Source organism: Triticum urartu, chromosome 3A (genome assembly GCF_056163025.1).
Source record: "Triticum urartu cultivar PI428250 chromosome 3A, HENAU_Tu73, whole genome shotgun sequence".
In the NCBI taxonomy this organism is placed as follows: Eukaryota; Viridiplantae; Streptophyta; class Magnoliopsida; order Poales; family Poaceae; genus Triticum; species Triticum urartu.
The window spans coordinates 545,049,281-545,193,459 of NC_141875.1; positions in this window are offsets into that span (position 1 = coordinate 545,049,281).

Below are 144,179 nucleotides of genomic sequence, written 5' to 3' on the forward strand. Positions count from 1 at the left end.
GTTCGTCACTATGGGGAGCCCCAGTGCTCTTGGTTGAGAAGAAGGATAAATCTGTGAGAATGGTTGCTGTTTATCGTGCAATGAATGAAGTGACAATCAAGAACAAGTACCCACTGCCGATGATCAATGATTTGTTTGGCTAGCTGCAAAGAGCTAAAGTATTTTCCAAGATTGATTTACGACCAGGGTATCACCAGCTGAAGATTCGAGAATAGGATATACCTAAGACAGCTTTCACCATGAGGTATGGGCTGTATGAGTACACGGTTATGTCATCCGGATTAACTAACGCCCCTTCCTATTTCATGAGTATGATGAACAAGGTGTTTATGGAGTTCTTGGATAAGTTTGTTGTGGTGTTCATTGATGACATTTTGGTATACTCGAAGTATGAAGAAGAGCATAAGGAGCATTTGCGTTTAGTTCTCGAGAAGCTCAGGGAACATCAGTTATACGCCATGTTTAGCAAGTGTGAGTTTTGGTTCAAGGAAGTTGGATTCCTTGGACATGTTATATTAGGAGCAGGTATAACAGTAGACCCTACTAAGGTTCAGTCAGTCACTGAGTGGTTGGCACCCACCTCAGTTGGAGAGATCCGCAGTTTTCTAGGAATCGCAGGATATTATCGAAGATTCATTGATAATTTCTCTAAGATTGCAAAGCCCATGACAGAGTTGTTGAAGAAGGACACGAAGTTCAAATGGACAGATGAATGTGAGGCAAGTTTTCAAGAGTTGAAGGAACGATTGGCTATAGCCCGAGTGCTGATTCTGCCGGATATACGCAAGGATTTCCAAGTGTATTGCAATGCGTCTCGCTTAGGACTTGGAGGCATGCTTATGCAAGACAGAAGAGTTGTTTCATATGCCTCACGACAACTTCTACCGCATGAATTGAATTATGCCACGCATGATTTGGAGTTAGCAGTCGTAGTGCATGCACTTAAAACCCGGAGACATTTTCTTATGGGAAACCATTGTGATGTGTACAGGGATGATAAGAGTTTGAAGTACATTTTCATGCAGAATGAGCTGAATCTCAGGCAAAGGAGATGGTTGGAGCTTATAAAGGATTACGATATGAAGTTGCACTATCATCCAGGCAAGGCCAATGTCGTAGCAGACGCTTTGAGCCGGAAGAGTTACGCCAATACCCTCGTAAGCGGAGGATTGCCAATGGAGTTAGTTGAAGATCTCAGGGAGCTACGTTTGGAGATAGTCCCTAGAGTGTTTGTTGCAGCATTGGAAATTCAGTCGACATTATTGGGAAAAATTCGAGAAGCTCAGAAGGATGATAAGGAAATTGCTGAGATAAAGGATAAGATGAGCAAAGGAAAAGCCAAGGGTTTTTGTGAGGATGAGCACGACACCTTGTGGTTTGAGGACCGTATATATGTGCCCAATAATGTAGAGATCAGGAAGTTGATACTCTAGGAAGCTCATGACTCGCCATACTCGATACACCCCGGGAACACCAAGATGTGTTTGGATTTGAAGGAGCGTTTCTGGTGGACTGGTATGAAGAAGGATATTGCCGAGTATGTATCCGTATGTGATGTATGTCTGAGAGTGAAGGCAGAACATCAGAAGCCAGCAGGATTACTACAGTCTATGCCGATACCCGAGTGGAAGTGGGATAAGCTTGGCATGGATTTTATCACCGGATTACCCAGGACCCTATCGGGATATGATTCTATTTGGGTAGTAGTGGATCGCTTGACCAAAGTGGCTCACTTTATCCCAGTGAAAACCACCTATACCAGTGCGAAGTTGCCCAAGATATACATGACCAGGATCGTATGTCTGCATGGAGTTCCGAGGACTATTGTATCAGATAGAGGAACACAGTTTACTTCAAAGTTTTGGCACCAGCTGCACCAGACTTTGGGCACCAGGCTAGAGTTCAATATAGCTTTTCATCTGTAGACAAATGGACAGACCGAGAGAGTCAATCACATTCTGGAGGACATGTTGAGAGCTTGTGCGCTAGATTATGGATCTAGTTGGGATGATAATTTGCCCTACGCAGAGTTTTCATACAACAACGGTTACCAAGCCAGTTTGAAGATGGCACCCTTCGAAGGTTTGTAGGGAAGGAGGTGCAGAACACCGTTGATGTGGGATGAAGTTGGAGACCGTCAGTTGCTTGGACCAGATTTGATCAAAGAGTCAGAAGAGAAGGTTAAGTTGATTCGAGACAGACTAAAGGTAACTCAGTCCAGGCAGAAAAGTTATGCAGACTCAAAACGCAAGGAGGTAGTCTACAAAATCGGATATAGAGCATATCTTCGTGTGTCACCTCTGCGAGGAGTTAAACGTTTTGGAGTTAAGGGGAAGTTACCCCCGAGATTTGTAGGACCATACCGAATTTTGGAACGTATGGGAGAAGTTGCCTACAAGTTGGAGTTATTCAAAGGACTGTGAGGAATTCATGATGTGTTTCACGTTTCCCAGTTGAAGAAGTGTCATGCGGAGATGGCCAATATTACTCCGAGAGATACAGTGCCCCTGGAAGCAATTCAGTTGGATAGTGATCTAACCTATCAGGAGAAACCTATCAAGATTCTCGAGTTTGCCAGTCGAGTTACACGCAGTAAGGTTATCAAGTTTTACAAAGTTCAGCGGAGCCACCATACCGAGGATGAAGCCACCTAGGAACGAGAGGATGATCTTCGGAAAGACCACCCACACCTATTTTCTTGCCAACCCGAATCTCGAGGGCGAGATTCACCTTAAGTGGGGTAGGTTTGTAACATCCCAAATTTTCAATTTGGAATATTATACATAGGTCATCATATGCATATCATTTTTTTTGCATTTTGGCTTTGTGATCCCAAAATCCTAAGCAACTCAAGGACCCACGGAGAGAGTTGGGGATTTTATTATTTTCATATTTGAATTTTCTCAAATATTGAAAGGTGGATCAATTTGATTTTATTATTTTTCTCTCCAAAAATATTTCAAATTGAAATATATGAGAGGAGATAATATGACTTCTCCAAAGTAATTGAAATATTGGAGGAAAATTATTAAAATCAAATAAATTATTTTCTTTGGATTTTATCGCTATTTTATTCGAATTAGAAAAATATGCTCAAAATTGCATTTTAGGCCAAGAAAATGTTCAATTTGTTCTAAATATTCTATTTAGACGGCAAAAATTTGTTTTGGCGTTTTTAGATTTTTATTTTATTTTTTAGAATTTTTCCGGCGGAATCTGTTTTTAAAAAAAGTTAAACGACCTAACGGGCCGTGATCGACCCGGACTCCCGTCGGGGCAGGCTTTATAAGCCGACCGCTCGAGGCCCCAGCCCACCAAGTGCCGCTGCCCCACCCAAACCCTAACCCTAGCGCGCCCGTGCCGCCGCCGCCTTGCCGCCCGCGCCGCTCGCCTGCCCGCTGCCCGCGCCGCTCGCCGCCGCCGCCACCGCCGCCGCTCGCTGGACCCGCCGTTGCTTTTTTCCGGTTTAGGTAAATAAACCGTTCGGTTTTTTAAACCCTAGTTGCGTTTTATTTCTATCTGTTTGGTTTTTGTCGGTTTATTTATTTAGCGGACGTTTGTCCGTTCGTTCGTTCCAACGAACGCTATTTGCCGGTTAGGTTCAGACAGCGAACATTCGTTCGTTAGTCTTTTCTTTTTATTTTATTTTCGGCCAGGGACCTTTCCGCCATTATTTTTATCGCAGATTAGCCCCTGATCTTCAAATGCTCGCCGTTTCTTAACCGTTTATCCAAATCCAGTGAAACCAACGCCAAAATCTTCGTCTGGAAACCCTCTTTCTTTTTAATGAACTTGAAAAAGGTTTTGCCAATTTAAAATTTGGTTTCAAGCAGATTTGTTTTCGAAGTTCTTTTGACCGTAGTTTCAGTTCCGTAGCTCCGATTCGATTGTTTCTTTTTGAAGATCGAATCTCTTCAGTTGATTTGTTAGATTCGATCTTCTTGCTCAAAGTTTTCCCTGTGCATATATGCTTGAGTGCTTATGTAGGCTATTGTTTGTTTGCGCTAGAATTCCCAGAGTGTGCAGTGTGCTACTACGAGTCACTAGGTTTTGCGGATCATCAGCTAGGCAAGTAACACTTTGATCATATCCCTTTTACCCAGTTTTTACGCATTAGTTTCAACCCTCAAACATTGCATGAGTAGGATCTCTTAACTTGTGGGTTTGGGAAGTAGATGATGAGGTAGAACCTATTACCCTTTTTATTATCAAACCCTGGGAGCTACTTCTACGTTATGCTACTTATTGCCATGCTATGCTCGCAGATGAGGATTGGGTTTGCGTGTATCCATGACAAATGTGAGATTATTAACTAAAGGTTTACTTAAGTTGGCTACTTAAACACACACATCTGGGTGGATTGGTTGCATGCACCTGGGGATATACCAGTGCTGTCCTTTTTAGTTCGCCACCCAGGCTCAAAGGGATCACAAGATTATTCATGCTGGAAACTTCCGTGTGCAGCCACAAGCCATCATGGGCTCTGACATAGTTGAGTAAGTTGTGGGAAACCTTTCCATGATAGGCTAGCAGATGTAGGATATTGTAGGTGTACCGGCCTATCTATCGGTTAAGGGGACCTCTTCGGAAAGACTGTGTCTCGGTGATCCGTTTCTCAAACACCATGCAGTGCGAGAAATACAGCGGAGGACATCGAGTCTTGTGGGGAAAAGTGCGCAAACCTCTGCAGAATGTACAAACTAATCATGATTAGCCGTGTCCCCGGTTATGGACATCTTGAGTATCTGGTTCTTGGATTATCATGTGGATCTCATCACTCTAAATTAATTTGTTGGGATGTTAATTACTTTCAATTGGGATTGAGATGGGGATTTACCATTCTCAATGTTTTCAACCACCATGATAGTTAAATAAATATATTCCTTTGTTGTATGAAAAATTGGCCTTTCGCAAAAACATTTTACCCATAGAGCCTCCACCAGCCATATATGCATGTAGTGATAGCATTTACTTGTTCATTTCTCTATTGTGTTATCTTGCCAGCATATTCCATGTGCTAACCCGTTTAGGGCTGCAACATATCATGTTGCATACTTTTCACATGAAGAGTAAGGTGCGCTAGGTCGTTTGTCGTGCACTCAGCTATGTCGTTGGAGTTGATGGGCTCACTTTATCTACCAAGCCTTCCGCTGTTTTCTTACTTAGATGGCATTAAGCCATACTTATTGTAATAAGTTCTCTTTTGAGACATTCGATGTAATAAGTGTGTGATTGCTACTCTGTTATAAATCCTTCAAGTACTGTGTGTGTCAGCATTATCGATCCAGGAATGACACTTATGCACAGAGATTTGACCGTTTGAGGTCGGATCGCTACACATCACTCGTCCCCGACAACCACTCATAAGGAAGGCAATCAAAGAACACCTCATGCTTCAAATTTGTCACACAACGGTTACCATACGTGCATGCTACGGGACTTGTAAACCTCAACACAAGTATTTCTCAATTTCACAATTACTCAACTAGCACGACTCTAATATCACCATCTTTATATCTCAAAACAATTATCAAGTATCAAACTTCTCATAGTATTTAATGCACTCTATATGAAAGTTTTTATTATACCCATCTTGGATGCCCATCATATTAGGACTAATTTTATAACCAAAGCAAATTACCATGCTATTATAAAAAGACTCTCAAAATAATATAAGTGAAGCATGAGAGATCAATAATTTCTATAAAATAAAACCACCACCGTGCTCGAAAAAGATATAAGTGAAGCACTAGAGCAAAATTATCTAGCTCAAAAGATATAAGTGAAGCACATAGAATATTCTAATACATTCCGATTCATGTGTGTCTCTCCCAAAAGGTGTGTACAGCAAGGATGATTTGGTAAACTAAAAAGCAAAGACTCAAATCATACAAGGCGCTCCAAGCAAAACACATATCATGTGGTGAATAAAAATATAGCCTCAAGTAAAGTTACCGGTGAAGGAAGATGAAAGAGGGGATGCTGTCCGAGGCATCCCCAAGCTTAGGATTTTGGTTGTCCTTGAATTTTACCATGGGGTGCCTGGGGCATCCCCAAGCTTAGGCTCCGGCCACTCCTTTTTCCAAAATCCATCAAATCTTTACCCAAAAACTTGAGAACTTCACAACACAAAACTTAACAAAAAATCTCATGAGCTTCGTTAGTATAAGAAAACAAACCACCACTTTAATGTACTATAATGAACTCATTCTTTATTTATATTAGTGTTAAACCTACTGTATTCCAACTTCTCTATGGTTCATACCCCCCAATACTAGCCATAGATACATCAAAATAAGCAAACAACACACAAAAAATAGAATCTGTCAAAACAGAACAGTCTGTAGTAATCTGGAGGTTTCGAATACTTCTGTAACTCCAAAAATTCTGAAAAATTAGGAAGAACTAAATAATTTGTATATTGATCTACTTCAGTTGGAACTGGTATTTTAACGCTCTATGGTAAAAAAATGAAAATTATTTTCGTGAGCGCATACTTTCTGTTTTTCAGCAAGATCAAACAACAATCACCCAAGAAGATCCTAAAGGCTTTACTTGGCACAAACACTAATTAATACATAAAAACACAATCATAACAGAGTCTAGAGAAATTATTTATTAATAAATAGGAATAAAAAGTAAAGAACAAAATAAAATTGGGTTGCCTCCCAACAAGCGCTATCGTTTAACGCCCCTAACTAGGCATTGACAATTTCGATGATGCTTGCATGAAAGACAAGAACTAAAGAACAAAGAGAGCATCATATAGCATGTGAAAAACACATCTAAGTCTAACATACTTTCTATGCATAGGCATCTTATAGGCAAACAAATTATCATAGCAAGGAAAAACTAGCATATGCAAGGAAGGAGAAAGAAACAATAGCAATCTCAACATAACGAGAGGTAATTTAGTGACACGAAAATTTCTACAACCATATTCTCCTCTCTCATAATAATTACATGTAGGATCATAATCAAATTCAACAATATAGCTATCACATAAAATTTTCTCTTCAAGATCCACATGCATGCAAAGTTGACACTCTTCCAAAATAGTGGAATTATCATAAAATAAAGTCATGACCTCTCCGTACCCACTTTTATCAAAAAATTCATAACATTGAATGTTATCCAAATATGTGGGATCTAAAGTTGACACTATTCCAAACCCACTTTCAATATTATTGCAAACATTATTATCAATCTCATATTCATCATGGGTCTTAAATAAACTTTTAAGATTATACGAAGAATCACCCCAATCATGATCATTGCAACAAGTAGTAGACATAGCAAAATTAGCATCCCCAAGCTTAGGGTTTTGCATATTATTAGCGCAATTGATATGAATAGAATTTATAATAATATCATTGCAATCATGCTTTTTATTCAAAGATCTATCGTGAATCACTTTATAAAGCACTTCATCACAATTTTTAGATTCACGGATTTCAATCAAAACTCCATAAAGATAATCTAGTGCACTCAACTCACTAGCAATTGATTCATCATAATTGGATCCTTTAAAAAGATTAGCAAGTGGATGGGGATCCATAAACTTTTAGTAAGTGAAGATGCAAGCAAAAAGAAGGCACATGGTAACACAAGATCAAATGGAAGAGGGGTGAAGCAAAGGAAAAGATTTTCAAAAATCGTTTTAGAAGTAGGGGAGAGGAAAATGAGAGGAGAATGGCAAATAATGTAATGCGAGGGAGAAGAGTTTATGATGGGTACTTGGTATGTCTTTACTTGGCGTAGATCTCCTCGGCAACGGCGCTAGAAAACCTTCTTGCTACCTCTTGAGCATGCGTTGGTTTTCCCTTGAAGAGGAAAGAGTGATGCAACAAACTAGCGTAAGTATTTCCCTCAGTTTTTGAGAACCAAGGAATCAGTCCAGTAGGAGATAACAGGCAAGTCACCTGGTACCTGCACAAACAATCAAGAACCTTGCAACCAACGCAATAAAGGGGTTGTCAATCCCTTCACGGTCACTCGCAAAAGTGAGATCTGATAAAGATAATAAGGTAAATATTTTTGGTATTTTTGTTGGATAGATTGGAAACTAAATATTGCAAAAATAGTAAACGAGATGCGATGTAAATAAAAAGAGATGCAATATAATAAGAAAGAGACCCGGGGGCCATCGGTTTCACTAGTGGCTTCTCTCATGATAGCATGTATTACGGTGGGTGAACAAATTACTGTCGAGCAATTGATAGAAGAGCGCATAGTTATGAGAATATCTAGGCAATGATTATGAATATAGGCATCATGTCTGTGTTAAGTAGACCAAAATGATTCTGCATCTACTACTATTACTCCACACATCGACCGCTATCCAGCATGCATCTAGAGTATTAAGTTCATAAGAACAAAGTAACGCTTTAAGCAAGATGACATGATGTAGAGGGATAAAGTCAAGCAATATGATATAAACCCCATCTTTTTATCCTCGATGGCAACAATACAATACGTGCCTTGCTGCCCCTACTGTCACTGGGAAAGGACACCGCAAGATTGAACCCAAAGCTAAGCACTTCTCCCATTGCAAGAAAGATCAATCTAGTAGGCCAAACTAAATCGATAATTCGAAGATACTTGCAAAGATATCAAATCATGCATATAAGAATTCAGAGAAGAACCAAATATTATTCATAGATAAACTTGATCATAAATCCACAATTTATCGGATGTCGGCAAACACACCGCAAAAAGTATTACATCGAATAGATCTCCAAGAACATCGAGGAGAACTTTGTATTGAGAACCAAAGAGAGAGAAGAAGCCATCTAGCTAATAACTATGGACCCGAAGGTCTGTGGTAAACTACTCACACATCATCGGAGAGGCTATGGTGTTGATGTAGAAGCCCTCCGTGATCGATTCCCCCTCCGGCAGATCGCCAGAAAAGGCCCCAGATGGGACCTCACGGGTACTGGAAGTTGCGGCAGTGGAGAAGTGGTTTCGTGGCTCCCCCTGATATTTTTACAGTATAAGAGTATATATAGGCGAAAGAAGTACGTCGGTGGAGCTCCGTGGGGCCCATGAGGGTGGGGGCGCGCCTACTGATGAAGCTAAGGACCTAGGGTAGGGTCATGGACCTGTCCTAACTGCCCTACCCAAGGACATCTCTAGAAGGAATCGCCTTTCAGTCGACTTGAAGGTGTCCCACTCGACAGACTCGAAGACACTCGACCAAGAAGCAATCACTCGACCAAGACCCAACCACTCGACGGCTAGGAGACCTAAAGGCGCCCCGCACGCTAACGGTCGGTCATTAAGTAGCTTTTATGGTCATCATAGCACTTTATTACTAGCGTTACCAGAAACGCCCTGCCTTAATGTATATTGAACCCTTCGTAACATGGGCTGGCCGGGGTCCTGGCGCACTCTATATAAGCCACACCCCTCCTCCGAGACAAGGGTTCGCACCTCTGTAACTCATACTCACATAATCCAGTCGACCGCCTCCGGGCTCCGAGACGTAGGGTTTTTACTTCTTCCGAGAAGGGCCTGAACTCGTAAACCTTGCGTCCTTACAACTTCTCCATAGCTAAGATCTCGCCTCTCCATACTTACCCCCTACATTACTGTCAGACATAGAACCACGACAGTTGGCGCCCACCGTGGGGCAAGTGTTTTAGCGTTTTGTTGGAGGAGTTGCGATCTTTTCCGACCCGAATCATCATGGTTTTCGATGGAGTTTTGGTGGAGGGCCGCGAGATCCGTCTCGGCGCGCTCACGTTCATCGCCGACGACTCCGCCTGGCTTCAGGAGGCTCTGCTCGACGTGGACGCACTCCCTGTCCGCGGGGCAACACACTTTAGCGCGTCCGTCCGCGGCGTTCTCCTGCGGCAACCGTCGACCCCCTACCGGTCGGCTCCTGCGTTGTCCTCCCTCCCCGTTTCCCGCCGGTCCAAGCGCTCCTGTCGGTCGAGACTTCAGCGGTGGGTGAGACACGCGGTGGCCCGCCAGTCGGCCATCCCTCAAGTCGCGGCGATCGAGCCCGACGAATCCCTCTACGGCCTGTTCGACTGGCTCCGAAGAGACTGCATATGAGTGCGACAGCAGCGATCCGGAGGCAGAGGTTCTGATGGTCGACGGACCACCCAGTCCCCCCAGTTTTACCCGCATCGACGGAGGCACGGGAGGAGGCGCCCCGTCACGTCCCCATGAGGAGTATCTTCCCGAGCCTCTCACGTCCCTGCAGAGAGAAGAACTTCGCCGCCGGAATGTGGATGCGCTGCACACTCCTATCGTTGGAGAAACCCCCGAGGCTCGCGCCTTGGAGGACGCGTGCCTGGCAAACTTGGCCGAGCGCACTCGACTGGAGAACCTCCAGCGAGCACTCGACGAGCGGGCACGACAACGGGTTCCCGAATCCAGTCGACGTCAGCTCTTCCCGCCCCCGCAGGTATATCGGACTCCGATTCAGAATTTAGCAGCTGTGGCCCGTATAGTGGAGTCGATTTAGCCTTCCCAGTCGGAGGCTGGCAGAGGCTTGCTGCAGATCAGAGCGTTACTCCGGGCAGCAGGAGATCAGAATTCCACTGTTTCTCAGTCGCGGAACAGAATTCACAGCAGATCCGTTGCTGCGGACACAATCCAGTCGGCTCACAGCCCGAGATCGCCCCCGAGGCATGAGGGATGTGGAGACCGGCGTGACCAGTATGGGAACCATGAGCAGTATGATCACCGAGTCGATCGTGACGGTCGACGTCGAGTGCCCACGCCTCCCCCGAGGAGCGGGTCGTATGTGCCTCGCCAGCAGGATGACAGGCACCCTCATAGTGGTAGGCGAAGGATTCCAGTCGACCCTAGAGGGCCAGGCTTTGACGCGAGATCCATCCTCGTCCAAGGTCTGGTCGACAGGAACAGGGCTCACCGAGAAAGCCATGTCAGAGATGCGCCAGCCAGCAGCAGAGTACATGTTTCGGGGCCAGAATACTTTAGTAGAGCCATCAGGGCAACTGTGATTCCTCCCAACTTTAGGTTGGCGAATGGAGTCAGTAAGTTCACTGGCGAGTCCAAGCCCGATACTTGGCTTGAAGATTACCGAGTGACCGTCTAGATTGGCGGCGGCAATGACGAAGTGGCCATGAAGCACCTGCCTCTCATGTTGGAGGGCTCGGCTAGAGCGTGGCTGAACCAGTTAGCACCTAGCAGCATTTACACTTGGGAGGATCTCTCCCGAGTGTTCGTCACCACATTTGAAGGTACGTGCAAGCGACTGGCAGGGCTGACGGAACTGCGGTCTTGTGTACAGAAGCCGAATGAAACTTTGAGGGATTACATCCAGAGGTGGATCACGTTAAATCACTCGGTGGAGAATGTGCCCGACCACCAAGCAGTTTGTCCCTTCAAGGAAGGCGTCAAGTACAGAGAACTAAATTTGAAATTCGATCGAACCGGGGATATGTCCTTGAATCGGATGATGGAGATTGCCACCAAGTACACTAATGGCGAAGATGAGGATCGACTCAGGAGTGGCAAGCTCAAGTCAGTCGCCCAAGAAACCGGAGGCAATTCCAGTCAGAAACAGAAGCGGAAAGCGGAGCCAGCGGCTCCCGGGGAGGCCTTAGCTTTGGCCCAAGGAAAGTCTAAAGGGAAACCTAAAGGGCCTTGGAACCCCAAAAAGGTTAAAGACCAGGAGGGAAATGATGTGTTGGACTTACCGTGTCTCGTCCACACGAAGAAAGATGAAGATGGTAATTTTATTTATCCGAAACATACCACTCGGCAATGTCGACTCTTGATCCAGCAGTTCCAGGGCAAGCAGCCCAAGGGTAAGGAAAAGGAGTCAGACAAGGTCGAAGACAAAGAGGACAGTGATGACGGATACCCTCAAGTCAATTCCACCCTGATGATTTTTGCTGATGTTGAGAGCAAAAGTCGACTGAAAGTTATTAACCGAGAGGTGAATATGGTCGCTCCAGCGACACCTAGTTACCTGAAATGGTCTCAGACTGCCATAACATTTGACCAGTCCGACCACCCAACGCACATCGCCACCCCTGGGAGGCAAGCTTTGGTGGTCGACCCAGTTGTTGAAGGCACTCGACTGACCAAAGTCCTGATGGATGGTGGCAGTGGTTTGAACATATTATACGCTGAGACGTTGAAGGGGATGGGCATTCCGATGTCCAGACTTAGTGCCAGCAACATGAGTTTCCATGGAGTCATTCCTGGGAAGAAGGCCGAATCACTCGGCCAGATTGCTCTTGATGTGGTTTTCGGTGATTCCAAGAATTACCGCAAAGAAAAATTGACATTTGAAGTTGTAGACTTCCAGAGTGCCTATCACGCTATTTTGGGCAGGCCGGCTTATGCACGCTTCATGGCCCGACCATGTTACGTGTATCTCAAATTGAAGATGCCTGGCCCCAAAGGTGTGATCACCATTACAGGCAATTGGAAGAAAGCGGAAGAATGTTTTCAGAAGGGTTCGAAGATCGCTGACGCACAGATGGCAGTGGTGGAGTTGCAGGAATACCAGAAGACTGCAGACACGAGTGATCTGTTGAGAGCCAAGAAGCCCGCTATAGAGTCAGCTTTCCGGTCGACTGGCGACACGAAGACAACTCACATCCACCCGACCGACCCCAGCGCCGCCCCAACTCATATCTCGACAACACTCGACTCCAAATAGGAAGAAGCGCTCATCCAGTTCCTCCGTGAGAACTGGGACATCTTCACATGGAAGCCTTCTGACATGCCAGGTGTTCCCAGGGAGCTGGCTGAGCATCGCCTGAGAGTCGACTCAAAAGTAAAACCTGTCAAGGAACATCTTCGACGGTCCGCCGTCCAAAAGAGAGAAGCTATTGGCGAAGAGGTGGCTCGGCTCTTAGCAGCGGAGTTCATCCGAGAAATCTACCACTCCGAGTGGCTCGCCAACGTTGTCATGGTCCCCAAGAAGGACAAGTCACTTCGCATGTGCATTGACTTTAAACATATCAATCGGGCCTGCCCGAAAGATCATTTTCCTCTCCCCCGCATCGACCAGATAGTCGACTCGACTGCGGGATGTGAGCGACTGTCTTTCTTAGACGCCTATTCCGGGTACCATCAGATCCGTGTGTATGGACCTGACGAGATCAAGACAGCTTTCATCACTCCATTCGGGTGCTTCTGTTATGTTACCATGCCGTTCGGCCTCAAGAATGCCGGAGCCACATTCATGAGGATGATTCAGAAGTGTTTACTCACTCAAATCAGTCGGAACGTGGAAGCATACATGGATGATATTATGGTCAAGTCACAGAAGGGTTCCGACCTGCTGACCGACCTTGCTGAAACCTTTGCCAACCTCAGGAGGTATGATATCAAGCTTAATCCATCAAAGTGTACATTCGGAGTCCCTGGCGGAAAGTTACTCAGTTTTCTCATTTCTGAACGGGGAATCGACGCCAATCCAAAAAAAGTTGGCACTATACTCCGAATGAAAAGCCCTGTGTGAGTGCACGACGTCCAGAAGCTTACTGGTTGTTTGGCCGCCCTAAGTCGATTCATATCTCGTCTCGGTGAAAAGGCATTACCTCTTTACTGATTGATGAAGAAGTCCGACAAGTTCGAGTGGACTCCTGAAGCTGATGCAGCGTTTGCAGAGCTCAAAGCTCTGCTCTCCACCCAGCCGGTGCTTGCTGCCCCAATCAGCAAAAGAGCCTTTGCTGCTTTACATTGCAGCCACAGGACAAGTCGTCAGTACGGTACTTATGGTCGAGCAGGAAGAAGAAGGGAAAACCTTCAAAGTTCAGCGCCTAGTATATTATATTTCTGAAGTCTTGACCCCATCGAAGCAAAGATATCCTCACTATCAGAAGCTGGTATATGGGATTTATATGACCACCAAGAAAGTTGCTCACTACTTCTCTGATCATTCCATCACAGTCATCAGCGACGCTCCATTATCAGAGATCCTGCATAACAAGGATGCAACTGGTCGAGTGGCAAAATGGGCGATTGAACTCCTTCCCCTTGATATCAAGTTTGAGGCAAAGAAAGCTATCAAGTCCCAAGCAATCGCAGATTTCGTCGCCGAGTGGATTGAACAGCAGCTGCCGACTCAGATTCACTCGGAGCATTGGACTATGTTTTTCGATGGCTCCAAGATGCTGAGCGGTTCCGGTGCCGGAGTGGTGTTGGTCTCCCCCAGAGGAGATAAACTCAGATATGTTCTTCAAATCCATTTTGATTCCTCCAATAACGAGGCAGAATATGAAGCACTTTTATATGGGTTGCGCATGGCCATCTCACTCGGCGTCCGTCACCTCATGGTCTATGGCGACTCAGATTTGGTGGTTAATTAGGTGATGAAGGAGTGGGATATCAGAAGTCCAGCCATGAATGGTTATTGCAATGCAGTGAGAAAGCTGGAGAAGAAATTCGAGGGGTTAGAGCTTCATCACATACCCCGACTGAAAAATCAAGCAGCTGATGATTTGGCAAAAATAGGTTCCAAAAGAGAAGCCATTCCCAGCAATGTGTTTTTGGAACACATCCACACACCATCAGTCCAGGAGGATCCCTTCACGGAAGAGGCCCCGCAACCAAAAAGCGCCACGGATCCGACTAAAGTTGAAGTTCCAGCTGTGGTCGATCTGATAATGGAAGTGCTGGTTATCACTCCCGTCTGGACAGAACCGTACATCACACACATCCTAAGGAAAGAACTCCCAGAAGATGAGGAAGAGGCTCGACAGATCGTCCGCCGACCCAAGGCCTTTACAGTCATAAAGGGACAGTTATATAGGGAAAGCGCGACTGGGGTCGGCCAGAAGTGTATCACACCAGAAGAAGGTCAGATGATCCTTAACGATATCCACTCGGGGACCTGTGGTCATCATGCGTCCTCTCGGACCATTGTGGCTAAAGCATACCGAGCGGGGTTCTACTAGCCACGGGCCAATGAGATGGCTAAAGAGATAGTCGACAAATGTGAAGGGTGTCAGTATTACTCCAATATGCCGCACAAGCCCGCGTCAGCCCTGAAAACCATTCCACTCGTCTGGCCCTTCGCAGTTTGGGGGCTGGACATGGTTGGGCCACTGAGAACAGGCAGGAGCGGCTTCACTCATGTGCTGGTAGCAGTCGACAAGTTCACCAAATGGATTGAAGCCAAGCCTATCAAGAATCTCGATGCTTGCACCGCTATCAGTTTCATCAGAGAGTTGATATTCAGATATGGAGTTCCGCACAGTATCATCATGGACAATGGGTCAAACTTCGATTCAGACAAGTTCAGGGCCTTTTGCGCCTCTCAGGGCACTCGGGTCGACTATGTTTCGGTCGCTCACCCCCAGTCGAATGGACAAGCAGAAAGGGCAAATGGCCTAATTCTCAAAGGACTGAAACCCCGATTGATGCGCGATCTCAAGCACGCAGCAGGTGCATGGGTCGACGAGCTCCCATCAGTCCTTTGGGGATTGAGGAGAACCCCGAATCGATCGACCGGAATAACCCCATTCTTTCTGGTCTACGGAGCCGAGGCAGTCTTACCGAGCGACCTGCTTCACAATGCTCCCAGAGTCGAGCTCTACTCAGAAGATGAAGCAGAACAAGCCCGGCAGGATGTAGTCGACCTCCTAGAAGAAGAAAGAGAAATGGCCCTGATCCGATCGACCATCTATCAGCAAGATTTGCGTCGATTCCATGCCAGAAACGTGAAGAGCCGAGCCTTCCAAGAAGGAGACTTAGTCCTTCGAGTGGATCAGCAGAAACCACACAAGCTTGCTCCTACTTGGGAAGGCCCCTTCATAGTCACCAGAGTCCTCCACAATGGAGCATACCACCTCTACAATGTCGATCGCCAGATTGATGAGCCACGAGCCTGGAATGCGGAGCTACTCTGCCCCTTTTATACTTGAATTCTCACTCGGGCGAGATGTAATAAGAAAAACTCCTGTAGTTTATTTATCAAAGACAAGAGCGTTATAATTTTCCCAGTAATTATTATTGTTTTTGTTTGCGTAAGAAATCCCCCAGCGGGTGGCTTAGCTGTGAATCCGCTTCGCCTAAGTTTGAAAAATCCTACCGAGTGGAGAGCAATCCTCCCACTCGGGGGCTTAGCTGCGAATCCGTTTCGCCTAAGTTTGAAAAATCCTACCGAGTGGAGAGCAACCCTCCCACACGGGGGCTTAGCTGTAGTCCAGTACTCGCCTAAGTTCTCCCACTCAGAGACTTAGCTGCAGTCAGGCACTCGCCTAAGTTTGAAAAATCCTACCGAATGGAGAGCAATCCTCCCACTCGGGGGCTTAGCTGCAGTCCAGTACTCGCCTAAGTTCTCCCACTCAGAGACTTAGCTGCAGTCAGGCACTCGCCTAAGTTTGAAAAATCCTACCGAGTGGAGAGCAACCCTCCCACTCGGGGGCTTAGCTGCAGTCCAGTACTCGCCTAAGTTCTCCCACTCAGAGACTTAGCTGCAGTCAGGCACTCGCCTAAGTTTGAAAAATCCTACTGAGTGGAGAGCAACACTCCCACTCGGGGGCTTAGCTGCAGTCCAGTACTCGCCTAAGTTCTCCCACTCAGAGACTTAGCTGCAGTCAGGCACTCGCCTAAGTTTGAAAAATCCTACCGAGTGGAGAGCAACCCTCCCACTCGGGGGCTTAGCTGCAGTCCAGTGCTCGCCTAAGTTCTCCCACTCAGAGACTTAGCTGCAGTCAGGAACTCGCCTAAGTTTGAAAAATCCTACCGAGTGGAGAGCAACCCTCCCACTCAGGGGCTTAGCTGCAGTCCAGTACTCGCCTAAGTTCTCCCACCTAGAGACTTAGCTACAGTCAGGCACTCGCCTAAGTTTGAAAAAACCGTACCGAGTGGAGAGCAATCCTCCCACTCGGGGGCTTAGCTGCAGTCCAGTACTCGCCTAAGTTCTCCCAAACACATCTCAATCCTCAAGGACGACGAGGGGCAGGTCGACTGCCACCTTCTCCTGGAGAGCTTCACCACAAATACAATGCGCGATTCATCCCGCTCTACCGTAACGAAGTATGAGTCGACTGCCACCTTCTCCTGGAGAGCTTCGCCACAAATACAATGCGCGATTCATCCCGCTCTACAGTAACGAAGTACGGCTCGACTGCCCCCTTCTCCTAGAGAGCTTCGCCACAAATACAATGTGCGCTCCGTCCCACTCTCCAGTAACAGGGTGTGGGTCGACCGCCGCCCGCCCCTGGGGAGCTTCACCAAAAATACAAGGCATGGGTTGACTACTTCCCCCTCCTTCGGAGCTGCGCTGCGAATACAGAAAGTTGTCTCGAATAAAGATTGGATTCACTCAGTAGGAGATTCATAAAGATATTCAACGGTAAACCAAGTTCAGATAAAATCCTAAAGGTTCTGGATCACGGATCAAGGTACTCGGGCATGCGGCCCGAAAAAGTTTAATGGTTACAAAAACCACTCGGCATTCCGAGGCAAATTTAAGGTAGGACACAAGAGTTTGTTCACTCCGCGAGAGGAGGGATGGCAGGCTCAACGAACTCGTCCAGGTCGACGCCATCGGCAATCCAAGTGGCGGCAGCTATGAAGGTCTCCATAAAAGTTTGGAAGTCGTGCTTCTGGGTGTTTGCGACCTTGATTGCGGCCAGCTTGTCTTGTCGCACCTCCTTGTAGTGGACACGAACCAAGGACAGAGCCACATCAGCGCCACAACGAGCAGAAGACTTCTTCCACTCCTGCACTCAGTCAGGGATTCCGTTAAGTCGAGCCATCAGAGACTCAAGATCGTTTTGGAGCGTAGCCTCTGGCCAGAGTGCCGGGTCGATCCGTGACATGGCGACCTTCAGTCGAGCCAAGTAGTCCACGGCACCATCGATGCGAGATTCCAGTCGGAGCAGATTCATGGCAGTTTCATCTTTCACGGGAGAGTTGATTGGATCTAGACCTGGTTCGATCCGCCCAGTCTCCTCTTCAAAGTTCTGGCAAAACTCTGCATTCACGATCCAAGGATAAGTCAATTTTCATACACTGAGTCGACACAAAAAAAATCAGTCGGAACTAAATGTGCACCTTCAAGCTTGATATACGACTTCTTGGCAAGGCTCCTCAGGTAGCTCTCCAGATCGTCCCTCCTACGAGCGACGCCTTCCATCTTTTCGGTCAGGTTGAGGTTCTCCTTCTTCCAACGTGTGCACTCCCTGTTGGCTTCATTCAGAGCAGTCTTCAGCCTGGTATTCTCTTCTTCCAACTGGCCGACTGAAGCCAGCTTCTGTTCGGCCAGAGCGGTCCTGTCGTCAGCCTCCTTCTGGGCAGCAGACAAATCCTGATCCTTTTTCACCAAAGCCTCTCTCAGTTTTTCTGCAAAGAAATGATGATTGATTCAGAAATAGCAGAAGGGTGCTCGAGCCTAAAACTGACCAGTCGACAGACTTGTATTACCAGCGGCGCCGTCTCTGACCGTCTGCAGTTCTGTCCTGGCCAGCTCCAAGTCAAGTTTCAGTTGAATCTGCTGACTTTCCAAATCAGCGAAGCGAGCTCCAAGATCACAATATTTCTGAAATCAAAGGGGAGAAATTATTCCACAGCAAAAAATGACAAATACTAAGACTATAGTCGACTACCCACAGTCCACCATAGTCTCGGGGACTACACCCAGTGGGTGCACTTTGCGTGCCCCCACCGATTCTGATTCCACTCGACCGCCGCCGGAGTCGAGTTCAAAAAAAAAGAAGAAAGAGAGACAAAGTAGAACTCAGACCACGGTCGACTGCCCGCAGTCGACCGCGATCTCGGGGACTACACCCAGTGGGTGCACTTTGCGTGCCCCCACCGGTTCTGATTCCACTCGACCGGATCGAGCGGAAGAAACAAACTACCAGTTCGGTTTTACTCGACAAAATACAAAGACTACGGTCGACTGCCAGCAGTCCGCCGTAGCCTCGGGGACTACACCCAGTGGGTGCACTCAGCGTGCCCCCACTAGTCCAAAAAATTCAATCGACACACCCAGTGGGTGTACAGATTAAAAGATTTTCGGAAAGAATCTTCAGATGGCATATCCTAACAGAACAAGCGGCGACCAACTAACCTAAACATTGCTCTGGAGAGCCGAGCTGGCATCATAGGCGGCTTGGCTGGCGTCCCGCACCGTCTTCATCTTCTCCATCATAATGCTCGCCTGGCGTATGGCTTCCCTAGCAGCATTCACCTCGTCCTCCGGGACATGATGGGTTGCAAAAAGTGAAGGCGGGTCGACAGGGGCCTGAGCGGTCGAAGAAGAAGGCAAGGCACTCGACAGGGGCTCCGCGAAGGTAACAGAACCCCGATTGACGTCACTAGTGTCCTGAACGACTGGTTCCGCCCTCGGCGTCGACTGTAGTGCCTCACTTACAGGAGCTCGCCTACTCTTCCTCGTCAAAGACCTCTCGGGCTCTTCATCATCATCAGGGAGGTCAATAATGTTGGGAGCTGTACAAAGTTCAAATTGCCAAAATCACGTCACCCAGTGATGCACGATGCAGTTGAATCGACCAAAGAAAGATAGTATGGCAGAAATCATACCCGGATTAGAAGTGACCACATCCTCCATCACCTCATCATCATCCCTGTAAGCTGAGGTCCCAGAAGTGGCAGCGCTAACAATTCCAAAGTTCGTCCAGTTAAAACAAGAAAAACAAACAGCGCGGAGCGTCGAGTGAATACAAGGAGAGACACTCACGCGGAGGCGACAGGGATATCGATCTTGATCTTCGGCAGCGCCTTCCGAGTCTTCGGTTCTGCAACTTTGGGATGCTTTGGCGCTTTCTCAGTCGTGGTTGGTGAAGAGATCCGAGGACGCTTCAAAGACTGACCAGCCTGAGTAGTCGCCTTGTCGCGGGCACTCGGCCGATCCTGCTCAAGCTTGGATCGTCTCTCTATGCGAGGAGGCGGCTCGACTTCTTCCTCATCACTCGAGTCGTCGCTTCCTCCATCACCTTCACCATCGGAAGTCCACTCGCCACTTTCGCCACCACTCGCCTCGCCTTCCAGAGCTTGCTCTTGCTCTCTGTTGGGCATCGAATACATTTCAATAATGGCCTGAAAGAAAGCAGGGAGAACAAAGTTAGTCGACACAATACAGACAGCTGCGCAAGTGAATTCAGATTACAAGCAAAAACTCAGAATCAGACCTGCTCTGGTGCACACGACTGGTCGAATGGGGGAACTCTCCTGGCTCCTCTGGGGTTGTCCTTGTTCCCGGTAATGCTCGACAGCCACTTCTCCAGCGTGTCGTCATCGACCTCCTCCGGGTGGATCCGAGTGGAGTCTTCTAGACCCGAATACATCCACATCGGGTGGTCTCGGGCTTGGAGAGGCTGGATGCGCCGCCGAAGGAAGACCTCCAAGAGATCCATACCAGTGACCCCGTCACGAATGAGCTGGACCACTCGGTTGACCAACACCTTCACGTGCGCCTTCTCCTCCAGGAGCACCTTCAAAGGGGAGGGTTTTTCCACTCGGTCCATGGTGAAGGGAGGGAGGCCAGTCGATTGCCCTGGCATCGACTGGTCTTTGCAATAGAACCAGGTCGACTGCCATCCGTGAACTGAATCGGGAAGAATCATGGCCGGAAATGAGCTTTTTCCCCTCGTCTAGATGCCAAGACCCCCACACATCTGGATCACTTGGGTCCTCTCGTCACCCGGGTTAGCCTTTTTCATTGTCTGGGAGCGACAAGTGAAAATATGCTTGAAAAGACCCCAGTGAGGTCGACAACCCAAGAAGTTCTCACACAAGGAAATGAACGCGGCAAGATAAACGATTGAGTTGGGGTTAAAGTGGTGGGGTTGAGCCCCGAAGAAGTTGAGAAACCCTCGGAAGAAAGGATGAGGAGGCAAGGAAAACCCACGGTCGACGTGGGTGGCAAGAAGAACACGCTCACCCTCCCGGGGTTGCGGCTTTGATTCCTTCCCCGGGAGCCGCGCCGAGTCGTAAGGGATCAGCCCTCCCTCGGCCAGGTCGTCGAGGTCTTCTTGGGAGATCCTCGAGTGGATCCAGTCGCCCTGGATCCAACCCCTCGGCAGGCCAGTCCGCGAGGAAGATCCGCCCCGGCTCGTCGCCTTCCCCTTCGATTTCGCCATCGCCTTCTTCGCCCGCTCCAGAGCCGCTGTCTTCTCCTTCACCATTGTCGCCGACGGGACGCGTGTGGTGCGGTGGCGCTAGGGCGAGAGCGAGCGCAGCAGAGAGGCGTGAGGAGGAGAAGAGGTAATGGGGCACACTGTTCGGGGGACTCCGGTCCAACGCCTTATATGAGGCCGCTTCCGAGTGGCTGACTGGTAGGCCCAGATGGCTCCGTCAAATCCCGTAATGACCGCGTGAGCGATACGTGGCGAAAAGGGTGGCGCGGGGATCGAGGCGGCTCCGCTCTATCCCATCCGATTACTGCGGCCTCCCCCGTCCCGTGCGCTTCCCAAAATTCGGATCCCACTAAATCCGCAGGCAGCAAACAAACTTGTCAGACTAAAAGATCTCCTCTGCACCGTCACTCGGAGCCTTATAGGTAAAGAAACTCACTCGATGAAGAGTTAAGAATGGATCAAGGCGACTGAAAAGGAAGTTGCTGTCATCACTCGGGTCCATTGATCCGGAGCAAGATATGCTCACGGCATGAAAAACGAGTCGGAGAGGTCCTCAACTCCTTCCCCACTCAAACCTCGATCCATTCGGGGGCTAATGATGAAGCTATGGACCTAGGGTAGGGTCATGGACCTGTCCTAACTGCCCTACCCAAGGACATCTCTAGAAGGAATCGCCTTTCAGTCGACTTGAAGGTGTCCCACTCGACAGACTCAAAGACACTCGACCAAGAAGCAATCACTCGACCAAGACCCAACCACTCGACGGCCAGGAGACCTAAAGGCGCCCCGCACGCTAACGGTCGGTCATTAAGTAGCTTTTATGGTCATCATAGCACTTTATTACTAGCGTTACCAGAAACACCCTGCCTTAATGTACATTTAATCCTTTGTAACGTGGGCTGGCCGGGGTCCTGGCGCACTCTATATAAGCCACCCCTCCTCCGAGACAAGGGTTCGCACCTCTGTAACTCATACTCACATAATCCAGTCGACCGCCTCTGGGCTCCGAGACGTAGGGTTTTTACTTCTTCCGAGAAGGGCCTGAACTCGTAAACCTTGCGTCCTTACAACTTCTCCATAGCTAAGATCTCGCCTCTCCATACTTACCCCCTACATTACTGTCAGACTTAGAACCACGACACCTACCCCCTAGGCGCGCCCTCCTATCTCGTGGACGCCTCACGAAGTTCCAGACTTCCACTCCAAGTCTCCTGGTTTGTGTTTGTTCCAAGAAAGATCCTCGCGAAGGTTTCATTCCGTTTGGATTCCGTTTGATATTCCTTTTCTGCGAAACACTAAAATAGGCAAAAAAAATAGAAACTGTCACTGGGCCTCCGGTTAATAGGTTAGTCCCAAAAATAATATAAAAGAGCATATTAAAGCCAATTAAACATCCAAAACAGATAATATAATAGCATGGAACAATAAAAAATTATAGATACATTGGAGACGTATCACAGACCCCAATGTCTATAGGGACTTGGAGCATTGTGGTTGGACCACGGAGGAAGAAGAAGACTATGATCCTAGGGGAAAGGTGGAGACGAGGTCAGATGAATACGAAGTCCCATTACCTCAACCTGGGGACATGAATGTGGAGTTCAAAAAGTCAAGCCTTCCTGATAGAGCAAAGAAACCTAAGATCGAGTTTATCCGTTTTTGCCTCTTGCAGGAGAACAAATAAGAACTATGCAAAAAGATATTAAGCCTTGAGCAGGAGATCGATGACCTAAGGGAGCAAAATTTATCCTCAAGCACAAATTAAGGAAGAAGCCTACGTCATCAACAACTCCATCATCACCACCTCTGAAGAAAGAGACATAAACACGTGGGTATGGGACTCCCCTTGGCAACTACCAAGCTTGGGGGAGGTGCACCGGTATCGTATCACCATCACACTTCTATCTTTACCGTTTTTCTTAGTTCGATCCTTTTGGTTATATCTTGTTCTAGTAGAATAAAGTTTAGTATGATCTAGCTTTGAGTTTTCGTGTTGATCCTTATCTATATAATCGAGTCCGTGAGCTATATATAGTAAAGATTAGTTTTGAGTCGAGGGCTTGGTTATCTTGCTATGATCTTGAGGGGATAAAAGAAAAAAGAAAGAATAAAAAGAAATAAAGAGATCATATTGATCTTATGGAGAGTAATGACTTTACATATAAAGAGTATGATGAATAAAAGTTGTTGAGAGTTGACAAACATAGTTTTGGTCATCGTTGCAATTAATAGGAAGTAATAAAGAAAGAGAGGTTTTCACATATTAATATACTATCTTGGACATCTTTTATGATTGTGATCACTCATTAAAATATGACATGCTAAAAAGTTTATGTTTGACAAGGAAGACAACATAATGGGTTATGTTTTCTTATATCCGAAATAAATTATATTCTCAAGGATCATCCAACATGTTGATCTTGCCTTTCCCCCTCATGCTAGCCAAATTCTTTGCACCAAGTAGAGATACTACTTATGCTTCCAAATATCCTTAGACCCAGTTTTGCCATGAGAGTCCACCATATCTACCTATGAATTGAGTAAGATCCTTCAAGTAATTCATCATTGTTGCAAGCAAAAAAAATTGCTCTCTAAATATGTATGATCTATTAGTGTGGAGAAAACAAGCTTTATACGATCTTGTGATATGGAAGAAATAAAAGCGACTGACTGCATAATAAAGGTCCCTATCACAAGTGGCAATATAAAGTGACATTCTTTTGCATTAAGATTTTGTGCGTCCAACCATAAAAGCACATGACAACCTCTGCTTCCCTCTACCAAGGGCCTATCTTTTTTGTCTTATACCTTATACAAGAGTCATGGTGATCTTCACCTTTCCTTTTTACACTTTATCCTTTGGCAAGCACTATGTGTTGGAAAGATCCTGATATATATATATATATATATATATAATTGGATGTGGGTTTTCATAAAGCATTATTGTTGACGTTACCCTTGAGGTAAAAGGTTGGGAGGCAAAACTATAAGCCCCTATCTTTCTCTGTGTATGATTAAAACTTCATACCTATAAGTATTGCGTGAGTGTTAGCAATTGTGAAAGACTAAATTATAGTTGAGTATGTGGACTTGCTGAAAAGCTCTTATATTGACTCTTTCCGATGTTATGATAAATTGCAATTGCTTCAATGACTGGGATTATAGTTTGCTAGTTTTTCAATGGAGTTTCTGATTCATACTTTACATTGTGAATAGATTGTTACTTTAGCATAAGAAATCATATGACAATATATATATGTTGCTATTCTAAGAATGACCATGATGCCCTCATGTCCATATTTTATTTTATCGACACCTCTATCTCTAAACATGTGGACATATTTTTCGATGTCGGCTTCTGCTTGAGGACAAGCGAGGTCTAAGCTTGGGGGAGTTGATACGTCCATTTTGCATCATGCTTTTATATCGATATTTATTGCATTATGGGCTGTTGTTACACATTATGTCACAATACTTATGCCTTTTCTCTCTTATTTTACAAGGTTTACATGAAGAGGGAGAATGCCGGTAGCTAGAATCCTGGGCTGGAAAAGGAACAAATATTAGAGACCTATTCTGCACAACTCCAAAAGTCCTGAAACTCCCTAAAAGTCAGTTTTGGAATATATTAAAAATATTGGGCAAAGAAACCACCAGAGGGGGCCACCCATTGTCCACGAGGGTGGAGGGCGCGCCCTACCCCCCTAGGCGCGCCCCCTGCCTTGTGGGCCACCTGGAAGCCCCCCGATGCCCATCTTCTGGTGTAAGTGTTGGGGAACGCAATAATTTCAAAAAAAATCCTATGCACACGCAAGATCATGGTGATGCATAGGAACGAGAGGGGACAGTGTTGTCTACGTACCCTCATAGACCGTAAGTGGAAGCGTTATGACAACGCGGTTGATGTAGTCGTACGTCTTCACGATCGACCGATCCTAGTGCTGAATGTATGGCACCTCTGCGATCTGCACACGTTCGGCTCAGTGACATCCCATGAACTCACGATCCAGCAGAGTGTCGAGGGAGAGCTTCGTCAGCACGAAGGCGTGATGATGGTGATGATGATGCTACCGGAACAGGGCTTCGCCTAAGCACCGCTATGATATGACCGAGGTTGATTATGGTGGATGGGGGCACCGCACACGGCTAAGAGATCAATGATCAACTTGTGTGTCTATGGGGTGCCCCTCCCTGTATATAAAGGAGTGGAGGAGGGGAGGGCCGGCCCTCTCTATGGCGCGCCCTAGGGGAGTCCTACTCCCATCGGGAGTTGGATTCCCTTCTTTCCCTAGTAGGAGTAGGAGAGCAGGAAGGAAGGGGGGCCGGCCCCCAACCAATTTATATTGGGCTAGGGGGGCGTTCCCTCCACCTTTCCCTTCCTCTCCTCTTTTCCACTAAGGCCCAATAAGGCCTATATACTCCCCGGGGGGTTCCGGTAACCTCCCGGTACTCCGGTAAATGGCCAAACTCATCCGGAACCATTCCGATGTCCAAACATAGGCTTCCAGTATATCGATCTTTATGTCTCGACCATTCCGAGACTCCTCGTCATGTCTGTGATCATATCCGGGACTCTGAACTACCTTCGGTACGTCAAAACACATAAACTCATAATACCGATCGTCACCGACTGTTAAGCGTACGTACCCTACGGGTTCGAGAACTATATAGACATGAGCGAGACTCATCTCCGGTCAATAACCAATAGCGGAACCTGGATGCTCATATTGGTTCGTACATATTCTATGAAGATCTTTATCGGTCAAACTGCATAACAACATATCTTGTTCCCTTTGTCATCGGTATGTTACTTGCCCGAGATTCGATCGTCGGTATCATCATACCTAGTTCAATCTCGTTACCGGGAATTCTCTTTACTTGTTCCATAATACTTCATCCCACAACAACCTCATTAGTCACATTGCTTGCAAGGCTTATAGTGATGAGCATTACCAAGAGGGCCCAGAGATACCTCTCCGATACACGGAGTGACAAATCCTAATATCGATCTATGCCAACCCAACAAACACCATCGGAGACACTTGTAGAGCATATTTATAATCACCCAGTTACGTTTTGACGTTTGATAGCACACTAAGTGTTCCTCCGATATTCATGAGTTGCATAATCTCATAGTCATAGGAACATGTATAAGTCATGAAGAATGCAATAGCAATAAACTAAACTATCATTATGCTAAGCTAACAGATGGGTCTTGTCCATCACATCATTCTCTAATGATGTGATCCTGTTCATCAAATGACAACACATGTCTATGGCTAGGAAACTTAACCATCTTTGATTAACGAGCTAGTCAAGTAGAGGCATAATAGGGGCACTCTGTTTGTCTATGTATTCACACATGTACTAAGTTTCCGGTTAATACAATTCTAGCATGAATCATAAACATTTATCATGATATAAGGAAATATAAATAACAACTTTATTATTTCCTCTAGGGCATATTTCCTTTAGTCTCCCACTTGCACTAGAGTCAATAATCTAGTTCACATCGTCATGTGATTTAACACCCATAGTTCACATCTTTATGTGATTAGTTCACATCTCCATGTGACTGAACCCAAATGGTTTACTAGAGTCAATAATCTAGTTCACATCGCTATGTGATTAACACCCAAAGAGTGATCATGTTTTGCTTGTGAGAGAAATTTAGTCAATATGTCTGCCGTATGTATTTTGCAAATTTTCTATGTCTACAATGCTTTGCACGGAGCTACTCTAGCTAATTGCTCCCACTTTCAATATGTATATAGATCGAGACTTAGAGTCATCCAGATCGGTGTCAAGGCTTGCATCGACGTAACTCTTTGCGACAAACTCTTTGTCACCTCCATAACCGAGAAACATTTCCTTATTCCACTAAGGATATTTTTGGCCGTTGTCCAGTGATCCACTCCTGGATCTGAAGGAAATATGCCCTAGCGGCAATAATAAAGTTGTTATTTATATTTCCTTATATCATGATAAATGTTTATTATTCATGCTACAATTGTATTAACCGGAAACTTAGTACATGTGTGAATATATAGACAAACAGAGTGTCACTAGTTTGCCTCTACTTGACTAGCTCGTTGAATCAATGATGGTTATGTTTCCTAACCATAGACATGAGTTGTCATTTGATTAACGGGATCACATCATTAGAGAATGATGTGATTGACTTGACCCATCCGTTAGCTTAGCACGATGATCGTTTAGTTTGTTGCTATTGCTTTCTTCATGACTTATACATGTTCCTATGACTATGAGATTATGCAACTCCCGAGTATCGAAGGAACACTTTGTGTGCTACCAAACATCACAACGTAATTGGGTGATTATAAAGGTGCTCTACAGGTGTCTCCGATGGTGCTTGTTAAGTTGGCGTAGATCGAGATTAGGATTTGTCACTCTGATTGTCGGAGAGGTATCTCTGGGCCCTCTCGGTAATGCACATCAGTATAAGCCTTGCAAGCATTGTGACTAATGAGTTAGTTGCGGGATGAAGTATTACGGAATGAGTAAAGAGACTTGCCGGTAACGAGATTTAACTAGGTATTGTGATACCGACGATCGAATCTCGGGCAAGTAACATACCGATGACAAAGGGAACAACATATGTTGTTATGCGGTTTGAACGATAAAGATCTTCGTAGAAAATGTAGGAACCAATATGAGCATCCAGGTTCCGCTATTGGTTATTGACCAGAGATGAGTCTCGGTCATGTCTACATAGTTCTCGAACCCGTAGGGTCCGCACGCTTAAAGTTCGGTGACGATTAGTGTTATGAGTTTATGTGTTTTGATGTAACGAAGGTAGTTCGGTGTCCCAGATGTGATCACGCACATGACGAGGAGTCTCAAAATGGTCGAGACGTAAAGATTGATATATTGTACGGCTATATTCGGACATCGGAAGTGTTCCGGGTGATTTCGGAGAAAACCAAAGTGCCGGAGGGGTTACGGGAAGCCCCCAGGGAAGTATTGGGCCTTAGTGGGCCTGAGGGGAGAGAGAGGGCTGCAGCCCAGGAGGTGGCGCGCCCCCTCCCATGGGGAGTCCGAATTGGACTAGGGGAGGGGGCGCGGCCCCTCTTTCCCACTCCCTCTCCCTCTCTTTCCTTCCCCCTTCCCTCTTCCTAGTTGGACTATGAAGGATGAATCCTCTTCCTAGTAGGAAGAGGATTCCTCCTCTCCTTGGGGCGCACCAAGGCTGGCCGGCCTCCCCCTTTGCTCCTTTATATACGGGTGCGGGGGGCACCCAAAGACACACAAGTTGATTGTTCCAAGCCGTGTGCGGTGCCCCCCTCCACCATAATCCACCTCGATCATATCATAGTGGTGCTTAGGCGAAGCCCTGCGTCGGTAGCAACATCATCACCGTCATCACGCCGTCGTGCTGACGAAACTCTCCCATGAAGCTCTGCTGGATCGGAGTTCGTGGGACGTCATCGAGTTGAACGTGTGCTGAACTTGGAGGTGCCGTGCGTTCGCTACTTGGATCGGTCTGATCGTGAAGACGTACGACTACATCAATCGTGTTCTCACAACGCTTCCGCTTACGGTCTATGAGGATACGTGGACAGTACTCTATGCTTGAGTGCTTATGTATGCTATTGTTTGTTTGCGCTAGAATTCCTAGAGTGCGCAGCGTGCTACTACGAGTCACTAGGTTTTGCGGATCATTAGCAAGGCAAGTAACACTTTGATCATATCCCTTTTACCCAGTTTTTATGCATTAGTTTCAACCCTTAAACATTGCATGAGTAGGATCTCTTAACTTGTGGGTTTGGGAAGTAAATGATGATGTAGAACCTATTGCCCTTTTTATTATCAAACCCTGGGAGTTACTTCTACGTTATGCTACTTATTGTCATGCTATGCTCGTAGACGTGGATTGGGTTTGAGTGTATCCATGACAAATGTGAGATTATTAATTAATGGTTTACTTAAGGTGGCTACTTAAACACACATCTGGGTGGATTGGTTGCGGGCACCTGGGGATATACCAGTGCTGTCCTTTTTGGTTCGCCACCCAGGCTCAAAGGGATCATAAGATTATTCATGCTGGAAACTTCCGTGTGCAGCCAAAAGCCATTATGGGCTCTGGCATAGTTGAGTAAGTTGTGGGAAACCTTTCCATGATGGGCTAGCAGATGTAGGGGATTGTAGGTGTATCGGCCTATCTATCGGTTAAGGGGACCTCTTCGGAAAGACTGTGTCTCGATCATCCGTTTCTCAAACACCATGCAGTGCGAGAAATACAATGGAGGAGATTGAGTCTTCTGGGGAAAAGTGCGCAAACCTCTGCTGAGTGTACAAACTAATCATGATTAGCCGTGTCCTTGGTTATGGACATCTTGAGTATCTGGTTCTTGGATTATCATGTGGATCTTATCACTCTAAATTAATTTGTTTCGATGTTAATTACTTTTAATTGGGATTGAGATGGGTATTTACAATTCTCCATGTTTTCAACCACCATGATAGTTAAATAAAATATATTCCTTTGTTGTAGGGAAAAATTGGCTTTTCGCAAAAACATTATACCCATAGAGCCTCCACCGGCCATATATGCATGTAGTGATAGCATTTACTTGTTCATTGCTCTACTGTGTTATCTTGCCAGCATATTCCATGTGCTGACCCATTTCGGGCTGCAACATGTCATGTTGTAGTCTTTTCATATGAAGAGTAAGGTGCGCTAGGTCATCTTTCGTGCACTCAGCTATGCCGTTGGAGTTGATGGAATCACTTTATCTCCCAAGCCTTCCGTTGTTATCTTACTTAGATGGCCTTAAGCCATACTTATTGTAATAAGTTCTCTTTTGATACATTCGACTTTATAAGTGTGTGATTGCTACTCTGTTATAAATCCCTCAAGTACTGTGTGTGTCAATATTACCGATCCAGGGATGACATTTATGCACAGAGATTGGACCGTTTGAGATCGGATCGCTACAAGATGGTATTAGAGCACACGCTAAATGTAGGACACGACCACTATGATGAGCCATAGGTTACTCTTCTCTACTCATTTCTGACTCCTCTCCCTTTTCTACGCTTTAGGATGGCGGACTCAACGAATAAGTTTACACAGCCGGATGAAGACACACCTTTTGGACGACACTTGAAGGAAGTCACTAGGTACCTGAACATTGGAATACCAAGCTTCACCAGGGACTACACCACCACATTACCAGAAGAGAAACGTTGGATGATTCGAGTTCAAGTTCCAGGAAGGACATTCACGCCAGTCACTGAGCCCATAGAGTTTTCCTTCGATGCACCAACCTGGAGTCTAGGAAAGAGCATGGTAGCCCACATCGCCATGGGACGCATCGGCGAAGTTTATCACAAGGAGCTTAAGGACACTATCTACCAGATATGTGGGCGCCGAGATGAGCAATGGGAGATGATCAGCACTAGGAAGGACAGGTCCATTGCAGCCTTCATCTAGGAGTTAAATCATCACATTCGTCGCCAGGAGAACCAGATGTGCGCAAGCATGATAGATCTGAAGAAGTTGATGACTAGGAACATGGAGATGGAAGAGGAACTCAAGTCTACACGCGACGGATATGAGGAGGAAATCATCATGGGAGACCCTGCACCGGGAGGAGATGATGACCACCCCAAGGACTACATCATCATTGACGACACCGACTCCGACCCCAGTGATGATGATTATGAAGACGAAGCTGGAGCAGATATCATGGAATCTTCTACTGATCAAAATTTCTAATAGACCACCATATTATTAGTAGTATTCCCCCATGTATATAGTAGTAGTCCGAGCACTGTAACGATAGTTAGATCGATTGTATGCCCTTGCTTGATATTGTTTTGGAGTGATATTGATTTTGTTTGTCTCATGTGCATATGGGTAGTGCTTTCTCATTAGACCTCATCCTATTCTAATCTCTCCCCTCTAAAAAAACCCACCAGATGCCTCCGAGACGTGACCCTGGATTTTCCTTCCCACCGGAGCTCACTCAGTTGATCCAACAACAGAATACACGGATGCAGTTGCTAGTTCAGAATCAAGGCAACAACAACAACAACCCACCACCACCTCCTCCAGTTGACAACTTAGCCCGTTTTCTGAGGTTACAACCACCGGTGTTTTCCAGTAGCACCGAGCCCATAGTTGCAGATGACTGGCTATGCAGGATTGGAAGGGAGTTAACCACTGCAGGTTGCACTGATGCTGAGAAGGTGTGTTTTGCCGCACACCAATTGGATGCACCTGGAGCCTCATGGTGGGAGAATTACACAGCCACCTTCCCCATAGCCAATGTTACTTGGGAGCAGTTTCAGCAAGCATTCCGCACTGCTCATGTCTCGACTGGATCTATGAGCATGAAGAAACGCGAGTTTCGCAACTTACGCCAGGGCAACCGTACTATAGGGCAGTACGTGGAGGAGTTTAGCAAGCTAGCTCATTATGCCCCAAATGACGTGGCCACCGATGCCGCGAAACAGGAGAAGTTTATGGAAGGGCTGAATGATGAGATGAGTATGCAGTTGATGGTGGCAACATTCAACAACTACCAGGAGTTGGTAGATAAGGCTCTTATGATTGAAGGGAAGCAGCAACAGATTGAGAGCTGCAAAAGGGAAATACAATTCAGGAGCTCAGCAGAAACCCCGCTTCACCCCGAACTCGGAGGGATTTACCCATAACCATGGAGGCCACACTCACAATGGAGGGAGTTCACATAACCACAATGGCCCTAGGAATGGAAATGGGAGTGGAGCAAGCAGTCAGAACCGCTCTAACCCAAGCACACCCGTCAAGAAGGACCAAAGCCACATTACTTGTTTCAAGTGCGGGAAGACTGGACACTATGCCAATGAGTGCCCTAAGCTCAAGAATGGAAATGTCAATGGAAGCTCGGGAAAGAATCCCAACCCTTTCAACAAGGGACAAGTGAACCACGTGAACATGGAGGAGGTTGAGGAGCAGCCAGATGGAGTTATCGGTAAGTTTTTGGTTAAGTCATTTACCGCAATAGTTCTTTTTGATACTGGTGCATCGCATTCATACATTTGAAGGGGATTCGTGGATAAGTATAAGTTGCCCGCCCAAGTTCTTAAGACACCTATGTTAGTAAGCTCACCCGGAGCGGAGTATATGGCAAGAAGTGGATGTTTTCAGATGCCATTGACCATAGGTAGGTATGTTTTCCCCTCAGACTTAATAATTTTGGAATCACAAGGATTGGATGTGATACTCGGTATGGATTGACTATCAAAGTATGGAGGAAACATTGATCCAATAGGTCAATTCTACTCACCACACGAGAGGAAAAAAGGATTAAGTATGTATCCAGGCATACTCCTAAGAGTACTCACTTAAATACCCTCACGGGAGTTATTCAGGAAGAAGTGCCTGTAGTGAAGGATTACCCGGATGTATTTCCAGAGGAACTACCAGGCATGCCCTCGGATCGAGACATTGAGTTTTTGATAGAGTTATTGCCAGGCACCGGACCAATATCAAAGAGACCATACCGGATGCATGCAAATGATCTGGAGGAGATTAAGAAACAAATTGAGGAGTTATTGGAGAAAGGTTACATTCGACGAAGTTCCTCACCATGGGGAGCCCCAGTGCTCTTGGTTGAGTAGAAGGATAAATCTCTAAGAATGGTTGTTGATTATCGTGCATTGAATGAAGTGACGATCAAGAACAAGTACCCACTGTCGATGATCAATGATTTGTTTGGCTAGCTGCAAGGAGCTAAAGTATTTTCCAAGACCAATTTACGATCAGGGTACCACCAGCTGAAGATTCGAGAACAGGATATACCTAAGACAGCTTTCACCACGAGGTATGGGTTGTATGAGTACACGGTTATGTCATCCGGATTGACTAACGCCCCTGCCTATTTCATGAGTATGATGAACGAGGTGTTTATGGATTTCTTGTATAAGTTTGTTGTGGTGTTCATTGATGACATTTTGGTATACTCGAAGAATGAAGAAGAGCATAAGGAGCATTTGCGTTTAGTTCTCGAGAAGCTCAGGGAACATCAGTTATACGCCAAGTTCAGCAAGTGTGAGTTTTGGTTGAAGGAAGTTGGATTCCTTGGACATGTTATATTAGGAGCAGGTATAGCAGTAGACCCTACTAAGGTTCAATCATTCACTGTGTGGTTGGCACCCACCTCAGTTGGAGAGATCGACAGTTTTCTAGGAATCGCATGATATTATCGAAGATTCATTGATAATTTCTCTAAGATTGCAAAGCCCATGATAGAGTTGTTGAAGAAGGACACCAAGTTCAAATGGACAGATGAATGTGAGGCTAGTTTTCAAGAGTTGAAGGAACGATCGACTATAGCCCGAGTGCTGATTCTACCGGATATACGCAAGGATTTCCAAGTGTATTGCGACGCTTCTCGCTTAGGACTTGGAGGCGTGCTTATGCAAGACAGAAGAGTTGTTTCATATGCCTCACGACAACTTCTACCGCATGAATTAAATTATGCCACACATGATTTGGAGTTAGCAGTCGTAGTGCATGCACTTAAAACCCGAAGACATTTTATTATGGGAAACCATTGTGATGTGTACACGGATCATAAGAGTTTGAAGTACATTTTCACGCAGAAGGAGCTGAATCTCAGGCAAAGGAGATGGTTGGAGCTTATAAAGGATTACGATATGAAGTTGCACTATCATCCAGGCAAGGCCAATGTCGTAGCAGACGCTTTGAGCCGGAAGAATTACGCCAATACCCTCGTAAGCGGAGGATTGCCAACGGAGTTAGTTGAAGATCTTAGGGAGCTAAGTTTGGAGATAGTCCCTAGAGGTTTTGTTGCAGCATTGGAAATTCAGTCGACATTATTGGGAAAAATTCGAGAAGCTCAGAAGGATGATAAGGAAATTGCTGAGATAAAGGATAAGATGAGCATAGGAAAAGCCAGGGTTTTTGTGAGGATGAGCATGACACCTTGTGGTTTGAGGACCGTATATATGTGCCCAATAATGTAGAGATCAGGAAGTTGATACTCCAGGAAGCTCATGACTCGCCATACTCGATACACCCCGGGAACACCAAGATGTGTTTGGATTTGAAGGAGCATTTCTGGTAGACTGGTATGAAGAAGGATATTGCCGAGTATGTATCCGTATGAGATGTATGTCAGAGAGTGAAGGCAGAAAATCAGAAGCCAGCAGGATTACGGCGGCCTATGCCGATACCCGAGTGGACGTGGGATAAGCTTGGCATGGATTTTATCACCGGATTACCCAGGACCCTATCGGGATATGATTCTATTTGGGTAGTAGTGGATCGCTTGACCAAAGTGGCTCACTTTATCCCAGTGAAAACCACCTATACCAGTGCGAAGTTGCCCAAGATATACATGACCAGGATCGTATGTCTGCATGGAGTTCCGAGGACTATTGTATCAGATAGAGGAACACAGTTTACTTCAAAGTTTTGGCACCAGCTGCACCAGACTTTGGGCACCAGGCTAGAGTTCAATATAGCTTTTCATCTGTAGACAAATGGACAGACCGAGAGAGTCAATCACATTCTGGAGGACATGTTGAGAGCTTGTGCGCTAGATTATGGATCTAGTTGGGATGATAATTTGCCCTACGCAGAGTTTTCATACAACAACGGTTACCAAGCCAGTTTGAAGATGGCACCCTTCGAAGGTTTGTAGGGAAGGAGGTGCAGAACACCGTTGATGTGGGATGAAGTTGGAGACCGTCAGTTGCTTGGACCAGATTTGATCAAAGAGTCAGAAGAGAAGGTTAAGTTGATTCGAGACAGACTGAAGGTAACTCAGTCCAGGCAGAAAAGTTATGCAGACTCAAAACGCAAGGAGGTAGTCTACAAAATCGGATATAGAGCATATATTCGTGTGTCACCTCTGCGAGGAGTTAAACATTTTGGAGTTAAGGGGAAGTTACCCCCGAGATTTGTAGGACCATACCGAATTTTGGAACGTATGGGAGAAGTTGCCTACAAGTTGGAGTTATTCAAAGGACTGTGAGGAATTCATGATGTGTTTCACGTTTCCCAGTTGAAGAAGTGTCATGCGGAGATGGCCAATATTCCTCTGAGAGATACAGTGCCCCTGGAAGCAATTCAGTTGGATAGTGATCTGACCTATGAGGAGAAACCTGTCAAGATTCTCGAGTTTGCCAGTCAAGTTACACGCAGTAAGGTTATCAAGTTTTGCAAAGTTCAGGGGAGCCACCATACCGAGGATGAAGCCACCTGGGAACGAGAGGATGATCTACGGAAAGACCACCCACACCTATTTTCTAGCCAACCCGAATCTCGAGGGCGAGATTCACCTTAATGGGGGCAGGTTTGTAACATCCCAAATTTTCAATTTGGAATGTTATGCATAGGTCATCATATGCATATCATATTTATTTTTTTGCATTTTGGCTTTGTGATCCCAAAATCCTAAGCAACTCAAGGACCCACGGAGAGAGTTGGGGATTTTATTATTTTCATATTTGAATTTTCTCAAATATTGAAAGGTGGATCAATTTGATTTTATTATTTTTCTCTCCAAAAATATTTCAAATTAAAATATTTGAGAGGAGATAATATGACTTCTCCAAAGTAATTGAAATATTGGAGGAAAATTATTAAAATCAAATAAATTATTTTCTTTGGATTTTATCGCTATCTTATTTGAATTAGAAAAATATGCTCAAAATTGCATTTTAGGCCAAGAAAATGTTCACTTTGTTCTAAATATTCTATTTAGACGGCAAAAATTTGTTTTGGCGTTTTTAGATTTTTACTTTATTTTTTAGAATTTTTCCGGCAGAATTTGTTTAAAAAATAGTCAACCGACCTAACGGGCCGTGACCGACCCGGACTCCCGCCGGGGCAGGCTTTATAAGCTGACCGCCCCAGCCCACCAAGCGCGGCCGCCCCGCCCGAACCCTAACCCTAGCGCACCCGCGCCGCCGCCGCCTTGCCGCCCGCGCCGCTCGCCTGCGCCGCCGCCCGCGTCGCTCGCTCGCCGCCGCCATCGCCGCCGCTCGCTGGACCCGCCGTTGCTTTTTTCCGGTTTAGGTAACTAAACCGTTCGATTTTTTTAAACCCTAGTTGCGTTTTATTTTTATCGGTTTGGTTTTCGTCGGTTTATTTATTTAGCGGATGTTCGTCCGTTCGTTCGTTCCAACGAACGCTATTTGCCGGTTCAGACAGCGAACGTTCGTTCGTTAGTCTTTTCTTTTTATTTTATTTTTGGCCAGGGTCCTATCCGCCATTATTTTTATCGCAGATTAGCCCCTGATCTTCAAACGCTCGTCGTTTATTAACCGTTTGTCCAAATCCAGTGAAACCAACGCCAAAATCTTCGTCTTGACACCCTCTTTCTTTTTAATCAACTTGAAAAATGTTTTGACAATTTAAATTTGGTTTCAAGCAGATTTATTTTCGAACTTCTTTTGACCGTAGTTTCAGTTCCGTAGCTCCGATTCGATTGTTTCTTTTTGCAGATCGAATCTCTTTAGTTGATATTTTAGATTCGATCTTCTTACTTGAAGTTTTCCCCGTGCATCTATTATTGAGTGCTTACGTATGCTATTGTTTGTTTGCGCTAGAATTCCCGGAGTGCGCAGCGTGCTACTACGAGTCACTAGGTTTTGCGGATCATCAGCAAGGCAAGTAACACTTTGATCATATCCCCTTTACCCAGTTTTTATGCATTAGTTTCAACACTCAAACATTGCATGAGTAGGATCTCTTAACTTGTGGGTTTGGGAAGTAGATGATGAGGTAGAACCTATTACCCTTTTTATTATCAAACCCTGGGAGGTACTTCTACGTTATGCTACTTAATGCCATGCTATGCTCGTAGACGTGGATTGGGTTTGTGTGTATCCATGACAGATGCTAGATTATTAACTAAAGGTTTACTTGAGGTGGCTACTTAAACACAAACATCTAGGTGGATTGGTTGCAGGCACCTGGGGATATACCAGTGCTGTCCTTTTTGGTCCGCCACCCAGGCTCAAAGGGACCACAAGATTATTCATGCTGGAAACTTCCGTGTGCAGCCACAAGCCATCATTGGCTCTGGCATAGTTGAGTAAGTTGTGGGAAACCTTTCCATGCTAGGCTAGCAGATGTAGGGGATTGTAGGTGTACCGGCCTATCTATCGGTTAAGGGGACCTCTTCGGAAAGACTGTGTCTCAGTGATCCGTTTCTCAAACACCATGCAGTGGGATAAATACAGCGGAGGAGATCGAGTCTTGTGGGGAAAAGTGCGCAAACCTCTGTAGAGTGTACAAACTAAAAATGATTAGCCGTGTCCCCAGTTATGGACATCTTGAGTGTCTGGTTCTTGGATTATCATGTGGATCTCATCACTCTAAATTAATTTGTTGGGATGTTAATTACTTTTAATTGGAATTGAGATGGGGATTTACCATTCTCAATGTTTTCAACCACCATGATAGTTAAATAAATATATTCCTTTGTTGTAGGGAAAAATTGGCCTTTCGCAAAAACATTATACCCATAGAGCCTCCACCAGCCATATATGCATGTAGTGATAGCATTTACTTGTTCATTGCTCTATTGTGTTATCTTGCGAGCATATTCCATGTGCTAACCCGTTTAGGGCTGCAACATATCATGTTGCAGACTTTTCAGATGAAGAGTAAGGTGCACTAGGTCATTTGTCATGCACTCAGCTATGCTGTTGGAGTTGATGGACTCACTTTATCTACCAAGCCTTCCGCTGTTTTCTTACTTAGATGGCCTTAAGCCATACTTATTGTAATAAGTTCTCTTTTGAGACATTCGATGTAATAAGTGTGTGATTGCTACTCTGTTATAAATCCTTCAAGTATTGTGTGTGTCAGCATTACCGATCCAGGGATGACACTTCTGCACAGAGATTTGACCGTTTGAGGTCGGATCGCTACACATCACTCCTCCCCGACAACCACTCATAAGGAAGGCAATCAAAGAACACCTCATGCTTCAAATTTGTCACACAACGGTTACCATACGTGCATGCTACGGGACTTGCAAACCTCAACACAACTATTTATCAATTGCACAATTACTCAACTAGCACGACTCTAATATCACCATATTTATATCTCAAAACAATTATCAAGTATCAAACTTCTCATAGTATTTAATGCACTCTATATGAAAGTTATTATTATACCCATCTTGGATGCCCATCATATTAGGACTAATTTTATAACCAAAGCAAATTACCATGATATTTAAAAGACTCTAAATATAATATAAGTGAAGCATGAGATATCAATAATTTCTATAAAATAAAACCACCACCATGCTCCAAAAAGATATAAGTGAAGCACTAGAGCAAAATTATCCAGCTTAAAAATATAAGTGAAGCACATAGAGTATTCTAATACATCCTGATTCATGTGTGTCTCTCCCAAAAGGTGTGTACAGCAAGGTTGATTGTGGTAAACTAAAAAGCAAAGACTCAAATAATACAAGACGCTCCAAGCAAAACACATATCATGCGGTGAATAAAAATATAGCCTCAAGTAAAGTTACCGGTAGACGAAGACGAAAGAGGGGATGCCGTCCGAGGCATCCCAAGGCTTAGGATTTTGGTTGTCCTTGAATTTTACCTTGGGGTGCCTGGGGCATCCCCAAGCTTAGGCTCTGGCCACTCCTTGTTCCAAAATCCATCAAATCTTTAGCCAAAAACTTGAAAACTCTACAATACAAAACTTAAGAGAAAATCTCATGAGCTTCGTTAGTATAAGAAAACAGACCACCACTTTAACGTACTATAATGAACTCATTCTTTATTTATATTAGTGTTAAACCTACTGTATTCCAACTTCTCTATGGTTCATACCCCCCAATACGAGCCATAGATACATCAAAATAAGCAAACAACACACGAAAAACAGAATCTGTCAAAACAGAACAGTCTGTAGTAATCTAGAGGGTTCAAATACTTCTGTAACTCCAAAAATTCTGAAAATTAAGAAGAGCTAAATAATTTGTATATTGATCTACTTCAGTTGGAACTGGTATTTTATCGGTCTATGGTAAAAAATGAAAATTATTTTCGTGAGCGCATACTTTTTATTTTTTCAGCAAGATCAAACAACAATCACCCAAGAAGATCCTAAAGGCTTTACTTGGCACAAACACTAATTAATACATAAAAACACAATCATAACAGAGGCTAGAGAAATTATTTATAACTAAATAGTAATAAAAAGTAAAGAACAAAAATAAAATTGGGTTGCCTCCCAACAAGCGCTATCGTTTAACGCCCCTAACTAGGCATTGACAATTTCGATGATGCTTGCATGAAAGACAAGAATTGAAGAACAAAGAGAGCATTATATAGAATGTGAAAAACACATCTAAGTCTAACATACTTTCTATGCATAGGCATCTTATAGGCAAACAAATTATCATAGCAAGCAAAAACTAGCATATGCAAGGAAGGAAAAAGAAACAATAGCAATCTCAACATAACGAGAGGTAATTTAGTGACACGAAAATTTCTACAACCATATTTTCCTCTCTCATAATAATTACATGTAGGATCAAAATCAAATTCAACAATATAGCTATCACATAAAATTTTCTCTTCATGATCCACATGCATGCAAAGTTGAAACTCTTCCAAAATAGTGGAATTATCATAAAATAAAGTCATGACCTCTCCATACCCACTTTTATCAAAAACTTCATAACATTGAACATTATCCAAATATGTGGGATCTAAAGTTGACACTCTTCCAAACCACTTTCATTATTATTGCAAACATTATTATCAATCTCATATTCATCATGGGTCTTAAATAAACTTTTAAGATTATACGAAGAATCACCCCAATCATGATCATTGCAACAAGTAGTAGACATAGCAAAATTAGCATCCCCAAGATTAGGGTTTTGCATATTATTAGCACAATTGATATTAATAGAATTTATAATAATATCTTTGCAATCATGCTTTTTATTCAAAGATCTATCGTGAATCACTTTATAAAGCACTTCGTCACAATTTTCAGATTCACGGATTTCAATCAAAACTCCATAAAGATAATCTAGTGCACTCAACTCACTAGCAATTGGTTCATCATAATTGGATCCTTTAAAAAGATTAGCAAGTGGATGGGGATCCATAAACTTTTAGTAAGTGAAGATGCAAGCAAAAAGAAGGCACATGGTAACACAAGATCGAATGGAAGAGGGGTGAAGCAAAGGAAAAGATTTTCAAAAATCATTTTAGAAGTAGGGGAGAGGAAAACGAGAGGCGAATGGCAAATAATGTAATGCGAGGGAGAAGAGTTTATGATGGATACTTGGTATGTCTTTACTTGGCGTAGATCTCCTCGGCAATGGCACCAGAAAACCTTCTTGCTACCTCTTGAGCATGCGTTGGTTTTCCCTTGAAGAGGAAAGGGTGATGCAGCAAACTAGCATAAGTATTTCCCTCAGTTTTTGAGAACCAAGGAACCAATCCAGTAGGAGATAACAGGCAAGTCACCTGGTACCTGCACAAACAATCAAGAACCTTGCAACCAACGCAATAAAGGGGTTGTCAATCCCTTCACGGTCACTTGCAAAAGTGAGATCTGATAAAGATAATAAGATAAATATTTTTGGTATTTTTGTTGTATAGATTGGAAAGTAAATATTGCAAAAATAGTAAACGAGATGCGATGTAAATAAAAAGAGATGCAATATAATAAGAAAGAGACCCGGGGGCCATAGGTTTCACTAGTGGCTTCTCTCATGATATCATGTATTACAGTGGGTGAACAAATTACTGTCGAGCAATTGATAGAAGAGCGCATAGTTATGAGAATATCTAGGCAATGATTATGAATATAGGCATCACGTCCGTGTTAAGTAGACCGAAATGATTCCGCATCTACTACTATTACTCCACACATCGACCTCTATCCAGCATGCATCAAGAGTATTAAGTTCATAAGAACAAAGTAACGCTTTAAGCAAGATGACATGATTTAGAGGGATAAAGTCAAGCAATATGATATAAACCCCATCTTTTTATCCTCGATGGCAACAATACAATACGTGCCTTGCTGCCCCTACTGTCACTGGGAAAGGACACCGCAAGATTGAACCCAAAGCTAAGCACTTCTCCCATTGCAAGAGAGATCAATCTAGTAGGCCAAACTAAATCGATAATTCGAAGATACTTGCAAAGATATCAAATCATGCATATAAGAATTCAGAGAAGAACCAAATATTATTCATAGATAAACTTGATCATAAATCCACAATTCATCGGATCTCGGCAAACACACCGCAAAAAGTATTACATCGAATAGATCTCCAAGAACATCGAGGAGAACATTGTATTGAGAACCAAAGAGAGAGAAGAAGCCATCTAGCTAATAACTATGGACCCGAAGGTCTGTGGTAAACTACTCACACATCATCGGAGAGGCTATGGTGTTGATGTATAAGCCCTCCGTGATCGATTCCCCCTTCGGCAGATCGCCGGAAAAGTCCCTAGATGGGACCTCATGGGTACGGAAGGTTGCGGCGGTGGAGAAGTGGTTTCGTGGCTCCCCCTGATATTTTTAGGGTATAAGAGTATATATAGGCGAAAGAAGTACGTTAGTGGAGCTCCGTGGGGCCCACGAGGGTGGGGGCGCGCCTACCCCCCTAGGTGCGCCCTCCTATCTCGTGGATGCCTCACGAAGTTCCAGACTTCCACTCCAAGTCTCTTGGTTTGCGTCTGTTCCAAGAAAGATCCTCGCGAAGGTTTCATTCTGTTTGGATTCTGTTTGATATTCCTTTTCTGCGAAACACTAAAATAGGCAAAAAAATAGAAACTGTCACCGGGCCTCCGGTTAATAGGTTAGTCCCAAAAATAATATAAAAGAGCATATTAAAACCCATTAAACATCCAAAACAGATAATATAATAGCATGGAACAATCAAAAATTATAGATACATTGGAGACGTATCACAGACCCTAATGTCTATAGGGACTTGGAGCATTGTGGTTGGACCACGAAGGAAGAAGAAGACTATGATCCTAGGGGAAAGGAGGAGACGACCTCAGATGAAGACGAAGTCCCATTACCTCAACCTGGGGACATGCATGTGGAGTTCAAAAATTCAAGCCTCCCTAATAGACAAAGAAACCTAAGATTGAGTTTATCCATTTTCACCTCTTGCAGGAGAACAAACAAGAACTATGCAAAAAGATATTAAGCCTTGAGCAGGATACCGATGACCTAAGGGAGAAAAACTTATCCTCAAGCACAAATTAAGGAAGAAGCCTACGTCATCAACAACTCCATCATCACCACCTCCGAAGAAAGAGACATAAACACGTGGGTATGGGACTGCCCTTGGCAACTACCAAGCTTGGGGGAGGTGCCCCGGTATCGTATCACCATCACACTTCTATCTTTACCGTTTTTCTTAGTTCGATCCTTTTGGTTATATCTTGATCTAGTAGAATAAAATTTAGTATGATCTAGCTTTGAGTTTTCGTGTTGATCCTTATCTATATAATCGAGTCCGTGAGCTATATATAATAAAGATTAGTCTTGAGTCGAGGGCTTGGTTATCTTGCTATGATCTTGAGCGGATAAAAGAAAAAAGAAAGAATAAAAATAAATAAAGAGATCAGATTGATCTTTTGGAGAGTAATGACTTCACATATAAGGAGTATGATGAATAAAAGTTGTTGAGAGTTGACAAACATAGTTTTGGTCATCATTACAATTAATAGGAAGTAATAAATAAAGAGAGGTTTTCACATATAGATATACTATCCTGGACATCTTTTATGATTGTGAGCACTCATTAAAAGATGACATGCTAAAAAGTTTATGTTGGACAAGGAAGACAACGTAATGGGTTATGTTTTCTTATATCCGAAATAAATTATAGTCATGGATCATCCAACATGTTGATCTTGCCTTTCCCCCTCATGCTAGCCAAATTCTTTACACCAAGTAGAGATACTACTTGTGCTTCCAAATATCCTTAAACCCAGTTTTGCCATGAGAGTCCACCATATCTACCTATGAATTGAGTAAGATCCTTCAAGTAAGTCGTCATTGTTGCAAGCAAAAAAATTGCTCTCTAAATATGTATGATCTATTAGTGTGGAGAAAACAAGCTTTATACAATCTTGTGATATGGAAGAAATAAAAGCGACTGACTGCATAATAAAGGTCCCTATCACAAGTGGCAATATAAAGTGACATTCTTTTGCATTAAGATTTTGTGCATCCAACAATAAAAGCACATGACAACCTCTGCTTCCCTCTATGAAGGGCGTATCTTTTATTGTCTTATACCTTATACGAGAGTCATGGTGATCTTCACCTTTCCTTTTTACACTATATCCTTTGGCAAGCACTATGTGTTGGAAAGATCTTGATATATATATATATATATATCGAATTGGATGTGGGTTTTCATAAAGCATTATTGTTGACGTTACCCTTGAGGTAAAAGGTTGGGAGGCAAAACTATAAGCCCCTATCTTTCTCTGTGTCTGATTAAAACTTCATACCTATAAGTATTGCGTGAGTGTTAGCAATTGTGAAAGACTAAATGATAGTTGAGTATGTGGACTTGCTGAAAAGCTCTTATATTGACTCTTTCCGATGTTATGATAAATTGCAATTGCTTCAATGACTGGGATTATAGTTTGCTAGTTTTTCAATGGAGTTTCTGATTCATACTTTACATTGTGAATAGATTGTTACTTTAGCATAAGAAATCATATGACAATATATATATGTTGCTATTCTAAGAATGACCATGATGCCCTCATGTCCGTATTTTATTTTATCGACACCTCTATCTCTAAACATGTGGACATATTTTTCGATATCGGCTTCCGCTTGAGGACAAGCGAGGTCTAAACTTGGGGGAGTTGATACGTCCATTTTGCATCATGCTTTTATATCGATATTTATTGCATTATGGGTTGTTGTTACACATTATGTCACAATACTTATGCATTTTCTCTCTTATTTTACAAGGTTTACATGAAGAGGGAGAATGCCGGTAGCTGGAATCCTGGGCTGGAAAAGGAGCAAATATTAGAGACCTATTCTGCACAACTCCAAAAGTCCTGAAACTCCGTGAAAGTTAGTTTTGGAATATATTAAAAATATTGGACGAAGAAACCACCAGAGGGGGCCACCCATTGTCCACGAGGGTGGAGGGCGCGCCCTATCCCTTGGGCGCGCCCCCTGCCTCGTGGGCCACCTGGAAGCCCCCCGATGCCCATCTTCTGGTATAAGTGTTGGGGAACGCAGTAATTTCAAAAAAATACCTACGCACACGCAAGATCATGGTGATGCATAGCAACGATAGGGGAGAGTGTTGTCTACGTACCCTCATAGACCGTAAGCGGAAGCGTTATGACAACGCGGTTGATGTAGTCTTACATCTTCACGATCGACCGATCCTAGTGCTGAAAGTACGACACCTCCGCGATCTGCACACGTTCGGCTCGGTGACGTCCCATGAACTCACGATCCAGCAGAGTGTCGAGGGATAGCTTCGTCAGCACGAAGGCATGATGACGGTGATGATGATGCTACCGGAACAGGGCTTCGCCTAAGCACCACTACGATATGACCGAGGTGGATTATGGTGGATGGGGGCACCGCACACGACTAAGAGATCAGTGATCAACTTGTGTGTCTATGGGGTGCCCCTCCCCGTATATAAAGGAGTGGAGGAGGGGAGGGCCGGCCCTCTCTATGGCGCGTCCTAGGAGTAGGATTCCCTCCTTTTCCTAGTAGGAGTAGGAGAGAAGGAAGGAGGGGGGGGACGGGCCCCCAACCAATTTAGATTGGGCTAGGGGGCGTGCCCTCCACCTTTCCCTTCCTCTCCTCTTTTCCCCTAAGGCCCAATAAGGCCGATATACTCCCCGGGGGGTTCCGGTAACCTCCCGGTACTCCGGTAAATGCCCAAACTCATCCGGAAACATTCTGATGTCCAAACACAGGCTTCCAATGTATCGATCTTTATGTCTCGACCATTCCGAGACTCCTCGTCAGGTCCGTGATCATATCCAGGACTGGGAACTACCTTCGGTACATCAAAACACATAAACTTATAATACCGATCGTGACCGAACGTTAAGCGTGCGGACCCTACGGGTTCGAGAACTATGCAGACATGACCGAGACTCATCTCCGGTCAATAACCAATAGCGGAACCTGGATGCTCATATTGGTTCCTACATATTCTACGAGGATCTTTATCGGTCAAACCGCATAACAACATACGTTGTTCCCTTTGTCATCGGTATGTTACTTGCCCGAGATTCGATCGTCGGTATCATCATACCTAGTTCAATCTCATTACCGGGAATTCTCTTTACTTGTTCCTTAATACTTCATCCCACAACAACCTCATTAGTCACATTGCTTGCAAGGCTTATAGTGATGAGCATTACCGAGAGGGCCCAGAGATACCTCTCCGATACACGGAGTGACAAATCCTAATATTGATCTATGCCAACCCAACAAACACCATCGGAGACACCTGTAGAGCATCTTTATAATCACCCAGTTACGTTCTGACGTTTGATAGCACACTAAGTGTTCCTCCGATATTCAGGAGTTGCATAATCTCATAGTCATAGGAACATTTATAAGTCATGAAGAAAGCAATAGCAATAAACTAAACTATCATTATGCTAAGCTAACATATGGGTCTTGTCCATCACATCATTCTCTAATGATGTGATCCCGTTCATCAAATGAAAACACATGTCCATGGCTAGGAAACTTAACCATCTTTGATTAACGAGCTAGTCAAGTAGAGGCATACTAGGGACACTCTGTTTGTCTATGTATTCACACATGTACTAAGTTTCCGGTTAATACAATTCTAGCATGAATCATAAACATTTATCATGATATAAGGAAATATAAATAACAACTTTATTATTGCCTCTAGGGCATATTTCCTTCAGTCTCCCACTTGCACTAGAGTCAATAATCTAGTTCACATCGTCATGTGATTTAACACCCATAGTTCACATCTTTATGTGATTAGTTCACATCTCCATGTTACTAAACCCAAAGGGTTTACTAGATTCAATAGTCTAGTTCACATCGCTGTGTGATTAACACCCAAAGAGTGATCATGTTTTGCTTGTGAGAGAAATTTAGTCAACAGGTCTGCCGTATGTATTTTGCAAATTTTCTATGTCTACAATGCTTTGCACAGAGCTACTCTAGCTAATTTATCCCACTTTCAATATGTATCTAGATCGGTACTTAGAGTCATCCAGATCGGTGTCAAGGCTTGCATCGACGTAACTCTTTACGACGAACTCTTTGTCACCTCCATAACCGAGAAACATTTCCTTATTCCACTAAGGATATTTTTGGCCGTTGTCCAGTGATCCACTCCTGGATCTGAAGGAAATATGCCCTAGAGGAAATAATAAAGTTGTTATTTATATTTCCTTATATCATGATAAATGTTTATTATTCATGCTAGAATTGTATTAACCGGAAACTTAGTACATGTGTGAATATATAGACAAACAGAGTGTCACTAGTTTGCCTCTACTTGACTAGCTCGTTGAATCAATGATGGTTATGTTTCCTAACCATAGACATGAGTTGTCATTTGATTAACGGGATCACATCATTAGAGAATGATGTGATTGACTTGACCCATCCGTTAGCTTAGCACGATGATCGTTTAGTTTGTTGCTATTGCTTTCTTCATGACTTATACATGTTCCTATGACTATGAGATTATGCAACTCCCGAGTATCGAAGGAACACTTTGTGTGCTACCAAACATCACAACGTAACTGGGTGATTATAAAGGTGCTCTACAGGTGTCTCCGATGGTGCTTGTTAAGTTGGCATAGATCGAGATTATGATTTATCACTCCGATTGTCGGAGAGGTATCTCTGGGCCCTCTCGATAATGCACATCAGTATAAGCCTTGCAAGCATTGTGACTAACGAGTTAGTTGCGGGATGATGTATTACGGAACGAGTAAAGAGACTTGCCGGCAACGAGATTGAACTAGGTATTGTGATACCGACGATCGAGTCTTGGGCAAGTAACATACCGATGACAAAGGGAACAACGTATGTTGTTATGCGGTTTGACCAATAAAGATCTTTGTAGAATATGTAGGAACCAATATGAGCATCTAGGTTCCGCTATTGGTTATTGACCAGAGACGAGTCTCGGTCATGTCTACATAGTTCTCGAACCCGTAGGGTCCGCACGCTTAAAGTTCGGTGACGATCAGTATTATAAGTTTATGTGTTTTGATGTACCGAAGGTAGTTCAGTGTCCCGGATGTGATCACGCACATGATGACGAGTCTCAAAATGGTCGAGACGTAAAGATTGATATATTGGACGGTTATATTCGGACACCGGAAGTGTTCCGGATGATTTCGGAGAAAACCTAAGTGCCGGAGGGCTTACCGGAAGCCCCCAGGGAAGTATTGGGCCTTAGTGGCCCTGAGGGGAGAGAGAGGGCTGCAGCCCAGGAGGTGGCGCGCCCCCTCCCATGGGGAGTCCGAATTGGACTAGGGGAGGGGGCGCGGCCCCTCTTTCCCTCTCCCTCTCTTTCCTTCCCCCTTCCCTCTTCCTAGTTGGACTAGGAAAGGATGAATCCTCTTCCTAGTAGGAAGAGGATTCCTCCTCTCCTTGGGGCGCACCAAGGCTGGCTGGCCTCCCCCTTTGCTCCTTTATATACGGGGGCAGGGGCACCCAAAGACACACAAGTTGATTGTTCCAAGCCGTGTGTGGTGCCCCCCTCCACCATAGTCTACCTCGATCATATCGTAGTGGTGCCTGCGTCGGTAGCAACATCATCACCGTCATCACGCCGTCATGCTGACGGAACTCTCCCGTGAAGCTCTGCTGGATCGGAGTTCATGGGACGTCATCGAGCTGAACGTGTGCTGAACTCCGAGGTGCCGTGCGCTCGGTACTTGGATCGGTCGGATCGTGAAGACATACGACTACATCAACCGCTTTCTCATAACGCTTCCGCTTACGGTCTATGAAGGTACGTGGATGGTACTCTATGCTTGAGTGCTTATGTATGCTATTGTTTGTTTGCGCTAGAATTCCCAGAGTGCACAGCGTGCTACTACGAGTCACTAGGTTTTGCAGATCATCAGCAAGGCAAGTAACACTTTGATCATATCCCTTTTACCCAGTATTTATGCATTAGTTTCAACCCTCAAACATTGCATGAGTAGGATCTCTTAACTTGTGGGTTTGGGAAGTAAATGATGAGGTAGAACCTATTACCCTTTTTATTATCAAACCCTGGGAGTTACTTCTACGTTATGCTACTTATTGCCATGCTATGCTCGTAGATGTGGATTGGGTTTGAGTGTATCCATCACAAATGTGAGATTATTAATTAATGGTTTACTTAAGGTGGCTACTTAAACACACATCTGGGTGGATTGGTTGCGGGCACCTGGGAATATACCAGTGCTGTCCTTTTTGATTCCCCACCCAGGCTCAAAGGGATCAAATGATTATTCATGCTATAAATTTCCGTGTGCAGCCAAAAGCCATTATGGGCTCTAGCATAGTTGAGTAAGTTGTGGGAAACCTTTCCATGATGGGCTAGCAGATGTAGGGGATTGTAGGTGTACCGGCCTATCTATCGGTTAAGGGGACCTCTTCGGAAAGACTGTGTCTCGGTCATCCGTTTCTCAAACACCATGCAGTGCGAGAAATACAATGGAGGAGATTGAGTCTTGTGGGGAAAAGTGCACAAACCTCTGCAGAGTGTACAAACTAATCATGATTAGCCGTGTCCCTTGTTATGGACATCTTGAGTATCTGGTTCTTGGATTATCATGTGGATCTCATCACTCTAAATTAATTTGTTTGGATGTTAATTACTTTTAATTGGGATTGAGATGGGGATTTGCCATTCTCAATGTTTTCAACCACCATGATAGTTAAATAAAATATATTCCTTTGTTGTAGGGAAAAATTGGCTTTTCGCAAAAACATTATACCCATAGAGCCTCCACCGGCCATATATGCATGTAGTGATAGCATTTACTTGTTCATTGCTCTACTATGTTATCTTGCCAGCATATTCCATGTGTTGACCCGTTTCGGGCTACAACATGTCATGTTGTAGAATTTTCAAATGAAGAGTAAGGTGCACTAGGTCATTTTTCGTGCACTCAGCTATGCCGTTGGAGTTGATGGACTCACTTTATCTACCAAGCCTTCCGTTGTTATCTTACTTAGATGGCCTTAAGCCATACTTATTGTAATAAGTTCTCTTTTGAGACATTTGATTTTATAAGTGTGTGGTTGCTACTCTGTCCCTCTCCCTCTCTTTCCTTCCCCCTTCCCTCTTCCTAGTTGGACTAGTAAAGGATGGATCCTCTTCCTAGTAGGAAGAGGATTCCTCCTCTCCTTGGGGCGCACCAAGGCTGGCCGGCCTCCCCTTTGCTCCTTTATATACGGGGGAGGGGGGGCACCCAAAGACACACAAGTTGATTGTTCCAAGCCGTGTGTGGTGCCCCCCTCCACCATAATCCACCTCAATCATATCGTAGCAGTGCTTAGACAAAGCCCTGCATCGGTAGCAACATCATCACCTTCATCACGCCGTCGTGCTGACGGAACTCTCCCGTGAAGCTTTGCTGGATCGGAGTTCGTGGGACGTCATCAAGCTGAACGTGTGCTGAACTCAGAGGTGTCGTGCGTTCAGTACTTGGATCAGTCGGATCGTGAAGACGTACGACTACATCAACCGCGTTCTCATAACGCTTCCACCTACGGTCTATGAGGGTACATGGACGGTACTCTCCCCTCTCGTTGCTATGCATCACCATGATCTTGCGTGTGCATAGGATTTTTTTTTGAAATTATTACGTTCCCCAATAGTGGTATCAGAGCCAGGTTTATGCGTAGATGTCATATGCACGAGTAGAAGACAAAGGAGTTGTGGGTGTAGGTACATACATATTGCTTGCCGTCACTAGTTGATTCTTGATTCAGCGGCATTGTTGGATGAAGCGGCCTAGATCGAGATTACGCGTACGCTTACGCGAGACTGGTTCTACCGACGTGCTTCGCACACAGGTGGCTAGTGGGTGTCTGTTTCTCCAACTTTAGTTGAATCGGATTCAATGAACATGGTTCTTTCTGAAGATCAAAAAGCAATCACTATACCACGTTGTGGTTTTTGATGCGTAGGTAAGAACGGTTCTTTCTCAGCCCGTAGCAGCCACGTAAAACTTGCAACAACAAATTAGAGGACGTCTAACTTGTTTTTGCAGGGCATGTTGTGATGTGATATGGTCAATACATGATGCTAAATTTTATTGTATGAGATGATCACGTTTTGTAACACAGTTATCGGCAACTAGCAGGAGCCATATGGTTGTCGCTTTATTGTATGAAATGCAATCGCCATGTAATTGCTTTACTTTATCACTAAGCGGTAGCGATAGTCGTGGAGGCAATAGTTGGTGTGACGACAACTATGCTTCGATGAAGATCAAGGTGTCAAGCCGGTGAGGATGGTGATCATGATGGTGCTTTGGAGATGGAGATCACAGGCACAAGATAAAGATGGCCATATCATATCACTTATATTGATTGCATATGATGTTTATCTTTTATGCATCTTATTTTGCTTAGATCGACGGTAGCATTATAAGATGATCTCTCACTAAATTTCAAGGTATAAGTGTTCTCCCTAAGTTTGCACTGTTGCAAAAGTTCGTCGTGCTGAGACACCACGTGATGATCGGGTGTGATAAGATCTACGTTCACATACAACGGGTGCAAGCCAGTTTTGCAAACGCAGAATACTCGGGTTAAACTTGACGACCCTAGCATATGCAGATATGGCCTCGGAACACTGATACCAAAAGGTCGAGCGTGAATCATATAGTACATATGATCAACATAGTGATGTTCACCATTGAAAACTACTCCATCTCACGTGATGATCAGACATGGTTTAGTTGATATGGATCACGTGATCACTTAGATGATTAGAGGGATGTCTGTCTAAGTGGGAGTTCTTAAGTAATATGATTAATTGAACTTTAATTTATCATGAACTTAGTACCTCATAGTATTTTGCATGTCTATGTTGTTGTAGATAGATGGTCCGTGCTGTTGTTCCGTTGAATTTTAATGCGTTCCTAGAGAAAGCAAAGTTGAAATATGATGGTAGCAATTACACGGACTGGGTCTATAACTTCAGGATTATCCTCATTGCTGCACAAAAGAATTACGTCCTGGAAGCACCGCTAGGTGCCAAACCCGCTGCAGGAGCAACGCCAGATGTTATGAACGTCTGGTAGAGCAAAGCTGATGACTACTCGATAGTTCGGTGTGCCATGCTTTACGGCTTAGAACCGGGACTTCAACGATGTTTTGAAGGTCATGGAGCATATTCCAGGAGTTGAAGTTAATATTTCAGGCAAATGCCCGTATTGAGAGATATGAAGTCTCCAATAAGTTCTACAGTTGCAAGATGGAGGAGAATAGTTCTATCAGTGAACATATACTCAGAATGTCTGGGTACCACAACCAATTGACTCAACTAGGAGTTAATCTTCCTGATGATAGTGTCATTGACAGAGTTCTTCAATCACTGCCACCAAGCTACAAGAGCTTCGTGATGAACTATAATATGCAAGGGATGGATAAGACGATTCCCGAGCTCTTCGCAATGCTAAAGGCTACGGAGGTAGAAATCAAAAAGGAGCATCAAGTGTTTATGGTCAACAAGACCACCAGTTTCAAGAAAAAGGGTACAGGGAAGAAGGGGAACTTCAAGAAGAATGGCAAGCAAGTTGCTGCTCAAGTGAAGAAGCCCAAGTCTGGACCTAAGCCTAAGACTGAGTGCTTCTACTGCAAAGGGACTGGTCACTGGAAGCGGAACTGCCCCAAGTATTTGGCGGATAAAAAGGATGGCAAGGTGAACAAAGGTATATGTGATATACATGTTATTGGTGTGTACCTTACTAATGCTCGCAGTAGTGCCTGTGTATTTGACACTGGTTCAGTTGCTAACATTTGCAACTCGAAACAGGGACTACGGATTAAGCGAAGACTGGCTAAGGACGAGGTGACGATGCGCGTGGGAAATGGTTCCAAAGTCGATGTGATCGCAGTCGGCACGCTACCTCTACATCTACCTTCGGGATTAGTTTTAGACCTAAATAATTGTTATTTGGTGCCAGCGTTGAGCATGAACATTATATCTGGATCTTGTTTGATGCGAAATGGTTATTCATTTAAATCTGAGAATAATGGTTTTTCTATTTATATGAGTAATATCTTTTATGGTCATGCACCCTTGAAGAGTGGTCTATTTTTGATGAATCTCGATAGTAGTGATACACATATTCATAATATTGAAGCTAAAAGATGCAGAGTTGATAATGATAGTGCAAATTATTTGTGGCACTGCCGTTTAGGTCATATTGGTGTAAAGCGCATGAAGAAACTCCATTCTGATGGACTTTTGGAATCACTTGATTATGAATCACTTGGTACTTGCGAACCATGCCTCATGGGCAAGATGACTAAAACACTGTTCTTCGGAACTATGGAGCGAGCAACAGATTTGTTGGAAATCATACATACTGATGTATGTGGTCCGATGAATATTGAGGCTCACGGCGGGTATCGTTATTTTCTCACCTTCACAGATGATTTGAGCAGATGTGGGTATATCTACTTGATGAAACATAAGTCAGAAACATTTGAAAAGTTCAAAGAATTGCAGAGTGAAGTGGAAAATCATTGTAACAAGAAAATAAAATTTCTATGATCCGATCGTGGAGGAGAATATTTGAGTTACGAGTTTGGTCTTCATTTGAAACAATGCCGAATAGTTTCACAACTCACGCCACCTAGAACACCACAATGTAATGGTGTGTCCGAACATCGTAATCGTACTTTACTAGATATGGTGCGACCTATGATGTCTCTTACTGATTTACCGCTATTGTTTTGGGGTTATGCTTTAGAGACGGCTGCATTTACGTTAAATAGGGCACCATCTAAATCTGTTGAGACGACGCCTTATGAATTGTGGTTTGGCAAGAAACAAAAGTTGTCGTTTCTTAAAGTTTGGGGCTGTGATGCTTATGTGAAAAAGCTTCAACCTGATAAGCTCGAACCCAAATCGGAGAAATGTGTCTTCATAGGATACCGAAAGTAGACTGTTGGGTACACCTTCTATCACAGATCCAAAGGCAAGACATTTGTTGCTAAGAATGGACCCTTTCTAGAGAAGGAGTTTCTCTCGAAAGAAGTGAGTGGGAGGAAAGTAGAACTTGATGAGGTAACTGTACCTGCTCCCTTATTGGAAAGTAGTTTGTCACAGAAATCTGTTCCTGTGACTCCTACACTAATCAGTGAGTGTCGGTGTCAAAACCGGCGGATCTCGGGTAGGGGGTCCCGAACTGTGCGTCTAAGGCGGATGGTAACAGGAGGCAGGGGACACGATGTTGACCCAGGTTCGGGCCCTCTTGTTGGAGGTAATACCCTACGTCCTGCTTGATTGTTCTTGATGATATGAGTATATTACAAGAGTTGATCTACCATGAGATCATAGAGGCTAAACCCTAGAAGCTAGCCTATGGTATGATTGTATGTTGTCCTACGGACTAAACCCTCCAGTTTATATATACACCAGAGGGGGCTAGGGTTACACAAGTTCAGTTACAAGGGAGGAGATATACATATCTGTATTTCCTAGCTTGCCTTCCACGCCAAGGAGAGTCCCATCCGGACACGAGACGAAGTCTTCAATCTTGTATCTTCACAGTCCAACAGTCCGGCCAAAGGATATAGTCCGGCTGTCCGGAGACCCCCTAATCCAGGACTCCCTCAGTAGCCCCTGAACCAGGCTTCAGTGACGATGAGTCCGGCGCGCAGTATTGTCTTCGGCATTGCAACGCGGGTTCCTCCTCCGAATACTCCATGGAAGAGTTTGAACACAAGGATATTGTTCGGCCCTGAAAAATAAGTTCAACATACCACTGCAGAGAGAATAATATTTCCACAAATCTAATCTGCTGACACATTTTGACAGCATGACATCACGCCATGGCCCGGTCATTATTTGAACCATTTTTCTCAACTAGCACCGCACATATCGCGAGGCGGTTTTCTTGACACGTCTTGTCAAAGCAGAGATTGTGTTCCCCTTATCACGGGATTCTCATCAATAGGACGTGGGTAACCCAACCGTGCCTGTTGGTATGACGCCTAGATCTTAGGCAAGTCCAAAACGGCCACGAGGAGGACGCTTGATATTCACCCCCTTTATAACGAGGACAAGGCCTTTTCTTTTTCCCTCTCGTGCTCAATCGAATCCTTCCCCCGCCTCGAGTTCTAACACCCAAAGCTCAAGTCAGGCGCTTCGGACCTTCAACTATGTCCGGATCCAACCTTCAAGGTCGGTGGATGCCCTCCTCTGTAACAGAGAGGACATCAAGAAGTTGAGAGAAGCCAGATATCTGACCGCCGAAATTTCACATAGGCTACCTGCCCGAGGTCAGTTCGTCCCTACTCCCGAACCCACCGAGAGCATCGTGTTCATTTCCCACTTCCTCCGAGGACTAGGCCTCACTCTGGATCCCTTTGTCAGGGGTCTTATGTTCTATTATGGGCTGGATTTCCATGATCTGGCCCCAGACTCCCTTCTTCACATCTCGTCATTTATTGTCGTATGTGAGGCCTTCCTCCGCATTACCCCTCACTCCGGCCTGTGGCTCAAGACCTTCGATGTGAAGCCGAAGACGATCGAGGGGCAGCACGCAGAGTGTGGAGGTGCTTTAATAAGCAAAATCGCTGATGCTCCATGGCTAGAGGGTTCCTTCGCAGAGGTGTCCGGATTGTGGCAGCGGGAGTGGTTTTACATCACAACTCCATGAAGTGCCAAGTTGGTAGCCGCCCCCACCTTTTGCTCGGGCCCCCACCGCAACTGATGTCATGGATCAGTAGGGGGCTGAGCTGGGGTCCAGCAAAGGACGTGCCAATACTGCAGAGCCGTATCCGAGATCTCTTTGAGAGAGATTTTAGTCTAGTTACGGTAATGCAAGTTACGCTAGTTCATCGAGTCCAGCCTTGCAAACGCCGGCCCCTCCGTATGTGGGAATTCAACCCAGAAGGACCGTGAGCTATTCAGCATTTCCTCGGCATGACACTCGAAGAGATATATAAATCATTCTTCGGACCCCAAATAAAGTGTCCGGACACCTCCGAGGATGTGGGTTTGAGCTGCAACCGCCCTGCTACCCAAGTAAGTAATCCCATGACCAAACCCGTCATCCTTTTATTTATCATGGAGTCATTCTAAAGAGTCGCTCTTTGATCAGGACTAGATAACAAAGGCGAAGATGATCAGGTGTTCGGCCCCCCTTCCTGAGGGTTTGGACAATCTGGTACTGGACAAGATGGTCGAGCCGGTCCCTTATCTAATGCCCTCAAAGAAAGATGAAGGGGGATGGACTCACCCGATACTCATTCCAACCGGGGGAATGAGCGCCTTCGCGAGGGAGGATAACCAGGGGGAAGAATCTGACATTCTCTCTCCCCGGGGAAGAAAGAGGACTACCTCTGAAGATCCGGAAACCAAGGTTTCCAAACGGGAGAAGAAATCTTCGCCAGAGGGTCCTGCCTCGGAGGGTATTCTCACCGCACCATGTCCGTGTGGGGATCATCCCTCTACCGAGCTGTAAGTAATCGAAAAGTACTTAATAGTGAAAATATCCTACCTTACTTCCGAAGACAATGACCAATGCTTATAAATTGTAGTCCAGATCGTAGCCCTTCTCGACAGAGTTCGTCTTCGGGGGATCTCCTTCCGGAGATGATGGAGAGCGAAACGCCTCCCCCTGACACCCCGCCTCCGGAGGCGGGCGACCCTGAAGTGTCGTCGCGGAGGATATCTCCGGATCCGCCAAGGACAGAGGATAACCCTTTGGCTACCCGGAATCCCCAGTATCCGGCTTCTAAGGAGAGCGACAGCAAGGGTCCAAAACCATACAGTGTGTGGTCGAACGTGCTGAAGGATCTTCTGGGGCAAGCGGCCGTCTTGGAAGCGCATCGTACGCTAATGGGTACGGTAATTTAAAGGATTTCATCCGCTGAAAGTGGTTTGCATGAAGCCTTTATGAGTCTGCTGAAGGGCTTTGAGGTACGAGAAATAGTGTATGTTTTTGATAGTAGCACACACGTTAGGTGTGCCCTATGCAGATAGTAGCCCCTGAGACTCTGGTTGTCGTCGAGAACGGCGGCAACCTGAGGATCATATTCCCGGGTAATAATCCGACTGCCTTTATGTGCAGGTGGCTGAGGCTACGGTGGCTAGCCGAACTGATGGGTTTACCAACCTAAAGCGGCAACTTGATGCGGCCGATGCCGATATCGTGCTTGTCAACCAGCGGCTTGACGAGGCACAGGGTCAGTGATTTCTCTGGTGATCGTCACATAATAAGAGGAGCATGATGCCGGTATCTTTAATATGTTGTGACTGCAGATGGAGCTGCCACCGTGGAGATCCTTCATGCGGAGCAGGCCCGAGCCAAGGAGCAAGCAAGGAGTAGCAATGCGGCCACTCTAAAGGCGTCCGAAGATTTAAGGGCCGAACAGGCCGCGCATTGCGAGAGCAAGGAAAGAATAGCCAAAATGGCTGTAGAATTAAAAGATGCCGCTGACCGTTACCAGCTTCTTGAAGAAGAAAGCCGAGCGAGGGCAACGGACCTAGAGAAGGCCCTGGTAGCTACCAAGGAAGCCCGCTCCAAAATTAGAGCGGCGAAGGAGGTGCTGCATCAAGCTGCAGATATCGTGTCTGGGAAGCCCTTCTTGTTGCGGACTAAATTCGGAGATCCGAAGTATGCTCCTCTTGACCGACTATGGAGTTCTACGGACGCATATGTGGATTTGGCTGCAAGTGCTGCCGATGCGGCCGAGTACTTCAAGGATTAGAAAGATCACGAAGTGGAGAAGCTGTTCTAGTCACAATTTCATGCTCCAGTCTGTCCACTGCTGTTGAATGAGCGAATGGCCGAGTGGGCCGAGCTCCATAGGTTGTCCGGACTTGCCATGAGGTCCATTGTGGATCATCTGTGGCCGGGAGGGCCAAGTCCGAATAGCTACTTTAGTTTAGTGCAACAATTCCTTGGTGTTGTGCCACATATCGATGTTGTAGAGAGATCGGCGTGCATAGAGGGTGCGCGGATGGCCTTTGCCCATGTTAAGACATGCTGGGTGGAGATGGAGGCCACCACTGTTGCGACACAGGGTTCGGCCGTAGGCCGAGTGGCTGCCGAGCACTACTTTGAAGAAGTTCTTGAAGGCGCTTGTTCGATAGAGGCGCGGTGCTCGAAGAATATTATGTTCTAGTAACATGTACCCCCATTGTAGAAACAATGTTTATTGAATTATCAAGGCTGAATTTATACTTTTTCCCAAAAGTACTATGATGCCTCCTGTGCGACCGTTTATGTATATATGTATATAACCTGAAAGTTTGCAGTCGTCGGCTTCCGCCCCCACGCATATAATACCGGGGTGTTCGCAGAAAGGCATATCCACACTTGATCCAACATCTTGGTCCGTTAAGGAGGTGATAGCGCAGCGAACGAGGCAATCGGACTATATTACTTTACCACTTCACTTAGCCATAGGAGTTTGACGGTGGGGCTACTATATAGCCCCTGGTACTTCTGCGCTCGTCCATATATGGGGCGCGTGCGTACCTGACCGGGAAACGGCCCTTCGTTAATGCGGAGGAATCCCAAAGATTCTGCTGAGTCATCGAGTGGTTGACCAGTCTCTTGCTATATCATGACAGTCAGTTTTTGGCTTTCTCTACTAAGGTGCTCATCCGGACGAACGAGGGCACAATCGCAGTAGTTCTCCCAGTGCTACCTTAGCCGATATAACGGAACGTAAGGTACCAAAACATGGGAGCCGGGCAAACCCAACATTTGACCAAAGACATGATTCGGAGCTGATGCATATAGGGCCAAACTCGCGATGCCGAACACTCCCTAAGTTGTTCGGTCTTTATAATATATACCGGGCTAAACAATGCCCTCAATAATAGACCCCATGTGTCCAGGTACGTGCAATATCCTGACATGGCCACATGCCGATAACGTCAGCATCCTTCTCGGTTGTGTGGAGTATCCGGAGGATGAGAGCAACAAGAGACAGTAAAAAAAGGTTTACCCAGGGTCTTAATCTAAAAAGAAACCTTTGGGTGGGTCCCTGCTGCACGTCTGCACCTGTGTCTCCGTTGTGCCGTGTCCTGGACGGGTGTAGCACGATTGCCATCTGTAAAAGGAAAGAACTTAGGTGAAAGTTGTCGTGCCAAAAAACAAAAGAATTGGTTATTATCAATGAACTATCAAAATTCAAGAGAAGTCAAGTTGAGCCGGGCTGGCCCTGATTACACGCGGGAAGCCCCTGGTATCGTCTTTGAGGGTTTGATCATCAAACCAATCTCATGTATATGTGATGGAACGCCGGACTTGTCTAACCATGTTCGTGGTCTTGACGACCTGCCATTTTTTCTGGTTGGTGAGGCCGTCTAGTTTGCGGCTGTTAGAGCCGTCGCATCCTCTTCCATACGTAAGAAACATTCGTTTTTCCGCTAACTGTGATGATGCCACATGGACCGGGCATTTTTAGCATAAGAAAAGCATAATGCGGTATTGCGTTAAAACAAGCGAAAGCCGTTCTTCCGAGTAGTGCTTGATAACCACTTCGGAATGGAGCGACATGGAAAGTTAACCTTTCGCTTCGGAAGTTATCGGGAGAACCGAATACCACCTCTAGCAGTAGAGAGCCCGTACAGCGGGCCACTTGGCCTGGTATTACTCCCTTGAAGGAAGTGTTACTGTGTCTTTTTTGTGTCGGGTCTATCCCCATTTTGCGGACTGTGTCCTGATATATCAGATTTAGATCACTGTCGCCATCCATGAGGACTCGTGTAAGATGGTACCCGTTTATTATTGGGTCTAACACCAAGGCCGCCAGTCCTTCGTGCCGGATATTTGTCGCATGATCCCTACGATCAAAAGTGATCGGGCAGGCCAACCAGGGGTTGATCCTAGGGGTGACGGGCTCTATGGCGCGTATGTCTCAGAGTGCATGCACTACAAAAAAATACACTTCCGTGATGATACGTGTTTGTCACATTAGGTCGCATTTTTGTCATGCATGTACATCCATGACAAATTTATGACAGAATCAAGATAGTCATACCTGTGCTGTCGTAGAAGTGTTCCATGACATTACCAAAATTATCATCACGGAAGTGTCCACTTCCATGACGATAAATCGGTCATCACAGAAGTGCTTTCGTCAAGGGTGACCGACACATGGCATCCACCGTAACGGAACGCCGTTAAGCTATCAGGTCGGTTTTGGATCCAATAACCCGTTAACAGCCCCGACCAATGGGAATTTTCCACGTGTAAAATCATCATTCGCTGGAGGAGACACGTGTCAGGTCCGCGTTGGCACAGGTGTCACTCATCCAGTGGGCGAGACGCGCCTATGATATGTTGACACATGGACCGGGCCATCAAGTTTAAATGGGCCGGCCCAACTGAAGGCCCACAAGATTTTGCGGACCATAATGGGCTGGCCCAACTAAAGGCCCACGAGATTTTGCGGACCATAATGGGTTGGCCCAGCTAAAGGCCCACAAGATTTTGTGGGCCATAATGGGCCGGCCCAGGTAAAGGCCCACAAGATTTTCGTGTGCCATAATGGGCCGCCCCAGGTAAAGGCCCACAAGGTTCTTGCGGATCATAATGGGCCGGCCAGCTAAAGGTCCACGAGATTTCGCCGACATTAATGGGCCGACCCAACTGTAGGCCCACAAGATTTTGAGGACCCTAGTAGGCCGGCCCATTAACTAGCTGCCATGTTTTGGGCCAAATGTCGGCCCATATTTGATCAAGTCCATTAATGGCCTGCCACGCTCCGGGCCTAATAGTGGCCCATATGAGATCCGGCCCGTTAAAAGCCTACCATGTTCTGGGCCAAATTACAGCCTAGATCAGGTCCGGCCCTTTAAGAGGCTTTGGGCTCAATTATGGCCCATATCAGATTCGACACATCAACTGGACATTATGCTTTTGGGCCCACTTGCTAAAGGCCCACTTAGTAATTCAGCCTGGTATTAGTTTTGGCCTGTTAAGGGCCCATTTAACATTTCAGCCCTGTATTAATTTCGGCCTGTTAAAAGCCCGTCATATAGTTGGGCCTAACTACGGCCCGGTTTGCATCCGGCCTGCTCGTAGCCGATATCTGATTGGGCCAAACAAGGACCGAGACAATTTTGGCCTGTTAAAAGCCCGTGATTTGATTCGCACAATCATGGGCTGGGGTTCATTTCGGGCTGCTGCCGGCCCGTGAGCTGTTTGGCACGTTTCAGGCCCAACCTACATCGTGATTGCATGACAGACCGATTATGTACCGTAATTTTACGGCTTGGCCGGTTTACTGCAAAGACATGATATATATATACAGTAAAATAACTGCAGCATCGTGAATAAGAAAAAACCTAGACTATACAATAAAGAAATTACGGCATATTACATCCACTGGGGATCAAAGTTCACCACTATGATAATAAAGCACAAGCAGACAACAGATTACATACACTGGGCATCAAAGATCGCCACCAGTGCAAATAAACACGCCAACAAAATAATATACAAAACTGACAGCACTTCAATAGAGTTCAAGAAAGGTTAGCCCTGCTGGGGAGCAAGTAGCTGAGCAAGATGATGAGACTGCGCTTGTTCAACGCTTATATCTTCCTGACTCTGAAAGATAAACAAGCAGACAGATGACAGGTTTTGCACATAAAAGTATCAGTGCTGTCAATTCATCACATTTCTTACTGACGAATAAAGTGACTGTCAGAACCCCGATTCTAAGTCACACCGATCTAGCCTATAACACCACATATCACTTTGCGGCCTCACGCACGGTATTCCCACGGGTGTCGCCTTACCATGGCCCGGGACCATTTGCGCCTTTTGGCTCACATACATGATAGTGTCGCTAGCATCCATATGACAGAGAACCCGGGCCGACATGACTAGTCGTGAACCCAAAGTGGCACTAACTTACGGGGACAGGCATACATGAATCAACATCGAGCATGTCGGTCAGCAGCGTGCGAATCCGGGCTATAGCACTGGGCTAACGGGACTCCGGGAACCCGGGCTGTAGCAGGCTAGGCAGGAGTCCGGATGTCACCGCGTGACATTTCCCAGAAGGGGCAAACACAAGAACTAAGTGAATCACATGCCGGCCAGTCAAGTGTTCCGGAGCAGTAGTGCTGGGCTAGCAGGACTCCGGTGAACCGGGCTGTAGCGGACTACTATGGCTCATGGAAGCACAAGACTACAGTTCCCCATAAGAGAGGCTACCAAGGATAAACAACTAGGTTGTCGGATCCCACACATACCAAGCATTTCAATCACACACACAATATGCTCGATATGTCTAAATACAACATGGCATCACAACATAACTCTACGACTCAAGTATTTATTCATTAGGCTCCGAGGAGCCAGATATAACAAACATGGGTCTCATGACCCAACATATAGAGCATACAAGTCAAAGCACATGCGGAAGCTTAACATGTCTGAGTACAGACATCTACAAATGGAAAAGGCTGAGTAGCCTGACTATCTACAAGACCCTCCCAAGGTACAAGATCATAGCTGAGGTAACAAGCTAAATGTCGAAGTCCACGCGGAACTACTAGCAAGACTGACGTCTCTCTGCAAAAGCATAAAATAGGCAAACGTGAGTACAAATGTACCTAGCAAGACTTACATCAGAACTATCTACATATGCATCGGTATCAACAAAGGGGGTGGTGGAGTTTAACTTCAGCAAGCCAGCTTTGAATCAGTGGCTAACCTGAACTATGACTGCAAGTAACTCTTTTGAGGTGGCGCACACGAGTCCCCAAATTCACCATACCAATACACCACTATGGATCCACTCCCGTTCCCCTACGAGAACGCCATCCATAGCACTCACGCTTATCTTGCGCATTTTAGAGTATCCACTTTCACTTGTCTATGAACTATGCAAGGGGTCCAAGTTTCCATATCCGAGGAATCCGGCTATTCGAATAGATAATGATAACCCTGCAGGGGTGTACTTCTTCACACACGCTCTCGCCACTTATCGCCCTGTACACGTCATGTACCTCGGCAACCTTCAAGCGGAAGCCGGGCGAGGGAGTCGGCCACGATCTGACTAACCAACAAGTCTCTCGTCCAGGTTTATCGCCTATTCGGGATCCATCCGCAAGGAGATCCGGTCGGGGTGTCGCTCACGGCCCCCAACAATGTGTGCACGGTTCCCAAGCCCACCATCCGGGTGCCACTTGGTACACCGTGCCACTGTGCCTAGTGTGTCCCAAGCCCACCTGTACCGGGTGCCACTTGGTAGACTACTAACACTACCTACAAACACCAGAAACTAGTTGCAACTCCTGGATAGAGATCGAGTTGATTAATAAGCCGAGAGGGGCCGAGTTACCGGAACCCAATGTGTGGTAGTAACTGTTCATGGATCACAAACACAGAACTCAGTTCCTGAGGACTGCTGCAATGAGACAACCCACCATGTACTCCTACATGGCCTCTCACCGCTACCTTTACCAAATCGTGTTCACACACTTAGCTCTCAACGGTAGGACATGTTCACCACGTTCCAATTCATTCCCGATGAATCAGACCTGACTCAACTCTAAGCAGTAGCAGGCATGACAACAAGCATGAATGAGTAGGCACATCAGGGCTCAAACAATTCCTACTCATGCTAGTGGGTTTCATCTATTTACTGTGGCAATGACAGGTCATGCAGAGGAAAGGGGTTCAGCTACCGCAGCATGTAACAGTTGAAACGGTGTTGTCCTAATGCAGCAAAAGAGAGCAGGAGCGAGAGGGGGATTGTATCGGAATGAACAAGGGGGTTTTGCTTGCTTGGCACTTCTGAAGATAGTATAGCTCTTCATCCATGTCATCGAACTCATCGTCGGAACGCGTCTATCGAGAGGGGGCAATTACCGGCAACTGAGAAAGAAACACAATCAATGCAATGCAACAATATGATGCATGAATGTGACATGGCGACATGCTGTGGTTTGAGCTAATGCAACTAGCAACAATTTAAATGAAGTTGGTTTGAACCCTAGGTTCAAATTCAAACTCCATATGTGAAGGTTTAAATGCCATTTATATGATTTGGCCTAAACAGCAGCCATAAGTTATGCTAACATGCATGACAATGGTACATATGGATAGATTGGATTTTTCTGATCATTTTTCATATATAATTTATCTCATTTGGAGTTACGGTTGAATTTCTATGAATTTTAGAAGTTTAGAGCATTCTCTGAAATTTATAAATCATTCCTAATTTATTTTAATTCCAGAAAACAAATACTGCGTCAGCATTGAGTAAGCATGACGTCAGCAAGTCAACTGCGGCTGACCAGGGTCAAACCTGACCAGTGGGGCCCACTGGTCAGTGACCCATTAATTAACCCCGGTCAAAACCCGTGCTGACAGGGTTTGACCCAGCGGTAGGGCCCGCTATCAGTGGCAGTGAGGTGGCTAATGGTGGGGATTAGTCCTAATGACCGTGCCACGTCGGCAGTCGGCAGAGTTTCGCCGGCGGAGACCAAATCCGACGACGGAAATGCCACGGGAAAACGCTACAGGGGATGGTTTGGGGCGTGGTTTGCGGCTATGGGTTGCTGGGCTTCGCGCACATCCAGGGGTGGCAGAAGATCGAGCTGGGGTGGCCAGAGTTCACCGGAATGGAGCTCACGGCGGTGCCGGAGTTCGGCCCCGAGCGGCGCGGGGTCCTGTGGTGCAAGTCAGGAGCTGCGAACGGCGGCGTTGGGTTCGTGGGGACCCGTTGAGCTCACGGCAGTGCTCAAGTGCGAGTTGTGGCCGCGGTTACCACAGTGGCGCCATGGATGGCAGCGGTGAGCTTCGGGCTCGGCGGATATGACGACTACAGCGGCCGTACAAGGAAAAGGAGAGGGGGAATCGGTTGAGGGGCTCACGGGGATCACACAGGGAAGGTCAGCGAGCTCGGGGAAGCACGGACGGTGGCGAATCGATGATGAGGTTGCCAGCGGCCAGAGGTTGAAGATGAGCTTGAGGACGACGCTGTAGGGCTCTCGCGGTCGAACTGGTTGGTGTATACAATTCAGGAGAGGACGGTGGTTCTTCTGGATGCATCGGCAAGGCGAGGGGGGGGGGACGGTGGCCGTGATGGCAGTGGACGGCGGCGATGAGCTCCGCTTGGTGGCTGCGTGCGAGAAACAGAGGAGGGGGGGAGGTCCAGGGAGAGAGGGGAAGTGAGAGGGGATCAAGGAGGATCGCATGGCGATGTCCAGGACGTCGGGGACGCAGACAGGCAGGCAGGAGGTGGCGCGCGCGTGGCCAGGAGGCGGCGAGCACGCGCTCGGCGTCCTCCTGGCAGGAGCTTGAGGACGGTGGCACTGGTGGGCTGGGCCAACAGGGCCAGGCCAGGTAGCTGGACTGCCAGGTGGGCTCGGTTGGGCTGCTGAGAAGCTGGGCTGACTACAGTAGCAGGCCGCCAGGTACGTTTCTCCTTTCTCTATTTTATTTCCTGTTTTATATTTTTCTGCAACTTTGTGGCTTTTCTAAAAATGCTTAGGCACTTTCAAAAATCACCAAAGTGCTCATGCCCACTGTTTAGCATATAACCAACATGGAACATTTCAGTTTAGGATTATTTGGACATCTAAAATATTCTATAGCATTTAAATGCCCAAATGCAAATAGAGTATGATTTAATTCAGTGACCCTATGATGTCCTAGAAATATGTGCACCATTTTTGTCAGAGGTTTAAGACCAAGGCAAAGATGATGAACATTTTAGAAGGGCATTTCAGGTTCATTGAAAAAGATTTTAGTAAATCCTAGTTGGATTAATGGGGTGCTGGGGGTTCTGTCATCCCCATTTCAATTTTCTGAGTAAAGTAGACATGATGCAACACCATATGTTAGCACTAGGCATTACCAGAACTAGGGATGTGACAACTCACCCCCACTAAAACAAGAATCTCATCCTGAGATTCAAGAAGTGGAGTAAGAAGACAGAGGGGTCACAAAACTATCACAGTCTTCTCGATCCAACTGCCCTTCTCGAAGATACCGATATATTGCATCACATTGCTCTTGACGTCTTTGTCTTCGAGATCTTCACCCAACACGATGAAGACGGGAGGAAACTCTACAGGAAACGATCTTCTCAAAGATCGAGCAACTCAAGATCAACTCATGGAGTGAGACATTAGAACATCTCTTGAGCTGAGACACAAAACACACATTGAGAGAGATGGAAGGTAATAGATGACAAGGGTTCAAATTGGTAGGCAACAATTCCACGCTGGAGTAGGATGGTGCATGGTTTCAAAGTAGCGAGGAGGTAATTGCCATGATTCCATAACGGGACACCTTAGGGAAAGGTGACTCGTAGAGCATTTCCCTTAAGTGGCAAAAAGAATTACTTTTGATACAAAGATTATTGAAACTCTTTATACCATCCTGAGGTAATCACAATCGATCGTTGGAAGGGGTTCGAAAGAATGGCATACTCTGACTAGGATGGATGATGTCGACTACCTTGTTGAAGACAACGTAATGGATGAATTGCTTGCGCGCTCTCTCAAGAAGTTGAGCATTTCCATATTCATCAAGGTTCTACCAACATCCGAGTCGAGGATCCTGGCAACACATCTTACTACCTTGACGAATAGTGATGGACAATGCAGATGCATAGAAAGACAACCCTTTCTCAGATTTCACCTTAGCGAGGCCAAGGGAATGAAATCTGGATGATCGACTAAGAGACATTTAGCACTCCGCTTCTAATGTTCTCCTTGACGTTCTAGGTACCACGATCATGCTTAAAAGCATCGACATGGCCATCAAGTAAAAGTCGGACTTCGGAATACAAAGGATCCATAAGGAACAACTTCTATAATAAGTCACTCGAATTCCTCATGGAGAAGATTGGTCAACTTGCTCAATCAAGATACTACAATAATAGGTCTTCCAACTAGGTGTGTCGGCCAAAACATCAACCTTGCCAGAACCTACGTCATAGATCTTGGAAAAGTTCCAACCATCATATCTGCCTGAGATTCAGATCTAGTTGGTAACAGGATATTGCAGACAGCATGTCTGAAAAAGAAAATTGGCAACACAAACCAACGAGATGAGTTGCGAGATTCTTGGGAAATGAACTACGATAGCAAGCTCGAGAACATGAGCCGGTTCTGCTACACACATGTGAACACACTGTCACAGACAATCATGACCACATAGTAGTCTTATAATGAAACACTACCGAGTTCAGGTGGGGAACCATCGACAAGGATATCGAAGTCTCCACGCGTGGAAGTCCAAAGGATTAACCTTAGAACAGACTCTATTTTTCTTGAACAAGTCAATCTGTGGCTTGGTGTGCTAGGGATACATATAGAATGAAGGTTGCAAGTCTCCAAACCATAGTATACTTTTCACATATGCATGACTGACTTGGGATGGTTCCAGAGGAAGCAAAAACAATCTTTCTCAGATCCACGGCGGCAACTTACAGCAAATGTACGTGAATTAGAGGAAGTCACTTCTTTCATCCAACATATGCTTCATGAACGGGACATGAAGATAATGCTTATAAAAGTTTCCAACACTAGGTTGATGTTCAACATGAGTCATGGGGGAGACAAAATGCTGCTGATGGGATCAACAGCAACTCATCGGAATTTCCATATCACTAGACTTCCACCATCATGTGAACACGGTGATAGCATTGGTCAGACCATAGATGTAATGGTGTATGCTCGAGGGATCAACCATGAGTAAGACAACATTACTAACATCATTGGTTCTGATTTGACTTGACGATAGCCCATACTCAAGTCAAAGTTTTGACAAGACAATAGATCCAACAACTGATCATGAGGACCAGTTGGTGAAGATATCATCTTTCTTCAACACACACACAAACACAAAGATATCCCTTCAGAAAGAACCAAATTCGGCAAAGCTTTTTATCTTCCAACTCTCCAAGTTGTTGTTTAGCTTAACCAACTAGTTCAAGGGTATCCAACATAGATTCTTGGAGAAGGGGTGGTTTAGAGGAGAACCAACTTGATCACGAGCTCAACATAACAGTCAGGGGACGACCTGGTGATACTTTCGAGAAGATAATCGGAAAATCACAAACCACCGATATGTTATTAAGCTCGAGAACAATCTTGCTCTTCAAGGCAAGACGATGTGACCAAAGAGAGTGATGGATTGACACAATCCTATCTCATTGACCGAGGAGTGCACCAGGGAAAATGGACTAGGTCGCACGATAAATCTTAGAATGATAATTCAATACCAACACGCTAAGAATGAACTATTGTCCATTAACTACCAAGCAACACGGTTGCTAGGAGTATTGATTTCAGACATCACGATTCACTTGTCGGCATTCCGGTTGCGACAACACGACACCGAGGAATGAATAATGATGGCGAGAAGTATCAGTACGTTAAGAATTCGTATGAGAAGGTGCAATTCTCATGACATTCCTGACATAAAGTGGGCAATACTTCAGGGTAGAACAGACCAAAAGCTGGGTTGCATTTTGATCTGCGGAATACAACTGCTTTGACCCAATCCTAGAAATGGATGAGGTACTGGAGTTTGTTTCTCCTAGTCATTCTGAACTAGAATGGCTTGACTGACCACAAGAGTAATAAGCATCGATAACACGGATGCACAATTACTCCTGACTATCAATTGATAGATGATGGTCGGAATACAAATGAAGAGGGACAACTCAAGGGGACATATATCTTTCTGAATTGTGGATGCATAGATTAATATGTCGAACCAAGTTCAATAGGTTTCTTCCAGATAACCCATGCAGAAAGGTAGAACTGACAGAATCACAATTATGAATGCAGAACTCCTCAAGAGTACTCTGATTGTGAGCTTTTGGTTCAAAGAACTTCTGCCTTAATGGTTCCTGGTACTTGGAAGAAGGAAATACCACGGACCTCGAGGACTATCGCAAGGTTACTAATATCCTAAATGAACTAACAATCACTATCAACATGAAGTAAGTAGGGTGAATCTCGGGTTCAAGACCCAAAATGGAATACCTACTAACTAATAACATCATGGGATGCTTTCGAGAACAATGGCCAGAATCATCACACTGGAACACAAAACATGGCTAGATTACTAGGTGGCTCCCTAAAACACCTAGGGTCATAATAATAGCTCCAACATATGTGTCGAGGCAATAGAGTACCTCAACTTAGCAATTAGTGTGGTTAATCTGGCCCAAAGGGACATCAGGAACGGAAAGAAGGAATTTGCAGATGCATCAGACTGTTTAGAAACTTGGGATGACTCGGACGACATAACGGTTGTAATTGCTCAAAAAGATTTGAGACAACCTGCAAAAATGGTGGCATAGCCACTCAACATCACAAACTCAAGGTTCTGAGGCCAGTTATGAACATATGGAAGTAGGAGGAACTGAACTGAGGCTTGAACTCAACAATCCTAGGCAACTACGGTTTAGTAACACGTCATCCTGAGAGATAGAAGAGAAGCCTAGTTCTTAACCCCATAGAAAGGAAGAGGATGACTCAGATCAGAAGGGCATAAGGTAAAGGAGTAAAAAGAGCCTTACGTTCCCTTCCACAATCAATTCCCTTATATAACTAAAGCATTTCTAGACTCGACTTCGACCAGTTTGGCTTGGTAAACCTACAGGCAGTCAGGCTCTGATACCAAAGCTATCAGAACCTTGATTCTAAGTCACATAGATCTAGCCTGTAACACCTCATATCACTTTGCGGCCTCACACACGGTATTCCCACGGGTGTCGCCTTACCATGGCCCGGGACCATTTGCGCCTTTTGGCTCACGTATATGATAGTGTCGCTAGCATCCATATGACAGAGAACCCGGGCCGACATGACTAGTCGTGAACCCAAAGTGGCACTAACTTACGGGGACAGGCATACATGAATCAACATCGAGCATGTCGGTCAGCAGCGTGCGAATCCGGGCTATAGCACTGGGCTAACAAGACTCCGGGAACCCGGGCTGTAGCAGGCTAGGCATGACTCTGGATGTCACCGCGTGACATTTCCCCGAAGGGAGAGACACATGAACGAAGTGAATCACATGCCGGCCAGTCAAGTGTTCCGGAGCAGTAGTGCTGGGCTAGCAGGACTCCGGTGAACCGGGCTGTAGCGGACTACTATGGCTCATGGAAGCACAAGACTACAGTTCCCCATAAGAGAGGCTACCAAGGATAAACAACTAGGTTGTCGGATCCCACACATACCAAGCATTTCAATCATACACACAATATGCTCGATATGTCTAAATACAACATGGCATCACAACATAACTCTACGACTCAAGTATTTATTCATTAGGCTCCGAGGAGCTAGATATTACAAACATGGGTCTCATGACCCAACATACAGAGCATACAAGTCAAAGCACATGCAGAAGCTTAACATGTCTGAGTACAGACATCTACAAATGAAAAGGCTGAGAAGCCTGACTATCTACAAGACCCTCCCAAGGTACAAGATCGTAGCTGAGGTAACAAGCTAAATGTCGAAGCCCACGCGGAACTACTAGCGAGACTGACGTCTCTCTACAAAAGCATAAAATAGGCAAACGTGAGTACAAATGTACCCAGCAAGACTTACATCAGAACTATCTACATATGCATCGGTATCAACAAAGGGGGTGGTGGAGTTTAACTGCAGCAAGCCAGCTTTGAATCAGTGGCTAACCTGAACTACGACTGCAAGTAACTCTTTTGAGGTGGCGCACGAGTCCCCAAATTCACCATACCAATACACCATTATGGATCTGCTCCCGTTCCCCTACGAGAACGCCATCCATAGCACTCACGCTTATCTTGCGCATTTTAGAGTATCCACTTTCACTTGTCTATGAACTATGCAAGGGGTCCAAGTTTCCATATCCGAGGAATCCGGCTATTCGAATAGATAATGATAACCCTGCAGGGGTGTACTTCTTCACACACGCTCTCGCCACTTATCGCCCTGTACACGTCATGTACCTCGGCAACCTTCAAGCGGAAGTCGGGCGAGGGAGTCGGCCACGACCTGACTAACCAACAAGTCTCTCGTCCAGGTTTATCGCCTATTCGGGATCCATCCGCAAGGAGATCCGGCCGGGGTGTCGCTCACGGCCCCAAACAATGTGTGCAGGGTTCCCAAGCCCACCATCCGGGTGCCACTTGGTACACCGTGCCACTGTGCCTAGTGTGTCCCAAGCCCACTTGTACCGGGTGCCACTTGGTAGACTACTAACACTACCTACAAACACCAGAAACTAGTTGCAACTCCTGGAAAGAGATCGAGTTGATTAATAAGCCGAGAGGGGCCGACTTACCAGAACCCAATGTGTGGTAGTAACTGTTCATGGATCACAAACGCAGAACTCAGTTCCTGAGGACGGCTGCAATGAGGCAACCCACCATGTACTCCTACATGGCCTCTCACCGCTTCCTTTACCAAATTGTGTTCACACACTTAGCTCTCAACGGAAGGACATGTTCACCACATTCCAATTCATTCCCGATGAATCAGACCTGACTCAACTCTAAGCAGTAGCAGGCATGACAACAAGCATGAATGAGTAGGCACATCAGGGCTCAAACAATTCCTACTCATGCTAGTGGGTTTCATCTATTTACTGTGGCAATGACAGGTCATGCAGAGGAAAGGGGTTCAGCTACCGCAGCATGTAACAGTTGAAACGGTGTTGTCCTAATGCAGCAAAAGAGAGCAGGAGCGAGAGAGTGGGATTGTATCGGAATGAACAAGAGGGTTTTGCTTGCCTGGAACTTCTGAAGATAGTATAGCTCTTCATCCATGTCATCGAACTCATCGTCGGAACGCGTGTATCGAGAGGGGGCAATTACCGGCAACTGAGAAAGAAACACAATCAATGCAATGCAACAATATGATGCATGAATGTGACATGGCGATATGCTGTGGTTTGAGCTAATGCAACTAGCAACAATTTAAATGAAGTTGGTTTGAACCCTAGGTTCAAATTCAAACTCCATATGTGAAGGTTTAAATGCCATTTATATGATTTGGCCTAAACAGCAGCCATAAGTTATTCTAACATGCATGACAATGGCACAGATGGATAGATTGGACTTTTCTGATCATTTTTCATATATAATTTATCTCATTTGGAGTTACGGTTGAATTTCTATGAATTTTAGAAGTTTAGAGCATTCTCTGAAATTTATAAATCATTCCTAATTTATTTTAATTCCAGAAAACAAATACTGTGTCATCATTGAGTAAGCATGACATCAGCAAGTCAACTACAGCTGACCGGGGTCAAACCTGACCAGTGGGGCCCACTGGTCAGTGACCCATTAATTAACCCCGGTCAAAACCCGTGCTAATGGGGTTTGACCCAGCGGTAGGGCCCGCTGTCAGTGGCAGTGAGGTGACTAATGGTGGGGATTAGTCCTAATAACCGTGCCACGTCGGCAGTCGCCGAAGTTTCGCCGACGGAGACCAAATCCGATGACGGAAACAGCACGGGAAAACGCTACATGGGATGGTTTCGGGCGTGGTTTGCGGCTATGGGTTGCTGGGCTTCACGCGCATCCAGAGGTGACGGAAGATCGAGCTGGGGTGGCCGGAGTTCACCGGAATGGAGCTCGCCGCGGCGCCGGAGTTCGGCCCCGAGCGGCGCGGGAGTTCGGCCCCGAGCGGCGCGGGGTGCTGTGGTGCAAGTCAGGAGCTGTGAGCGGCGGCATTGGGTTCGTGGGGACCCGCTGAGCTCACGGCAGTGCTCAAGTGCCAGTTGTGGCCGCAGTTACCACGGTGGCGCCATGGATGGCGGCGGTGAGCTTCGGGCTCGACGGATATGATGACTACAGCGGCCGTACAAGGAAAAGGAGAGGGGGAATCAGTTCAGGGGCTCACGGGGATCACACAGGGAAGGTCAGCGAGTTCGGGGAAGCACGGACGGCGGCGAATCGACGATGAGGTTGCCGGTGGCCGGAGGTTGAAGATGAGCTTGAGGACGATGCTGCAGGGCTCCCGCGGTCGAACTGGTTGGTGTATACGATTCAGGAGAGGACGGTGGTTCTTCTGGATGCATCGGCAAGGCGAGGGGGGCCGATGGCGATGATGGCAGTGGACGGCGGCGACGAGCTCCGCTTGGTGGCTGCGTATGAGAAACAGAGGAGGGGGGTCCAGGGAGAGAGGGGAAGTGAGAGGGGATCGAGGGGGATCGTGTGGCGACGTCCAGGACGTCAGGGACGCAGACATGCAGGCAGGAGGTGGCACGCGCGTGGCCAGGAGGCGGCAAGCACGCGCTCGGCGTCCTCCTGGCAGGAGCTTGAGGACGGTGGCGTTGGTGGGCTGGGCCAACAGTGCCAGGCCAGGTAGCTGGACTGCCATGTGGGCTCGGTTGGGCTGCTCAGAAGCTGGGCTGACTACAGTAGCAGGCCGCCAGGTACGTTTCTCCTTTCTCTATTTTATTTCCTGTTTTATATTTTCTGCAACTTTGTGGCTTTTCTAAAAATGCTTAGGCACTTTCAAAAATCACCAAACTGCTCATGCCCACTGTTTAGCATATAACCAACATGGAACATTTCAGTTTAGGATTATTTGGACATCTAAAATATTCTATAGCATTTAAATGCCCAAATGCAAATAGAGTATGATTTAATTCAGTGACCCTATGATGTCCTAGAAATATGTGCACCATTGTTGTCAGAGGTTTAAGACCAAGGCAAAGATGATGAACATTTTAGAAGGGCATTTCAGGTTTATTGAAAAAGATTTTAGTAAATCCTAGTTGGATTAATGGGGTGCTGGGGGTTCTGTCATCCCCATTTCAATTTTCTGAGTAAAGTAGACATGATGCAACACCATATTTTAGCACTAGGCATTACCAGAACTACGGATGTGATAGTGACACAGTTTAAAATTGCATTAACACTATATGGTATTGTTCAGGTCAAGACATGGCAGGAAATGACATTGTGAAGGAGTTGGCAGCTTCACGACACCACTGGATTACAGATCAAGAACTCATAAGTATCAATGGTTAGTGTGCTGTCAATTTATACCATTTCAGATTGGCAAATAATGAGACGGTTTAAATAATAGTAGAATGATATGACATTGTTCATAGTTAAGACATTGCAGAATACGACATTGTGCTGTGGTGGGTAGGTTCACGACACCACTGGATTACGGATGAAGAATAGAAGCATACATGCAGTGCAAAAGAAGATCACTTGCTCTGTATAGTTTAATTTACATGGTATGAAGAAGGAACTTGGTTGTACAACCGAAAACTTAAATTGAGAAAGGACAAACTTTTATTTATGAACTACAAAACAAACTTTAAACAAGCAATATATACAACAAAGTTTGAAGGCTTGAGATGGACAAACTTACATTATTGGTGAAGACAGGCTCTATAAAGGCCTTGTCCATGCTGATGGGGGGGGGCAATTCAAGAAGTTTACCACAGAATCTTCTTCAAAAGCATTGCCTTTATTCTACATTTTGTTAAGAGTAAATATAGATGTGATAATATACGAAAAAATGGAGAATATTTAAGATAAGATGAAGAGTGATGCTACATAACCAAGTAGCTATAAATGTAAGTGCAGCGATACAGGCAAAAGATACAGCCAAGAGCAATGCACAGCTAAACTTCTTCAGTACCAGCCTGATGGTAAGAGTAAATATAGATCTGATGTGTAGAAAATGGAGGGAAAAGGAAAATAAGCTGCAGAGTGATGGTACATGAACAGCTACCTATCATTATAAGTACACTGATAAAGGACAGCATGTACTTACAAGAACAAAGCAGAGCTAAAAACATTGGCATTGGATATATTCTACACAAATGTAACCATTCATATAGATCAGATAATTTGGAGCGAACAATTGATAAGCAAGCTATCATGCATACTGCTGTCACATAATGAACCAGGTATGTATGCAAGTACAATGATAAAGGACAACATGTACTAACAAGAGCAAAGCAGTGGACAACATATTTGCGATATCTTGTCGTTCTTGTCAAACCGGAATTCTTCTTCGAGCAGATTTCCTGCAAAAAAGATCCGTAAGGCACATGCGAAAAAGTAGAAGTTCAAATTGTCATGTGATTTCATAGACAATACCTCATCCTTGGAACGAGACCAGTGCATAACAAGGTTTTTCCATTCAATCTCTTCTAAATTTAGTACATGAGACTTCACCGGAAATTCATTTATAGACTTGCCATCAAAGTGTGATTTCCTCAGGTAACACCGATACTGCTGCAATGCTTCCTTGAAAAGCACAAGCAAGCTTTGCTCGTCATGACTATCCAGATTGACCCTCGCCTAGTTACAACAATGTAATGTAAATCATTGATGTGTTCAATCAGCAGAAAACAGGAAAATAATAACCATGAATAATAGCACTTACACGTAAGTTGGACAGGAAGATGTGAAAATGGTGTTTGTCTTCACAATAATCTTCCCATGATGGGAATATATGCACGTAGTCCCTAACAACATTGAAAGCATTGTCTTTTAAACTGGGAATAAATGGAATGGGGTTCCAATCTGCAGGAATTGGCCGTCTCTACAGTTGGGATAGGTCTTCGGCCGGTGGACTTGCTGTACTTTTTGCTGGAGTGGGATTTTTCTATGGTACAGCTGGTGCTATGGCAAATGAAATCGGTATACCTTTTGCTGGAGTGCAGGTCCTGTGTGGTGGGGCTAGTGGTGTGGCCAGTGAAGTATGGGTATAGTCTGCTGGAGTCGGTCCTACGTTTTGTGTCACTGGTTGTACAACCAATATAAGTGGGGTGCTGTCTGATTTCTCCGGCACCACCACATTTTTCAAGGACTTTGCTGGTGCTCCTTCAGGTTCGGCAATCACCCTCTTCCTTTTTGATGTCGGATGCAGAAGAACATCATTTGAGTGGAAAAACATGGTATGATGACAGATGGAATATGTATTGATAATGGATGGGCATGGCATCTCGACATATATGATGAGTAAACTAAGTAGATGGCGGTGCAACAAAGTAGAAGAAATGCAAGACAACATATGCAAGATACCCGCAATCAATAAAACATTGCCAAATTGGAACAGGCACCTTGATGGGTGAACAGGATAGGCCATCTGCCTTTGACTCCTCGAGGTTAGAATAGTCATTAGGATCATATTCTGAACAAGAATCAACAGGTGGGGAGCGTATGAGTTTCATTGCATCCAGAATGGCACTCAATGCCTTGGTGCCAATTTTGTATGTCATTGCAGTGTTTAGAGTGGAGTGCCGCTAGTGTGACACAAAGCAGCTACACAGATCATAGTGTAGATATAATGGGAAAACCTTAAGCATCAGAGTAAAATCAGCAAACTGGAACTTGCTAGAATATATGTGCTAGTATTGCCGGTACGGCTAGAAAGGCTTCGGATACCAGCTCTCTTCAAGTGAAGGTGCGGTACTATTAATATCAGTGTAACTCTCAAAGGCGACACAGCTCCCCGCATTTCCGTTCTATTCTTATAGGATTCAAGTGGGCATGCCACTACAAATCCTATTCCTATGTTTACAAGATCCTACGAATCAAAGAGGCTCAAAGTGTCCATCACAACCGACCGTATAGACCTCTACACTGCAAATGTCCCTGCTCATCTTCAGTACAAGGAACATACTGAACTACTATCATACTCCCTCCATTCCGGAATATAAGTCTTGGTAGAGATTTCCACTATGGATCACATACAGATGTATCCAGATACATTTTAGAGTGTAGATTCACTCATTTTGCTCCATATGTAGTCCATGGTGGAATCTATACAAAGACTTGTATTTAGGAACGGAGAGAGTACATATTAAAGAAGAACGGAAGAGGAACATGGTAAAGAAGAGTAAGCAGATTTTGGACAATAAAATGTTGGTTGCGTAGTGCCCACACATGATGAACCAGAGCACATTAAGAATGCAACTCCCAGCTGTCTCTAGACCATTTCAGGCGGTTGGCTGAAGATCCTACGTCTCCTAACCCTTATTCTTCCTCGTCTCTGATTATTCCCATACAGAACACCGCACGGGCCGCCGGCCGGACCACCGGCCCCCACCGCCTGTGTTCCTCCGCCACCCCCACCCCCACCCCCGCCCCAACCCCCACCCGCATCAAGTTTTCTTCATTCGGCGAGGCCCCACAACCACCCAAGCACCTTCGATCGCACCGGCGAACTCCGGTGAGCTCTGAAAAATCGACTGACCCAATTTTGAAATTTAGTCTACTGTGATTTAACTAGTGTGGAATATAAAAGGGGAAAACCATAAGCATTGGGAGTATAGTGTTGAGCATGCCATGGCGGATCTCAAGGTGCAAACCGGACAAAGGCAACTTCGCAACCAAGACAAGAAATCAGAGTAAAGCAGTGGCGATCTATTTTCTTGCTGCGATAAATAAGTTGAGCAGATACGAAAGAGTACCGCCTCTGGTGCGGCGTCGTGTACGCATCTGCTGAGAATTTGACGGTGCTGCGGTAGCGATGGCTGTCGGCGGCATGGAAGCAGATCTAGGATGGTAGACGGTGGCGGTGGTGCGCGGTGGACGAGACGGTCGTAGGAGCGGCGCCGGCAAGGTGGACGACGGCGGGGATGAAGCGAGAGAACGGGATGCAAGGATCCCGGTCCGAAGCCGTGGATGAGAGAGGTCGATCTCTTGTAATGGACGGTGGCATCGGGGTATCAGCTCCGGCATGGTGGAGGAGGACGGTGGTGGATAGGGTGGCGGACGGCGGCGGGCAGAGGAGGGTGGGGTGGAGAGGGTGTTTGGGCACCCACGGAGTACGGATGGGGAAAAGGGAGGTAGAGAGGAAGGGGGAACCATGTATTCAGGGCGCTCTTGTCTCAAATGCGAGGAAATTTACAAACTTAGCCCCCGTTTCAAATTTCTACTACATCACAGCAACATTAGTCGGTTGGGGATAGGACGGTAATCTTGCATACACCGAATATTTGCCGACGAGAGTTTGTTTTTGGCGCCCACCGTGTATGAATATGAATCGGGGAGGGAGTCGATTTCGGCCGAGGACACACTGTGTTTTGGCGCTCACCATGTATGAATCCGGGTGAGAGGCGGTTACGTCACGTTTGGGTGAAATTACAAACCTACCCTTATCGAAACCTATAGAAATCCAGCAGATAGGCTTTGCGTGGCAGGGATAGGCAGTAGTGATTTCCATCTCGCAGATTTTGGTTTCGGGCGGTAACTGCGACTTTCTCCGCTTCGTTCAAATTTTGCAGAGTGCATGTTTACCGTGCCAACTCAATTCGAATCCCGTTTGTATTCTATTCTTTTCGGGCGGGATCCATTATCAATTGGAATTACATTCTATATACATCATTTTTTATATATACTAAGCACAACAAAGAATTCCGCTCCTTTATATGTATAATATGATTTACAAATACAACGATCTCGAAATCTTAAGGTTGAATTCGAAAAAATTTAACCAAATTATGTTCGTGAATTCTTATGAGTATGCATGTTTGATAGATCAATTTTGGTTTGAGTATGGATTACATGTATCATCATCTCTAATTCAAATATTTGAATCCCTTTTTTGTTCACTCCTTTCACGCCCATCTCTCTCGCATGCATGCTCCTTTAGTTAGCTATCACTCTCTTTTCTCCAGCTCACCCGCACGCTCACTTCATGTTTCTCCTAACCTCGCAAACATGGTCTCTCGACGTCTCCCTTGAGAAATGTCACACTCTCCCTATCATTATACATTACATGGCTTTCATTATCTCTCACGTCTCTACTGTTCTCTGGTATCACTCGGTACCTAAGCTTTCTTTTTCACCACCACACACACACAGTCTCCACTCGTCTTTCACTTTGTCTTTCTCTCTATGGGATTCTCTCACACACCCTATATGTCTCTACATATGACTCATACCACTAAAATTACTCTCTCTCTCTCTCTCTCCTGTAGACACAACATTTTGTTGCGGTCTCCTTTTCGTCTCCATCCCAGACTGACATTATTAATTTGTTTACCGATCAGACAACCCCGACTACCGTCTCCTCTCTCTCTCACAGACACACACAACTCCTGCTTCCACTCCCCTTCCCGACTACCGTCTCTCTCTCACACACAAAACTCTCACTTTCGCACCCCGACTCGTATTTCTCTCACAAACATTTATCGACTAGCTAGCCTCTAGATAGGTTTATACACCCGCACACTCGTGCTTCCACCATCGCATACATGTCTCTCTCCCGCTCCTTGTATCTATGTAGATTTTTCTTTCCTTCTTGAGACACGCCCTCTCGATCGTGCACACACACACTATCGCCTCATTTTAAGATGATACCTATCGCACACACACTCCTTGTGTCTTTGTCACACATGCACTTTGTCCTCCTCCACTCTCCCTCTCTCTCACACACACATGGGCTTTTTGCAACAACTAGCAAGATGCCCATGCGTTGCACGGAACATCAAGATGCATTTGTATGAGTAGTTTATCTTGTGGGGGAAAAGGATGAACGAGGGAAGGCCTTATTTGCAAATGTGGAGAGGGGTGTGGGTATCTTTTTGCAAAATTGCCATAGTTTCCTTCCTATCCGTCAGATATAGATCGGACGGCCTATATTGCAGGATGGCAGGCACACGATCATCACCGACAATGCTTTTTATAAGTGTAGGGATAAAAAATAGAGTTGGTGATGATGGTGGGCCTGCCATCCTGCAATGTAGGTCGTCTGATTTATATCTGACGGATAGGAAGGAAAATATGGCAATTTACCCGCACTCTTCACCACATTTGCAGATAAGGCCTTCCCTCGTTCATCCTTTTCTCCCACAAGATCTCGATGTTCCGTGCAATGCACGGGCATCTTGCTAGTAAGAGTAGTCATTAGACATATACCACTTCTCGAATCTTGAAACCAACAACATTCCTCCCTTATCTCATCAAAACTGCCAAAGGAATATATTTTGACTGAAACATAACATATTTTTAGTGATATACGTATTTCAAAACTAGACTTTTTCTATCAAATCAGTGAATATGTATTAATCTACTTCGATCATGTGGCAACACATTGGCACATTGCTAGTAGTTATTATAATTTTTTGGACACCAGACAAACAGTGGAGTACATATATGAAGAGAAGAGGCGCACGCACGTAGTTGGCCTCTCGTTGTCTCGCACACATGAGTGTTACGTAAAGGCGACGTTAACAAATAAGCCCTAAAACCCTAGGTGCACGATTGCTGCATTCGCGGGTACCGGGTACGTGGTGGAGCACCTTTGTAGGAATAGTCAGCTCACGTGATAATTTGATCTGTAGGAGTTGATGGTCGAGACCACAGGTGAACGACTTGGAGCGCGGTGGCTCGCGAGTTGCCACAGATTGAGTAGCCATGTTTAAAATATCGTTTTTAGCGAGGGTTAAGAGTTCCGATTTTCAATGGCGCGTTATAAGTAGTAAGTGGTTTTTAGAATGATTCATATGGAGCGAAAATGGAATTCATAGTACTACGTACCTCCTTGGTGTATGGTTGTATGTTTTTTTTGCGATGGAGGTTGTATGGGTTTATGTTGCGAGATGTTGAACCTAGTACTTCTAGGGCAAATACTATGGTTTAGATTTAGATGCTGGTTTTCAATAATGAAAATCGGAAGGGGAAACCCTTCTTTGATTAAAAAAAACTACTACCTCCATGCTGGTTTACTAGTCCCCATCGTACTTTGGGTCAAAGTTTGTCCACGAATTTTACTTGTAAAATGTGAATGGAAAACGAGATGCATGCATGAACACTAGTTACTCTAACCCCCCTCTAACCCCCTCTCTTCTTTAATTCTTTGCCACATTAGCATGTTTGCTATTCCTATGTGCATGATACCAGCTAAGATACCACCATTATGGCCAGCCTTAATCATCGCATGCAATAATTTAGTGCACCTTGAAATATGAACATGTGTGGGGCATGTATGTTTTTAATGACTTGAGACTATACCTAGCCCGACATGCAAGATAACTTATTATGCACCGTTCCCCATACCTGCAGGAAGCCCGTTCGTCTCCAAATCTTTTCCTCTCCATGTGTGGAAACAATATGCCTGCCAAACTCTCCTTCTCCCTCTGGCGGTCCCACCACTCCACCCTGTGTGAAAAAATCTGCATGCATGACTCTCCTCCCCCCACGCTCGCCCAATCCGTTGTGACCAGCAATATTTCCACCCCTTCGATCCCCAGTAATTTACTCCAACAAATATGCCCACGCAGCTGTTACTTAATTGCAGGTGCATTGGGTCACTGACATATGGGCCCAACAAGGGTCTGGCCCACATGTCAGTGACGCAACTGGACCTGCAGTTAAGTCAGTGCAGCTCAGTCCATATCTCACGTAGGTGTGCCATTGCTCGCTATAAATACTACGCCTCCCACGACATCGCTATCTCCTCTCCCTCATGTTCACGTTCATCGCTATCTCCTCCCCCTCCCTCTCACGTCGACCACCATGGCATCGCCCCTCCCAAGCCCTAGGAGCCCCTCGCTGCACCGCGTGGACGGTCATGCGTCGCCGTTCCGTTCCTCACCGCCACTAGTCGAGGAGGACGTGTTAGTGTTCCGCTCCTCGCCGCTACGCGGTGCGTCGCCGTTCCGTTCCTCGCCGCCACTAGTCGAGGAGGACGCGTCGGCGTTCCGCTCCTCGCCGTGACGCGATGCATTGTCGTTCCGTTCCTTGCCGCCACTAGTCGAGGAGGATGCGTCGGCGTTCCGCTCCTCGCCGCGACACGTCAGGTGGACGCGTCGGCGTTCCCAATCTCGCCAGCACGCGCGCCGGAGGACGCGTCAGCTCCCCGCTACGAGGAGAACGCCGCGCCACCCGCGGAGCCCCCTAACCTTGAGGAGATTTGGAAAGAAATGGATGTCGCCTTGTGGGAGGCTTTGCCTCCAGTAGAGCGCGCTAAAATAGAGGCGGAGAAGAAGGTCGGGAAGAGAAGCGCACCGCGGAACAAGCTGCCTGGGAGGCCTATGTCGCGTCCGAGAGAGTCAGGCGATTGGCTCTTTGGAAGAAGGCTCGTGCGAGGGCCGTGAGGGTGGCGGAGGACGACCGTGCCGACGCCCTGAGTGTAGTCGGGCCCAAGCGCCTCATCTACGCTTGGCGGTACGTGGACCGGGTGCACACTTCCAGCAAGGAGGAGTACCTGTTGGCGTCGGATCACCACACCGGTGAGATCGTGCTCACCCGCCGGCAAGCCGCCAATCAGCACCTCACGAGTTGTGAGGCTGAGGAAGAGGCGTTGTGTTGGCGCGCTGGGAAACGGTCGCGCACCAGGGCACTCGTGGCGCGCCGCAAGTGCTCCTGCGAGCGCCGTGGCTTTTAGGAGGAGTATAATTTTTGTTTCGTAAGGCGATCTCATTAGTTTTGGGACGCAAATGATAAATCCCGAACGTTCAGGAATTTTTAGTGTCCTTAATTAAGTATGTATTAGGTAAAGTTTGGAAACCTTGATGGCAGCGCGGTTTCGTTCATCAGGCAAAACTGTGTGTACACAGCGTACCATGCGTCTCTTCATGCACCATACCTTGATATGTGTCGCCATGCTCTATAGCCCAAAGTAGGAGAGAGGGTCGCAAGTATCAGACTTCGACCTGCTGGCTGGAGTATCCCCCGTCAGGCACCCATCTGGTTCAAGCCGTTAGCCAATCTCCACAGCTTAATAAATAGTAACGTCTAACTGAGCCAGTTAGTTAGATGCGTACACTTGGTGTAGTAGGATCTTTATTTAGTTTGATGCATACACTTGTTCTTTTTTGGTAGCCCTTTTGTAATGATGGCTGATGTTTGGTTTGGAAGAGAGAGCTGCGTCTTCACTCTTCTGGCCTGCTTACTGCTTCTGTTGCACCCCCACCCTGGTTGCTGCTACTGCTATTTTCAATGTACAATCAGTAGTATATTTCATTTGTTGGTTGAATAAATGTGTTGTTAGAACGACAAACACAATGTTTTGGAAGTCGTTGCACGGTTCGATCCTTTAGTTCCCCATACCGTACGCAGCGCATACTATTTTTCGTACGGAACACATTTTCCACTTGTTGATAACATGCAGCCCACTGATGAAGGCCCAATAGAGAAGCCCATAATTAATTGGAAGGGAGGCTCTCACATGAATCCGGCCCAGGTACATGCTCATGGTCCCCTAAACATAAATAAGTAAATAAATAAATGAAGCTAAATGCTGATGCACCAGTTCTTTGGGAAAATAGGTAGCCCAGTATTTCTTTTTGAAGAATACCCAAGCTAGGCCTATTTGTTTTCTCCGAATTACTGGGCTGCAAATCTTTCAAGACGAGGAGGGATGCATTCCGGCCTGGCTTAAGAGTATGCTCAATGTCTGTTAAAAGTAATATCGAAAGGGGTTGAAAATTCCAAAAAAATTATAGCAAATGGTATATAAGTTTCTTTTTTGTTTTTGTTCTTCATTGATATCTTATACGTATTTCATTGGATTTAACATGAAATAGTACTAATTTATTTTTAAATTTCTTTTAGTATGGCTATTAATTTTTGGATTAAGAATATTTCGTCCCCTAGCAAATATTCCCACATATTGAGTTAATTTTTTGACCCTGGTACTGACGAGAAAATGGCCAGCAATTCTAAAAATGGAAAACAGGCTGCAATAAATTCCATATGAATTAGAAAATGAGTAAAAATTATAAAAATAATAGCAAATGGGTTGTACATGCCACAGATTTTGAGGCTGACTTGTTTACACAAGGCTTTGTTAGTGAACACACGATTCTAGCAGCAGTGACTGTTGGATGTCCATCCAACGGCCGACGTGCTTCTTCAATCTCTGATCTTCCTGCTCCAGCTGCCTAAACTAGCACCGGCGGGACTGCCTACTCCCTCTTCTTGTGGCCCACTGTGATGCCGTGCAGGCTTCCCCGGCCCAGCCTACTCCCTCCGCTGGCCTAGCCGCACGCAATCAACTGCCTCCTTATTACGCGAAAAAAATGATTCCTCCCACTGACATCTGGGGTGCACCGGTTGAGGGGCTGACCTGTGGGCCTACTAAGTTGACGCGTACGCAGGGCTTGTCAACTTAGTCAACAAATGATTCTAGCAGCAGTAACCATTGGATTTGAATCGAACAGTCATGCTGCTTCTTCAATCGCTGCTCTTCTTGCACCAGCCGCCCAAACCAGCACCGGGGAGACCGCCTGCTCCTGCCTCCAGTGGCCGGCTGTGCTGCCGTTGAGGCCTCATCGCCCCCTACTACTCCCACCGCTAGCCAGGCCCTGCGGCGACGGCAGCCTCACACCGCAGCCGAACTAGTGAACCCTCCTTATCCTCTCCGCGTGGGCATCCACTGCCGTGTCTTCCCCGGCTCCGCGTGGTCCCCTTCCTAGGCCTCGCCGTCGTCCACCGTCTTGGTTCTCTCGGTGCGGCGTGGTCAACGTGGTCAACGACATTCCATCGGAAGAGTACTATACGTGGAGAGGCTGACAGCTGGGTCCACGACCACAGCCCAGTTTTTTTGTGATTTGCCAACTAAGTCGCTTTGCCAGGCCTGTTGGGCTGCAAATCTTTCAAGACAAGGAGAGCTTTCATTCGGCCGGCCGAGAAAATGGCCCATCAGTAATGAGAAATGGGTTGTACATTTTTAAAACACATCAAACTGGCAATTAGTTTCAAATATCTTTTTTTCATTTCGAGATTTTAAATTACATTAATTTTTATGCGTGGAGAATTTGTTGGATTTTATATTGATATACATTTATTTTTAAAATCAGTTTGAATGTGAGTCGAAATTTCGGGATTAAAAACAGTTCGGACCGCACCGAAATATGCAAAATTTCATATAATTTTTTAACAGTGGCCACAATATTGGCTGTAATGCTAACAAAAAGAATATGGGAACCAAAAAAACCTTAATAATTAGCAAATGGGCTGTAAATTATTAGAAATAATGGCAGATGGGTTGTATGCTGTTTTCCATAGATTTGAGGCTTTCCTAAAAAAAAGGTTGACGCACAAGTAGTGACTATTGGATGGCCATCCAACGGCCGTCATGCTTCTTCAATCTCTGCTCTTCCTGCTCCAGCCGCTCAAACAAGCGCCGGCGGGACTACCTGCTCCCTCCTCCCCACGACCGGCTCTGCTGCCATGCAGGCCTCACCGCCCCACCATACTCCCATCGCTGGCCTAGCCATCCCTCTACTCACCCACACCTGCTGTTATTCTTCAGCGACGGCAGACAAACCAGTAAACCCTCGTACAGTCGTACTCCCCTCCACATGGGAAACAGCTGTCAAGTCTTCTCTGCCTCCATGTCGTTCCCTTCCTAGGCCTCGCCGTCGTCCACCGCCTTGGTGCTCTCGGCGCGGCCTGGACAACGTGGTCAACGACCGACATGCATCTGAAGTGGACTGTACGTGGAGAGGCCGACAGCTGGGTCCACGGTCGCACGCAAGGAAATGCCTCCTTATTACGCGCAAAATAATGATTCCTCCACCTGACATCAGGGACCCACCGAAAGGGCCTTTGTATTTCGCGAAAAAAACGTTATCGCCGCTGACAGCTCGGACCCACCAGCTATATCTTCGCACGCAAGGAAGTGCCTCCTTATTACGCATAAAAAAATGAATACTCTCCCTGTTAGCTGGGACCCAATATAGTGGTAGGCTGACTTGTGGGCCTACTAAGTTGATGGGGACGGAGGGCTTTGTCAACTTAGTCAATATGCATGATTCTAGCTCCAGTGACCATACGATGTCCATCCAACGGTCGTAGTGCTTCTTCAACCTCTGGTCTTCTTGCTCCAGCCGCCCAAACCAGCGTCGGTCGTGCCTCATGCTCCTGCCTCCCGTGGCCGGCTGCGATGCGGCGGAGGCATCACCGCCGCCTACTACTCCCACCACTGGCCAGGCCATCCCTCTACTCACCCACACCCCCTGTTATTCTGCAGCGACGACAGCCTCACATCGCAGCGAACCAGTGAACCCTCGTACTCCTCTACGCGTGGGCATCCACTGCCGCGTCTTCCCCGGCTCCGCGTCGTCCCCTTCCTAGGCCTCACCGTCGTCCACCGCCCTGGTGCTCTCGGCGCGGCGTGGTCAACATGGTCAAGGAACGGCTTCCATCGGACGTGGAATGTATGTGGAGAGGCTGACAGCTGGGTCCACGGCCGCAGCAAGGAAGTGCCTCCTTATTACATGCAAAATAATTATTCCTCCACCTAACAGCGGGGACCCACCGGACGGGCCACCGTATTTCGTGAAAAACGTTTCCCCTTGACTGCTGGGACCCACCAGCTAGATCTTCGCACGCAAGGAAGTGCGTTAAAAAAAACGATGCACCCCCCTGACTGCTGGGACCCACCAGCTACATCTTCGCACGCAAGGAAGTGCGTCCGAGTAGAAAAAACGAGTCGCCCCCTGACTGCTGGGACCCACCAGCTACATCTTCACAGGCAAGGAAGTGCCTGACAGTCGGGACCCACCTGGTCGAAGCGTATGTTGCGTTGTCATTCTGGTCGCGAAAGTGTACGTACATATATACTGGTGGATATAGAGGCGCGCGCATGTCATAGTAGAGGCACGTACATGTCGTAGTAGTGGCGCGCACGTAGCATGTACACGTAAGTACAACGGCCAGGGTGCAAGAAAGAAAATACGGCCACGTATGTGTACATATGGGCGGGGTCTCGAACGCCTACTCGCGCATACGTACGGCCAGGGCTCGTGTACATGGCTGGGTCAGAACGGAGAAACAGCGTCGTCGTCGTGTTCATGGGGAGGAAACGGAATGCGTCGTGTTCATGGGGAGGCAACGGAATGCGTCGTGTTCATCGAAAGGCAACGCAATGCGTGGGAGCCAACCGGCTGGGTCGGAACGGAATGCGTGGTCATGTTCATCGGGAGGGCTTAGATGGAACAGGCGATGGAAACGAGGCCTGGCGTACCGCACAACGGAGGAAACAGACCTCCTACGTTCGGAACGGGGTCCTATTGATCGGGAGGGGTCTGGCGTACCGCAAAACGGAGGAAACGCACCTCCTACGGTCGAAACAGGGGTCCTGTTGATCGGGAGGGGTGTGGCGCACCGCAAAACGGAGGAAACGGACCTCCTACGGTCGAAACGGGGGTCCTCTTGATCGGGAGGGGTGTGGCGTACCGCAAAACGGACGAAACAGACCTCCTACGGTCGAAACGGGTGTGCTGTTCATCGGGAGGGGTGTGGCGTACCGCAAAACAGGACTCCATGGGATACTGTTCATCTCCACCGTCGACCTCCTCCAGCCTCCTCGGGCTACCGCTGACCTCCTCCAGCCTCCACGGGCTCCTGTTCATCCAGCCTCCACCGCGCGCTACTCCACCGGCTGCTGTTCAACCACCCCTCCACGGGAACCCCTCCACCGTCTACTATTCATCCAGCCCTCCACACCACGGGGTCCTGTTCAACCACCCCTCCACGGGCACCCCTCCACCGTCTACTGTTCATCCAGCCCTCCACCACACCACGGGGTCCTGTTCATCCAGAGGCAACGCCACCACACACTGTTCATCCAACCCCCCCCCCCCCGCAACACTCACTGTTCATCCCAGAGGCAGCATCGATCGGCTTCAGCAGCAGTAGCGAAGGAATCGCTTGATCGGGTTCAGTTAACAGCCATCGATCAATCGCTCGGGTTCAGTAACGCGTAGCCTGCAGTGCAATCGCTCGGGTTCAGTTAGAGCCCAACGCCTCACTCGGGTTCAGTTAGAGCCAACGCCTCGCACACAGGCGCGTACGTGTACGAGAGAAAGGCGCATCACTCGGCCCCCGACCTCCCACCGTAACCGGGAACTCCCTGAAATTTTCCTCCCCCTTGCTTCTACCATGGTTTTTTCCGTCATGGACGGCCCAAAGAATGTCATGCAGCTGCGTCTCCGGCCCGCCCAGGATGAAAAGCCCATTTTCGGTCATGTTTTTTTGTCATAGAAGTAGGAGCCCACCACATCTATGATGATATCGGGTTTTGTCACAATTATCGTCATAGAAGTGTCATATGTATGACAGAAAAAAATTTTGTTCGGTGCAAAATGTCACGGATGTGTCTTTTTTTTGTAGTGATGCTTGCTTCTCGTCTTCGTCACATGGACCACGTTTACCATTTTAACCTCTGGTGGGAACTTTTTCTGTCCTCCAATGCTTTGCTGGCGAGGTTCATCCTCATCTTCCCTTGGTGTCTCCTCCCCTTTGTGTTTGGCGTTTAGCTTACCGGCTTGCTTGAAGACCCAACATTCTCTGTGGGTATGATTTGCAGGTTTGTCAGGGGTGCCGTGAATCTGACAGAGCTTGTTAAGAATTTTTTTAGGCCAGATTGTCCTTCTCTGCTGCCTTTGAAAGGCTTTTTCGCTGACCTGGTCGAGAGCCCCTGAATCTAGCGTTTACCGCCATGTTATCTGGGCTACCTTCTTTATTTCGACGCTTGTTTTTGTTGCGTCGTGGTTTACCATTGCCATCCCTCACTTCGGATGTGCTTGGGTCACTGGTGCTGCTACGGGCCAACCAGCTATCTTCGCCCGCACAAAAGCGGGTCATGAGGCTTGTAAGGGCTGCCATTGTTCTTGATTTTTCTTGGCCGAGGTGTCTGGCAAGCCATTTGTCTCGGACGCTATGTTTAAAAGCTGCTAAGGCTTCGGCGTCCGGACAGTTGATGATTTGGTTCTTCTTAGTGAGGAACCTACTACTAGGAAAAGACCTACTAATGGCGCACCAGTTTTGCCTACTAATGGCGCATCACTGGTGCGCCATTACTAGCACGCCACTAGTAATTTTTACTAATGGCGCACCATTGGTGCGCCATTAGTATCTGGTATACTAATGGCGCACCACCAAGTGTGCCATTAGTATATAAAACCATGCGCCATTAGTGTGCCTCCCAGGGGCCATATTTAACCATGTGCTTTGGCACACTAATGGCGCACTGCGGATAGATGCGCCATTAGTATACTTGGCATACTAATGGCGCACTCTGTCTTGATGCGCCATTAGTATCCTTTGGCATACTAATGGCGCACTCTGTCTTGATGCGCCATTAGTATCCTTTGGCATACTAATGGCGCACCTTGTGGTGATGCGCCATTAGTATGAATATTTGTTTTTTTTACTTTTCTGATTTTTGCATAGGTTACAAAATATATTATTCGACAGAATATAGACAGTAGCACACAGCAACAGCAGATTCATCGAATACAATAGAAGATTAGTCTCCGAATACAATTCATCATATTAGTCTCCGAATTCAAATGACCGAACAAAGATAAAACATTACAAGTCTCGAGACACCGAGTATCGAGTTTGTCTTCACATTACAAGTCGATATCAATCATCTAAACTACCATCAGATAGAAGAGAGTTGCGGTCATCACGATGAGCATCATCGCGATCAAACTGGTCTTCATCCGGTTCCTCCAACGCTCCCTCCTCTCTCCTGCTAGATAGCGGGCGTATCTAGATTCGGCCTCCGCCCTAGTGGTGTACCCTTTGTAACTGTTACCGCTGAAACAGTGAACCTGTCTTCGACACTCCTCCTAGTCGTCGTAGACTCTGGGAACCTTACCCTTGTACACGACATACGACGGCATCTCTATGCATAAGCCAAACAACAGACAATACATACATAAGCAATATATAAGTATGCAACAAAAGGATCGGAAGAGAAAATCAAGACATTAATAGCACGATTCTTGGTCCTACTAATAAATAGCATTGATTACATCTAAGTTGAACGACTGTCCAAATCAAAGAGACATACAATTCATTAAAGTTTAATTACAACATGAGCCAATCAATGTTTTAGAACTACACATCACTACTTTCGACTCGACTCATGGACAGGAGCGTGGATGAAGCCGCCGTTTGTTGTGATGGTCATGAAATCACGGGCGTTGTCAGCCTGCATTTGTAGCATTCCGTCTATCTCAATGTTGGACGGTTGATATCTGAGGAAGAACTGCCCCGAGGTATGAAGGACATCTTGATGGATGATGTCCGCAAACTCCGACTGGATGCGAAAGAATTCTTGTCTGATGTCCGCGTCCTGGATTGCCGACAAGCTCGCGGCCCAATCTTTGAGATTATTTGGTAGCAGAAGGTGATGATGGTCCCTTACGATCGCCCGCATGTGATGGAGGGCATAGTAGGCATCCTTCTGACCGCCAGGCGGCTGCTTGACGCAGCAGAACGTCGTATTGTGGGCGAACACGTGCTTGTCGTACTTACGAACTGCCCTGATGAAGGTGCCTCCAGATTTGGCGTAGCCAGGAAGAACATCATCAAGAACTTTCTTGATATTTGTGTAGTCTATCTTGGAGTTACGGTTCAGGTCGAAATACGTGGCCATGGAATATTTCGGGCTTAAGAGGATGAGTGTGCAATGTGTGTCACTGCACAGAACACAGAATGTTAGAAAAAAAAGAACGATCGAAATCTAAGAAATCATATGTTACGGGGCGGTTAAGGGATGACTTACTCGGGAAAGTAAGCCACAAGGAAGTTATCCTTATCTGGGTTTGCCAGAATGACGTCTTCGAGGTGTGAACTCGCGACTTGGCAGTCCCCAGCGCTACTCAAGAGCTTGGCACGCATGTAGAAGGGGTCGACGATCACGATGTCCGGGGTCTTGTCTCTAATGATCCGCATCTCCATACTCAGCAAAAACAGCCGAACGAAGGTGTAGTGCAGCGGATGAAGGTTGAACATAGCAAAGATGTCATCAAACCGCAGGACGATCGTACCCCCGATGGCGCCATCCACAAAGCCCTTGCCCTCTGGCACCTTGGCCACGAAAACCGGGTATGCCACATCATTCTCTCTGAGACGCCGCTTCTCCAAAGAAGGAACACTGTCGTGCAGACTCCGCATAGCACCGGTTGCAGCATTGAGCATATTTGTCGGTAGCATCGCCCTACCCGCCACATGCACCCTCCTCGAGATATCCTTAGGTGAAGGTGGCCCGTCCTGAGCACAGATCGTACTCAGTGCCGGCTGGCTCGCACCGGCGCCCTTTTTAGTTGGCCGTTTCCGACCCTTCTTCTTGATCTGCTGTAATGGGATCGAGTTTTGCTCACAGACCGCCTTCTTGAGCGTGTTGGGGCTGATAATATTTGGCACCTCCGCTATTTGAGGCTCGGTGAAGGCGGCAGCTGGAGGCGTCTCCTGAGAACTGAACGCCAGACGACGCCTGTTGCAATTGGGTTTCTCCGCCGTACCAGCTAGATCGCGGTCGTCTTGTTTGGGTTCTTGAGAAGGAGGCCCACAGAACTCGTCACCGTACCCATGTTCGGCAAAGTACTTATCGATGTTGGTAAATGTACCATCGTCGTTGTCGTCGTCGTCCGGATCCTGTGCCATATGCACGTCCGAATCCTGTGCCATAGGGATGTCCGGCATGTCCGGTAGCGCTGCGGCATTCTTGCCATGGCTTGGCGCCGGCATGACTGGCAGTCTTGTCTGTGGGGTGGTGTCCCCCGCCCCCAAACGAATCTGGCTCTTCGGCCAAAGCCGGGGCCAGCTTACTCAGGCACTGAGGGTCATCTCATCTTCTTCGTCGGCCCCAGCAGGTCGAATCGGAGGTAACAACTCATCGCAGCCTGGCAGCACCCGAACCACTTCAACCCTATACATTGTGGGTGGCATCGGATTACCGTGGAACACGGGGTTGCCCAGTTGAATGATTCTGCCCTTGGCGACATCGACCAACTCGCCGCCCACGAAGTGCAGGAGAGTGCAAGGAACGTCGGCGGCGCCCTGCGAAAACATGTAGGGCATCAGGGATGCCCAGTCAAAGGCAAGGAGATTAAGTCCTCGGCCGAGAGGCTTAGTTACCGTGATGCCGTCGAGCTCGGCTAATGTTGAGGCACCGCCAACGGTGGGCGTGCAACTGACGGAGGGGCCGCTTGCTGGCGAGGTGCCAGCCGGCGTACACCCGGGTGCATTAAGCTCCAATGCCGGCGTCGGAGACACCAATACTGCCGCCACCGGAGACACCAATGGCACCACCGCCGTAGACACCAATACCGCCACCGCCGGAGACAGCAATGGCATCGCCTGCGCGTTGTGCGAGTTGCTGGCCGTGAAGCTGGGAATCAGGGGCAGCCCCTGTTGGCCACCCGCAATCCACGTCGTTATCCCATGAATCAAGGTAGGCATAATGCCGGTGAGCGTCGATCCCAGTTGTTGTTGCACTTGCTCTTGGACCATCTCCGGAATCCGGGCCACTTGCGCCTTGAGTGCTTCAACCTCGCGCGACTGGCTTTCCGAGCTGGTCTTTTTCTCCTTTCGCCCACCAGCGGTATAGTATGACGACCATTTTGTGGACAAGTCTTTGCCGGCCACACAACCAGCTGACGTTGGCTTACTGAGCTTATCCTTGTTTTTCATTACATTCAATGCCCTATTCAAAGGGGTGTCGAAAGGGGAGCTTTGAGACGACCCCGCGCTACTGCTTTCTTTGTCCTGCGGAAGGAACGTGAACCATTTAGAAATATTGGGGATTAATTAGAATGCAACCATATGGCGCTAATTACGTGGGGGTGTATTCCTTACCAGAACAAGCTCAAGCTCCTTGGTCTTCGGATCCGTGGTAAGCTCCTTTGTTACCGGGTCCTCCTTGTACCGGGCCCTGAGAAAGTTCCTAGTCTGCTTGTCACTGTATTTCTCGAAGCGAGGCGGTAGGCCTTGCTCGGCACGCTCCGCGTCCTCCTTGTCCCATACAGGCTCCGCCACTCAGTAACCGCCGGGACCGAGTTGCTGGACCCCTATGTTCAACTGCCGCATTTCTTTCCCCCACTTACTTGATTCGGAGGTTGCGGGGCTCTCGCACTTGATCTTGACCTCCTTGTAGTCATCTTCGCTCATCAAAGGATATTTCGCCTTGATCTTCTCATAACTATCACCTTTGTCAATCATTGCCTTCACCGTGCTTTTCCAAGTAGACAGGGCCGTGCTCATCGTTGTGAGGGCGGCACCGTTCACTTTATTACCCGAGAGGCGTGTGTTTGCGAACTCAGCGGGGAACATGTATCGTTCGTGCAGCTTCGTGAAGAGGAGGCTGCGCAAATTCCCTCGGTCCTTATGCCTTAGGTTCTCGGTGTTGATCGAGGCGGTGCTCCGGAGAATGCACCCGAGCTGAATCGAGTACCCCTTGACTACGTGTTTGGGCACCGTCGGATGCCCGTCGGAGTTCACTTCAGTAAATTCCTCCTTGACGGTGCCGAGCACGTTCAGGCGCCGGTCCTTCCGTTGCCTCTTCGGTTGGCTGCCATCTGTGCATGGGCCGCCATCACCAATGGTGGCATCCGCGGTGCCATCATCAGTGGTGTCATCCCCGACGCCACTACGGGTTGTGTAGTCAGGATCGGTGTCTTCCGCGGCGTCCTCATAGCGGTGAGGTTCTTCCTCCAACTCCTGGGACAGCTCCCAGAATTGCTCGCCGCCCGAACCGCCGGCCTCATTGTTGTGGGCCATGTTTCGCTCTAAATAGGAAAAAAGTTTGGTCAAAAAGTTGGTTATTGTCAAGGAACAAGATCATGGTCTCATCATTTAGGGTTTGTCGACACCGAGGCATCCTAAAAGCTAAGATTTTATCATTTAGGGTTTGTCGACGCCGAGGCACCCTAAAAGCCTAAGCGCACATCATTTAGGTTCTCATCGACACCGAGGCACCCTAAAAGCCAAGGTTTCATCATTTAGGGTTTGTCGACGCCGAGGCACCCTAAATGCTAAGTTTTCATCATTTAGGGTTTATCGATGCCGAGGCACCCTAGGTTGGGCCTAATCACTTGGCACTAATCAGTTGGCTCTATTGCCACCTATGTTGGGTTTATCATCTAGGGTTTATCGATGCTGAGGAGAATTTCTAAGTTGGGCCTAATCACTTGGCTCTATTGCCACCTATGGTTTAATGCAGCAAGAATAAAGGGGCAGTTGATCCTACTTAATTAAGTACTAAGATACCCCGGCCCATGCATTAGTAGCAAGTACCTCATATGTCCGATTTTTAGCAAAGTCATGCTAAAATTCACGGAAAATTTCAGCATGACCTTTGCTGAAAATAGGACATATGGAGTACCCGAATTTGCCGGAACGGAAGTTAATCGACATTCCGGCAAACTCAAGGGCCTCTCGGGGTACCTGCAAAATCATCACGACACGAAAGGCCTCTCAAGGGCCTCAAGTAGCAGCGGCGTCTCCCAGGACCCCGTTTTTTTGCTAAATTTCTTTGAGCAACAATTAGAGCAGAAAATTCAGCATATTTCTATACAATTTTTTTGTACACATAAGATAGAAATGTAGTGCTGAAAGTTTAATGCTTACAAAAGACTTGCTAAAATAGTGAAAAATATGGAGTCACCAAGCTGGCTAAGAAACTCCCAAAGTCCACTAGCAAATCCAAGATCTAATCTTGTTACACACATCATAACAATTTAAGATAATTAGGATAAGGATAGTAGGAAATAAAAAGAAAGAGCTCAAAAAACAATCACAATAGAAAAATAATAAAAACCTAGTCCTAGAAGAAAATAAATCCTAAAAGAAAAGAAATCTTAAATAATAAAAAGTTTGCATCTGAGCCACCCTTCCAATCCAACATAGAGAAACGAGCTAGTCAGGACAGCATACAAATGTGCAGATTTCATCTCTTTAGAAACTACAAAAGCAGTCTTGTAATCTCCGACTTCAGTGTTTCTGGTCAATAGTTCAATATATTTTTATACAATATATGACCCACTGTCCATAAAAAATGTTAATGTCCATCAAAACAACTCAATAAATGTGTTCCCAAAGATCACAAAAATGCACTGCAACTCTTTTTGAAACATACACTAATAAGATGAAAGTTTCCCTTCCGGATTATCTTGACACTTTACTTTAAACACTTCTTTACATGCAGCATTTGTCATAACTACTGGAACAGAGATATACATAGTTGGTTCTTTATATACAGTCAGACTAAATAAATTTGGCTACTGAATGAACAGGAGGATAGTGAGCCCAATTTGTTAGTCCATTATCAAAGCATATGACACTGATCAATATCCTGCAGTCCCCGTTTCGAAAAAAATTAAACCATTTCAAAAAAAATCCTGCGGTCCTACTCCAAACCTTACTATGAGAACAAAACCTCAGTATCCCTCTAGGATGTGAAGATTAGCACTCCCGACTGCCCTATAGCTCAATCACATAACGATGTGACTGCTACCAAATATATTAAACTGAAAAAAATATGAACATGTCTATTCCTAATTGATTGAATTGGAATAACATCTGATTCAGTAGTAAGTAGAACACAACAAGCCATGTCCAATTTCACAGGGACATACAAAGAACAATGAGACCAAGACATGAAACCACTAATCTAAAATGTATTTGCAGGGCATCTATTTGGTTGATTATTCAAGATAATTAAAACAATGTGCACTACACCAAACACGAAAATGTGCGGCAGCAAACTGAGGGCACATCTCCATTGATTTATTGCTGATTGGTCCTGCAAAAAAAGATTTATTGCTGATTGGATAAAATGCCTAGCACGAGCACTGACAGATTTGCATCTAATAAACAATCCCTAGCAGAAGATAATCACAGAATCCCTAGCACGAGCTACCCCATTTCCTTCACCACTACGTACTGGGGTCGGGTCAGGTCGGGAAGCTAGACCTAGACCTAGACCTAGCTACCAGATGGAAGGGAAGAATTGTAGAGCAACCTTGGGATGGGCGGGGAGAGGAGAAGCGGAGGGAGGGAGCACATTGGTTGGGGCGGAGCGGCGAGGGCGACGGAGCGGCGAGGGCGACGGGGCGACGGAGCGACAAGGGTGACGGGGCGATGGAGCAGCGAGGGCGACGGGGCGATGGAGCGGCGAAGGCGAAGGCGACGGACGGGAGGATGAGGCGCGGCGGACGGCGGCGGTCGAAACCCTAGGCGGTCGTTCGCTCGCTTCTGGGGTTGGGTTGGGGGTGGGTCGATCGATCTGGTGGCGAGGGAGAGAGGGTTGGGGGTGGGTCGATCGATCTGGCGAGGGAGAGGTTGATAGCTAGGGAGAAGCTTACTAATGGCGCACCACACCTCGGTGCGCCATTAGAAATCTTTTTTTAGATAGAAATGGCACACCCCGCAGCGGTGCGCCATTAGAAATCTTTTTTTAGATAGCAATGGCGCACCCCGCAGCGGTGCGCCATTAGAAATCTTTTTTTTAGATAGCGATGGCGCACCCCGCAGCCGTGCGCCATTAGAATTTTTTTATTACAGTTCGAGCACAGGTTATATTGCACCTAACCCTATCCACATCAGAACCCGCCCACTAGCCCGACTGGTCAGCACGTAGCACACACACCAGGAGCTCCTGGATTCGATTCCCAGGCTCCGCAATTTTTTTTGCATTTTAAATGCTGTTTGATATTTATTTGTGTTTAAATATGTTCAAACTTGTTTAAATCATAACAGTAATATTTTTTATAAAAACAGTAATAATTTTTTAAAAAATATATTCAAATTTGTTACTTGAAAATATCATCGGCGGTGGCGGTGGAGCAGGGGAGGGTGCGGGGGGTGCCCATTGGCGGCGGTGGAGCGGGGGAGGGTGCGGAGGGCCGGGTGCTCATCGGCGGCTGTGGAGGGGGATCGAGATCGAGTGTCCTCATGAATTCAAAAAGTGCCCGTGAAATTTAAAAATATTCATGATATCAAAAAGTTCCCATGAAATACAATCGAGAAATGAAGACTACGATTTAAATACAATCGATCTTAGCTAGCTATCTGTTCACAATCTTCTTGCCCTTCTTTTTCACAAATGGAGTTCTTCTGTGGAACGGACGTCCTTTAGGTAGGGTGGTCCTGCTTCTTCTTGTGGTGTGTGCTGCTACTTCATCGTCGTCGTCATGTTCGATCTTCGGATCGCCGTACTTTTCGAAGTCTTGCTCATTGGCTACTCCATCCATTCCGATGATCTTCCTTTTGCCTCTCCTCACGACAACACGACTGGGCTTTGACGGGTCGGTAATGAAGAAGCATTGGTCCACTTGGGAAGCCAGTACCCATGGCTCATTTTTCGCGGTGACGTTTGCGCCCGCGGTCTTGGATTTGGCTTCGGGTATAACCATGGTGGTGAAATACCGGTCTTATTTTAGGACGCTCTTGGCCCATCTGACACGGAACATCGGGACCTTCTCTCCAGTGTAGCTCAGCTCCTAGATCTCCTCGATCCTTCCGTAGTATCTGTCCTTGTCGTTACCGGTGTTGGATTCCATCGTTACCCCGGAGTTCTGATAACCATCGCTCTTCATGTCCTTGTTCTCGGTGTAGAATGTGTAGCCGTTGATATCGTATGCCTCATAGGTCATCAGGTTGTGCTCGGCGCCCTGTGACAAGGCGAATATGAGTTGTTCTTCCGCGGAAGAATCCTCATGTAAAGGGTACGATAGAAGCTTCTACTTGAACCAACGCGTGAAACATGAGTTGTGCTCTTTGATTATATCTCCATCCGTCCTCTGTTGGCCTCGGTCATTGTACGTCTTCTCAATAAAGGTTTTGTGCTCTACCACCCAAGGATCGACCACGTCTATGTGTTGTAGTGCGACTAGGTATGCTCTTTCAAAGTCGGCGAGTTGACCCTCGAAGTCGACATGCATTTCGCTGCGACCCTCACGGTGACCCCATCCAGCGAGCCTGCCAAGGTGCCTGTTGACAGGAAGACCAACGGGGTTCTCGATGCCTAGACAATTCGTGCAGTAGGAGATGCACTCTTCGGTCAGAAAGCCCCTGGCTATACTTCCCTCTGGACGTGACATGTTGCGAACGTATCCTTTTATGACACCATTCATCCTTTCAAACGGCATCATGCTGTGCAGGAACGTCGGCCCGAGTTGGATGATGTCCTCCACGATATGGACCAGCAGATGCACCATAACGTCGAAGAATGCGGGCGGGAGGTACATCTCAAGCTCGCATAGTATCACCACGATCTCTTCCTGTAGCCTTCTGAGTTGCCTCACGCCAATCGACTTCCGAGAGATGATGTCGAAAAAGTTGCATAGGCCAAATAGCGTTTCACGGACGTGCGCGTCCATGATCCCACAGATTGCAACTGGAAGTATCTGCGTCATCAGCACATGACAGTCGTGAGACTTCATCCCGCTGAACTTCTGCTTCACTGGGTCTAGGTATCTGCTTATCTTCCCCGCGTAACCGTAAGGAAGTTTTACTCCTACGAGGCAGGTGAAAAACTGCTCGATCTCCTCTTGACTTAGAGTGAAGCATGCGGGAGGGTAGTCACTTCCGGTCTTCTTGGCCTTTTTGCCTTTGCGACAAGTTTATGTGTCCTGCTTCGCCTCATCATCATCATCATCATCATTAGCGTGAAGCTCCTGCCTGATGCCCATTGATTTCAAGTCTGCCCTTGCTTTTGGCCCATCTTTGGTCCTCTCTGGCATGTTGAGCAGGGTACCAAGCAGACTCTCGCACACGTTCTTCGTGATATGCATGGCATCAAGGCTGTGAGGCACACAGTGGATCTTCCAGTACGGCAAGTCCCAGAAAACAGACCTCGTTTTCCATACCTTCAGCAGCGGCTCTGGCGCCTTTCGCTTCTTTCCCGGCTCTGGCGCCTTTTGCTTCTTTCCCGACAGTGGGCAATCTTTGCAATTTTTCAACAGCTTGTCTATTTCCTCACCGCTCCTCGTACGCAGGCGTTTTCGGGGTTCGGTTTCACCATCGAACAGATCCTTGCGTTTCCTCCACGGGTCATCGTCGCGAAGCCACCTTCGATGTCCCATGAACACGGTTTTCGAAGATCCGGGATCTCTATCTAGCTGGTGATACGTTGTGTCATCCATGCACCTTACGCATCCAGAAAATCCGTGGACTACCTGCCCCGCGAGATATCTGTAACCGAGATAGTCGTGCACCGTCGTGAGCAGTGCGGCTCTCATAGGGAAATATTCTTTCTCTGCGGCGTCCCACGTATTGGATGGCGTTTTCCACAACGTGTCTAGCTCCTCTTTCAGCAGCCCCAAATATAGATTGATGTCGTTCCCTGGTTGTTTCAGCCCTTCAATTAGCATACTCATGTGAATGTACTTCCTCTTCATGCACAACCAGGGGGGAGGTTGTACATCCACACAAACACAGGCCACGTGCTATATGTGCTTCTCTGCCTGCCAAACGGATTGACTCCATCGGTTCTCGCGCCCAGCACGATGTTCCTTGGGTCCTTCCCAAATTCTGGGTATTCGAAGTTCAACGCTTGCCACTGGCTCACATCCTTAGGGTGTCTCAGCATCTTGTCTTTTTTATTTATCTCCGGATCATTTCCGTCATCTTCCCGCTTCTTCTCCTCCCTATCCGTGTGCCAACGCAGGAGCTTTGCTACCTTAGGGTCCGGGAAATACGGCTGTAGACGAGGAGTGATCGGAAAGTACCACACCGATTTTCGAGGAGCTTTCTTCCTCTTCTTGTATCGAGTGACGCCGCACACTGGACATATGATAGACTCTGCGTGCTCATCCCGATAAATGATGCAATTGTTCATGCACACATGGTATTTCACGTGCGGTAAATCCAGAGGACACACGATTTTCTTCGCCTCCTCGAAACTGGTCGGGCACTTGTTCCCCTTGGGAAGACGTTCGTGCCAGAATGACATGTTCTCGTCGAAGCATGCGTCGGTCATTTTGTGTTTTACCTTCATCTCCAGAGCCATGAGCGTTACTTTCAGGCGGGTATCCTCGGGCCTGCATCCTTCATACAACGGAGTAACCGCGTCTATCTCCAGTTGATCCAGCTTGGCTTTCTCTCTAGCGGCAGCTCTTGCGTTATCCGTCTGCTTGAGAAGCAGCTCTTGAATATGAGGGTCTTGCACCCAGCCTCCATCATCGTTTGCTTCGGCATCTTCATCTTCATGATCATGCTCTTCGTCTTGATCTTCCTCATCATCATGTACGACATGATCTTCTACATGATGACTGTGTACAGCACCACCGTCGTGATCATGTCCTGGAGATTCTTCGTCTTCTCGCCCGCCCTCGCTGCGGTGGTACTTGTCTTGTTGCCCTTCCTCATTTCTTGCCCGGCCCCCATGGACGACTTCATAGTCATCTTCATAACCTTGCCACCGATAGCCATATATGAAACCACGCAAGAGCAGGTAGTCCCGCACCTGCCCGGAATCCAGGTCCGCAATAAGGCTCTTCAGCTTGCATCTTCCACACAGACATCTTATCTCCGTCTCGTTCTTTTGAAGCATCTCGGCCTTCGCGGAGCTCAAAAACCTATTCACGATGCCTTCGGTCATCGTGCGGACCATGGTCGCCTGCGGGGTAGAGCAAAATGATATTTTAGAACCAAGAAAAAAAATTGGCATGACCTTCCCTAAAAATAGGACCAAAAAGAATGCATAGTGCCAAAATTCTCGCCGAAACGGAAATGAATCAACATTCCGGCAAAATATTGGCAACTATCGCATTTCAAATACCGGTACTTGCAAACACAAACATATATGCAACACCACAAACACATGCAACACCACAAACATACATAGATCTAGCTAGGCCACAAAAGGTGCATGTGCACGTTGTTGGAGCGAGCTAGGGAGAAAAAAAGTAGATCTACATCATGAAGATAGCTTTCCCCTTACTTACCTATCAAAAAAAGGTAATTTCACCACTTAATTTTGATGAATCTATGGTGGAAATGAGGTGAGGAGGAGGAGGCAGCCGAAAGCTTGGAGAAGGAGGTGGAGGGAATGAAGTGGGGAAAGTGAGTGGGTAGGTGTGGGGCTGTCCAAAATATCTTGTTGGGGTCCCAGGTTACTAATGGCGCACCACCTGCACATGCGCCATTAGTAACCCTGGTTACTAATGGCGCACCTACAGGTGGTGCGCCATTAGTAGTTTTGCAGAAAAGTTAAAAAATAATATATACTAATGGCGCACTTTTACAGGGTGCGCCATTAGTAGTTTAAACTACTAATGGCGCACGGTGAGGCGGTGCGCCATTAGTAGTTTTGCAAAAAAAAAAAAAAAATTTCAGTACTAGCGCACTCCTTGTCTGGTGCGCCATTACTAGTTAGAACTAGTAATGGCGCACCAGACATAGGATGCGCCATTAGTATGTATGTAAAAATAATAAAAAAATTTATCACTAGTGGCACACCTGTTTTCTGGTGCGCCATTAGTGTCTTCCACACTAATGGCGCATCACGAACTGGTGCGCCATTAGTATATAGTAGTGGCACACTACTTCCCTGGTGCGCCATTAGTGTCAATCCTATCTATAGCCCTTTTCCTAGTCCAAAGCTTTCGGGCGGACTCTCCGGACTGTTGGATTATATGACTTAAATCGTCTGCATCCGGAGGTCGGACATAAGTCCCTTGAAAATTAGCCCGAAAAGCGTCCTCGAGCTCCTCCCAACTTCCAATTGAGTTTTCGGGGAGGCTTTTCAGCCAGTGCCGAGCTGGCCCCTTAATCTTCAGGGGCAAGTATTTAATGGCATGGAGATCATCTCTGCGAGCAATATCAATATGGAGGATAAAGTCCTCGATCCAGACTCCAGGGTCTATGGTCCCGTCGTACGCCTCTATGTTCACCGGTTTGAATCCTTCTAGGAATTCGTGGTCCAGCACCTCATCAGTGAAACATAAGGGGTGTGCGACACCCCTGTATTGGGATGTGCCATGGTGTTCGGACGGTTGTAGTATTCGGTTTTGGTTTTGTACCGAAGCGCGCTTCCTAGATCCATAGATGGATCTGATCGCTCCAGATTTTTGGCGCAAGTTCTCACGTAGATTGTGTGTTGACTTATGCGCGACTTTGTTAACCGCTCTATCGCGTTCACAAGGTGGTGGATCCGGCCGGTTGGTCGTATCATTTTTCGGCTGTGTGGGCTCTAAGGCCTCATCGTCAAATTCCAGTAATAACTTGAGCTTTGGATAGCTATTTGTGTGGTAACTTCCACCAAACTTTGTTTCCTTGTCGAGCACTTTGTTCCACCTGTTGTTGAGCATATCTTGTGCGGCCTTAAGCCTTTGCTTCTATTTCTTCAGGCTCCTCGCTGTGGCAATAAGCCTTCTGCGGAGGTTCTCTTGTTCCAAGAGTGTTTTCGGGATGATGTGTGCATCTTCGTCCGGACTGTTTTCCTCCCCAGACGGGGTTTGATGAGGTTTATCCTTGGCGTCGCCGTGTTCGGACGCCAGATCCGTACTATGTTCGCCGTTTGCATCTTGATCGTGCTCTGCCACCGGGGTGGTGCAGTCGTCATTTCTTCTACAGTCGACTGGATTGTTATTTCCTCTTGCACTGTTATCGCTATTTTTGCTATGGCAGGACTTAGAGCGGCGTCGCTGACATCGGCACTTGGGTTGCTTGGAGGGGGCATCCTCCGTTGTCTCTTTGCCATTGCCCTCTGTGGGTGTATCCACCATGTATATGACATGTGATGAAGTGGTGGTCCAGCGCCCTATGGGCGGTGGTTCCTGTTCGTCTCCGGCGTCGTCGTCCATGCCGTCGAAGTCCTCGGAGTGGAAGTCGAGCATGTCGGTTAAGTCGTCGACAGTGGCTACTTAGTGGGTGGTGGGTGGGCAACAAATTTCTTCGTCGTCCGCATCCCATTCTAGCCGGACATAGTTCGGCCAAGGTTCTCCTGACAGGGAGAGAGACCTTAATGAATTTAGCATATCGCTGAAAGGCGAGTGCTGAAAGATATCCACGGAGGTGAACTCCATGATCGGCGCCCAGTCAGATTCGACGGGCACGGATGTAGGTGGCTCGGAGTCCATGGCCGGAGATGAATCCAGCGGTTCGGCGACACGGCTCCCGTAAGGGGTGAAGTCAGTATCCGGCTCTATCGCCACTAAGAGTGCGGCCTCCATGGCAGGGTCCATCCCTCCGCTCTCGGATGGCGCGACTTGCTCCGGATTGATGGCCGGAGCAGTTGTAGATGCAATCTCCCAAACATTGTCCGGCGGCAGAGTTACGTCATGCTCATCGCGAGTGTGCGGCGCGTCCGACATGGGCTCGAATCCGTCGAAGATGAAGTCTCCGCGGATGTCAGCCGTGTATTTCAAGTTTCCAAATCTGACCTGATGGCCAGGGGTGTAGCTCTCGATCTGCTCCAGATAGCCAAGCGAATTGGCCCGCAGTGCGAAGCCGCCGAACACAAAGATCTGTCCGGGGAGGAAAACCTCACCCTGGACCACATCGTTGCCGATGATCGAAGGAGCCATCGAACCTTATGGTGACGGCATAGTGGAACTCTCAATGAAAGCACCAATGTCGGTGTCAAAACCAGCGGATCTCGGGTAGGGGGTCCGGAACTGTGCCTCTAAGGCGGATGGTAACAGGAGGCAGGGGACACGATGTTTACCCAGGTTCGGTCCCTCTTGATGGAGGTAATACCCTATGTCCTGCTTGATTGTTCTTGATGATATGAGTATTACAAGAGTTGATCTACCACGAGATCATAGAGGCTAAACCCTAGAAGCTAGCCTATGGTATGATTGTATGTTGTCCTACAGACTAAACCCTCCAGTTTATATAGACACCGGAGGGGGCTAGGGTTACACAAGGTCGGTTACAAGGGAGGAGATGTACATATCCGTATTGCCTAGTGTCGGTGTCAAAACCGGAGGATCTTGGGTAGGGGGTCCCGAACTGTGCGTCTAAGGCGGATGGTAACAGGAGGCAGGGGACACGATGTTTTACCCAGGTTTGGGCCCTCTTGATGGAGGTAAAACCCTACGTCCTTCTTGATTTATTCTTGATGATATGGGTATTACAAGAGTTGATCTACCACGAGATCGGAGAGGCTAAACCCTAGAAGCTAGCCTATGGTATGATTGTATGTTGTCCTACGGACTAAAACCCTCCGGTTTATATAGACACCGGAAAGGGCTAGGGTTACACAAGGTCGGTTACAAAGGAGGACATATACATATCCGTATTGCCTAGCTTGCCTTCCACGCCAAATAGAGTCCTATCCGGACACGGGACGAAGTTTTCAATCTTGTATCTTCATAGTCCAACAGTCCGGCCAAAGGATATAGTCCGGCTGTCCAGAGACCCCCTAATCCAGGACTCCCTCAGTAGCCCCTGAACCAGGCTTCAATGACGACAAGTCCGGCGCGCAATGTTGTCTTCGGCATTGCAAGGCGGGTTCCTCCTCTGAATACACCACAGAAGAATTTGAATACAAGGACAGTGTCCGACCCTGCAAAATAAGTTCCACATGCCACCGTAGAGAGAATAATATTTCCACAAATCTAATTTGCTGACTTGTTTTGGCTACACGACATTATGCCATGGCCCGGTGATTATTCGAACCGTTTCCTTTAAGTAGCCCCGCACATAACGCGAGGCAGTTTTTTGACACGTCTTGTCAAAGCAGAGATCATGTCCCCTTATCACGGGATTCTCATCAATATGGGCGTGGGTAACCCAACCGCGCCATCGATTACGGCGCTTGGGGGATAAGCGAGTTTTACCAGGCTAGTGGGAACGCGTAGTTTCGTCTGCCCATATAAAGGGATAAGGATTCACCTTTTCATCCACGCCTTCTTCCTCCTTTGCTCATCCATTTTCGCACACTCGAGCTCCAGCGCCCAAGTCCGCAATTCCCACCTCAACCCTCTCCAACCATGTCCGGAGCGGGAGGCAGGTGGATGGTCTCCTCCATCACGGAGGGACACATCAAGAAGCTGAGGAGAGCCGGATACCTTCCCGACGACATCGCGCACCGGCTCCCAGACGAGGGGCGGCAGCTCATCCCCACCCCTAGGCCCCATGAGAGGGTAGTGTTCCTTACCCATTTCCTCCGTGGACTGGGATTCCCTCTCCACCCATTCATCCGGGGGCTCATGTTCTACTACGGCCTGGATTTCCACGATCTGACCCCGAAATTCATCCTCAACATCTTGGCGTTTATCATCGTGGGCGAGGCCTTCCTCTGCATCAAGCCCCACTTCGGCTTATGGCTGAAGACCTTCAATGTCAAGTCGAAGGTAGTGAGCGGCCGCCAGGCGGAGTGCAGAGGCACCATGGTGAGCAAGATGCCCAACGTCACATGGCTCGAGGGTTCCTTCGTGGAGACCATAAAGGGGTGGCAATCGGGGTGGTTCTATATCACCGAGCCGCGTGACCCCGAATGGGCAGCGGCCCTCGAGTTCTGATCTGGCATCCCCATGCGGCTCACCTCCTGGCAAGAGAAGGGCTTGTCCTAGGGTAGTTCGGGAGAGCTGACCCGACTCCAAACATGTATCAAAAACATGGTGAGCAAGAAGCTCAAACTCGTCAACGTAGTCCAGGTCATACTCATCCGCCGGATCCTCCCGTGTCAATGACGGGCTTTCAACTTGTGGGAGTTCGACCCGGCCCAGCACCAAACTCTGAACAGGCTCTTTGACACAACACACGAGGATGCCTGGAAGGTGCTATTCAAGGGCACCGAGGTTCCCCCTCCCACTACCGAGGATCATGGATTCTGCGCGAAGCGCCAAGCCAGCGCGGTAAGCTGTTTTTACCTCTTACAAGATACTCATTTTTCATAGTTTGACTCTATGCGGGATCTAAGCTCCCGTACCTTTGATAGGACTGGGTGGAGATGTCGGGGCAGATTAACTGTCCGGCCCCTTTGCCCGAAGACACTGTAGACGCTCTCCTGACGGAGATGCTGACTCCAGCTCCTTACAAGGTGCCAGAGAAGACCAAGAAGGCCAAGGGAACCCGAAAGAGTTCCCGGCGCCAGGTGGTATCGGACTCATCGTCCGATGACTCCTCGGCGCACTCCTCTCATGAAGACAAGGAGGAAGATGGAGACGCTCCCCCTCCAGTCAGGGGAGACAAGAAAAGGAAGGCCGCCACAACTGGGGAGGCCGAAGGGTCCAAGAAGGGAAGGACTCATCTTCCGGACAGTTCCACCACCGCCGCCGAAGGCGAAGACGAGTGGCTGCTCAGGGCCAAGCCCCTGGCGAAGTCGTAAGTATTCGGATGCCAGAGTAGTTCATAGCATACCTTTGTCGCACCGCTTCTCCTAACGCCGAATTATGATTGTGCAGACCACCACGAGCCCGTATCGACGTATCGTCGGCCGGCTCCCTGGGTTCGTCGGATATGGATAGCGATCCACTTCCGACCGCCACCTCCCCTTGCCCTGAGGACAATGTCGAGGTATTGTCTCAAGAGGCACCGGATAGAGGGGAGATAGTCCCAGAGGTGCCCCAGGGCGACCTTCCGGACTATGGGAGCAGAGGGAGCAAAGCTCCTGAGGGCTCCGAGTTCGGCCCTCAGCCGAACACCACGCCGGAACCTCCAATGGTTCCGGACTTAGGTAGGCGGCCTCCTTCCAAAAGGGGCAAGACGCCAGTGCCGGTGACCTCTGTCCATCCAGAGGCACCGGACAATCTGCTGGGAGCGCTTCACAGCACTTCCATCGACGAGGAGCACCGCACTATTATGAGTGCGGTGGTCCAGAAGGTTCAGTCCGCCAAGAGCGGACTGACTGAAGCCTGTGCCAGCCTTCTAACATGCTTTGAGGTATGTTTTTTAAAATATAGGAAAAATATTACCGCATAGACAGTAGCCCCTGATGCTCTGTTCGGTGTTCACAAAGAAAAGCTGAACAGAGGATCAAACAATATCACAGGAGTCTAATATAAGTATGTTAATATGCGTATGCAGGCTTTGCTGCTAGCATCTGCCGCACTGACTGCGGAGGTCGCCGCACTGAAGCAGGACCTTAAAGGGTCCAAGGACGAGCTCGGCCTTGCCAAGAGGCAGCTCGAGGAGAACAAAGGTAAGTAATACCTAGTCTATGGATATGTATAAAAATAATGTGATTGAAAAATGATAGGATCATCGTAAATTTGCCAGGGGCCATGACCGAGGTGGCAGCCCTGAAGCAAGCGCTATCCGAGGCCGAAAACAAAGCGGCCAAGGAGCGCAACGAGCGGGAAAGGCAAGAGGCTCGGGTGGGCGAGGTGCAGCAAGAGCTCCAAGCTCTCGTGACAAAGCACGAGGCGTTGGAGCTTGACTCAAAGACGCAAGAGTTTGAGCTTGCCACAGCCCTTGAGAGCGCGAAGAATGCCAAGGCCGAAGCCCAAAAGGCCCTCTAGGAGATTGATGCGATGAAGAAAATAGCGGCGGTTAAGGCATTCTATATGCAAAGCAAGCATGTGAAAGTAAATTACCTATTACTTACCCGGATCCGGAGCTCTCCAGGAGCATTCGCAGATTTGCCCCGCAACATGTCGTATGCCGCACAGTTTTACCAGGCCGAGGAGGGAAGCTCAACGGAGAAGCTGTTCTGGTCCTAGTATATGGGGGGCGAACACCCGGTGCCTATGAGCGACCAGCTGAAGCAGCTGCTCGAGCTACACAAGGCGGCCGAACATGCCATGAAGGGCTTCATAGTCCGGATGTGGCCTGGCGACGCCCTTCCCAACAGCTACTTCGGCTTGGTGAGGCGACTTATAGAAGCCTGCCCATGGCTGGAAGTTATCAAGCGATCGGTCTGCATCGAGGGTGCACGCTGGGCTTTCGCTCGTGCGAAGGTGCACTGGGCCAAGATGGATGCTGTGAAGCTGGTGAAGGAGGGGTCGCCGCAGGGCAAGGAGCATCGCACCCCCGAAATGTATTATGAGGGTGTCCTGAAGGGTGCCGTCTTGTAGCAGACGAATGTACGAAAGATATAATATTCGAGTAAACGTGCTCGTGTAATCCTGTAGTTATGAACACTTGTTCATATGCGCTATGCAATTCTTGTTTGAATTTAAAATATTACCTTCTGTTTGGATATTTATCCAATCTGAGAGATGGCTAGTCCTCGGCTTCTGCCCCCATGCCACTAGAGCTGGGGTGTTCGGGATAAACCTGAGCACTCTTGTTCCCATTTTTGGGACCTTCAAGGGAGGTGCTCAGCACAACGAACAAGGCAACCGGGCTAATAATGCTTTATCACACTCACTTAGCCATAGAATTCTATAATTTTAAATTTCGGTGAAGCCCCTGGTATTCGGAAGGCCGAATTCGGGGCGCGATACACGCCTTTAAGCCGGACAGGACCGACTCCTCGCTCTAAGCGGCATAAGTCTTTAGGGACTCGAAAACCTCTCGAACAGCGACCAGTCTCTCGCCTTATCATGACAGTCAATTTTAGCTTTCTCTACTGAGGTGCTTAACCCAGCAGAACCGGGGCGCAATCGTAGTAGTTCTCCTAGTGCTACCTTAGCCGATAGAGCGGAACGCAAGGTACCAAAACATAGGAGCCGGGCAAACCCAACTATTGACCAAAGACATGATTCGAAGCTGATGCAGATAATGCTGTAAGCTCGGGGTGCCGCACTGTTGAAAGTGTTCGGACTTCTCACGCCGTATTATGGGGTATGCGTAACCCCTAGCGTATTGTCCGTACCAGAGTGCACGGTTGCAAGGTGTCATTAATGAACACACATATATATATAAAAGGAAGAATGCAATAATAGTCTTAATGCTATGCATTGTTTATTCAAAAAGGTGCGTTAAAGCAGAATGATACATGCAGTGCAATAAGAAAAAAGTAGGACTGTTTGACATGTCCCTTCCAAGGGCAAGCTGAGGAATAGTATTAAAGCAAATATTTCACTCGTTATCGTAATCCACCTGGGAGTTCCGTGGTGTGACACAGCTTTCTGCCTCCTTGGTTGCTGCATCATGTGTTCGGCAATCATGCTGCCGGTCAGGGTTTCCAGAGATTAAAGTCCTGAAAAGAGAAAGATAACAAAGCGGGAAGCCCCTAGTGCGGTTTAAGCCGCGTCTTGGGGCGTGCCTTAGTTGTGCCCCCTCCCCACCTGTGCCCATGGTATTTTTAATGTGTAATTATGTACGCGTGGCACGGATTTCGCCGTTTGGCTGGGACTGGGGTGGGGGCCGCATTGCTACGCGAGCTCAGAACGTGCCAGGCGGTCTAGTTGTCGATTACTCCGAGCGCACTTGAAGGTGTCCGGGTCTTGAAACGCCGAACTGGTGGATTGCCTTGAGAGGCTGCTTTGCGCTTTTGCTGCGAGGGCCGCAGTGTGCTCCTCCGTGCGGTGAGAGCGCTCTGTGTTTCCATTAACTGTGATGACCCCCCGAGGTCCTGGCATCTTGAGCTTGAGGTATGCATAATGTGGTACCGCATTGAATCTCTCAAATGCGGTTCGCCCGAGCAGTGCATGATAGCCACTGTGGAACGGGACTATATCGAAGATTAATTCTTCGCTTCGGAAGTTATCTGGGGATCCGAAGACCACTTCCAGTGTAATTGAGCCTGTGCAATGGGCCTCTACACCTGGAATGACGCCTTTAAAGGTCGTTTTTGTGGGTTTGATCCTTGAGGGGTCTATACCCATTTTGCACACTGTGTCCTGGTAAAGCAAGTTCAGGCTGCTGCTGGCATCCATAAGGACTCGAGTGAGGTGAAATCCGTCGATGATTGGGTCTAGGACCAGTGCGGCGAATCCGCCATGACAGATACTAGTGGGGTGGTCCCTGCGATCAAAGGTGATCGGACAGGAGGACCATGGGTTGAACTTTGGGGCGACTGGCTCCAATGCATATACGTCCCTGAGCGCATGCTTCCGCTCCCTCTTGGGGATGTGGGTTGGGTATATCATGTTCACCGTCTGCACTTGTGGGGGAACCTCTTCTGTCCTCCGGTATTCGGCTGCCGGGGCTCCTCTTCGTCATCGCTGTGTGACCCCTTATCTTTGTCTTCGGCAGTTGACTTGCCGGCCTGCTCGAACACCCAACAATCCATGTTGGTGTGGTTGGCTGGCTTGTCTGGGGTGCCGTGTATTTGACACAAGAGATCGAGTATATGGTCCAAACTGGACGGGCCCGGAGTTCTTCTTTTGAATGGCTTTTTCCGCTGACCGGGTTTAGAGCCTTTGAATCCGGCATTGACTGCCGTATCCTCAGTATTATCGGTGTTAATGCGGCACTTATGTTTGTTGCGACGTGACCTGCTATTGCCATCCTTGGTATCCAAAGTACCATGGTTCTTTGATATGTTATTATTGCGAGCCAGCCAACTGTCTTCTCCCGCACAAAAGCAGGTCATGAGTGTTGTGAGGGCCGCCATAGATTTCGGCTTTTCCTAACGAAGGTGCCGGGCTAGCCACTCATCGCAGATGTTGTGCTTGAAAGCTGCTAAGGCCTCTGCATCTGGACAGTCGACGATTTGATTTTTCTTTGTTAGGAACTGTGTCTAGAATTTCCTGGCCGATTCCTCTAGCTGCTGAATTATGTGGCTCAAGTCATCGACATGTGGTTGTCGCACATAAGTGCCTTGAAAGTTGTCGAGGAATGCGGCTTCCAGATCTTCCCAACAGCCAATGGACTCTGCTGGCAAGCTATTGAGCCAATGCCGAGCTGGTCCTTTGAGTTTGAGTGGGAGGTATTTGATTGCGTGTAGGTCATCACCGCAGGCCATGTGGATGTGCAAGAGGAAATCCTCGATCCATACCGCAGGATCTGTCATGCCGTCATATGATTCTATATTTACGGGTTTGAAACCCTCTGGGATTTGATGATGCATTACTTCATCTGTGAAGCATAAGGGGTGTGCGGCACCTCTGTACTGGGCTATATCGCGACGCAGCTCCAATGAGTCTTGCCCGCTGTGTTCGGCCCGGCCGGATTTACTATTACTGTATCCGGCATGACGTTTGTCGTCTCGCATAGTGGCTCGCCCTCGTGATCCGTAGATCGATTTTGCATGTTTTGCTTTGTCCTCCAATACGTCTCGCAGGTCTGGTGTATTTCCCCATGCCTTTTTACTTGAATAGCGTCGGGGTGCAGGGTGAGCTTTTGGCTGGAATGCCTCTCTATCGCGGCCAAGAGGTGGCCGATCAACCGCGTCATACGCTTCTTCCTCCAGTCGGGGTAGCAACCTGCATTTTGGGTAACTCTTGGAGGGGCGTTCGAGTTTATATTCCTCGGCGAGGACTTCAGTCCATCTGTCAGCTAGCAGATCTTGATTAGCTTGAAGCTGCTACTGCTTTTTCTTAAGGCTATTTGCCATGGCTGTAAGTCGGCGCTTGAAGCACTCTTGTTCGACGGGATCCTCTGGCACGATGAATTCGTCATCATCGAGGCTTGCCTCGTCTTCGGAGGGGGCATGTAATTATCATCCTCCACCTCTCCATCTGCCGCTCTCTCTGGAGGGCTGGCCTTTCCATCCTCCTGTCCTAGATCGTGTTGGAGGGGATTGTTGCCATCTTCGGCACTATCTGGAGTGTTATTGTCTCCTGTGCCGGTATCACCACTTTTGCTTTGGCGGGACTTAGAGCGGCGCCGCTGACGTCGGCGCTTGGGTTGCTTCTTGGAGGGGTCATCCTCCACTGTCTCGTCGCCATTGCCTTCTTTGGGTGTGTCCACCATGTATATATTGTATGATGAGGTGGCTGTCCAGTGCCCTGTGGGCAGTGGTTCCTCTTCGTCTCCCGCATCGTCGTCCATACCGTCGATGTCTTTAGAGTCGAAGTCAAGCATGTCGATTAAGTCGTCGACAGTGGCTACTAAGTGGGTGGTGGGTGGGCAGCGAATTTCTTCATCATCTGCATCCCAGTCCTGCCGGACATAGTTCGGCCAGGATCCTCCAGACAAGGAGAGAGAACTTAATGAGTTCAGTATGTCGCCAAAGGGCGAATGCTGAAAAATATCCGCGGAGGTAAACTCCATGATCAGCGCCCAATCGGATTCGATAGGAATGGGCGAGGTAGTTCGGAGTTCGTGGCCGGAGAAGGATCCGGCAGTTTGACAACACGGCTCTCGTGCAGGGTAAGGTCGATGTTCGGCTCGATCGCTGCTGAGGGTAAGGCCTCCATGGCGGGGTCCATCCACCCGTCCATGGACGGCGCAACTGGCTCCGAATTGTGGGTTGAAGTGGCTGCCGGTGCGATCTCCTGAACACTGTCTAATGGTAGAGCTAAATTGTACTCATCGTGACTGCGTGACGCACAAGGCAGAGGCTCTAATCCGTCAAAGATCAAGTCTCCGCAGATATCGGCCGTGTAGTTTAAGCTTCCAAACCTGACCTGGTGGCCAGGGGCGTAACTTTCGACCTGCTCCAGATGGCCAAGTGAATTGGCCCACAGTGCAAAGTCGCCGAACACAAAGATCTGTCCGGGGAGAAAAGTCTCACCCTGGACTGCATCGCTATCGATGATCGTAGGATCGATCAAGCCTAACAGCGACGACATAGCGGAACTCTCAATGAAAGCACCAATGTCGGTGTCAAAACCGGCGGATCTCGGGTAGGGGGTCCCGAACTGTGCGTCTAAGGCGGATGGTAACAGGAGGCAAGGGACATGATGTTTTACCTAGGTTCGGGCCCTCTTGATGGAGGTAAAACCCTACGTCCTGCTTAATTTATTCTTGATGATATGGGTATTACAAGAGTTGATCTACCACGAGATTGGAGAGGCTAAACCCTAGAAGCTAGCCTATGGTATGATTGTATGTTGTCCTACGGACTAAAACCCTTCGGTTTATATAGGCACCGGAAAGGGCTAGGGTTACACAAGGTTGGTTACAAAGGAGGAGATATACATATCCGTATTGCCTAGCTTGCCTTCCACGCCAAATAGAGTCCTATTCGGACACGGGGCGAAGTCTTCAATCTTGTATCTTCATAGTCCAACAGTCCGGCCAAAGGATATAGTCCGGCTGTCCGGAGACCCCCCTAATCCAGGACTCCCTCACCTAGCTTGCCTTCCACGCCAAGGAGAGTTCCATCCGGACACGAGACGAATTCTTCAATCTTGTATCTTCATAGTCCAACAGTCCGGCCAAAGGATATAGTCCGGCTGTCCGGAGACCCCCTAATCCAGGACTCCCTCAGTGAGGAAGCTAATGATGAAGATCATGTAACTTCAGATCAAGTTACTACCGAACCTCATAGGTCAACCAGAGTAAGATCCGCACCAGAGTGGTACGGTAATCCTGTTCTAGAAGTCATGTTACTTGACCATGACAAACCTACGAACTATGAGGAGCGATGATGAGCCTACATTCCGTAAAATGGCTTGAGGCCATGAAATCTGAGATGGGATCCATGTATGAGAACAAAGTGTGGACTTTGGTTGACTTGCCCGATGATAGGCAAGCCATCAAGAATAAATGGATATTCAAGAAGAAGACTGACGCTGACGGTAACGTTACTGTCTACAAAGCTCGACTTGTTGCAAAAGGTTTTCGACAAGTTCAAGGAGTTGACTACGATGAGACTTTCTCACCTGTAGCGATGCTTAATTCCGTCCGAATCATGTTAGCAATTGCCGCATTTTATGATTATGAAATTTGGCAAATGGATGTACAGACTGCATTCCTGAATGGATTTCTAGAAGAAGAGTTGTATATGATGCAACCTGAAGGTTTTATCAATCCAAATGGTGCTAACAAAGTGTGCAAGCTCCAGCGATCCATCTATGGACTGGTGCATTCATCTCGGAGTTAGAATAAACGTTTTGATAGTGTGATCAAAGCATATGGTTTTATATAGACTTTTGGAGAAGCCTGTATTTACAAGAAAGTGAGTGGGAGCTCTGTAGCATTTCTAATATTATATGTGGATGACATATTGTTGATTGGAAATGATATAGAATTTCTGGATAGCATAAAGGGATACTTGAATAAGAGTTTTTCAATGAAAGACCTCGGTGAAGGTGCTTATATATTGGGCATCAAGATCTATAGAGATGGATCAAGACGCTTAATTGGACTTTCACAAAGCACATACCTTGATAAATTTTTGAAGAAGTTCAAAATGGATCAAGCAAAGAAAGGGTTCTTGCCTGTATTAGAAGGTGTGAAGTTGAGTCAGACTCAATGCCCAACCACTGCAGAAGATAGAGAGAAAATGAAAGATGTTCCCTATGCTTCAGCCATAGGCTCTATCATGTATGCAATGTTGTGTACCAGACCTGATGTGTGCATTGCTATTAGCTTAGCAGGGAGGTACCAAAGTAATCCAGGAGTGGATCACTGGACAACGGTCAAGAACATCCTGAAATACCTGAAAAGGACTACGGATATATTTCTCGTTTATGGAGGTGACAAAGAGCTCGTCATAAATGGCTACGTCGATCCAAGCTTGACACTGATCCGGATGACTCTAAGTCACAAACCGGATACGTGTTTCTATTGAACAGTGGAGCTGTCAGTTGGTGCAGTTCTAAGCAAAGCATCATGGCAAGATCTACGTGTGAAGCGGAGTACATAGCTGCTTCGGAAGCAGCAAATGAAGGAGTCTGGATGAAGGAGTTCATATCCGATCTAGGTGTCATACCTAGTGCATCGGGTCCAATGAAAATCTTTTGTGACAATACTGGTGCAATTGCCTTGGCTAAGGAATCCAAATTTCACAAAAGAACCAAGAAGATCAAGAGACACTTCAATTCCATCCGCGATCAAGTCAAGGAGAGAGACAGAGATTTGCAAGATACATACGGATATGAATGTTGCAGACCCGTTGACTAAGCCTCTCTCACGAGGAAAACATGATCAGCACCAAGACTCCATGGGTGTTAGAATCATTACTGTGTAATCTAGATTATTGACTCTAGTGCAAGTGGGAGACTGAAGGAAATATGCCCTAGAGGCAATAATAAAGTTGTTATTTATATTTCCTTGTATCATGATAAATGTTTATTATTCATGCTAGAGTTGTATTAACCGGAAACTTAGTACATGTGTGAATATATAGACAAACAGAGTGTCACTAGTTTGCCTCTACTTGACTAGCTCATTGAATCAATGATGGTTATGTTTCCTAACCATAGACATGAGTTGTCATTTGATTAACGGGATCACATCATTAGAGAATGATGTGATTGACTTGACCCATCCGTTAGCTTAGCACGATGACCGTTTAGTTTGTTGCTATTGCTTTCTTCATGACTTATACATATTCCTATGACAATGAGATTATGCAACTCCCGAGTATCGGAGGAACACTTTGTGTGCTACCAAACGTCACAACGTAACTGGGTGATTATAAAGGTGCTCTACAGGTGTTTTCGATGGTGCTTGTTGAGTTGGCATAGATCGAGATTAGGATTTGTCACTCCGATTGTCGGAGTATCTCTGGGCCCTCTCGGTAATGCACATCACTATAAGCCTTGCAAGCATTGTGACTAATGAGTTAGTTGCGGGATGATGTATTACGGAACAAGTAAAGAAACTTGCCGATAACGAGATTGAACTAGGTATTGAGATACCGACGATCGAATCTCGGGCAAGTAACTTACCGCTGAGAAAGGGAACACCATATGTTGTTATGCGGTTTGACCGATAAAGATCTTCATAGAATATGTAGGAACCAACATGAGCACCCAGGTTCCTCTATTGGTTATTGACCATAGACGAGTCTCGATCATGTCTACATAGTTCTCGAACCCGTAAGGTCCGCACGCTTAAAGTTTGGTGACGATCGGTATTATGAGTTTATGTGTTTTGATGTACCGAAGGTAGTTCGGAGTCCCGGATGTGATCACGCACATGACGAGGAGTCTCGAAATGGTCAAGATGTAAAGTTTGTTATATTGGACGGCTATATTTGGATACCGAAAGTGTTCCAGATGATTTCGGAGAAAACCGGAGTGCCGAAGGGGTTACCGGAACCCCCCGGGGAAGTATTGGGCCTTAGTGGGCCTGAGGGGAGAGAGAGGGCTGCAGCCCAGGAGGTGGCGCGCCCCCTCCCATGGGGAGTCCGAATTGGACTAGGGGAGGGGGCGCGGCCCCTCTTTCCCTCTCCCTCTCTTTCCTTCCCCCTTCCCTCTTCCTAGTTGGACTAGGAAAGGATGAATCCTCTTCCTAGTAGGAAGAGGATTCCTCCTCTCCTTGGGGCGCACCTAGGCTGGCCGGCCTCCCCCCTTGCTCCTTTATATACGGGGGCGGGGGGCACCCAAAGACACACAAGTTGATTGTTCCAAGCCGTGTCCGGTGCCCCCTCCACCATAAACCACCTCGATCATATCATAGCGGTGCTTAGGCGAAGCCCTACGTCGGTAGCAACATCATCACCGTCATCACGCAATCATGCTGACGGAACTCTCTCGTGAAGCTCTGCTGGATTGGAGTTCGTGGGATGTCATCGAGCTGAACGTGTGCTGAACTCGGAGGTGTCGTGCGTTCGGTACTTGGATCGGTCGGATCATGAAGACGTACGACTACATCAACCGCATTCTCATAACGCTTCCGCTTACGGTCTATGAGGGTACGTGGACGATACTCTCCCCTCTTGTTGCTATGCATCACCATGATCTTGCGTGTGCATAGGATTTTTTTTGAAATTTCGAAGTTCCCCAACAGGATCACTATTGTACCCTCTTGCCAATCTCATGGTGAGGTACACAATAGGTCTGGTACATAGCATAGCATACTTTATAGAACCTATGACTGGGGCATACGAAATGACTTCTCATTCTCTTTCTATTTTCTGCTGTGGTCGGGTTTTGAGTCTTTACTAAACTTCATACCTTGCAATACAGGCAAGAACTCCGTCTTTGACTATTCCATTTTTGAACTACCACAAAATCTTGTCAAGGTATGTACTCACTGAAAATATATCAAGCGTCTTTATCTATCTCTGTAGATCTTGATGATCAATATGTAAGTAGCTTCACCGAAATTTTTCTTTGAAAAACACCTTTCAAACACTCCTTTATGCTTTCCAGAAAATTCTACATTATTTTCGATCAACAATATGTCATTCACATATACTTATCAGAAATGTTGTAGTGCTCCCACTCACTTTTTCTTGTAAATACAGGCTTCACCGCAAGTCTGTATAAAACCATATGCTTTGATCACACTATCAAAGCGTATATTCCAACTCCGAGAGGCTTGTACCAGTCCATAAATCGATCGCTGGAGCTTGCTCACTTTGTTAGCACCTTTAGGATCGACAAAACCTTCTGGTTGCATCATATACAACTCTTCCTTAAGAAATCCATTAAGGAATGCAGTTTTTACATCCATTTTCCAGATTTCATAAAATGCGGCAACTGCTAACATGATTTGGATAGAATTTTAAGCATCGATGCGAGTGAGAAAATCTCATCGTAGTCAATACCTTGAACTTGTCGAAAACATTTTGCGACAATTCGAGCTTTGTAGCTAGTAACACTACTATCAGCGTCCATCTTCCTCTTGAAGATCCACTTATTATCAATGGCTCACCGCTCAACGGGAAAGTCAATCAAAGTCCACACTTTGTTCTCATACATGGATCCCATCTCAGATTTCATGTCCTCAAGCCATTTTGCGGAATCTAGGCTCATCATTGCTTCCTCATAGTTCGTAGGTTCGTCATGGTCAAGTAACATGACCTCCAGAACAGGATTACGGTACCACTCTGGTGCGGATCTTACTCTGGTTGACCTACGAGGTTTGGTAGTAACTTGATTTGAAGTTTCATGATCATCATCATTAGCTTCCTCACTAATTGGTGTAGGAATCACTGGAACTGATTTCTGTGATGAACTACTTTCCAATTCGGGAGAAGGTACAATTACCTCATCAAGTTCTACTTTCCTCCCACTCACTTCTTTCGAGAGAAACTCCTTCTCTTAGAAAGGATCCATTCGACAAAATATCTTGCCTTTGGATCTGTGATAGAAGCTGTACCCAACAGTTTCTTTTGGGTACCCTATGAAGACACACTTCTCTGATTTGGCTTCGAGCTTATTAGTTTGAAACTTTTTCACATAAGCATCGCAACCCCAAACTTTAAGAAACGACAGCTTTGGTTTCTTGCCAAACCATAGTTCATACGGTGTCGTCTCAACGGATTTAGATGGTGCCCTATTTAACGTGAATGCAATTGTCTCTAATGCATAACCCCAAAACGATAGTGGTAAATCGGTAAGAGACATCATAGATCGCGCTCCATATCTAATAAAGTACGGTCACGATGTTCGGACACACCATAACACTGTAGTGTTCCAGGTGGCGTGAGTTGCGAAACTATTCCACATTGTTTCAAATGAAGACCAAACTCGTAACTCAAATATTTGTTTCTGTGATCAGATCGTAGAAACTTTATTTTCTTGTTACGATGATTTTCCACTTCACTCTGAAATTCTTTGAACTTTTCAAATGTTTCAGACTTACGTTGCATCAAGTAGATATACCCATTTCTGCTCAAATCATCTCTGAAGGTTAGAAAATAACGATACCCGCCGCGAGCCTCAACACTCATCGGACTGCATACATCAGTGTGTATTATTTCCAACAAATATGTTGCTCGCTCCATTGTTCCGTAGAATGGAGTTTTAGTCATCTTGCCCATGAGGCATGGTTCGCAAGCATCAAGTGATTCATAATCAAGTGATTCCAAAAGCCCATCAGCATGGAGTTTCTTCATGCGCTTTACACCAATATGACCTGAACGGCAGTGCCACAAATAAGTTTCTCTATCATTATTAACTTTGCATCTTTTGGCTTCAATATCATGAATATGTGCATCGCTATGATCGAGATTCAATAAACCATTTGTTTTAAGTGTATGACCATAGAAGGTTTTATTCATGTAAACAGAACAACAATTATTCTTTGACTTAAATGAATAACCGTATGGCAATAAACATGATCCAATCATATTATGCTCAACGCAAACACCAAATAACATTTATTTAGGTTCAACACGAGTCCCAAAGGTAGAGGGAGTATGCGATGGTGATCTTATCAACCTTGGAATCTCCTCCAACACATATCGTCACTTTGCCCTCAACTAGTCCCTGTTCATTTTGTAACTCCTATTTCGAGTTACTAATCTTAGCAACTGAATCGGTATCAAATACCTAGGGGTTACGATGAACACTAGTAAAGTACACATCAATAATCTATATATCAAATATACCTTTGTTCACTTTGCCATCCTTCTTATCCGCCAAATATTTGGGGTAGTTCCACTTCCAGTGACCATTTCCTTTGCAATAGAAGCACTCAGTTTCATGCTTGGGTCTAGCTTTGGGATTCTTCATGGGAGTGGCAACTTGCTTGCCATTCTTCTTGAAGTTCCCTTTCTTCCCCTTGCCCTTTTACTTGAAACTAGTGGTCTTGTCAACCATCAACACTTGATGCTTTTCGTGATTTCTACCTTCGCCGATTTCAGCATCGCGAAGAGCTCGGGGAATGGTTTTCGTCATCCCTTGGATATTATAGTTCATCAGAAGTTCCGGTAACTTGGTGATAGTGACTAGAGAACTCTGTGAATCACTATCTTATCTAGAAGATTAACTACCACTTGATTCAAGAGATTGTAGTGCTCGGACCTTCTGAGCACATGCTCACTGGTTGAGCTATTATCCTCCATCTTGTAGGCAAAGTATTTGTCAGAGGTCTCATACCTCTCGACTCAGGCATGAGTCTAAAATACAAATTTCAGCTCTTGGAACATCTTATATGCTCCGTGGCATTCAAAACATTTTTGAAGTCCCGGTTCTAAGCCGTAAAGCATGGTGCACTAAACTATCAACTAGTTATCATACCGAGCTTGCCAAACGTTCATAACGTCTGTATCTGCTCCTGCAATAGGTCTGTCACCTAGCGGTGCATCAAGGACATAATTCTTCTGTGCACCGATGAGGACAATCCTCAGATCATGGACCTAGTCCGCGTCATTTCTACAATCATATTTCAACATAGTTTTTCCTCTAGGAACATATCAAAATAAACTGGGAGCTACATCGCGAGCTATTGATCGATAACATAGTTATCCAAATACTATCAGGACTAAGTTCATGATAAATTAAGTTCAGTTAATCATATTACTTAAGAACTCCCACTTAGATAGACATCCCTCTAGTCATCTAAATGATCACGTGATCCATATCAACTAAACCATGTCCGATCATCATGTAAGATGGAGTAGTTTTCAATGGTGAACATCACTATGTTGATCATATCTACTATATGATTCACGCTCGACCTTTCGGTCTCAGTATTCTAAGGCCATATCTACATATGCTAGGCTCGTCAAGTTTAACCCAAGTATTATGCATGTGCAAAACTAGCTTGCACCCGTTGTATGTGAACGTAGAGCTTATCACACCCGATCATCACATGGTGTCTCAGCACGAAGAACTGTCACAACGGTGCATACTCAGGGAGAACACTTCTACCTTGAAATTTAGTGAGGGATCATCTTATAGTGCTACCAACGTACTAAGCAAAATAAGATGCATAAAAGATAAACATCACATGCAATCAAAATATGTGACATGATATGGCCATCATCATCTTGTGCCTTTGATCTCCATCTCCAAAGTACCGTCATGATCTCCATCGTCACCGGCATGACACCATGATCTCCATCATCTTGATCTCTATCAATGTGTCCTCACATGGTCGTCTCGCCAACTATTGCTATCGTATAGCGATAAAGTAAAACAATTATATGGCGCTTGCATCTTATGCAATAAAGAGACAACCATAAGGCTCGTGCCAGTTGCTGATAACTTCAATAAAACATGATCATCTCATACAACAAATTATATCTCATCACGTCTTGACCATATCACATCACAACATGCCCTGCAAAAACAAGTTAGACGTCCTTTACTTTGTTGTTGCAAGTTTTATGTGGCTGCTACGGGCTGAGTAAGAACCGTTCTTTCCTACACATCAAAAACCACAACATGGTATAGGGATTGCTTTTTGATCTTCAGAAAGAACCATGTTCATTGAATCCGATTCAACTAAAATTGGAGAAACAGACACCCACTAGCCACCTGTGTGTGAAGCACGACGGTAGAACTAGTCTCGCGTAAGCATATGCGTAATGTCGATTTGAGCCGCTTCATCCAACAATACCGCCGAATCAAGAATCAACTAGTGACGGTAAGCAATATGTATATACCCACGCCCACAACTCCTTTGTATTCTACTCGTGCATATAACATCTACGCATATACCTGGCTTGGATGCCACTGTTGTGGAATGCAGTAATTACAAAAAAATTCCTACGCACACACAAGATCATGGTGATGCATAGCAACGAGAGGGGAGAGTGTTGTCTACGTACCCTTGTAGGCCGTAAGCGGAAGCGTTATGACAACGCGGTTGATGTAGTCGTACGTCTTCACGATCGACCGATCCTAGTACCGAAAGTACGACACCTTCGCGATCTGCAAACATTCGGCTTGGTGACGTCCCATGAACTCACGATCCAGCAGAGTGTCGAGGGAGAGCTTAGTCAGCACAACGGCATGATGCTGGTGATGATGATGCTACCAGAACAGGGCTTCGCCTAAGCACCTCTACGATATGACCGAGGTGGATTATGGTGGAGGGGGGAACCGCACACAGCTAAGATGATCAATGATCAACTTGTGTGTCTACGGGGTGCCCCCTCCCCCGTATATAAAGGAGTGGAGGAGGGGAGGGCCGGCCCTCTCTATGGTGCGCCCTAGGGGGAGTCCTACTTCCACCGGGAGTAGGATTCCCTCCTTTCCCTAGTAGGAGTAGGAGAGAAGGAAGGAAGGGGGCGGCCCCCACCCAATTCGGATTGGGCTAAGGGGGGGCGCGCCCTACACCTTTTCCTTCCTCTCATATTTTCCACTAACGCCCAATAAGGCCCATATACTCCTCGGGGGGTTCCGGTAACTTCCCAGTACTCCGGTAAATGCCCAAACTCATTCGGAACCATTCCGATGTCCAAACATAGGCTTCCAATATATCGATCTTTATGTCTCGACCATTCCGAGACTCCTCGTCATGTCCGTGATCATATCTAGGACTCTGAACTACCTTCGGTACATCAAAACACATAAACTCATATTACCGATCGTCACCGAATGTTCAGCGTGCGGACCCTACGGGTTCGAGAACTATGTAGACATGACCGAGACTCATCTCCGGTCAATAACCAATAGCATGTAGACATGACCGAGACTCATCTGCGGTCAATAACCAATAGCGGAACCTGTATGCTCTTATTGGTTCCTACATATGCTACGAAGATCTTTATCGGTCAAACCACATAACAACATACGTTGTTCCATTTGTCATCGGTATGTTACTTGCCCGAGATTCGATCGTCGCGGTATCATCATACCTAGTTAAATCTCGTTACCGGCAAGTATCTTTACTCGTTCCATAATACTTCATCCTGCAACTAACTAATTAGTCGCATTTCTTGCAAGGCTTATAGTGATGAGCATTACCGAGAGGGCCCAGAGATACCTCTCCGATACACAGAGTGACAAATCCTAATCTCGATCTATGCCAACCCAATAAACACCATCAGAGACACCTGTAGAGCATCTTTATAGGGCTCATTCGGTTTGGAGGAAATCAAAACGTAGGAATTAGGAGTAGTATAGGAATATGATAGGATGGCACTTGCCATCCTAAGGAATTGACTTGCCTCGTTCCTACGCGTAAAATGAGCTTTGAGTGGATGTGTAGTTTCCTCCAAAAACACGGGAAATGAGTAGTATTCCTACGAAATTCCTGCACGCATTTCCTACAAACCAAATGCATACATAGGAAATTTTCCTCTGGAATCTTTATTCCTATGTTTTTCCTACGAAAATCCTCCAAACCAAATGAGGCCATAATCACCCAGTTACATTGTAACGTTTGATAGCACACTAAGTGTTCCTCCGGTATTCGGGAGTTGCATAATCTCATAGTCATAGGAACATGTATAAATCATGAAGAAAGCAATAGCAATAAACTTAACGATCATTATGCTAAGCTAACGGATGGGTCTTGTCCATCACATCATTCTCTAATGATGTGATCCCGTTCATCAAATGACAACACATGTCCATGGCTAGGAAACTTAACCATCTTTGATTAACGAGCTAGTCAAGTAGAGGCATACTAGGGACACTTTGTTTTGTCTATTGATGTCTACTACACAACCTTCTTCTTGTAGACGTTGTTGGGCCTCCAAGTGCGGAGGTTTGTAGGACAGTAGCAAATTTCCCTCAAGTGGATGACCTAAGGTTTATCAATCTGTGGGAGGCGTAGGATGAAGATGGTCTCTCTCAAACAACCCTGCAACCAAATAGCATAGAGTATCTTGTGTCCCCAACACACCCAATACAATGGTAAATTGTATAGGTGCACTAGTTCGGCGAAGAGAGGGTGATACAAGTGCAATATGGATGGTAGATAAAGGTTTTTGTAATCTGAAAATATAAAAACATCAAGGTAACTAATGATAAAAGTGAGCACAAACGGTATTGCAATGCTAGGAAACAAGGTCTAGGGTTCATACTTTCACTAGTGCAAGTTCTCTCAACAATAATAACATAATTAGATCATATAACTTTCCCTCGACATGCAACAAAGAGTCACTTCAAAGTCACTAATAGTGGAGAACAAACGAAGAGATTATGGTAGGGTACGAAACCACCTCAAAGTTATCCTTTCTGATCGATCTATTTACGAGTCTGTAGTAAAATAACATGAAGCTATTCTTTCCGTTCAATCTATCATAGAGTTCATACTAGAATAACACATTAAGACACAAATCAAACAAAAACCTAATGTCACCTAGATACTCCAATGTCACCTCAAGTCTCTGTGGGTATGATTATACGATATGCATCACACAATCTCAGATTCATCTATTCAAACCAACACAAAGTACTTCAAAGAATTCCCCAAAGTTTCTACCGGAGAGTCAAGACGAAAACGTGTGCCAACCCCTATGCATAGGTTCATGGGTAGAACCCGCAAGTTGATCACCGAAACATACATCAAGTGGATCAATACAATACCCCATTGTCACCACGGGTATCCCACGCAAGACATACATCAAGTGTTCTCAAATCCTTAAAGACTCAATCTGATAAGATAACTTCAAAGGGAAAACTCAATCCATTACAAGAGAGTAGAAGGGGAGAAACATCATAAGATCCAACTACAATAGAAAAGCTCGCGATACATCAAGATCATACCACCTCAAGAACACGAGAGAGAGAGAGAGAGAGAGTTCAAACACATAGCTACTGGTACATACCCTCAGCCCCGAGGGAGAACTACTCCATCCTCGTCATGGAGAGCGCCGGGATGATGAAGATGGCCACCGGTGAGGGGTCCCCCCTCCGGCAGGGTGCCGGAACGGGTCTAGATTGGTTTTCGGTGGCTACGGAGGCTTCTGGCGGCGGAACTCCCGATCTATTGTGCTCTTCGAAGTTTTTAGGGTATATGGGTATATATAGGAGGAAGAAGTACGTCGGTGGATCTCCAGGCTGTCCACGAGGCAGGGGGCGCGCCCAAAGGGGGTGGGCGCGCCCCCCACCCTCGTGGGCAGCCCGGGACTCTCCTGGTCCATCTCCGATACTCCGTGGGCTTCTTCTGGTCCAAAAATAAGTTCTGTGAAGTTTCAGGTCAATTGGACTCAGTTTGATTTTCCTTTTTTGCGATACTCTAAAACAAGGAAAAACAGAAGCTGGCACTGGGCTCTAGGTTAATAGGTTAGTCCAAAAAATCATATAAAATAGCATATAAATGCATATAAAACATCCAAGGTTGATAATATAATAGCATGGAACAATAAAAAATTATAGATACGTAGGAGACGTATCAGCATCCCCAAGCTTAATTCCTGCTCGTCCTCGAGTTGGTAAATGATAAAAACAGAATTTTTGATGTGGAATGCTACCTAACATATTTATCCATGTAATTCTCTTTATTGTGGCAAGAATATTCAGATCCATAAGATTCAAGACAAAAGTTTAATATTGACATAGAAATAATAATACTTCAAGCATACTAACTAAGCAATTATGTCTTCTCAAAATAACATGGCCAAAGAAAGTTATCCCTACAAAATCATATAGTCTGGCTATGCTCCATCTTCACCACACAAAGTATTTAAATCATGCACAACCCTGATGACAAGCCAAGCAATTGTTTCATACTTTTGGTGTTCTCAAACTTTTTCAATCTTCACACAATACATGAGCGTGAGCCATGGATATAGCACTATAGGTGGAATAGAACGGTGGTTGTGGAGAAGACAAAAAGGAGAAGATAGTCTCACATCAACTAGGCATATCAGCAGGCTATGGAGATGCCCATCAATAGATATCAATGTGAGTCTCTTGTGTCCCCAACACACCCAATACAATGGTAAATTGTATAGGTGCACTAGTTCGGCGAAGAGATGGTGATACAAGTGCAATATGGATAGTAGATATAGGTTTTTGTAATCTGAAAATATAAAAACAGCAAGGTAACTAATGATAAAAGTGATTACAAACAGTAATGCAATGCGTTGAAACAAGGCCTAGGGTTCATAATTTCACTAGTGCAAGTTCTCTCAACAGTAATAACATAATTGGATCATATAACTATCCCTCAACATGCAACAAAGAGTCACTCCATGTCACATCCCTAGCCTTGCCATGCACTTGGACTAGCTTGGTTGCTGCATCATGTCTAAATTTCTTTTAAACTTGAAATGGGGATTGTTCAAACCCTAGCACCAGATCAAATAAAATAGGTTCAACCTAAAATAATCTTCAATGAACCCAAAATGCCTTTGGAAATGTTCATGACTTTTGATAAAGGTGAAAACCTCTGCCAAAAATGATGAGCATATTTCTTGGCCATTTATGGATTTTTGAATTAACTCATATTGTATTTGAATTGGGGCATTTAAATTCTATAAATATTTTAAATGCTCTAATAATTCTGAAAAGTAGTTGAGGGCTATTGGGAATAATCCAGTATGTGCCCACAATTTATTTCAGGATTTCATAAAGTGGTTTAGTATTTTACTAAATCCAAAAAAACAAAGACAGAAAATAGAAAACATAAATAAAAGAGAGAGAGAGAGAAGGACTCACCTGGTCTCACCTGCAGCCCACCTGGCCGGCCCAGTCGACCAGCCCAGCCACCTGGCCTAGCCCACCTCCTCCTGTCGTCTTCCTCTTGCCAGAGGGATGGGCGCGCGTGGCCGATGCACGCAGGCGTGCCCCGGCCACCTCCTGCTTCGCCGTGTCGATGCCTCCTTCCCCCCAACCCCGCGCCCAGGAGACGTGGACGAGGCTGTGCTGACCCCCCTTCTTCCCTGGCCATTTTCCCCTCTTCCTCTTTGTTCTTCGCCCGAACAAAGAGTCGCCGTCACCGCCGCTCGCTGCCAACGCGCCCACCGAGCTCGCCTGACCTTCCCACTGTATCCCTAGGCTTCGCCGCGGCTCCGCACGTCGACGAGAAGAACAAAACAAGCCTGGGAGCCCTTCAACCTCGCCATCGTCGTCGTCCTCGTCCTCGAGAGCCGACCACCGCTCTCGTCGATTCGCCCGCTACGGGACCTCCCCGAGCTCGCCGTCCGCACCAGAAGATTTGCTGTGAGCTCCTCTACCGAACCCCCCCTTCCCCGTGCTCGATAACCTAGCGTAGCCCCCATCTCTGTCGATGCCGAGACCTCGCCGGTGCTGGTCATGTCGCTGCCGTCGTTTTAGCTCGCCTCCGTCCAAGATGAGCACGTCACCGCGTTCAGGAAGCGACCAGGAGCCTAACGCACACGCTAACTTGCCCTCCCATGCCCCACAACGCCAACCCTGCACTCACCCGAACTCCGGCGCCGCCGCAAGCTCACTTCCGGCGAGCTCCGACCACCCCGCGACCTCCCACCTGCTCCGTTGGATGCGCGGGCGCACGGGCTACCTCCTGGTGCCTTTCTCCGCCGCTCCCGTGGCCAACCGGTGTGTTTCTGCCGTGGCCAGAGGTCACCGGCGACTAACTCCGGCGGGCTGACATGTCCGGCTTAATTAGCCACTAACCACCCTGTTCAGTTTAACACTAGACACTGACATGTGGGCCATGCCACTGACAAAATTAGTTTAGGATTAATCTAATATCAAATAACCCTGTTTAACCTCCTGTGTCATTGACGTGCGAGTCCTAGCCGTCAGGTTTGACCTCGCTGGCGCTGTTGACCTGCTGACGTCACTTTGACGTCAGGCTGACGCAATAAACCAGTTCTGGAATATTTCTATTTCAGAAATGATTTAGAAATTCCAGAAAATAGTATAAACTTCAAAAAATCATAGAAATTAATCTATAACTCCAGATGAAATAATTTATATATGAAAAATTATCAGAAAAATCCAAAGAATCTGAATATGGTATTTTCATGCATGTTTGAACAAGTTAACCTCACTGAATAGGACAATTCATGATTATGGAATAAATGGTAATTGGTTTTGGAGTTGGAATTTGCTATAGGTTTGAATTCCACTTCAATGAATATGGCTAACTGTTGCACTAGGTCAATTCAGTACCTTAATATGACATATCATTCATATGTATGTGCATTGCATTGATTGCGGTTCCTTTTGTGTTTGCCGGTGGTTGTTCCCTCTTGGTAGACGTTCGTTCCGACGATGAGTTCAATGACACCGATGAAGAGTTATATCATCTTCAGAAGTGCCAGGCAAGCACAACCCCCTTGTTCATTCCGATACAATCACACTCTCTCGCTCCTGCTCTCTTTTACTGCATTAGGACAACACCGTTTCAACTGTTACATGCTGTGGTAGCTAAACCCCTTTGCTCTGCATGACCTGTCATTGCCACAGTAAATAGATGAAACCCACTAGCATGAGTAGGAATTGTTTGAGCCCTGATGTGCCTACTCATTCATGCTTGTTGTCATGCCTGCTACTGCTTAGAGTTGAGTTAGGTCTAATTCATCGGGAATGAATTGGAACATGGTGAACATGTCCTACCATTGAGAGCTAAGTGTGTGAACACGATTTGGTAAAGGTAGCGGTGAGAGGCCATGTAGGAGTACATGGTGGGTTGTCTCATTGCAGCCGTTCTCAGGAACTGGGTTTTGTGTTTGTGATCCATGAACAGTTACTACCACACATTGGGTTCCGGTAACTCAGCCCCTCTCGGCTTATTAATCAACTCGATCTCTGTCCAGGAGTTGCAACTATTTTCTGGTGTTTGTAGGTAGTGTTAGTAGTCTACCAAGTGGCACCCGGTACAGGTGGGCTTGGGACAGACTAGGCACAGTGGCACGGTGTACCAAGTGGCACCCGGATGGTGGGCTTGGGAATCCTGCTCACATCGTTTGGGGCCGTGAGCGACACCTCGGCCGGATCTCCTTGCGGATGGAACCCGAATAGGCGATAAACCTGGACTAGAGACTTGTTGGTTAGTCAGGTCATGGCTGACTCCTCGCCCGACTTCTGCTTGAAGGTTGCCGAGGTACATGACGTGTACAGGGCGATAAGTGGCGAGAGCGTGTGTGAAGAAGTACACCCCTGCAGGGTTATCATTATCTATTCGAATAGCCGGATTCCTCGGATATGGAAACTTGGACCCCTTGCATAGTTCATAGACAAGTGAAAGTGGATACTCTAAAATGCACAAGATAAGCGTGAGTGCTATGGATGGCCTTCTCGTAGGGAGACGGGAGCGGATCCATAGTGGTGTATTGATATGGTGAATATGTGGACTCGTGTGCGCCACCTCAAAAGAGTTACTTGCAGTCGTAGTTTAAGATAGCCACCGAGTCAAAGCTAGCTTGCTGCAGTTTAACTCCACCACCCCCTGTTGATACCGATGCATATGTAGCTAGTTTTGATGTAAGTCTTGCTGAGTACTTTTGTACTCACGTTTGCTTAATTTATGTTTTGCAGAGAGACTTCAGTCTCGCTAGTAGTTTCGCATGGACTTCGACGTTTAGCTTGATACCTCAGCTACGATCTTGTGCCCTTGGCAGGATCTGGTAGATAGTCAGGCTTCTCAGCTTTTTTCATTTATAGATGTCTGTACTCAGACATGTTAAGCTTCCGCATGTGCTTTGATTGTATGCTATGATTATTGGGTCATGAGACCCATGTTTGTAATATCTCGCTCCTCAGAGCCTAATGAATAAATACTTTGAGTCGTAGAGTTATGTTGTGATGCCATGTTGTATTTGCACATATCGAGCATATTGTGTGTATGATTGAAATGCTTGGTATGTGTGGGATCCAACAATCTGGTTGTTTATCCTTGGCAGCCTCTCTTATGGGGAAATGTAGTCTAGTGCTTCCATGAGCCATAGTAGTCCGCTACAGCCTGGTTCACCGGAGTCCTGCTAGCCCAGCACTACTGTTGACGACACTTGACTGGCCGGCATGTGATTCACTTTGTTCCTGTGTCTGTCCCTTCGGGGAAATGTCACACGGTGACATCCGGAGTCCTGCCTAGCCTGCTACAGCCCGAGTTCCCGGAGTCCTGTTAGCCCAGTGCTACAGCCCGGATTCGCACGCTGTTGACCGACATGCTCGATGTTGATTCATGTATGCATGTCCTCGTAAGTTAGTGCCACTTTGGGTTCATGACTAGTCATGTCGGCCCTAGTTCTCTGTCATATGGATGCTAGCGACACTATCATATACGTGAGCCAAAAGGCGCAAACGGTCCCGGGCAAAGGTAAGGCGACACCCGTGGGAATACCGTGCGTGAGGCCGCAAAGTGATATGAGGTGTTACAGGCTAGATCGGTGTGACTTAGAATCGGGGTCCTGACACTCCAAAGTCACTAATAGCAGAGAACAAACAAAGATATTATTGTAGGGTACGAAACCACCTCAAAGTTATTCTTTCTGATCGATCTATTCAAGAGTCCATAGTAAAATAACATGAAGCTATTCTTTCTATTCGATCTATCATAGCGTTTGTACTAGAATAACACCTTAAGACACAAATCAACCAAAACCCTAATGTCATCTAGATACTCCAATGTCACCTCAAGTATCCATGGGTATGATTACACGATATGCATCACACAATCTCAGATTCATCTATTCAACCAACACAAAGAACTTCAAAGAGTGCCCCAAAGTTTCTACCGGAGAGTCGAGACGAAAACGTGTACCAACCCCTATGCATAAGTTCACGAGGTCATGGAACTCGCAAGTTGATCACCAAAACATACATCAAGTGGATCACGTGATATCCCATTGTCACCACAGATAAGCACATGCAAGACATACATCAAGTGTTCTCAAATCCTTAAAGAATCAATCCGATAAAATAACTTCAAAGGGAAAACTCAATCCATTACAAGAGAGTAGAGGGGGAGAAACATCATAAGATCCAACTATAATAGCAAAGCTCGCGATACATCAAGATCGTACCACCTCAAGAACACGAGAGAGAGAGAGAGAGATCAAACACATAGCTACTGGTACATACCCTCGGCCCCGAGGGAGAACTACTCCCTCCTCGTCATGGAGAGCACCGGGATGATGAAGATGGCCACCGGAGAGGGATTCCCCCTCCGGCAGGGTGTCGGAATGGGTCTAGATTGGTTTTCGGTGGCTATGGAGGCTTCTGGCGGCGGAACTCCCGATCTATTCTACTCTGCGAAGTTTTTAGGGTATATGGATATATATAGGAGGAAGAAGTACATCGGTGGATCTCTGGGCTATCCACGAGGCAGGGGGCACGCCCAGGGGGTGGGCGCGCCCCCACCCTCATGGGCATCCCGGGACTCTTCTGGTCCATCTCCGATACTCCATGGGCTTCTTCTGGTCCAAAAATAAGTTCCGTGAAGTTTCAGGTCAATTGGACTCCGTTTGATTTTCCTTTTCTACGATACTCTAAAACAAGGAAAAAACAGAAACTGGCACTGGCACTGGCACTGGGCTCTAGGTTAATTGCTTAGTGCCAAAAATCATATAAAATAGCATATAAAACATCCAAGGTTGATAATATAATAGCATGGAACAATCAAAAATTATAGATACGTTGGAGACGTATCAATCTTCATAGATTATGTAGGAACCAATATGAGCATCCAGGTTCCGCTATTGGTTATTAACCGGAGATGAGTCTCGGTCATGTCTACATAGTTCTCGAACCCATAGGGTCCGCACGCTTAACATTCGATGACAATATGTATTATGAGTTTTGTGATTAGCTGTACCGAAGGTTGTTCGAAGTCCTGGATGTGATCAAGGACATGACGAGGAGTCTCGAAATGGTCGATACATGAGGATTGATATATTTGAAGGTTATGTTTGGACAGCGGAATGGTTTTGTATGAGTTCGGGCATTTTCTGGAGTACCGGGGGGTTACCGGAACCCCCGGGGAGTTAATGGGCTTGATGGGCCATAGTGGAAGAGGGGAGGTGGCGGCCAGGTGTGGCGCGCGCCCCCTAGGCCCGATCCGAATTGGGGTAGGGTTTGGGGGGGGGGGGGCTGGCCCCCTTTCCTTCTCTCCCTATTCCCTTCCTTCCCCCTCCTAGTTGGACTAGGAAAGGGGGGAAACCTACTCCTAGTAGGAGTAGGAACCCCCTTGGGGCGCGCCCTAGGAGGCCAGCCGTCCCCCTCCTCCACTCCTTTATATACGGGGGAGGGGGCACCCCATACACACACAAGTTGATTTTAGCCGTGTGCGTTGCCCCCCTCCACAGATTTCCACCTCGGTTATATTGTCGTAGTGCTTAGACGAAGCCCTGCGTCGGTAACTTCATCATCACCATCACCACGCCGTCGTGCTGACGAAACTCTCGCTCGGCCTAAGCTGGATCTAGAGTTCAAGGGATGTCACCGAGCTGAACGTGTGCAGATCACAGAGGTGCCGTGTGTTTGGTACTTGATTGGTTGGATCGCGAAGACGTTCGACTACATCAACCGCGTTACTTAACGCTTCCGCTTTCGGTCTATGAGGGTACGTGGACACACTATCCCCACTCGTTGCTATGCATCTCCTAGATAGATCTTGCATGATCGTAGGAAATTTTTTGAAATACGGTGTTCCCTAACACTACGCTATGGGCAATACCATTTAGATCTCTAGAGATGTGATACACCTATACTTGGAGACCTGCTGTGACATGGATATGATCGGCTAAGATTTTTTGAGCTCCCAAAGAATTTTGTCTGTAGCAATTTGTAGGATCGAAAGTATGTTTAGAGGGGGGTGATTAGACTACTTTACCAAATAAAAATCTAGCCTTTTCCCAATTTTAAGTCTTGGCAGATTTTAGCAACTTAGCACAATTCAAGTAATCAACCTACACATGCAATTCTAAGAGTATAGCAGCGGGATGTAAAACAATTGCATATGAAGGTAAAGGGAGGAGTTTGGCGGGAGCAAACGCAATGTAGACACGGAGATTTTTGGCGTGGTTCCGATAGGTGGTGCTATCATACATCCACGTTGATGGAGACTTCAACCCACGAAGGGTAATAGTTGCGCGAGTCCACAAAGGGCTCCACCCACGAAAGGTCCATGAAGAAGCAACCTTGTCTATCCCACCATGGCCATCGCCCACGAAGGACTTGCCTCACTAGGGTAGATCTTCACGAAGTAGGCGATCTCCTTGCCCGTACATACTCCTTGGTTCAACTCCACAATCTTGACGGGGGCTCCCATGTGACACCTAACCAATCTAGGAGACACCACTCTCCAAAAGGTAATAGATGGTGTGTTGATGCTGAACTCCTTGCTCTTGTCCTTCAAATAATAGTCTCCCCAATACTCAACTCTCTCTCGTAGGATGGGATTTTGTAGAAAGATAATTTGAGTGGAAATCAACTTGGGGAAGGCTAGAGATCAAGATTTCTGTGGTTGGAATGGAATATCTTGACCTCAACACAAGTGTAGGTGGTTCTCTCTCAGAAAATGTATGTTGAAAGTGTAGGCATATTCTGATGGCTCTCTCCACGAATGAAGAATGGGTGGAGGGGTATATATAGCCTCCACACAAAATCTAACCATTACACACAAATCACCAAACTCGGTGGGACCGGATTATAGAACTCGGTCAGACCGATTTAGTTCAAAATGTGAACGCTAGGATTTTCGATGGGACCGACATGTCAACTCGGTGGGACCGATTCCAGTAGGGTTAGGGCATAACATAATCTCGGTGAGACCGATTACACAAACTCGGTGGGACCGATTTTGGTAATAGACAAATGGAGAGTAGGTCAGGCAAACTCGGTGGAACCGATTCGCTCATCTCGGTTATACCAAAATGTTACGAAGGGGAAACAGAGAGTTTGCATTGCAATCTCGGTGGGACCGATTGCTCATCTCCGTTGGACCAAAACGTTACGAAGGAAAACAGAGAGGTTGCAATCCCATCTCGGTGAGACTGAGATCTCTATCGGTGAGACCGAAGTGACTAGGGTTTGTGGCAGTGGCTATGTCAAGTGAACTCGGTGGCGCCGGATAGAAGATTTCGATGGGGCCGAGTTTCACTTTTGGTTTGGGACATATGTGGATATGAGAAAGTAGTTGAGGGTTTTGGAGCATATCACTAAGAATTTTGATCAAGTAACTCATTAAGCAACACCTCACCCCCTTTTAATAGTATTGGCTTTTCCTATGGACTCAATGTGATCTTGGATCACTAAAAGTAAAATGTAGAGTCTTGTGCTTTGAGCTTGAGCCAATCTTTTGTCCTTAGCATTTTGAGGGGTCCACTTTCTAATCCATGCCATGCCAATCATTGAGCTTTCCTAAAATATTTATCTTAAAATAGCATTAGCTCAATGAGTTATATGTTGTTAGGAATTACCAAAACCACCCAGGGATAGTTGCACTTTCAATCTCCCCCTTTTTGGTAATTGATGACAACATATAGATCAAAGCTTTGACAAATGATCATAAGATTGAAAAAAATCATCGCTTTAAGAAGTATGTGATAAGCAAGAGCTCCCCCTAAATTTGTGCATTATTTAAGATTTGCTTTTGAATGCAAATGCACAATCGATTAGGATCATGGGTTTCTCTTCCATGTCACATACATCTTGGTGGAGCGCTCAAAATGATAGAAATTAAAAGTATGCACTCATCACCAAGCACTACAGGAATCAGCTACTTTGCCATCTGCCACGGCAGGTGGCAAAGGCATGGATGGCTGACGGCAAAGGTCTTTGCCATCTGCCGCGGACGGCAAGTAAGGTTCGGCAAAGAGCTACTTTGCCGTCTGCTTCGAGCGGTTGACGGCAAAGGGGCCTTTGCCATCAGCAGCGGACGGCAAAGAGTGCAGACGGCAATAAATGCATTGTTACTCCGTTAGGTGGTTAACGGCAGGCCTTTGCCGTCCGCCGCTGACTGCAAACTTCGGAAGGCCTTTGCCATCCGCCGAATGATGTCAGCCGACGTCACTACACGGCAGGCCTTTGCCATCCGCCACTGTAGGCAAAGTTTTTACTCTTTGCCATCCGCCGTCGACGGCAAAGCCTTTGTCATCAGCCACTATAGGCAAACTGACCAAATTGGTCAGCCTCCCAGGAAGCACAGTTGCCTGCCACGTGGCCTCTTTGCTGTCGGTGGCAGACGGCAAAGAGCCTGCATATTTTCTCTTTTTTCTGTTTTTTTAATCCAACAATTTTCACAGCAAATATATATGACATATATAGATATATTAAACAGCAAACATATCACATATCCAGCACATAATTCCATATACATATTACATAGCAAAATTTCATCAACATAGCAAGTTCCATCCATACACATTGTTCCATATACATATTACATAGCAAAGTTTCATCAACATAGCAAGTTCTATCATAGCAAGCTAGATACAAAGCAAAGTTTTAGCAAAGAAAAAGCAAGCACTCCATCATAGCAAGCTAGCTTCCATGAAGTGAGTGAAATCTGCAAAATGGTAAATAAGAAAGTTAGAAATAGGTGAATAGAACAAGAAGAAGACTAGAACAAGAAGTATATGTCATTTATGAGTTAACTTAGGTGAAATGGATCATATATGAGCTAACTAAGTTGAAATGGGTTGTTTATGAGCTAACTTAGTTGAAATGGATCATTTATGAGCTAACTTAGTTGAAATGGGTCGTTTATGAGCTAACTAAGGTGAAGGGCATCGTTTTTGAGCTAACTAAGGTGAAATGGATCATTTTTGAGCTAACTAAGGTGAAATGGATCGTTTTTGAGCTAACTAAGGTGAAATGGATCGTTTTTTTGGCTAACTAAGGTGAAATGGATCGTTTTTGAGCTAACTTAGGTGAAATGGATCATTTATGAGCTAACTTAGGTGAAATGGATCATTTATGAGCTAACTTAGTTGAAATGGGTCGTTTATGAGCTAACTAAGGTGAAATGGATCATTTTTGAGCTAACTAAGGTGAAATGGATCGTTTTTTAGTTAACTTAGGTGAAATGGATCATTTATGAGCTAACTTAGTTGAAATGGGTCGTTTATGAGCTAACTAAGGTGAAATGCCACGTTTTTGAGCTAACTAAGGTGAAATGGATCGTTTTTGAGCTAACTTAGGTGAAATGGATCATTTAAGAGCTAATTTAGGTGAAATGGATCGTTTTTAGCTAACTTAGGTGAAATGGATCGTTTAGGAGCTACTCTAGGTAAATTGGGTCATTTTAGAGCTAACTTGGATAAACTGGATCATTTATAAGCTAACCTAGGTAAGATGGGTCATTTTGGAGCTAACCTAGGTGAAATGGGTTATTTTGGAGCTAACCTAGGTGAAATGGGTCATTTCAAAGCTAACGTAGGTAAAATGGATCATTTAGGAGCTAATCTACATAAAATGGGTCATTTTAGAGCTAACTTGGATAAATTGGATCACTTATAAGCTAACTAAGGTAAAATGAGTCATTTTAGAGCCAACTTAGGTAAAATGGACCGTTTATGAGCTAACTAAGTTAATTATGCAATTTTCAGCATAAGTAAGCTAAGTACATATCGTTTTAGAGCTAACTTAGGTAAAATGGATGGTTTATGAGGTCAGTAAGCTTATTAAGTCATTTTGGAGGAAAAGAAGCTAACTCTAGGTCATTATGGTAAGCATATTGGAGGAAATAAAGCTAAGTCTAGGTCTTTATGAATTTGTTAAGCAAAACACTAGAGAAACTTACTGTGATCACGGAGGTGTAGGAGCGGGCTGGCTCGCGCCGGTAGCTGGAGAAGGATTGTGCGATGCGTTTCTGGAGTTAAGCTGCACCAAAGATCATTTCCAATGTCTCGTTAGCATTATGACACTCAAATGTTAAGACTAGCAAGTAATGTCCATTCAAATTAAACTCACCGTGCTCCCAGGAGCAATCACTGGCATCGGCGGAGCGGTCTGACCCGACTTCTCGCACATAGAGTGCACATTTGGTTTTCACAACAGAGTCATACTAGTTAGTAATGAGACTCAAATGTTAAGACTAGCAAGTAATCTGCAGAAGAAACTTACCACAAGGAGCTCGTACATGGCCCTTGCCTGCATGTCATTCCGTGCCCTCTCCTCCTCCAACATCTTTGTCGTCCTCTCCTCCAACTCCCGCTGCCTCTCCGCCGCCTCCGCCAGAAGTTTCTCTGTTCTATCTCTCTCACTCTGTATAGCAGCCTGCAACACCACTCACATGACCATTTGTAATCATTGATGGAAGCGCACACAATGTAGTGGAGAAAGATAGCTGAGTACGTATAACTAACCTTGAAGGCGAGTTGGACTGGCCGTTCACGAGGCCTTATCTCAGGAGCGGAGCTCGACTGGCGCGCCTTGATCTTCGGGAGAGTGCTAGGACAACTGATAAGTCCATCTCTCATGGCTATGGAGCCATGGGACCTCCCGCCACCAGATATCATTAGCAGCTCTGTATCAATGGGACCCTGGCTCGGTTTAATGTCCTCCCCTTTCCTCGCCTTCCCCTGATCTCTATATTGCACGAGCTTGTCATGGGCGGAGATGTTGGTGAAGTTCTTTGGATCATCGAGGTCAGACGCACAGAATGCCTTGACTTTCTTGTAAGGGCCAGTGTGGGCCATGGCATACAGGTCGTACACCTCTGGCACCTTATCCGCCTTATTGTAGCGTGCCTGAAAGAGAGAAACAAAGTAAATTAGTAATTAAAGGGCTAAAGCTAGCATGATGAATGAATTGCATGAATCATGAAGCAAACCACATACCCAGTTCCGCCCGTGTTGAAATAAGTTGGAGCTGCCTTGGTGGTGTGGCACACCTTCCATTTGGGCACGTTTGTCCTTGGCCTCTTTGTGGGTGGCCAGCCATTCTTTTGAGCACCACGCATTGACCAACACCTCCCAACAATCCATCCGATCCGCACACCATCTTGGAGGGGCCTAAGTTAGCAAATAGAAACTTGATCGCTACGGCTATGAACTACCAAATGAAGGAAGTAAGTACAAGCCAACTTGCGACCAGCCTGAAGCCAACGAAACTCAAGAGCTCCCTTGCATGTGGGGCATGGGAACCTTCCATGCACACACCAGCCAACGAATAGCAAATACGCCGGCAAGTCATGCGTAGAGTACATGTACCAGACACGCATTATGAAGTTCCGTTTGCTAAAGGCGTCGTATGTCTTGAACCCATTATCCCAGGCTTCTTGCAATTCGTCTTTAAGCAGCTACATGTACACATTCATATTTTTCCCCGGATAGTTGAGCCCTGGAATTATCAACATCAGGAAAATGTTCTTTCTTTGCATAATCTGTCCGGGGGGAGATTGAGTGGAAAGACAAATACGGGCCAACAACTGTATTGGGCTGCCATCATACCAAACACACTGAACCCATCCATGCTAATGCCGACTCGAGGATGCCTCGGATCTGCCGCTTTGTCAGCATGTAATTCATCAAACCTTTTCCACGCAACACCATCCGATGTGTGTACCATCATCAGATTCCCATCTGCATCTAGTTCGGTTCTTTTGCCTGTTTTGTGCCATGTCATCTGTCTGGCCGTCTCTTCGACCATGAAAAGACGTTGAAGTCTTGGTACGATTGGCATATACCGAAGAACACTAACGGGGATTTTGGTCTGTGTCTTCTCACCCATACCGTTGTCTACCACAATATACCTGGAAGACTTGCAACTGGGACAATAGTTCAAGTCCGCATAGTCAAGCCTAAATAAGGCACATCCTTTCTCATAGGCATGTATCTTCTCATAGGGCATCTTCAGTGCACGGAGGATTTTGTCCGACTGGTACAGGTTTGCAGGCATTACATGGCCTTTGGGTAGAAAGCGTCCAAATATTGTCATAATTGCGTCATAGCATTCTCTGCCCAAGTTGAACTGAGCCTTCGGAGCCATTACTTGTGAGATGGCATCCAACTGACAAAGCTCAGTGTGCTCGTGGAGCGGACGTTTTGAAGACTCCAACATTTCATTGAAGGCCTTTGCAGATTCCTCCATCTCCTCGTTTGGATCCCGAGCATCATCATAGTCTTGCACCATGTTTTCCATCCCGGTACCATGCTCGTCGGTGCGACGACGATCCACCTCAGCTCGGTCATGTTGGGCAGACTCACCATGAAATGTCCACACCGTATAATCGGGCGTAAAACCACTCTTCTGCAGGTGTTTGCCCATTTCAGCCTCTGTCTTCTTTTCCCAATTGCCGCACCGGAAACAGGGGCACCGGTTTTCTTCTGGCCATTTGCAAATGCGGCTTGCATAAACCCCTTGGTTTTTGTGAACCATTCAGCGCTCCATTTGTTCTGACCAGTGTGACCGGTATACATCCACGCACGGTCACTCATCTTGACTTTCAGAGCTACTAGACACACAACAATTATATATGTAATTCACCATGTATATATTCATCAGTTGATCTACTTTGTCAATTTTATTATGTCCATGCAACCTACACTCTAATAGGTAATGATAGGTCCTAATCCCACCCGTGTATGTGTAGATTGGGTTCATTTTCCCATGCTACGGTCCGGATCCGACGCAAAATTTCGGCAGCACCTCCCCGCTGTTGATTACGCATATTGGTTACGCATACTGATGATTCAAGACACATATATAGCTAGCTATCAAGTTCCATCGGAATAGATCAAATAATTAATGGGGGAGGAGGACATGTCATTTGTGCTCACCCACGAACGAAGGGGCAGAGCTCGTCAAACGCACGGCGAGGTCGTCAAACACCAAACCTCGCAGCGATGAAACAACTGCACATTTAAAACTACCCGATCAACACAATTAGATATGATGTTTTTCATAACAAAATCGAAAAATATATGACCTAACTAATAATTCACAAATATATGACCCCGTCGGCCTCTGCAAGGCCAAAGAACACCTTTTTGGGAGGTGTCGGGGGTCGGGGTGTCGTGTCGGTGTTGGGGTGCCGTGTCGGGTCGGGGTGCTATTTCCGGGTCGGGGGGTCGGGGTGTTGTGTCGGTGTCGGGGTAGTGCCGTGTTGGGGTCGGGGTGCTGTTTCGGGGTCGGGGTGTGGTGTCGGGGTCGGGGTGTCGGGTCAGGCTCAGGGTCGATCGGGGTGTCAGGGTCGGGGTCGGGGTCTCGGGGTCGAGGTGTCGGGTCGGGGTGCCGGGTCGGGGTTGGGGTGCCGTGTCGGTGTCAGGGTCGGGGTGTCGGGTCAGGCTCGGGGTCGGGGTGTCGGGGTCGGGGTCGGGTTCTCGGGGTCGGGGTGTCGGGTCTCGGGGTGCCGGGTCGGGGTCGGGGTGCCGTGTCGGTGTCGGGGTCGGGGTGTCGGGTCAGGCTCGGGGTCGGGGTGTCGGGGTCGGGGTCGGGGTGTCGGGGTCGGGGTCGGGGTGTCGGGGTCAGGGTCTCGGGGTCGGGGTGTCGTGTCTGGGTGCCGGGTCAGGGTCGGGGTACAGTGTCAGGTCGGGTTTTTTTTTCCTTTTCTTCTTATTCCTCTTCTTCCTTTTCTTCCTTTTTTTCCTTCTTCTTCTTCTTCTTCTTCCTCCTCCTCCTTTCCTTTTTCCTCTTCTTCTTCTCCTCCTCTCCTCTTTTTCTTTTTCTTCTTCTTCCTCTTCTTCTTTTTTCTTCTCCTCCTCCTCTTCTTCTTATTCCTTTCCTTTTTCCTCTTCCTCTTCTTCTTCTCCTCCTCTCCTCTTTTTCTCTTCTTCTTCTTCTTTCCTAAACCTAAACTAAACCTAAACCTAAAACTAAAAAAACAGAAAAAAGGAAAAAACTAAATCTAAACCTAAAACTAAACTAAAACTAAACCTATAAACCTAAAACTAAAACTAAAACTAAATCTAAACTAAACATAAACCTAAAACTAAAAAACAGAAAAAAGGAAAAAAGGAGGCAGAGCTCACTTGTGGTGGAGGAGGGGGCGGGGCGGCCCGGGGCGGCGGCGCCGGGCGGCAGTGGCGACGGGGCCGGGCTCGGCCGGGGTGGTGGGGCACGGGGGGGCCGGGGTGTGGCGGCGCCCAGACGGCAGGGCGGCGGGGGCGACGGGGGCGGCGGGGCGGGGGAGCGGTGGGGCGCCGGGCAGCAGTGGCGATGGGGCGGGGGGCGGTGGGGCGGCACGCGGGGTGGTGGGGCGACGGGGCGGCGGCGAGTGCTGGGGGCGGTGGCACGCGTGTGAAGAAGAGAAAGAGAGAGAGAGGGGGGGCGGGGTGGGGTGGGGCGCGGCCGTTAACGTTAGTGGGGCCCCTCCCTCTTTGCCGTCTGCCCCCCTTTGCCGTCCGCTTATTTTCTCTTTGCCGTGTGCTAGCGGACGGCAAAGAGGGGGCCGTTAGGTTTTTTTAAGCAGCTCGTCAGTGGGGCCCCCTCCCTCTTTGCCGTCCGCTAGCCGACGGCAAAGATTCTTTGCCGTCCGCTAGCGGATGGCAAAGAACTAGCTGATGGCAAATTAGGTCTTTGCCATCAGCCAGTTCTTTGCCGTCTGCTTTTTTGGTAGCTGATGGCAAAGAGCTTCTTTGTCGTTCGCTAGCTGACGGCAAAGAGCTGGCAGATGGCAAAGTACCTGATTCCAGTAATGAAGCAAGTGAATGATCATATATGAGATATAAAAGATAGTATCATCCAAACAAGCATTAAGGTAGCAAATGATCAACCATATGATCAAACAAGTATCTCACACAAGGACATAAAATATCTCACACAATAAAAAGTTCAACCAAAAGCAAGGAAGCAAAACACTCTCTCGAAGCCTATGATCTATACATATTTCTCCCCCTTTGGCAACAAGTTACCAAAAAGTTTGAAAATGCATAGTGCTATGCGTCTCTCGGGCTTGGTCTTTGGGAGGTGGTGTAGCGAGAACTCCAAGGACGAAGGCATCTATCGATGTAGCTGGAGCTGGTGGAGTGGGTGCTGGAGGTGGCACTGGAGTTGTAGCTGCTGGTGCTGACAACGTAGTTCTAGTATCTGAAACTGGCACTGCAGCAGACCTCGGACCTCGTGGCACAGGCTGAAAAGCATCAGTAGTTGTCTTCCCTCTCCTCTCTTTTGCTTCCTCCTGAAGCTGCTCAACTGCAGTCTCTATCTCGGTTACCTTGAGGTCAAGATCATAGTATTTTGTCTCAACAATCCTCTCTAGGCTCTCCTGATTCTGAGTCAGGGTGGCCAAGCCCTTCTCAATCCTCAGTGTAGCTTGAAACAGATAGCCTAATTGATCTTGCTTGCTCTTCAGGAAAACTTGAGATGCCTCTTCAACACTTGACATCTTGGCAGCTTTCTCAGCCTTAGCTTTGGCTCTCTTCTCTTGTACTTGAGCTGATGATGGTTCCTCCTCATTCATCACTACTATGTTGTCTTCAAATTCAAGATATAAGGGTAGATGCTCCTTGTCCAGCAAATAAGTTCCTATGCCCATCTTGGATTTGATGAGCTCCGGAATATGTGGAGCATACCCACAACTTCTCTTCTGGTCGGCAGCAGTCCTCTTGATTGTCTCTACAATCAGACTCATGACCTTGAACTTCTGAGGGACATCAAAGATTTGCAGTATGTTGATGGAGTATCCTCTGATCATCATGTGATCTTATGACTTTGGTAGCAATGTGTGCCTTAAGATCCAGTTGATGGTAGGCAGACCAGACAACAAGAAATGTACATATCCAAGCTTCTGTGTCTCCAAAGCTTTATCAGGGATCTCTTTGTACATGTTTGCCATGGAGTTGTGGTCTTTCTTCTTCCTTGACCTCGTGGTTGCTTTGGGCAAGTTACTTGGTGTGCTCCTGCTACCATCATCAGAACTGCTTGAGGGACTATTGCCCTTACTCAATTGCACTTGTTCTTCAGACCTGTTCTGGCTGTCGCTCTGGTCAGACATCTCTGCAAACTTACTGACAGCAGACCCTGTGAATAGATATAGATGAGGTAGAGTGGATGAGCATCACAAAGTGCAGAGTTTTTGCAAAACTGATGACTTAAAAACTTAGTTTTAGTTCTCCAAAGAAAGCATTTCAGAACTACCGATTTGTAAACTCGGTGATACCGAAGTAGCTTTTGGAACCTAAACTAGTGAACTCGGTCAGAACGAGTCACAGTTTGGTGGCATCGAGACTGCTAGGGTTTCACAAAGAATCAAACTCGGTCACACCGATTTGCAGTTTTCGGTCAGACAGAAAGTGCAAGTGCAATGGCCTAAGCCAAATCGGTGAGACCGATTTCTATAATTCAGTCGGTCCGAGATGAGTTCGGTGGAGACTTAACCCTAAATATTCAAATCAAATCTAACCAAAAGGATGTTTTTAATTGATAGAGTGTTTGCATACGTAGTGATGATCATGGCAGATCAATGTGCTATCAATTAGAGTTAAAAGAATAGCACAAAGGATCGAACTCGTACCCTAGTTCAGCGGAGTTCGCTACGGTGGCAACGGAGGGGCAAAATTCCGTTGATGGCGATGGAAACCAGCGGCGGGAGGTCGCTGGCGACGAGAAGACGATCCGGAGACCCGAGGCGGTAGAGCAGGATACGCGCGGGCTAAGAGGTTTCGAAGAAATTTCCAAAATCTCACCCGTGGGTTTATATATCCCGACCCTGTCGGTGTGACTAAGTGGGACAACTTGGTGGCACCAACATGCAGAATCGCAAGTGGTTACTGCAACTCGGTGTGACCGAAAAGTTCAAATCAGTTGCACCGAGATTGAAAACCTAGATCAACTTAGTGATCTCGGTGTGACCGAAATGGATGACTCGGTCATACCGAAATACACAAAGAGGTTTTGGAAGTTTAAGTCTATGAAGAATCAGGGACTCCAAGTGCTCCTCACACAGAGTGGTTCGAATTTTACTTGATCAAACTTTGTGATGTAGCATGAATAGAGTTTGAGACGAGAAAAGCATAGATAGCTAGAGGGAGTTCTTAGGCATTCTTGTCCATCCATTTGGCAAAAGAGAAAAAGCCAAACAATCAAAGCAACAAATGGATGTCCTCGAATGAGTAAAATATGCATCCAACATGCTCACATAATAAAATGACAAATGAAATATGTGACAAAGCATGCACAATCACTCTAGCATCTATGAAGCAATTTGGCGATGACTAGGTCATCTATATACGAGTATATTGACTTAGGAGTCAAATGAGAACATTTGATCATAGGTCATACTCATCGTTTAAGCACAAGTGGGGTTACCACTTTTACATAAAGCATTGCTGTGCTCACATCATTAGAGTTGCTTTAGTTCAATTGATTAGAGTAAAGCTCCCCCTAGATGTGATATCCCCCCTAAGAGGGATGAGCTAACCTTGGGTTTTGTCAATGATGACTTCATGTAGGTGTTTAAGATGTAGATGCTCAATGTTGATGTAGATCATTCGGAGCAATCCTTTGGGGTGAGTTGCACTTTCAATACCTACACGGGTTAGTCCCACAAGAAACAAACAAGGATATTCATAGACATAGAGTGATATTCACATGAGATGATGTCCATGAATGCATTAGGTTACCTTGTCCCTTGTCTTACCAACAAGAGGGTTTATGACTCCTTGAACTAGTGTCAGATATGGAAGTTGTTTGCACTTGTCCTTGCCAAGATGATAAGAGTGAAGTATGTTAGCGGAGTCACCCTCAAGAACTCTCTAGTTCTTCTTCTTAGGAATCCACACCATCTTGATGGGAATCCTTGGAGTTGTAGTCGTACTTGATGAAGTGGAACTCGATGTAGTCTTGGGAACCCACTTGACCAAGGCCTTAGGTGCTTCTTCAAATGCATAAATCTCTTCTTTAAGCTTCTCCTTGCCTTTTAGCTTGTGGTCTTGTGGTGGAAGATCATATTGAGCTTGTGTTCCTTGGAAAGAAGTAGGATCATACTTATCTTGTTGAGGAACAAACTTCGTCTAGGGGTATTGATCTTCTTCCCACTCAACTCCATTGGCATTGAACTTTCGTACAAAACCAACACCTTGATTCTTCCGGTGTCTTCCTTGCTTGCATACAATTTCCTCAAATTGCCTACTTCTGGAAAGACTCTTGTAAACACCTTTCTCTATGATTCCCTTCAATAAGCTATTTTCTTGCTCAAGTGTAACTTGGCTAAGAGAATCATTAGTGGAATCAAGAGAACTACTAGAAGCAACAACATTGGATTTAGCATGATTGTTTTTACTACTAGAGGAAGAATCTTTCTTGTTCTTGTTGCTAGATTTAACTTGTGGCATGTAAGTAGACAAGAGTAAACGCTTGGCAATGTAAGAACAACTTTTGTTGCGAAGATCATCATTGATTGCATTTAAGAACTCATGCTCTTGCTCAAGGTTGAGCTTTTCAAAGCGTAGCTTCTCATGAGTCTTTAAAAGTTCTTGATGATCTTCCAAGGTAATTTCATGAGCTAACTTAAGAGTGTTTAGTTCTTTAGTTAGACGTACAATCTCCTTCTTATCATCATCATTTGATTTATCTTGATTAGCATGATTAATAGCAAGTTCATCATAGTTTTCATAACTAGAGTTGTCAACAAGTAAATCATCATCTCCTAGCAAATTATCTTCATCACTATTAAAATCAACATACTCGGGGTGTGTTACCTTTGGACCTTTAGCTCTTCCTTATCCTTGAGTGACATCTCATGAGCAACAATTCTTCCAATGACTTCTGTTAGCTTGAGATCTTTGTAATTGAGAATCATTTGGATCAACGTGCACATGGTATCATATTTCCCATCAAAGGCTCTTAGGATCTTCTTGATGATGAATCTGTTGGTCATCTCTTCACTTCCTAAGCCGGCAATCTCATTTG